Below are 107120 nucleotides of genomic sequence, written 5' to 3'. Positions count from 1 at the left end.
GGTTAATGACAGGATTGAAGTCTCCAGCTATTATAAGATTTGTTGAATTACAAAGTAATGAAAAAAGTAATGGAAAAAGATGGGTCATCATTGTTGGGGCCATAGATGTTGGCAAGTGTAAATCTTGTGTTGTTAATAGATGCATTGAGGACAATGAATCTTCTGTCAGGGTCAACAATGGATGTATTATGGACAAATTGAATGTTGTTACTTATTAAAATTGAAACTCCTCTTTGTTTACTGTTGAAAGTAGATGAGAATATTTTATCAAATTGTGTAATTTTGAGATGTTGCAGTTCTGAGTATGTGTTTCTTGTATGAAGCATATGTCAGCCTTTAATTTCATGGGATGATTGATGATTTTAATTCTTTTATTTCATGTTACCAGATTGAGTGTTGGAATGGTTGAGTGTTGGAATGGGAAACTTAGGTTTAATTTGATTTAGTATATTTCTTATATGTGATGCTAACGTGTACATTGACTCAGAGAATCAAAAAATATTTAAAAGTGATTACATCAAAATTGAGTAAAAAATGGTCATTTTATTAAACATATGACGTTCTCATGAAGGGGAGCAGTAATTGCAGTGTGGTAATTATATATCCATATTGTAAATCACCGAGGTAAAGTACACTATATCTCCTGTATCCTGTATCCCTGCAGGCATGTAGCGAATATTTGGTTGAATGTAGGTTGTGACGTCGGGTGACCAAAATTAAATCTCAGGACAACATCTTATGCCAACATTAATTTGATGTGGAAAATACCAACATATTGGTCATGAGCAAAACCTAACTTTTGCTAAACATCACAATGACAGTTAGCCAACATTGGGTTTTGATGTCAACCTGATTTTCATTTCAAATCCAAGACTTAACATCTCTCTGACATTAGAGCCATTAGAATCAAAAGTCTTCCTGACGTTACACAGATGTCTGATGCCTGCTGATGTACTATTTGTGATTTCCTTATGTCATATAAAACAAGTAAGTTCAACCATGAGCAGATGAAATGAGGAGAATGTGCACCTCTACCAACATAGCATGTTGTCTCTCACTTCATGTAAAATGCCTCTCTGAGACTCTCCTCTGCCTGCTTAGATGTGATATTTTTCCAGGTTGAAGGAATATCAGCAGGATTTGCATCATATGCTTCTGCAAAGTCACTGTTGAACCTTGCCAGTATATATTTCCAGTAGTCTAATGCCTGAAGGATTACATCTGGGAAAATTTCTTTGTACCGCTTGAAAGAATGCCATTCATTGTTTGTAGCATTGCAGCATTGTTACTTATCACAAGGGAAGAGCACATATCAGTGGCATGTTTTTCTGAATACACACTGAGTGCACTCCGACCCTGTGGCCAATGCAGTGAAGCCCAGTGCTCAGTATGAGCTTTTCTTCCCACCTCACATGGAGCTGTACAGAACAGACACTGTTTACCACCTCCAATCAGTCTGGTGAAAAGCTCGTTCTGGGGTTTCGTATGGAGATGTTTCAGTTTCATCTGGATGTTTGTTTTTTTAAACTCTTCTCAAAGAGCTTGTCCCATCTCATTCACACACTCTGTGAGCCAATCAGCAAACTGTTCCTGGTTTGCATGGGTCAGGATAATGAAAGCACCAAGTGCATCCTGGGAAATTCCCAGTTTATTTTCAAGTTCCTAACACACATGATCAACAAATGTCAAGCAAACTGAAAACTGTGGTCAGTCTGTAATAAAAGATGACTTCATGCACATCAGTGATGTTATTCAGAGATCCTGTGTCAGGTCAGTGGTGCACTGAAACACATGATTAACACTCCGCAATAGCAACTATACACAAAGAAAGTGACATAAACTCACTCACATTAATCTTCAGCTTGGTCTTCATTGTGAAGGTGCACCTGTTGTCTTGTTTTTACGTTCTTTGTTCAAGTCAAAACCCAAAACTTTGTAAGAAAAGTGTGAAATAATGACATTTTAAAAACAATATAATAATAACAATGATGAACAATAAAAAATATTTCTGTTTACTTTAGAAGTTAAAGACATTCACATTGTGATTGTTGGTTTTGTTTCTTTATTGAATCTGTTAACAGAGGTGACAATTGTATACATTTTGACAATACCACATATGGAATGAATGATCTTTTAATTAATTAAGTGTAAATATTTGGCATCAGATACACAGAAACAGAAACAGAAACAGGGAAACAAAATTTTTAACAATTAAAAATTTGGTATATTGTATTAAATAAGTTTATGTCCTACTATGGCAATACCACACACAAATTGAGTGATCTTTTAAGAGATAAAACAATATACAATACAATAAAACAATTTAATGACACTTATAGCTTTACTTATCTTTGTGCATCTTTTTAGGGGCATTAAAGTGTTGTCAATCTGTTACACAAAATCATGCTATCAAATTTAGTTTTTGTTTTTTTTATATGTGCTCTGAACATGTACATTGACTGAGAGAATTGTTAGGTATTTAAAAGTAAACTCATCAACATCAACATCAACATACAGTTAAAACACAGCACATTTATCTCAGATGGAGGTGAGCACAAAGTGCAGTGTTTGTCTTACACTTTCCTGTTGTAAGTGACAGTGGTGAAACACGATATCTCTCTAATATGTATACACGATGTTACTGTTTGTATTTTTTGAAAACACTGTAAAAAAAAAAAATCATGACAGGTTAATGCAATAGGAGAATGTGCACCTCTGTAACCACATATCATGTAGTCTCTCACTTGATGTGAAATGCCTCTCTGAGACTCTCCTCTGCCTGTTTAAGTGTGATATTTTTCCAGGTGGAAGGAATATCAGCAGGCTTTGCATCATATGCTTCTGCAAACTTACTGTTGAACCTCGCCAGTACATATTTCCAGTAGTCTGATGCCTGAAGACTTACATCTGGAGGAATGTTCCAGTCTGGGAAAATTTCTTTGTAACGCTTGTAAGGATGCCATTCATTCTTTGTAGCATTACAACGAAAACAGGCATTGCTGATCACAGATGAAGAGCATATGTCAGTGACAAGTTTTTCTGTCTCGTGCCAGCTGTATCTACCCAGACCCTCTGGTCGATGCAGTGAAGTCTGGTGCTCAATATGGGCTTTTCCTCCTGCCTCACATGGAGCTGTACAGAATGGACATTGTTTACCACATCCAATCACTCTGGTGAAAAGCTCATTCTGGGGCTTCACGTAGAGATTTTTCAGTTTCATCTGGATCTTTGCTTTTTTAAACTCTTCTCTAAGAGCTCGTCCCATCTCATTCACACACTCTGTGAGCCAATCAGCAAACTGTTCCTGGTTTGCATTGTTCAGGATCATGAAAGCACCAAGAGCATCCTGGGAAATAACCAGTTTATCACCAAGTTCCTGACACACATGATCAACACATGTCTTCAAGTTTCCACTCTTTTTCATTTTAGCCTTGTTGATAGCATCATTTATGCTGTTCATACTCGACTTAAGATGCCGATCCTCAAACTCAGACATCTCAGAACCATTTGAGAAGTGAGTCACTATCTGGTCAAGTATCCACATCTTTACATATTCCTCATATGAGCAAATGTAGCTCAAGTAGTTTTCAAAATAATCTTTTGAAAGCAAATCCAGTAAAATTGAATACTGGAAGGATATCCTTGTGCTGAACTGCTGTTGTGTCAGCATCTCATCAATGATATCAGGACCCAGGGAACGGTTGACAAAGTCTTTGACTGCAGGCTTCAAGCATCGGTTGGTGAATTCTTCTGCCTTCTTCTGGCACTGGTCTCGTTCATTGAATATGTCTTTAAAATCAGCACAAAACTTCTCTTTATTTTGATTCAGACATCTGTAAGGATCATTCTCATGTAGGAAATCTTTGTGCATTTTCTGAAAGTGACTGGCTGCAAATCCACAGATGTGTTGTTTCAGAGAAACTTCAAACTTGATGTCAATCTTGTCATCCTGATTGTTTTCCAGCCTCTCATCAATCATGTGTAGGATCTCCTGGATGTAAGTGTCGGAGTAGTTGCATTTTCTTTCGGCTTTTTCAGTCACAAGCTGAATGCAAGCACCTATGATGCTGTCAGCCATTTTTTGTGCTCTCATGATGTGATCTTGAAAGTTAAAGCGCTTGCTCATGTTGTGTGAAAACCTGTCCCAGAGCCCTTCAGCTGTATATTTGAAAGGCTTATTGCCACATTCTTTCAAGCTGTTTTGACTCAACAATTCAGATGCATGACTCCCCTTGTGTGACAGATTTGATCTCAGGTAATAGGATATTCTGGAGAATACATCTGTTGCCTTCTGTTCAGAAACAGACAATTTCTTCACTGTTTCAATCCACATCTTATCAAATTCTTCATCCAGCTCTTTTTCTCCCATCTGGACATTCTTCTTTCGACATTGATTGATCAGTGCACACACTGCCTTTTCAATTTCTTTTGTGTGATTTTCCCTGATTCTATCAAGTTCTCTCATTCCCTGTTTGATTTCTGCTGCTGCTGTGAGCTGATGAAACACAGAGTTCTCCACTTCTCATCGAAGGCTCTTTGCACTGTTTGCAAAGTCCTCTTTGTATCCTTCTACTAGATGGACATGACCCTCTGTTTGTTTGAAGTACTTTGTCAGATTTTCGAGAAGCTTTGTCTCCCACTCAGACAGCACTGTGGAGGCTTCACTTTTCAAAGACATGACAACATCTTTCATGTCTGCTGTTTCAGATTTTGTGGCAACTGTGCCAAAATTTGAAATTCTTGTTTCAGCATTTGTAACCCACTTGTACATGTCTTTTTTGAATTCCCATTCCCATTTGTTGAATTCAGTGCATAGCCTCATGTATGCATCAGCCACGAGACTGTTTCTGAAGCTGAAGATGAAGTTTTCATGCTTTACTGCAGTCCACAGGCTTGACATCCACTCTTTAAATCCCAAGACATCATTAGCAGATGATTGACACTTTCCCAATAGTTGGATGATGTTTTTCTTGAGCTCATATACAGCTTCACTGTACCCTGAATTAACTGGTGCCATTGGTGGGTTTCCATTCCAGAGTCCAGGAATGTACCAGTTCCCAGTGTGTGGACTGTACTCCATCACATCCGTGAAGCTCTTGTTCTCCTCTTTCTTCTCCATTTTGGCTGCTGCCTGGGTCATCTCGTTTAACTGTTGCAAAAGCAGTTTCCTGTCTCGTAAGTTCTTCTCATGGGCTGAAACATCTGACACATTCTGATGAACAAACTGACATTTAGGCTTTTTGCCCACCTCTTTCATCCTGAGAAAAGCATGCACAACTATTTGCAGGATGTCCTTCATTTCTGTTGAATTCTCCATTGCAATATTGATAATGGTGATATCACTCAGCCCAACCACAAGTGTTGCAAGCTCGTTGTCATGCTCATGGCTGTCATCCAGTTGTGCAAGCTCTGGTGACTTTAAGCCCTCAGTGTCAATGATCACCATGAAGTCACAGTTGAGTATTTCTTTGACATCTTCATTGATTCTGATGAGCAACATAAAAGCACCACGAGTGCATCGACCACTGCTGACTGCAAACTGTACTCCAAACATGGTGTTGAGAAGAGTGGACTTTCCTGTGCTCTGAACTCCAAGAACTGTGACTACCAGTATCTTGTTGTTTGGAGACACCAAGTCATGGAGCTGAGAGAGAACATCGCTCACCCATCTGAGAGGTATGTTGGATGCATCTCCATCTACAAGCTCAAGAGGAAATCCATCCAGCAACAATTCTGCACAGAGTTTGGGCAGATGCTGTAATTGTTGACGTGATGGGTCTGTTTCTGGAAGGGAAACTGAAGCTTCATACATCTGACCCATTTCACGGAAGAAGTGTTCAGCTCCTAATGAGCTGTTGGAAAGTTCTTTGTCAATATCTTTAATTTCGTCTTTGTTCTCTGAATTCTTGCATTTTTCTTTGTACTGCTCCCTTAGGTCAGACAGTTTCTCTCGAGACAGGTTATCGAGGTTCATTCGTATCCATTTGAGGAAATAACATCTCTCTGTTCCTGGGCTTGATATTGCACTGATGAAGCATGTCATTGCAGCTGACATGTCATAAGAGTTCTGTTTCTTGCGCAGTTCTCTTTTCTGTACCTGAAGATCACTTTTGTACATTTCTATGTCTTCAGACCCAACTTTTCGAAGCCGAAATTCTTCCTTCTCTAAGCTTGTCAGTTCCTTCCATATTTGGCCTTGCAGGGGAAGCTGATCTTCTTTAAATTTAAAGGTGTTTTGTATTTTTTCTGTAATGGCATCTGCATTTTTCTTGGCAGTCTGGCACTCTGGACAGTCCTCATCAACCAAGATTCCCAGTTCATGGGCAATGTCAGACATCTTCTCTATGCTCATCTTCATCTGTGAGTTCTCAACTACACTCCTCACTGTTTTTCTCAGAACTTTGACAAAATCTGCATCATTTGATTGCTTCGTCTTAAAAATGATGTTCTTAGTTAAGCCTAGCTTAGCTGCTACTTTTTTTAGAGAATTTAAATTGAAGCTACTGCTTTGATGGTTACCCACCAAGAAGATCTGTGCCTTGTAATGTTGGTTGGTAAGCAGCTTGCACTCAGAGTCCAAATTGTCAAAGAACACAAAAACAGCTGCAGATGTCTGACACAGAAAAGAAAACTGTGTTTCAAATGTAGCAATGTCTCCACGAAGGTTAGCTACAGCTACTGGCTCACTGAAAATATCAATGTTTTTGTTTCCACAAGGAAGGTACCAAGTTATTTCAGTCAGTCCATCAGATATTCTTCTTGGACTGTCGCCACACTCCATATCGTGGTGAACAAAGGTGTCATGGTACTGTTGAGAACTGCACAGTAGCTTATTGAGAATCTCTGACTTGGACAAGGAGCATTCCCCCAGTCTCACAAAGGATATCATTGGAAGTTCAGAGAGAACAATTCTTTCTTCAATAAAGCCCTTGGATTGTGAAAGGGACTGAGGTCTGTACTTTTTAACAATGTCTCTCAAGGCCCAAAGCATGAGTGTACACTGTTGAGTGTCACAATTAGGAAGCAGAAGAGGCACAGAAAACTGACACATAGACATTTTGAGTGCCATCTCCTGCTGTACAAAACCATCAGAACACAGAAAGAGAGCAGTGATTATGTCGAGGGGGTTTAGGAAGTCACCTGAGCTTGGACAGTTGAGCAGGTTATCAAAATTGAATTCTGTAATCTCTGATGCAGCATCACAAGCTGATTCACATTCTGATGTACATGTCATATTCCTGGCTGTCACATTAACCATCATTAGTTTCTTGAGAAAGTACCATGGAAGATCTGATTGACACTTGGCAGGTTCATCTGTAATGGTACTCTCATCAATCTGAAGTATTTTGCTCAGTGATAGTTTCTCTGTGTAGTGCTGCTCCAACCCCAGATCCTCCAACAAGCTCTCCAGTTGTGTCTCTGTGGACATGAAGGTACTTGAAGGTTCAAAACAATCACATGTTTTATAAAACATAGATCTGAAATTACTTGACACATAGAATCTATTCAAAGCGCAACTTTACATCCTGCTTTTGCCTTTGAAGTAAGCTACATTTGAAAACTTGATCGTTCTGTCATTGGACTTGTACAGCAAGTCATCTTGATTAAATTATAGTTTTTTCATTTAAATTGTGGTGATTGTGAATATTTATACTGTCATTTCGTGTAATGTATGGGGAGACATGTTTTGTTTTTGTCTTTGAACAACCCACCAATATATTCTATTTCCAGTCCACACGAACATAACTATTTTATCTATTTCGATTTTCATTTTGGCCTAGTATATACTGCGTCTCGAGTTTTTGGGGGTTTTGATCATCCCAGATTGATTGATTTAATAATTACACAACCTTTTCAGTTGTCATTGGGTTTGGCAGATGTAACACTTTAGCAGTCAGGATGAATGTATGCTGGTCATCCCCTTGGAAGTATTCAATTCAGTGTTTATGTCCATAGGCAACCAGAATGCCTTTTGAGCTTTTTGTGGTTATGGCCTTACATCATCTTCGATGATTTCATTAACTTTTAGTTTTGGTAATGGTATCATGAAAACAATCTGTCAATGCAAACACATTATAGTCCTAAGAAGATCTCATCTGGAAAAACAACTCACCTCTAATCACTTGTGTTCTTAGGCCGTGAGTTTGAAAGCGCTTTTAAATCATTCACTCAAAGGACCTTGATTATTTTTTTAATGTTTTTGTCTGGTGTCTAGTTTCTAGTTTCCACAATTATTCTTAGAGTCAGTGCATATGCAATCTTGGAAAGATGTTTTGCATCATTTTTAATACCTAAATTTTCCTTTCACTTACTTGTGTTTACAGATGTTACGGCAGGCGTGTTTATATTGTCATTCTTCATTTCCTCCGGGAATGGGAAGGACTTTGGTACTGGCCCCAAATCCATTGTCTCTTGCACAATTTTCCCCTCCCTGCAAAAAGTCACCACGTAGCTCTCCTCTTCACCTGCAGGAGTATCCAGATGTTGAGACACTGGCTCGCTGCTGACATCATAGACAGTTAATGCCACAGGAGGGCAGGAAGCTGTGGAAATGACAATATTGATAATGATTTTATTTAAAAGTACTGTACCTACAGACTTTTAACAAAATGTATTGTCTTTGTGCTACAGATTGCATAAAGCTGACCTTTAGTGCCTGCATCAGTTTGTTGACAGTCACCCTCATTTTCAAACCATGGATTTGATGTAGGGTCTTCTACTTCCTCACAGTAAAGCTCAACAAATGAATCTTCACCACTGATTACCTTGATAAATAAGAAAAATATACATTACATAAGACCCATTATTTTCTGGGTCAGTATTTCCATTGTATCTTTATTTATCTTTCTGAGATGTTCAAACGAGCTGTTTACCTCCATTGTGGGCACACTCTCAGTCATCCCACTCTCAGTCCAGGTTATCTGAACATCTTCTCACTGCAAATAATGACAGACAAATCTATAAGGCTTCATTCCCTAAGTACTATCAGTATCCAAGCCTACAGCATACCTGGCTGCAGTATAGACCCCCACCCCTCCTGCATCATATTACTGATTCTAAATACCCACATCCTGCAAAAGGAAATGAACTGTTCAACCAAACATGAGCGTAAACCAGAGACAACTTAGCACCCCCTGTGGGTAACTTTTTCCCTCAACCATGATCAAGCAGTGTGAGAGCCATCCAGAATCACAGGGTGGTAGGAAATGAATGGTTTTACAAGGCCAGTTTCCTAACTACAATCACAATTGATAGTAATCAGTCTTTAAATCTTGTATGTTGGTTTTGAAAATGTACAAGGTGATACTGGAAATTATTTTGAATTATTTTCTTTTTTTTTTTTTTGTTCATTCTCCTGTGTGTTTGTACATTACTCGTTTAGGAAAATACTCTGCAGATACAAAAGAAAAAAGAGATGATGTGATGTGTTACATTATTCAGTTATTGTTCCCTTCTTTCAAAGGGCAGAGCTCTAACAGTGTACAGCCACTGAGAGAACAACTGTAGCTGCTTTGCCTGGCTGTATTGCCTGAATCTGTGGCTGTGGATACGGTGTGCATGTAGTCTGTGTTAAACTCATTATAAATGAATGCGTTCCAGTCAGAATAATAACTGAAGCAAAGACATAATAATAGCTACAGTCTGTCTCAGTCAGTTTTGACAGCCAACATGATCCTTCAGGGACAAATGTACAACTTTCAAAAAAAGAAAAGAAATAGACAGAAAATACATCTATGTCCTGCCAAAGAAAATGATTTGTTAAATCAAATATGAGCATCAGTCAGAAACAATAAAGTGACACACAGTACTCCTTTCAGAAACTCCCCTCAGCTGGCATTAAGCAGTGTTCTCAACCCAAAAAGAAAGTATATTTGAATGAGGATCCCTTTCATGAATTTCTAATTATAACGAAGGCATGAGAGATTGAAGAAAGGGCTGCCTCTCTTTGCTGAGCTCGGTTCTTGTCCCACTTCACAGTAATACCCAGCAAAAAACATAAAGCACTAACATCATTACAATAATGCAAGTAATGTTTTCTTTTGCATCTCTGACAAAATTAACAAATATATCACAAAATATTTGTTGCACTGCCCAGGTCTCATGATGTGATATAAATGTTATATATCATCCAATCATCTGTCAATAACAATAAAAACATTGAAAATGCAGTGAAACGTTTCCTTGTGGCATGCTCAGTTTTAATAGAAGTTTTTGTCAAAAAAGCAGCTGTATTGTTCACTGAAAAAGCAATAGCAAATAGAAACCCACCTTTTATAGAAGAGATTCATCCATGGTAATACTGCATTCTTTTAGCCAGGAGTTTTTCTCAGTTATGCAGGTTTCATAGATGAAGTATTTGTCCTATTGCTGCAGATGGAGTGCCGGACTTCCCTGCATATGACAGTGCAGTCCTGCAGTTCTGACCCCTCCTTTTATTCTGCAGATGAAGCCACTTTCACTTTCAGTTTCCTGAACATGTGGTTTCCGAGAAGCCAAAATCACTGTTTCCCATAAGCCTAATAACAGAACTTGGATAAAGGATAAAAATCACCTCAGATGACTTAGTGTATTACTTTTCCCTGTTGTGTTGCAGAATTGACAGTGTAAGAAATCAGTGTTGTAGCCATAGGAATCACGTAAACTTCAACATTAAATTCAAATTTCAATTTTCACACTGATATTTCATTCAGACTTATTTATTGTCACCATAAAATTGGACATACACTACTCACAAAAAGTAAGGGATATTTGACTTTTGGGTGAAATTTATGGAAAATGTAAAATGTTCGTGCTACAGTGATATTATATCATGAAAGTACGGCACTTAAGTAGAAGCATGCAATGGTAATTTCTTCATCTCAAACAATTTATTGAAACAAAAATGTCAATGTCTCAATAACTTGTCATGTGTCCTTGAACATCAATTACAGCTTGACAATGACATCTCATGCTGTTCACAGGTCGACTTATTGTCTGCTGAGGCATGGCATTCCACTCTTCTTGAAGGGCTGCCCTCAGGTCATGGAGGTTCTGGGGTGCAGGGTTATGACCCTCTACACGACGACTCAGCTGATCCCATAGGTTTTCAATGGGATCAGGTCTGGAGAAAAGTGCAGGCCACTCCATTTGAGGTACCCCAGCCTCCAGCAGCCGTTCCCTCATGATGTGACCTCAATGAGCCGGGGCATTGTCACCCACGAAGATGAAATCAGGCCTGTGTTGCTCATGCAGAGGCACAATGACTGGATTAATGATGTTATTCAGGTAGTATCGGCTTGTCACAGTACCATTCACACGGTGTAGGGCAGTTCAGTATTGACTAGACACACCTGCCGAGACTGTAACACCACCACCTCCAAAGGCTCATCTGGTGACAACAGTGGCTGATGCAAAGCATTCTCCTTGACGTCTCAAACAGCGTTGGTGGCCATCATTCCTGCCCAGTGTGAATCAACTGTCATCAGAGAACAGCACTGAGGCCCACTGGTTCCTCATCCAGCGCAAATGCTCCCTGGCCCATGCAAGACGATGACGCCTGTGCCTGGTGGTGTGGTCAGGTACCCTTGCAGGTCATCTAGCACGCAGACCATGCTGATGTAAGCGGTTGCGAATGGTCTGACATGACACTCGGGTGCCTCTCACCTCCGTTAAACATGCCTGGAGTTGAGTGGCATTCATCATCCAGCTCCACAGGGCACTGTTCACAATGAAACGGTCATCAGCATGGGATGTGGCCAAAGGACGTCCACTTCTATGCCTTTCTGTGACTCTTCCAGTCTCTCTGTGTCTCTGTTGCAACCTGCTGATGACACTCTGTGACACTCAGTGGCAACTCCCCTCAGAGAACATCCCGTTTGAAGCCTCGCAATGGCCAGGTAGGTTTTGTGAGTAGTGTGGACTCTGGGTGTGAAAAGTGAAGCCAATGCAGAAGTGCCTTAAACCTGCATTCTATCTAATGACCATCAGGGGGAGACTCCACTAGTTTCAAAAAGATGTCCTGTTTTATTGAATAAAAATGTCTCTACTTCTAATTTAATTTACTACCTCAGTAAACGTTTTTCCCTGATCTTGCAAAAGGAAAACAGCTGCAACAACCTGACGCCCCTCGTCTCCTCAACTCACTAAATCATGACATGTTCTTGATGAATACCTCAAAAAATCTAATTGTAACAAAACATGAGATTTCTGAGACATCTGATTACATAAGTAATCGCTTTTCCAAATTATAGCTATGCTGATCGTCTAGTTTTTGAGGCCCTCCCTTGATGCACATAGCTGACATCACAATAGCAGTAACAGTAACCCACCTTTGTAGAGCAGGTTCATGTGTGCCAATGCTGCATTCTTGTAGTCACAGTCTTTCTTCGGCGGTGTGGGATTTGTACCTTTTTGCCCTGAAGCTGTCGATGCTAAACCCCAGGGTTAAATTCAAAGTACAATATTCACACTGACATTTTATTTGCTATGTCAAATACACAAATAGACATTTTATTGAAGTAATAGGATCAGAGAAAGCAGTGTGAGAAAGACAACATGTGCTGTGTAACCGCAATTTCATAAATTACCATTATCATTTGTCAAATTGTTACATTCAAATCCTTCTTTTGGCAATGATAGAGGTTTTTTTTTACAAATGTACCTGAGTCTTAAATGATTGTATTTTCAAAGATGAAGTTTCTATTCGACATTTGACCAGGAATATTACAACTGTAGTGATTCTATGATTCACCGGCTCTTTAATGCTGCTTTAATGTCTCTTTCCACCTGAGGTAAACGAAGACCCGCCCCTACCCTGTCTCTGATAGGCTAATACTCGGATACGTTTAGACATAAAGAGCGATGATTGGTGAGAGCTAGAGTAGAATTTCAGGGTAAGCCAATCAGAGGCAGGATAGGGGCGGCCCTTCGCCCACTTCGGGTGGGAGAAAAAATAACGTGCCTTTGCTGCTGCAGTGAAATGAAGGCGCTGTCATTGTGTCTTTCTGCATTAAAACATTTGATGAGCCATTTTGTCTATACTTCATAAAGAACTTCAACCCTCGAACCAATGTAAAGCTCTGGCACACGTCCGCAGACACCACTCAGTGATATTACTTCCGGGGCACGCTGGAAATAAACAGCTCGTTTGGTTACAGTGAGCGTCGCTGTCACAGACAAGCATGTTACCCAGATATTAGCGATGAAATAAGGCAGCTTTGAAACTTGAATCCACGCTCTGTCGGTAAGTGAGCTCATTATATACATGAACTAGTGAAAGTTTAGACGCTTCATTGTAAAAACACACGGTAACTAGCTTAGCTGAGCCACTGCTGGGCTAGTAGCGCTAGCTAAGGTTTGACTAGCCATACCTGTGCCCAGCACGGTACTCTGAGGTTCAGTAACATAGCATATCTACACTCACCGGTCACTTTATTAGGTACTAGTCCTGGGTTGGACCCCTTTTGCCTTAATTATTCGTGGCAGAGATTCAACAAGGGGCTGGAAACATTTTGGTCCATATTAATGTGATGGCATTACGTAGTTGCTGCAGATTTGTTGGCTGCACATCCGTGATGTGAATCTCCTGTTCCACCACATCCCAAAGGTCCAACAGAGTTGGACTGAGATCTGGAGACTGTGGAGGCCATTTGAGTACAGTGAACTCATTGTCATGTTCAAGAAACCAGTTTGAGGTGATCTGAGCTTTGTGACATGGTGCGTTATCCTGCTGGAAGCAGCATCAGTAGATGGTACACTGTGGTCATAAAGGGATGGACATGGTCAGCAACAATACTCAGGTAGGCTGTGGCGTTTAAACGATGCTCAGTTGGTACTAAGGGGCCCAATGTGTGCTAACAAAATATCCCCCACACCATCACACCACCACCAGCAGCCTGAAGCGTTGATACAAGGCAGGATGGATCCATGCTTTCATGTTGTTGATGCCAAATTCTGACCCAACCATCCAAACGTCGCAGCAGAAATCAAGACTGTTCAGACCAAGCAATATTTTTCCAATCTTTTATTGTCCAATTTTAGTGAGTCAGTGTGAATTGTTGCCTCAGTTTCCTGTTCTTAGCTGACAGCAGTGGCACCCGGTGTGGTCTTCTGCCACGTTCAAAGTCACTTAAATCACCTTTCTTCCCCATTCTGATGCTCGGTTTGAATTTCAGCAGGTCGTCTTGACCATGTCTACATGTCTAAATGCATTGAGTTGCTGCCATGTGATTGGCTGATTAGATATTTGCGTTAATGAGCAATTGAACAGGTGTACCTAATAAAGTGGCCAGTACATGTATATGAGATTGAAGCACTGGTTTTGCTCCAGGCAGACACTTTATCATTCATGTCAGACACAAGACATCTGTGAGGACACCAATATACATTTGAAGATGCCGCCCGGTTTAGCACAGCAACACTGTTTCACAGAGTGAGACAAGTGAGGCTAATTTAAAGTTGTTCTCTACATCTCTGAGACACATGTCATGTCTGTTTCTAAAGCAACAGTAATTGTCACTTTTAGTCTTAAACTGACACCTATTGCTGATACCCATAAGATGATTATGAAGAGTAAAATCTTAAAAATGCAGTCTTGTACGGTAATTTATTTTGTAAATTTGCTCTTATATTTTGTAGTGTGCCTTTAGTAGGCAATAGGGCTGCAACTTATCATTTTGATTATCAATAAATGTGCTGATAGATCCATTAATTGTTGGGTCTATGAAAATAAAAAATAATGAAAAGTTGCGATCAAAATTTTCTGAAACCCAGGATGATGTCTTCAAATGTCTTGTTTTGTACAACCATCTTCCAAAACTCAAAGATAGTCAGTTTTTCATGACGTAAAACAGAAAAGAAGCAAATCATCATATCACTTAAGCTAGAACTGAGGAATAGTTAGCATTTTTACTTTTATCAAAATTGTAAAAAAAAAATTCTGCTTAATTAATCAACATACCATTTCTGTTTTACTGTAGTAGTCAAAGAAAAGGGCTCTTGCAGGGCATGTAGTATGTAGAGCTGGAACTAATAGGTGATAATAAATAAATAAGCAACTATTCTATATGATAATCAATTAACCATTTGTCATTTGTCAAGTTTCTCAGTGTTGCTTTTCTTGTCTTATGTGACCACATACGAAATATTTTGGGGTCTTGGTCTCTTGAAAAAAAAAAAAAAAAAAAGCAGATTTTGAAATTATGAAAATAATTGGTACTTGAGGTGGAAATAGAATAAGTTTGTTTACTCGAAGGTACTACATAATTTTACCACATTTCTTCAGTTTCCGCAGCTTCATCCTTTGTCCCCAGCCTCTGTCTGAACATCCACTGACACACAGAAAAACATGACTGAGCTACGCAACCCAGGGATGTCCTCAATCCCTCAGACAGCCCCAGTACATACCGACTCCACCTCCCAGGCTGTGGAGATGGACCCAGTGGAGTATACCCTTAGGAAGCGCCTCCCCCGGAAACTCCCAAAGAGACGGAATGACGTCTATGTCAACATGAAGACTGATTTCCGGGCTCAGCTGGCACGCTGTCAGAAGCTTCTGGAAGGTGGGGGTCACAGGGAGATCTGTGTCCATGGCCTGGGCCTTGCCATCAACAGGGCTATCAACATTGCACTCCAGTTGCAGGCCAGCAGCCAGGGGGCGCTGCAGCTGGCAGCCAACACCTCCACAGTGGAGCTGGTGGACGACTTGGAGCCTGAAGATCCTGATGAGGCCGGGGAGCCCATGACGCGTACACGTAACAACTCAGCCATTCATATAAAGGTTTTCTACCCTGACCCTCAGTGACCTCAGTAGAGGTGTGCCCAGTGTGTCCTATTTGTTTCCTCACAAAGTAGTAGATCAGAAAATGTTGTCTGTTGGGACTGTTTGTGTGGAGACCCATGACAGCAGCAGAGGACTGCAGAATGGAGCAGACAAGTAGTCGACTGGATATGTTGCGTTACTTCTGTCATGTGTTGTATCCTGCCTTTCAAGTTTGCATGTCTTGAAGCAACAGTGGTGTTTTCCTGGTGAAACCTCAGTGTAATTTAATACTTCAACATGGCTGTGCCAAATGTATATGTGTCTTTAACTTTAAGACCTAAGAGTGTTTGCAAGTGTTCAGTTTCATGTCCATGTTTTCAAAGATACAAAAAAGCATAAGAATTAAGAAATCCCAACTTTATGTTTCAAGCAGGTGTTGGCTGAAGATGTCCACTAGATGTCAGTAGTCAGCTACACATAGGCATGCCAGGATGTTGTCCCTCTGTGGACTAAGCTCTATAACACAATGTCACAATTTATTCCTAACTGGTTTAGAGTATGGGTTCAGCTGAGGGTCAAAACATTGAACGGCTGGTGTTTTCTTTGGTCAAATTGGATGTAGTAGACCGTTTTCAGGAAGACAATGTGTTTGATTTCTGGACAAAAATAAAATTTGCTGGAATGCATATTTCTTGGACAATCACCTCTGGATCAAGGGCAGGGAAATTTGATCAGGATGTATCGAGGCATCTTTCATTTTTGACTTTTCACAGTGGTATGGATACCCTGTTGCAATCTCGTATTCCAATAATTTCAAGGCGAAATATGTTGTATTCAGCAACTGAACTATAGAATTGCTATTGTTAACTCCACTGACCTGACCAAGACAAAGGTAATGAATGAAATGCACAGACTTCCCCTTGTTGTGTTTCCATCTATCCTTTCTTTATCCAAGAATAATATTTTGTATTTAAATAGCAAATTATACAGTGATGGGACAAAACAACACAAAAACAACAGGAAAGAAAACATGTACAAACATCCTTAAAAACATCTTGCACTTACACAACAAGATATAAAAATACGGAAAAAAAACAAGGAAGAACATTTAACTAATCTGAAATAGTTGAGCTTCCATTTTATAGAAAGCCTTAAGTTCCCAGGACTGACTGATTGCCTGTCTGCCGTTTGATGACGAACAATAGGGAGGAGGAGACAGTGTTAGCGTCAGATTCTGGAAAACTATTTGCAATTACAGCCTCGCAGGATGTTAATTGTAAAAGCCAAACAGCATTTTTCCAGACAGTCTCGCTATCAATGTGTACAGACTGGTTGAGTGTTGGTTAGGCAGCAACAAAAACACAGATAATGACAAAACAGCTTCACAGTTCTCATGTAACCCTCCTTCTCACTGAGTTCTTGCTCCCTCGTTCACTGTAACTGAACCTCAGCTTCAACTTTTTAGTCTTTTGTTCTGTTATATGGATGGAACATGCAGTGTGAAACTGTAACAGCTAGTCAGGTATATACAAACTTTATTTTAAAAAAAAAAAAAAAAAAAGGAAGTCAGCAGCGTGCCATTGCAAATGATGTTAACAAACACCTTTGCAAATGTGTTCAGTGAGAACATGGCAAGAAAAGCCCATCTAAAATATTAAAGATCTGACACTAAAAAAAAACAAAGACTTGAGCTTTAAAGTAGAAAATCTGTATAAATAGCAATTACACAACTTTTAAAAATATATAAGAATAAAAAAAAAATCCAATGAGACTAATGTTTCTGAGGCTTAGTTGAAAAATCTTAAAGGCTTGTGGGGTGAGGCCTGTTTCATTTTTGACTTGGCACAGTGGTGTTTGAAATGAATACCCTTTTGCAACCTCACATTCCTCTAACTTCCAGGTAAAATCAATATTTTCTGGGTGTTTCACTCTAAAGAGATGAGTTTTAGGGGTCAAACTCACTGGAAACAAACACGTGCACGCTACATGAAGATTTAAACTTGCAGTCACACAAACACACAAACAAAAGTACATCCACACACAAAGTGCAAGAGAGTGCCAGTAGAACAGCTATTGGAGCAGTGCTTCCCAAGGGCCTCATTTTGGTCAGTGTGTGCTTCACTGTGTCCAAGTGTCATGTCTACACTCCAAGGTGCAATCGTCTGTCCATCCACAGCCTAGCTCGGACTGTCCTTTCCTTTCAGCCTCCTCCGCTTATGTGAGGATGGCTGTGTCTTTCTTTTCACACCGCTTCCACCAGTCAGGGTGTAGGTCAACAGTGTCGAGTCCCTCTTCTTGCCTCTGGAAACACAAATTAGCTTTGCCTGGAGTAGGAAGATCAGCCGATCAGCTGACATCTTGGTGACAAGCCTGTGCGTCCGAAAGGAGGAGGCGCACTTTGCCTCGCAAGAAATTGACATAGACTTGAAGCAAATCTGCTGCTGTGGACACCGTCCATGTTCCCTCAAGTTCAGCTGCACTTGCTGGTGGGGTATATTCCTGAAAGACAATATAAAGGAACATGTTGCTCTTGTATTAACGTGGAGAATTTATGTATTTTTGATGAAAGCTCAAAACCTTTGACATGACATGCTACATTTTCCCCTGTAGGAGTACGCAAAGCCACAAACATTTGCATTAGGTTTAGACGTTTCTTTTGGCTTATGAAAATTAAACCTCAGACCTCCACACAACCCCACAATAGCAATCTTATCTTGAAAAGCACTAAAAATACTCTTTCATGGATCATCTGGGTATTAACAAGACCAATATGTAATCTTTCCGAACACGTTGTGTCTTTCTATTCAAAATTTGTCTTGGTTTTCATGGGTGTCACAACCATGTGAACTGTTGACAGTTTAAAACCATGAACCATCTATTTCAGAGAACCCTAAACCTGGACACAGACTGCTCATTCATATTTAGTTTGTCCGTTCACAAGGCCTCGGCTGTGATGTCATAACTTCAGCGATCTAAGAAGCTTGTACAGCAGCTTCAGTGCCCACAGCCCTGTCACGAAAGGCTTACGGTTACACTTAGAGAATGTCCCATGACACCCCTCAGTTCTCTGTTACCAGAGAAAACACCATTATTTCGTTACAGGAAACACTGTGGCACATGCGAGGCACATCCACTGTGGGTGATCACAAAGAATCAAACGGCAAACCTTTCAAATATATGAACCTTTGTTGGGAACTTAAAGGTTCCTGGTGAACAGCACTGCTTTTATTCTTAAGCAAATACATTTCTGCAGCACTTCCTGTACGGAAATCCAATCTTTTTTATCGCTTAAAAGCTAGTAAATATCACCTAATTTAAGCTGAGGCAGATGAACCACTTAAAGAGGAGGCTGACAGTGCCTGAAAAAGATAAGCAATGGAAGAGCGGGGTGTGTTTTCCTAGGGGAACATCTTCGATAAGTGCGCTAGCCTGACTGAGAGGAGTATCTAAACCAAATAACTGGAAAGGATTTAAAAAGGTTTAAGCTGTCCCTCTTTGGCAGTACGCCATTTTAGATATATATTTTAAAAATACAATTAGGAGCTTTTTATACCATCAAAGTGACAAAAGGCTTCAAGTAAGCACAGCTGCTGACCCGTGGTTTCTGAATGTGTACCTCTGAACCTGCTGTAGCTCACCTGGATGTTGAGGCTACGCAGCACAGCGTTGAGGCTGAGCAGGTTTCTAATGGAGTTATCTATGTGACTGTGCAGTGCTGCGTTGGTGGCCGAGGACCGTAGCAAGCTGAGGGCCTGTTGTAAAAGCCATAAGCCAGACTGCACCTCCTGGGCTTGCTCCAGTGCCTGACCAAAAGAACAAAGAGAGGGCAAGAGTTGAAGATTCTCATTTTGGGGGTGATAAGGAACAAAGGACGCAGGTAATCAGCTCACTCATTACAAATTAACTAAAGTTACACGTCCCCCAAGAAGACTCAGCACAGAAAAGTGGGATTCAATCAAACGTTTGTGGTTAAAAGATGACACATTAAAGACAGGACTTGAATGACACTTTAGAGCTAAACTAGAGCTGTTGTCAACTGCTTTAACAATCAGCTGTTTTCAGTGGTTACTTACATTTTTCTTCTCCCAGACATCAAAGTCGACTCTGGTTTGGGGAACAGTGACAGAGTCTGACAGGCTACATCCGTCTCTACATGACTTCTAAGAAAACAAGAGAGTAATAACATCGATAAATGTTCAGTGCGGGTGATTCCAGGGCTGCAGCATCTCTCCAGCAGCCTTCATCTCCTCTTATTTCACAGTGAATGCCTACATTTTCCTCTCACCATAGCGGCTTCTGCGTCCTGTGCTTCCTTGATGAAATGGTTCAGGACCCTCAGGTCACAGATTGGCCTCAGTGGGGACGGTAGGCCTGGCCGGGTCCACTCCAACACTATCAACAGGAAGGCAAGCAGTCCTGCCGTCACAGATACACAGACACAGTCACTCAAAGGCCACTGAGCAGCTCATTTTCACTAAGACGTAAGCATCAGACAAAATTTGAGACCCCTCTGACCTGTATGTATTTATGTGGACCAAATTGAAGTCATTGTAGAAGACTGACGCTGTCTAATAAAAGGTAACTAGACAGTGTCTTTCATACACAAATGTGAGATTTTGTCATAACTTAACCTGTTGTCTGATTTGTCCATAGAAAGCTGCTTCAGTCAAATGGATTTTATTGGACAGGACCCCAAAGCAGAGCAGAGGAAGGTAAGATCTAAGGAAAGGTTTTACTGTGCAGGCATTTTCCCTTTATCAGAACACTGCTTTCAGATCCATACAGTTACAATGATACACAGACCAGCTACGCTACATTTGAAATATGTGACATTACAGTATTTGCCTTGGTAAAAGTCATCCCAGATCTCACATGTGAGCCAGTCTGACAGGTGACAGATGATTTGAAGATGTATTCCTGCAGAGCTAAACCTGATCATGACCCGCTCACCCTCAGAAATGAATATTATTCAGTGAAATTCCACCACTTTCTAAAAACTATGAATCACATTCAGTATCCAGTAACCTGAAAAAACACTACTATGTATCCATTTTCACGGGATAAAATATTTGAGTGGGAACAACACAAAGCAATTCACTTATCATTTGCTCTCTTTTGTCACATTTTAGATGTATGACAACCTCAAGACCTTCGGAACAACAGTTGCTTTTGTAATGCATCTGACCTGCATGAACCACCCTCAACTCCTGACCTCTGCCATTACATACGAGAGAACACTTCTGGTGACTCCTCATGCGTCTTGTGTGCAGTCTTGCCAAGAGCTTCAGGGGTAATGACATATGATTTCTTTTTTTATTCATTTTTCTGAAAATACTAAATTCCCACAACTGCTGCCCTGTACTATCATCAGAGCCAGAGTTTATCTGATAACATCAAGTAAGGAGGAGATTTTTGATCTTCTTAACAGAGCTACATTCTCTGTTCACCCACTGGGAGGTCAGAGGTCAGAACAATACTTATCTTATCTGGGTAATTTCACTTCTCAAGGATCAGTCATTCTTGGACATAGCAGTGGATTTGACATTAGAAAATTCTGTATGTAGATGTCACCAACTCGCTGATATATCCACACACTGTATTACCAGCTGATGATGATTTTTAGGCCTGTATCATGTGAAATTATCACAATGGCATGATTCAGCATGAGTAAGCAATATCGCATTCATTTTGTTTCACTCTGACACACGACGCCAAAGAAACCATGAGTTATTCCGGATTCTGAATAGAAACCTGCAAATACCATGACAATGCAGAAATATCTGTGTCCATGTTTAACCCTAATTTACAATAGGGTGGTTCTATAAGTGGACCATTAGTCAGCCTCATTCAGAAAACTAGACATGACTTGCAACCTTTTCTCAGGCAGCATGAAAGAAACTTCTAACTTCCAGGCACAGTTAAGTCTGAACTCTAAGGATATACTCGGCAATGAGATGTTTTGCTGTTGCAGGTCATGTGGGCATCAAACCTCGTTCCTCTGTGCCACATGCTGAATGCATCCTTTCACAGCAGCCTGGATGTGTGACGCAAACGGATGACAGAAAATACAGATGATCTTCCGAGGCAGACAGGTCAGATACAGGCTAGATTAAGTTTCCAGACTCCTAGATAACTAGCACAAATTGAGCCGACCCGCAAAAAAGTTTAGGTTCATTTTGCGGTTTTGGAGGGACAAGAAGAAATAATGTCAAGAATTATAATACCATTTTTTTTCTGCAAAACTGTCAGTGACACTCAGGATCCGTCTGTGTAAATAAAACTCCACATCTGACTCATACCTCCCCCATGTTTCGCACAAACTTTCTGTAAATTCTGTATGTACATAGCAGAAATGGTGCACAGTGATCCGCACTTTCTAAAGCAACTGATTGCTCCATGCCCATTACCAACACTATCACAACCTCCTCGCTGCTCTGAGCAAGCACTTGCACAATCACTGCAGATTCATATTGCACTAAATATCCACACACACACACGCACCAATACATGCACATAACTGGTATCATCAGGTTAACGTTCACTAGCACTTATGGACAGGCATTTTCAAAAGTCATTCATAGTCTGATTGAAAATTACCGTTTACTCATAATGAATCAACCAACATAAGACGTAAGCACAGCAGGAAGTGAATACTGAATGGGATGAATTACACAGCATTTCACACAGAGAATCCTTCTGCACTGGGCTTGTTGCTAAGTTAGACCCAGGTAAATTTAGTGGTAAGTTTTTGTACATTTGTCCAATAAAAAGTAAATTACATACTTTAAATCTTTGGACATATGGTCCTTTACAGACCTCCTCTGATACTTTACAGTTTACACAAGCCTTGGAGGTCTACATTGTCGTTCAAGAGCCAAACATCAGATCAACATTGTGGTCCCAAGTACACTTACGAACCATGCACACTTAAATAATCTTTAACATATACCAATGTATATAGAAGTTTCAAAGGCAAAGTGTCTGCACAGACAGACAAATGGCCTCTTTTCCATACACTTTGCACTTTGATATTTGTCATTTTCGAAAACAGTCACTTTGTTAAATAAGTGTGTGTGACTCAGCTTGAGGATTATCGGTGACCTTTTCACCTCCTCCATTGCCTACGTGAGAATGCATCAACCTAAACTGCGCATGCAAGCACACACACACTCATATGTGTGCGCACGCACGCACACACACACACACACACCCTCTCTCTCTGCATTCTCACCACGGTGGTGGAATTTGCACACCAGGACTGTGGCCAAACTAAAAGTTAACAGCTTTATCTGCTAACATCAGCTGCCAAAATCATGTTGCTATTTTGAATTGGAAGCAGTAGTTCACAAGTGGCAGTGCTTTGGGTAATGGCAAGCTTCAATCCAGGTATGTGACAGATGCTTTGGAAAGGTGAGCAGATTCTCACGTGAGAGGATGCCTTTGACATGTGCTATTTTAACTAACTCATGTCAAACATGTGCTCAGAAAGAGCTCAGCAATTTAAACCAACTTGTGTGGCACTGATGTTTAAATGGCACATAGGGCTGATAAGGAGATACTATTTAAAGTCTATCTCAGTGAGGTGACATGCCTCGACCTCCTCTCTATTTTGAACGGGTCTTCCCCATGACAAAGTGCAGAGTTGTAAATAGGTAGCTATCAGGTGACAAAGGTGTGACATGATTTCCTGTTCAGCTCTGCTGGAATTCCGTATAGCTGTCAGCCTTCAATAACCTTTTGCTCTTTTCTGCTGACATAAGTATGTGACGACTGTGCCAAAAACTGCAGATTCAGCTTTTGCATTCAGTACTCTCCACTCTGCTGCGTCATGCAAGGGAAGAATGACTGGAGATATTTTTTCTCAGTGAACAAGGCAAAAAAAAAAAAAAAAGGTGGTCATCAATTCTCAGAAACTCCTCAGGAGACCATTTTATCTTCAGTGGCTTACAGTAACAGGAAATGATACATCTGCAGCGTGTGTGGGAATAAACCCTGCAACCCCAACAGATTTAGTGCCTTGCTCTACTCAGTAAGGTTCAGGACCAACATGATGCCGTGCATCAACTTAATCAGCAGCTTTTAAATATTAATACCAATATTAAGTTTGTTTAATGTCCTTATTTAGGAGTGAATTTTTCATAACTTAAATTATCAATGGCCACGGAGAAGCCTAATGTATAGCAGTCTTCTAGGAGGTGGCATTATACAATCTATTTCCATGAACTCTACAATGTAAATACAATTCCATACCATGCAAAAATAGGTCTTAGTACCAGTAGGATGTAGTGTCAGAAATGAGGACATGTGGGAAAACCGGCACAGGCCTTAATATTCAAAGAAACTCAGACCTCCAGCGACGCTTTCAATAATCCCAAGAGTGAGTATTCACCCATACACATATGTGACTACTGAATAGCTGCAGGCTACATGAATATATCCACAAACGTGTTCTAAAGCACTGAGCATACAGACTGATGCAGCGCACAGGTAATGCGCAGAAAGTAGCGCAGCAGACTGGATCGTATTAAAAGCGCTCTTACCTCTACCCGTTTTCTGCAACATTCGCAAACAGGTGCCGCATCTTTTAAAAACATTGTGAAAGAATTAAAGATTTGCACAAGCTTCACGGCTCAAGTCAAAGGCACCAGTCAAATCCAGTAAGTCCAGCATGCGACCAAGAGCGCGGGACCCAGCGCTAGTCCGAGCAGCATGCAGGTCCGTGTCTAAAAGCTCTGTGCTGCTGGTGAGAGCAGTCACCGACCAGGCTTTGCATCACCGCTGTGCTTTCGCAAAACCTTTTATTTACCTCCCCTAAGGATATAGCGATAACGTGATATCCCGCAAGGACGAGGACGCGCCTTTTACGCACCGCGGCGAGCGATTAAACATCAACCCATGCATGAAGTCGCCCTTTGCGTAAAGCGTAAAAATAGACTAACGACTAAAGGCAGTGTACAGAGAAAAAAATCATGAAGGCATGTCCATAACTCACTGGGAAACTCCATATCGGTGTCCGCATAGCCCTTCACAGGGTCCTCGCGGTTTGGCCCATAGGTCCGTCTATTGCCCATTAATTGGAAACGAAGCTCTTTTGTGGATCTCTTGCACTTATCCGGTAGGTGTTTCTAAAAACTGATCCTGTTTGATTTTTTTATTGATGACTTTGAAAATAAAGTTGCATTGTTTCTATGATGACAATCTCAACTACCTCCTCCCTTAAGGCAAAATTGTTTTCTTTCATTGTTATCCCAACAACAGCCTATCCCTGTTTATAAAACATTTGTCCTAAAAAGTAAATAATGTCTCAAAAAAGCCGTGCAGAGAGACTTCCCATCCATTGTTCGGTTTGATTTTCAGAGACGGTCGTCAGAGTAGGTCGAGTACATTTAAATATACTTAAAAACTGATAGTGTAAATATTGATAACAATGAGTGATTTAGTCCTGATTTTCAAAATGATAACGTTTTCAAAAGAAGACCATCACTGTCATCTGCCATGGCGCATTCAGTGACCTCAGAGGTCTAACGATGTGACACACAATCAAGGTTTGACTTAAATCGACCTTATTCTTAAACTTTTCAACAATCTGAGACATGACAATGAGATTTACAGAACCTGTGCAGATCCATTATGATGTGTTCCTTGTTGTATTGTGTGCACACTGTTACTGCTGAGATGCGGTCCACTCAGTGGACAATACAGCATATGAGGCACAGGTATAACTTGAACACCCCCTCCCACCTTTCCCACTGTGAAACACATCCTCAGATGTTTACAGCTTGTCATCATCCAAAACTTCCATGAGTGTCTGCACCCTGGCACTTGTGCCATGGTTGCTGAAAGTCAGGGAGAGATAGATTACTTTATTACACAGCAGATAGCCTAGTATAGTATGTTGTGATGAAAGAAAATCATGTTAAACTACAAAAATAAGGATAAGGGAATGGGGAATGTGGGGGATGGTGTACAGCTCCATGGGAAAAGGGATAACAACAATAAGCGACTGTTATCATGTCATTTTTTGTGCAGTCTTGGGGGGGGGGGGGCGTCTTGTATGTGGTATGTTCTGATCATTTACTTTGTATTAATTTCAAATGAAATTGTTTCCACAATATCATCCACATCAGTGGAGAACATGACATTAGACTGAACTGTTCTGCAAAGCCTTGTGCACTTCCATTCAGTTTATATAGATTTTTTCTTGCCTTCTGTTCTTTTCATTTTATATTTGTTATCAATTGTGTTGTGAACTGTAAAAGAGGACCAGGCTAAACTTGAATGTACACTCACCGGCCACTTTATTAGGTACATCTGTTCAACTGCTCGTTAACACAAATATCTCATCAGCCAATCACATGGCAGCAACTCAATGCATTTAGACATGTAGACATGGTCAAGATGACCTGCTGAAGCTCAAACCGAGCATCAGAATGGGGAAGAAAGGTGATTTAAGTGACTTTGAACGTGGCATGGTTGTTGGTGCCAGACGGGCTGGTCTGAGTATTTCAGAAACTGCTGATCTACTGGGATTTTCCCATACAACCATCTCTAGGGTTTACAGAGAATGGTCTGAAAAAGAGAAAATATCCAGTGAGCAGCAGTTCTCTGGGACAAAATGCCTTGTTGATGCCAGAGGTCAGAGGAGAATGGCCAGACTGCTTCGAGCTGATAGGAAGGCAACAGTAACTCAAATAACCACTCGTTACAACTAAGGTCTGCAGAAGAGCATCTCTGAATGCACAACACGTCGAGCCTTGAAGCAGATGGGCTACAGCAGCAGAAGACCACACCGGGTGCCACTGCTGTCAGCTAAGAACAGGAAACTGAGGCAACAATTCACACTGACTCACCAAAATTGGACAATAGAAGATTGGAAAAATATTGCTTGGTCTGAACAGTCTCAATTTCTGCTGCGACGTTCGGATGGTTGGGTCAGAATTTGGCATCAACATGAACATGAAAGCATGGATCCATCCTGCCTTGTATCAACGCATCAGGCTGCTGGTGGTGGTGTGATGGTGTGGGGGATATTTTCTTGGCCCCTTAGTACCAACTGAGCATCGTTTAAACGCCACAGCCTACCTGAGTATTGTTGCTGACCATGTCCATCCCTTTATGACCACATTGTACCATCTACTGACGCTGCTTCCAGCAGAATAAACTGGTTTCTTGAACATGACAATGAGTTCACTGTACTCAAATGACCTCCAAGGTCACCAGATCTCAATCCAGTAGAGTACCTTTGGGATGTGGTGGAATGGGAGATCACATCATGGATGTGCAGCCGACAAATCTGCAGCAACTGTGTGATGCTGTCATGTCAATATGGACCAAAATCTCTGAGGAATGTTTCCAGCCCCTTGTTGAATTTCTGCCATGAAGGATTAAGTAGTTGATTAAGCAGTTTTGAAGGCAAAAGGGGTCCAACCCGGTACTAGCAAGGTGTACCTAATAAAGTGGCTGAGTGTAAACACAAGTTATCTGGGTCGTGATATGATTACTTCACATAAAGACGGGGGACAAATTAAAGGAAAAACCTGAGTAAAGGATTGGAAAAACATATATGAATGCATGCTTTGCTTTACACTGTGTGTGAAAAGTTAAGTATTTGTTTGCGGCAGAACAAGTACTTGAAGGATTTAAAGACTACTTTAGACACTTTCAACATTGCTTCACACCAAAGAACACCTGAATACACCTGGACCATTGCTGAAGACCGAGTACAGATTTTCAAATTCTGAGTTTTGCAAAGTCAAACTTCCATCATTCAACCTTTGGGAAGAAGCTTGGTACTTGCAGCGTTGGTTACACTGAAAAAGCAATTTTGCTGTCACTCCACAAAGCCATAACAGTTTCTTTGTAAAACACATGAAAACACTAGCACAAGAGTCGTGTGACTAATGAAGTTGACCTTGAGAGCTGTGACTAGAAAGTAAGAAAATGCCTGCTCTGTTAACTGAGTTATGCTCTCTCTGTAAACTCTCTTGTAACTAAGTCATTCGAGTCAACGAACCAGAACTGCATGACAGAAAAGAAGAGAGTAGAACAGCAAGAAATATGATAGAACAGGAGTTACAGTGGTTAGACTGATGCTGATAAACAACAGAAAACAGTGGGACAGATTCGTATACAAGAACACATTACCTCTTGTGCTCAGGACATCTCAGAATAAGCTGCAGTAGAAACTGAAGAGAAAATTGGGTGAAAACACAAATGGGCTGCTGAATATGCAATAAAGTAGTCAAGGTGATTAAAACAAAATTAAGCCCAGATAAAGTCAGATGTCCTCTGACAACCTCTCCAGTTGACATAGGCTCTGAGAAAGCTTCTACTGTGATGAGGTGACAGAGAAGCTCACCGACGTCTCTCACAGTAAAAAGACAACTTTCCACAAGGTATTAGTGCTCTCAATATACACATTCAACTTCTCAGGTTAAGATGATCTTAAACATCAGACTTAGATCCCAAATAAACTGGATATATAAATACAATTAATTTCAACAAATTCAAAAAGTCCCCACCCTCTCCTGTGGAATACAGTTTCAGTAAACTAGCTATGAGTAAATGACACTGATGCCAACCCAGGTACATGAAGGAACAATGACTTATCTCTGCCATCATCGAAACAAACTATACAGGAGAATACAAGCTATCTCAATGAATCTGTCCATGTACAGCGCAAGTTATTTAATCTTAATACAGCTTTCATGTGATACATCTAAACAAATAGGCTCAGGATAGACTTCAGAGCCGGCGTGGCATTACAGTGAACAGTGTTGCATTTTATTGGACATTTTATTAGCATTTGGTGTGCCACCAAAGATTCTTTATTTTAAACTGTCATTGGTGCTGTTACCAAAGATTCTAGAGAGCTGTATTCTAGGTGTTTAAATCCAATGCCTGAATCGTTGTTGGTGAAGATCAAATGAGTTGGAAAATAAAAATATAACTTACCCAGAGCTCGTCTACAGATAAATGAATTATCAGACATCTTCATAATTACACGTCAGACATGCTAACGTTAGCCTCTAGTTCAGACAGACTGACGGTTACGTGTTGTCAAGAGGAAACAGTTCTGAAATACAAAATAATAGAATTTTAATCATGTGATAAAACATGCGATTAATCACAATTAACTATTGAAATTCAGCAATTAATTGATTAAGAAAAAATTCATCATTTGACAGCCCTAGTAAATTATAAATATCCTAATTATAAATACCCAATTAGGAATACTCATCAGTTCGGTGCATGTGCATTTATAGATATCATTAAGCAATTTTATTCTCTGCACAGGCGTAATCCCACGCACTGTCCCATGTCCTCATTCTGAACTTTGACCCAGAGTAAAATTGAAATTTCCTGGAAGTCCCCGCTGTGTGTCACAGAGGAAGGGGGTGTCTTCCACTGGCTACAAGAGGCTTTTCCACCAGACAGGAAGTGGAAGTATGTTTGCATATGCATTATCAGGGGCCAACATGCAATGTCAAGTGATACACATAGCTCCTCTCACACAAATACTTGGAAATGCTGATAAAAGATACCAAGCTTGCACGTTAGCATTCTTACTATTTCATAAGCCTGTGTAAGGTGCATGTACACATGTTAATGTGTACACAAGTGCAGCACACATAAAAAAGGCTAGAATCTAAAATACAGCAAATTACTGAAAATATCTGAATTGCAAAAACAAATGATGAACAGTTTTATATCTGACTGTCAAGAGCAACAATAAAGGATTGATCTGTGTAACTACTTACCTTAACACATTACCTTGTAACCAAGAGCCAAAAGGAAATAGCATATATATATGTATATACATATACATATATACATATTTTAAAAAAGTCTGTGTGTGTGTGTGTGTGTGTGAGTGTGAGTGTGAGTGTATATATATGTGTATATATATATATATATATATATATGTGTGTGTGTGTGTGTGTGAGTGTGAGTGTATATATATGTGTATATATATAGATATATATATAGATATATATATATCTATATATATACACTTTTTTTTTACCCTTGTTCCCATTCTCAGAAGTGGTGCAAAATGTCAAAAATGTCAATGTTAACAGTCAATGGAGGACTAATAAGGATTTAATATAAATTGATTACACTGCTTTTAGGCATTTCAACATGTCTTAATTATTCTACTCATAAGTAATGGTCATTTTCTAGACAATCTTTTCTACGTTTACTTATTTCTGTCTATACTTCTTCTGGTATGAGTCAGCTTTAATACTACATAGTAACCAGAGTACTAAGCTAAAGACAATGTTTACAGATTGTTGCACTGTTTGCTCAGAGGGCTGTTTGCTTATGTCTGAGCCAACATGAGAGAGAGAGGAGAGAGAGACAAGGTACGTGCTGCGAGCCATGCTCATGACCAGGGCAGGGGATTGGGGCGGGAGGTGAGGGATGTCTGGGGAGTGCGGGGGCAGGGGGGTCCAGTCACAGTGACTCCTTGGTTGGAATGGGACACAGTTATTCAATTTAAGATCATTTCAAAGAGGAGGGGTGATGTAAAGTTGGGGATGAAACCAAGGATGGCCATTGGTGATGCAAAGAACCTAACGAGGGAAAGGCTTTATTGTACTATATAAGAGGCAGTGAAAGTGCACAGCTGTTACGTTGGAGTGAGTGTTTTTATGTTTGTGCTTTTCGCTTTCTCATTCAGGTTTTGGGCTCAAAGCCAGCTAGGTCTACTCCTCTGGCGCGACACAAGACAGGAAGCTGACATAAAAGAATGAGGGGACCGACAGCAATGGACGCAGGAGCCAAGGCAGGAGCCAAGACAGTAGCCAGGCGACGAGGTCGGAAGTTATTGTTTCAGCTTGCAGGCATCCACAGTGACAAGATACTTATCATTCTATTGAACTTATGGTGATCCCATGGTGATGGCCACAAGTGTGGAGTGCATTCTAGGACAGGAACCTCATAACTGGAGATTCTCCCTGAGCAAATGCTTTCATGTGGTCCATGAGTAAAGTATTTAGAAAATGACAAGAGACAACTTGTGGACCACTCAGAGTACTGACAACTGTGGCTAAAATTGGATAAACAAGACTAAGGGTCTGTCCCAGGACCAACACTTGCCAATCTTGAGCAGTGAAATGTGTGTTCACGTGCCGTAGTTGGCAAGTGTTTCAGAACGAGACTGAAAGTCTGCAGCCATGTGATCAGCTCTGTCTACTTTGGCACAGCTTTGCTTTTAGCTACAAGCCATTGCCAGAATGCGAAATACAAACATGCTGATATTTAGAGGGTATAATGGTTGCTATGTTATCAAGCTAACATTTGCTAATTGGCAGTTCACACCAAGTACACCTGAGGCTGATGGGTACTTAATTAATTTTTCAGTCCTAAGCCAAAGAATTCAGCTAATTGAAATCCTTGTTGTGTGCTTGAGGAAAATTTTAGGGGTGACAAGAGTAATTAAAAATCCCCCCTGACAGGGAAGGGTCCCTACCAGCTTTCATGGACATCCATCCAATAGTGCTTGAGACATTTCACTCAAAACCACAAATGTCAGCTTTTGGGTGGCATCGGAGGAAAACTCAAGGGAATCACCAAAGCCATTCGAATACCTTGGTGTAAGGACCCTAAATGTCTGTACCAAACTTTGATCTGTTGGTGGTGCTAGATGAAAAGTAAGGGGATCACCAAATTCATTAGGATTCACCTTCATGACACCATTTATGCCTGTACCAAACTTCGTGGCAATAGTTGTGAAGACATTTCACTGAAACAATATGAATCTGTTGGTGGCACAAGAGAAAATTTAGGGGATTACCAAAATAGGTAGCTTTCATCCTTTCCAAAATTTCATGCCGATCCATTCAATAGTTGAGAGTTCAGTCATTGACCAACATTTCATCCATAGAACCATGTTCAGGAAAATGGTTAAAAACTATGAAATCAGTTCCTTGACTGGTGGTTTCCACCACTTTTTCTCAAGCCCTGGAGTACCTCTGTTTTCTGCTCAGCTGTATATTTTGTTAAAATGAGTCCCTCCTATACAGCTAAAAAACAATCACTTCTTACTTCAAAGAACTCATCCAGTTGCTGGTACTCAACATCTTTGCATTTACAAAGCACTGCTCATGAAAATGACTTATACCTGCCTTAAATACTGTAACATCTAGCCCTCTAACATCAACAACGTCACATCTTTGACCATGGTCCCCCTTTTTCACCTTTACTACACAAGACTGTCCCTTGCGTCCTTTCTCTCTAAGCAATTTTCCACCAGTCTGGTATTCTTCCTGTTGCAAAGCTGCCCTCTGTGGTATTTTTTCTGGCCTAGCTAACCTTAGCCTCACACCTTCTGTTATCCTGTTATCCAATGGGCCTCTCATCACTTGTCATATCCACGTTATGCCCACTCACCCTCCACCACCGCCACTCTTGGCTGTCCTGTCTGCTATTTGCCTGACTTGCAACCCCTGACTGTATGCCCTGTGCTGCTTGAGACTGCAGGTTTTACATTCCAACTCAACCTTTCACCTCCATTTGTATTCAGTACTATGTGGGTATAAATATATATTGAAAGAGTCTCTACTTAGATGTGCACTCTTGGATTCTGACTGTCGTAGTTTGTGTGGTTGGGTTATTTACACTTTCACATTTAAGAAAATACAACTTACTGGCAACATAAGCCTGACAGACAATAGGACAATTGTCTAACATTAAGTGATAATCTGATTACTCCAGAATGTGTGTGCTTTCGAAATTTACAGCCATAGTAAGTGGAGTAAAAACACTAGAGTATTATTCTAGGCTCAGCGTCTCCCATGTGCCTTGCTCCAATTTACCTTTCTTCATTTGCACCAAAAGAAAACAATTAATACTGTATATTCCAATGTAACCTCACTGTTTGAATTCACCCCGTTTCTTGTTTTGTGTCCAACTAAAATGCCACTTGCTTTCTTATCTAATCCACATTGTCTTTTTTCTCTTGCTGTATCAGCTCCACACAACTGCTTGGCTGCACTGCGAAAGAACATACTTGCCATTAGGTATGTTATCAACAAAATTGTTGGGACTTCTGCCCAGACCAGGGACACTGTGGTCCAGTTGCCTTTGACTTTGCACTTCTAGATGTACCATAACCTGGATGACCGAGAATCCTCATGCAGTTCAGTGCTCAAGGTGCCAACGATTGAGACAAGTCAAGTGTTGTGTGCAATGAATGGCACCCTTATGGCACCCTATTCAACCAATTGGTTTTTGTCAACCATGTCATTGAAAGGAAGAAGGAAGTGCTACATGTATGTACAGCACAGAAGTAGGGGGTGGATGGTAGGGAAACAAACCCAGGACTTTTACACCAGAGACAGGGGCTCACATCCTGAGTGCAGAATGTTATTTGATTTAGGTAACAAAAGTACTTTCATTAAGGCTAGGCAAGCTCTTGTTTTAGTTCATTGTTAATAAACCCAGGTCTCATTCTTCAGGTCACATTTGACTGTTTCAAAATTTAACCAAGAATGTGATTGTTCCCAAATCTGGAGGAAGTGCTCCAGATTTAATGTAAACATAAATCTGGAGCACTTCAGACGTAACCATAAAAATATTCATCATGTTTTATTTGCTATGAGCGAATATTGTAGTGCAAGAGAGGACAAATGAAGGGACAAATGAAATGCGTTTTCAGTGTTATGCAAATTAATTAACAAGACTGTGCTTGCTGCCGGATATGTTAATTGACATTATCCCGTCATTATGCTGATCAAAAAAAACATAATCCAGGTCACATCCTGTTGGCGGTGGAAGCGCTGAGATATCTCGCAGTCATATTCACAAGTAGGGATCATCCAACTAACTGTCAACTGGAATCACTTTTTGTGACAAATAAAATAAAAAAACTGACCTCAAGAAGACCATGGTTTCCCTTCCTATGTTGAGAGGCGCCAACAAAGGTAGACATCAAACAACAAACAAAACATTATCTGATAAGCCATGCCAAGACCAACACTTGCATCACACACTCCAGTGTAATACATCAGTCAGGACATTTGATACGAATACACAGGAAAGTATTAACCACGCTGATACAAATGATACAATGGAGATTAGAGAAGAGGTAAATGCCCCCAGTGTCTTAAATATGATTAATAAACTCTTAATAATAACCATTTCAACTGGCTACTCATAGAAGGCACGGTTGTCAAAACACTATACTACTGAATCTGGATGCCTAAAACTATAATTGATATACCTGGTTTTATTCGCAGGAAAAGCTCTGACATCCTTGTCACACTTAATACACTTAATATGCAGATATATTGACGTGTTGAGCATAATCAGAACAAGATTTACCTCTTACATCTAAGAGAAACACAGTTCACTGGGTTTACAGCAATGTTAAATCAAAGCCACAGTGTCCTAAAATCTTACAAAATGCAGGTCTTCATTTTTCAGTTTAAAAAATCAGAATCAGAATCAGAATCAGAATCAGGTTTATTGCCAAGTATGTTTTCACGTACAAGGAATTTGTTACAGTTTTGGTACAGTGTGGGATTCGGGAAAAAAACCTCAGCAACATAGGCATATATAAACAAACACATCTTACAACACAGTGACTCAAGACAATTTGCTCCAGGGGAGGGGGTAAAGGGGGGAAAAAAAACTAGAAATAACATAACTGTTCAAACCACAAATTTACAATTTTATGCACCAAAGCCTAACACCACAGAAGTTAATATTACTGCTCAGTTTCGACTATTCCGCCCACAAAATTCCTGATTTACAAGAGAAAAACATTGTTCTTTTAAGAAAATCAATTTGGATGTGAGAAAGGTCAGCTTATTCTAGGTCCAGAAAGATCCTCGTCAAAATACAATTGTTAATTACGTTAATACAATGGCTTGTTTTGAGGGATAAAGATCAAGAATAACAGTGGTCCTGATGTCATGGAATAAGACACTGCGCCATGAAATCTACCAGGTTTCCCATTTGGTCTGTCACATTTCCTCTCACGGGACTAGACAAGTGTTTCTACTGCAGACAGGGGACGCAAAGCACATAGAGTGCATGGCTGCGAAGCTGTCCCATTCTTACCCCAATGTCTGTTTATTCTAGTATGCTTGTTGCCTCCGAGATATTTTAAGTTCTATTGTAGTTCTTTGACCTCTTTGTGGAAATTCCTCACGGGTTTATTTTCATGGCTATCAATTTTAATGGCTGAATGAACGACCCATTCTTCAGTCAGGATGAAACCGCTACTTGTCTGTCTCAGATGAGACACACATTTATAAACAGGATTTCTATCAAGTCATCTCAGGCATTTAAAAGCGTTGGACTAACTAAAGAAAAACAGGTAAAACCCCCTACTGTACGTGGACAATAGTAACTTCAACAAATCATTTAAAGTTAAGTTAATGTTTATAGTATAATATCAACTGTTGATTTGAAACTTGGTCTGTGTTATGTTCAATTCTCCTGTGGTCAGGTACAACTTTTTCAAAAAAATGCATAATTTGGTTTAGGATCCTCAGTCAAAAAAGGAGCGGCAGTGGTGCACTGCGCTGGCATACACATGAAGTGTTATACTACATGTAGACATGGTTACATGCAGTTTACATAAACAAAATTAGGCATCATTTAACTTACACTGAGATGATAAGCACATCTTTCGCCAGAGAGAAAAATAGCTCTCCTCCTTAAACAAGTTTTCTCAGGTCCTTTTCTGAGTTTACATTATGGCAGTTTCATCTCCTCTGCCAACATTTTCTGTCAGCAGTGGTGTACGGAGGAGCTTTTGTGATGGTTATAGTAAAACACTGCTGTAAACGGCCTCCTGGGTTTAAAGTCATCAAAAAATAAATCCCCACATGAAGGGGCTTTAAATGCATTTTGTAGGTGGCTTTCAACTCAGCTTATTTCCCTGAAGGATTACAATCCAAACTTCAACTTTCAAAACGAATCACAAGGAAAACTACAAACAATATGTGGTGATTGCTTTATTGTTAAACTCCCCTTGTTTTGGTCTCAACCTGTACCACTTTAGTTGTACAGTTGGAAAAAGGCTCTTTAGTGATTGACTGACAGACGGCCTGTCCAATGAGAGCGTGGCAGGGTGCGAAGTGGTCCAACTGTTGTGTCAGCCTCATGCTTCTTTTCTGTCAAACATATATATACACAATTAGTTTAGTGACCATATGTAATTGCACAGGCTATGTATGCATAAAATAAGCTGCTATGGTGTTAATATCATATGCATTCAGCACAACTGGGAAAATAATAACCTCAGATATTTGCAAAGGCTGAGGAACCTGTATCTGGTTGAGTTATGTGGCCACTATTCTCCCCTCCAGTCTGTCTTAAGCAGTCAGCAGAATCACAGCATTCACACAGTGCATTGTCTCCCTCTGTGGCACGCCAGCTGAATGACAGAGACTGATATTACACCTCAGCTGTGATGCCCAAGCTCATAACATACAATTTACATCAGTGGATTTTAAGCTAAACTACATCTGAAAATTCAATAAGACCAAATCATGATGAACTGATTTAAAACTAAAGGTCAGCGGCAGTGTAGCAGCCTCACCTGAACGTGGGCCGATGGAAGAAGCAGGCTTTATAAAGGTGGCTCTGTGAGTTTTGTTTCAGAGTGGCCCTAAGGTGGCAGCTGATGAACATCTAGAGGAATAAAGCCAAATCATTAAAGTACATTTGATTCAGTATTCATTTCAGCAATATCATAAATATATTGTGCTGTTACCTGTTCCCCAGACTCCTGCTTGAAGTGGAAGGCCTGGAAACTGAAGCACAGTCTGTTACCTTGCATCCTATGGAGGAATTTAGATGAAGACCCCGGTAATACGCTGTCCACAAGACATCTGTAATATAGAGGGAACACATGCTCCACGAACTGCATCAAATTTAGACATGGTAAGTCTGACCTAGCCTCATTTCCAACCCAGTCAGAAACACTTCAACATGACTCAACTTGGCTGTGGATCGAATAGATTTAATTTTACATTTGAATTCTTGGATTGAGCACGGTGCCATATAATAATCCTTAGCTGTGCCGTGAGTGTTACGTGTTGAACTATCCACATGTTAGTATTATATTATTGAGCTACTTATTTTTAAGTCAGAAGGAAAAACTGACCCATGGTTGGTGATGAACTTGTAGCTTGGCAAGGAGAGAGGGTCAGGCTTCAGCGTAGCAACACAGTAGTCCACATATACAGTGAGAGCAGGGTGCAGCGGGGCCTCCACACTGGCCTCCAAAAACACTGCTTCCCCCTGCTGGTACACTGAAGAACTACGCAGGGACATACAGTCATCTGTGTAAGGACGGGACAATTTTTTTTCAGTTTCAATTTCATATTAATTAGAGAAAAAACAGTGCGAGAGAAATCTTCTACCGATGAAGTCTAGATTCAATAAGATGGTTGTTTTACCTGCCATGGTACGAAGGGAGAAGTGCAGAAGGCCAAAGACACTGATAGTGGATGTCATGGGCAGCCAGGTTGGGGTTAATGGCTCTGCATTCACTGTCTGCTTTCTGTGCTTACACAAAAACAAGGAACCGGTCATTTGCTCCAATAAAATAGGACACAGCATAAATTTGGATCAAGGAAAGTTTACACTAGGCACATAGATCAGAGTTCATGCAGTAATATGGCACCAGTCTTACCTCCTATAATGGCACTCAACAGGTATGACAGTAGTTTCTCCTCTAACTATTACACTGCCTGAGGAGGTAGGAACCACAGCAGGAAACAGTAACAGCTGGTTGGAATACACCAGCCACTCTCCATGAACCTGGATGATAGCAATCATACACAAATGAAAAGAATTTCCTTAGATTTACTGCATCATACTTTGGTTTTACCATCAGTTTTTTGTTGCTGTTGTTGGTTTGTTTGTTTGTTTCATGAAATGAAACAATGTCTCCCCACACACTCGACTAGATGTGCTCTATACTTTATGAGGTGGTTGTGTGATTGCATTAAGGAGGAGTTCATGAACAGAGCACTGGGTCGTAATAACAGTTAAGTCTCCAGTAATAGGCCTTTTTCATGGCGGGCGCTTTAACCTGGCAGAGCTGAGGACAGGTGTGCATATCACGGCTGTAAATGTGGCGGCTTACTGGACGCTGGCCAGTTTGTGCTTCAGTGCTACCTAAACTTTCCGTGTCTGACAGATTGTTGGGGTGTGTTATTATCTGAGGTTTTCCTTACACTGGACTCCGTGCCACAGTCTCGCAGCCCTGCAGAGATGACCATTGCACGGCCAGATGTGCGTCCCTCTGGTCGGCACCTCTCCTGCGTTGAGTTCGCTCCAAGTCGTAGATGCTCGGGTTTGAACGGAACAAGTCTCTCCTCGAAAAACTGTCGCTTTACGGTTATTTTCACTTCGACTTCTCCGCACTGTATTTCAAGGCCGAAGTTTTCCGGAGTTGTGTCAGTAGAAGAACCGTCGCGCAAAGATAGCACCGCCATGAAAAGACCGGCGAGTCCTGCGTATCCGGCCATGTTTCAAAGAAACAAGTTGACAGGTTCATTAACTGGTGGTGTTACAGCCAGGTGTGTTGTCCAGCGCTCTCATGCCCTGGACAGAGCTCAAGCTACCTTCAAACACCGCCAAAAACATTGTAAATCGGAAATACTCAGAAATACTGTGAAACTCGTGTAAGCATAACCTGCGAGATTCACGGGAGATGTGATGTACAAAGCAAAATACAGACATTTTTTTTATTAAGGAAAAGTTGGTGTCGCTCATTCCCTGCTCAATGCTGCAAATGTGTGGACCACTTTATCTCTGCAATTAAACAACTAACATTTAATTGAGATTTTTTTTCCAGCTGATGACAAAATAATCTTCCAAAGGGCTGCAATCGACGACATGTTTGCAAGAAAGAAATGGACTGAGCCAAAGGCTCTTGAAGGTATCACCGTCAGTGCGGTATCAAGGCGGAACTCTAATATTACTGCAAGTGCACTATACGGACAGTTGTTGCAGTTACACCAGGCGACTGTCGAATGAATAGCCCGTGTAACGTAGAGGCAGGAAGTTTTTGAATTTAAATGCATCTGGGTTAATGCGTGATGTGTGCCCGGGAGCGACTCTTCAGTATGGATCAAGAGGTTGTTACAGCGGGGTGTGAGGAGATTGCCTGGGGCGGTAGTGGAGCGGAAGAGGGCAGGTTTAAGAAGAACAAACCCTTATCAAAGAATGTCCACGCTGATCTTCCTAGTCCACTTACAGATCCCGTGAAATGTACTCTGATAAAAGGGGACTACCTCTACTTCCATTACGGCTGTGATGGACAAGATGACAGGGGCTGGGGATGTGGCTACCGCACCATTGAGACTATGGCTTCCTGGATTTGCTATAACTGCTCTCCATCTAAGCACCAAAACAGACCCCCGCCGAGCCTTCCGGAAATTCAGCAAGCCCTGGTTGTGATGGGGGACAAGCCGGGCTCCTTTTCAGGCTCCAGGGAGTGGGTAGGAACCTTTGAAGCCTCCCTGGTCCTTGACTATTTCTATGATGTTCCCTGTAAATTGGTGCATATTAGAGGTGGAGCAGCAGAGCTGGAGCATGTTGCAGTGGAAGAGCTCCATCAGCACTTTGAGAAGCATGGCTCACCAGTTATGATGGGAGGGGACAGGGACAACTCCTCTAAGGGCATATTAGGGGTGTGCACTGGGCACAAGGGGAGCTACTTGCTGGTCGCTGACCCTCACTACTATGGTTGTGAGCTGGAGAAGACAGAGCTGCAGAGGCGAGGCTGGGTGGCATGGAAAAGAGTATCATCTTTGGATCAGACTTCCTTTTATAATCTGTGTATGCCTCAGACTGCCAAAAAAGGGATGTGAACTGAGTGGCAGACACATTTCTGTGCCAGACTTACAAATTAATCATTTGTGTGGATGAACTTAAGCAAACTGTGGGATTTTCTCATATAGATGCTATTTGAGGTGTCCAATCAGGGCACACGACCTTTTTTTTTGTGTTGTCATCATATATTTTTTTAATAGGAGCTATAGTGCCATCCTGTGGATGACATTAATAATTACAAAGTATTTGAAGAACAAACATAAAACAACCTGATGATCAGTCTCTTCATTATTGTTCAATTAAAATGCTGTTGAATCTCAAATCTTCATTGATATTCCCTCATTGGTTCCCTCAAAACTAAATGCTTTAGTTTATATTCATTTATATTACATCATATTCTTTGTGTGAAGATGCAAATGAAGCAGAATGATTAAAAGTTGTGGATTAAAATTTAAATAGGACATGACTGTTAGAGGGACTGGTTAGAGCACTATATGCTGTAAACATTTTGAATATTAATTCAGAGAAATTTAATTCACTTGAGTCATTTAAAATGTAGAAACAACTAACTTTTGCCAAGGATTTTCCTACATTTTCACAGTGGAGGTTTATTGGACTTGAGACTAAGCATTTTGTTTTCATTTTCAACTGTGAGCCTAACAAAGCAAGCAATTTGTATACATCACCTTTGGTTTCTTGTGATGGACCAAACTATCAAGAAAATAATCTGCATACTGATTTAATAATGATAATAATCATTATATTGACATTTGGACTGAATGAGGCAGATTCTGCAATTCATCATTTATTGCTCACAATATATAATTATAACACATCTCAGTTCTGTATATATTTTTAAACTGTGATAACCCCAAACCTGTCTACAGTGAAGTGCTTTATTTCTAATATACTCTAATCTTTCATTCTAAGCAAGATCACACCCATTTTATTTTAATTATCTGGCACACAGTCATTATAGAAAATCTGGAAGTTCTTGTCCACATCCATCCTCCCCTTGAGGAACTTCTCCAGGTTCTTGAGAGGAACTTCCACCATGTGGTTGTTGATGCGATCATTCAGCCCATACGCTCCAAACACGGGGAACTTGTAGCGTACAAAGTAAGGTGCGTTTTGGTCAAACTCGGTGCAGCAGTAGGCCGACCACATGTATTCCGGTACAGCCACCCGGTCCAGGTTGTTGCGTCGGATGGTGTGCCCGGAGGTGGTCACCCCAGTGACCACAAAGGCTTTTCCACGGCAGTAGTTGTTGAGGCGTTTTCGGATGAGGTCCTGGTGTTCTGCCCAGGGGCCCATGTTGAACTCTCTGATCTGAGGTACCACATTCGTCAAGCTGTAGGTGGAGGCTTTGTCTAGAGGGTCAGCCTGATGCTCATCAGGATTTAGTTGGCCACGTTCGTATTGAACCACATCAGCATAGTCCTCGAGGACTGCTTGGGTGTCCTCGAAGTTCATATGCATGCTTGAAGATTGTGGGAAGGGTTCCATGTTACTGCTGCCTTTATCTGAGGCCAACTGTTGAGAGAGAGGGGGGGGGCTCAATATTGCTATTTAGTTGAGCAGAACATAATTATTTACTCATTGTTCAGATTATTTTTCACATTCAGACAATTTGCCGTATTGACTGAAAACATTTGCAATTGCATAACTACATACTAGAGCATATATAGTGAAAACACTATCTCATTCAAATACCAGTCATAGCCAATAAAGCAGCTTATCTCAAGCTTACTTTGTTGCCTGTAGCAATAGTAGTATTGTTGCCCCAGCTTTCTAAACTACTTGTTAGGTGTGAATATATGAAATATTTAGTATACTGCAGATCTACATGCACAGGAAAAGCACATTCTACGACAGATTTTTGATTGAACTGCAGACCGAAAACCAACATAATAAATCTAAACGAGCATTTCAACTTAAATTCATTTTGAAAGAACACTCACCTGGGGCTCAAACATCCAAGGGAAGTCCACCCTCTTCTCCCCATCTGACTTCTTGAATGTATAAGCCGAATAGATGGGGATGTGTCTGTGGGGGTCGTACAGGGTGACATAGTGAGGTTGATCCCCATACCTCTGGCAGATCTTCTTAAAGGAGGTGCCAAGGTAGCCTCGAGGTGGAGTACCCATGTACAGAGAGTCCTTACAGCGTTCCTCATGGTTAAAGTCCCCCACAACTCCTGCCTGGGCCCCCTGTAGCAACACACAGGTCAGCAAAGAAATGGCAGCTGCCTGGAGTAAGACATAGTTCACAGATGTAGGTATCATCGTGGAAGCTCTTTTTTCCTCAACCTATCAACTTCTATGTCCTTTTAGATGTCTCTACTCCTCTGCTCTCACTTGCAACACACCACTGTGAATCCACTGTTGTCTAACAAGTGCAGCCTCTGTCCCAGCTCTATCACACTCAGCATTTCCCTTCCTGCCTCATCTGTACCTCGAGAAAACTGGTCTCCCATTGTAAAGTATTTTCCATATATTCAAAGTGCTACGAGTGCCGTAGAAGTAATTCAGAAGCAGTGAATGTTATCAATCATTAAGAGCTTTTATTACTGCGAACTGCAGAGGAAAAATTACTCCGCCTTGACACTCTCCTATTGAAAATGAGACCATTCTGTCAAGTTTTGCACGTATAGCTTCAGTAATGATGTTTCTTGTTTGTTTGTTTTTTTATTTAGTGTTCAGACTACGGTTGTTTAAAAAAATCCAGGTCAGGAAGAAATTGAATGTACTCCAATGTCAATCCATGTGCCAGAGAAGAGAAAGAGATCAGGTCCTCTAGATTTACACTACAATTTATTTCTTTTTTTTTTTTTACATAAATGCAGAGTAGCCATCTGTTTTAGATGTGGAGTGGAGGAAACAAAGAATGGAAGGGAGAATTTTTACAGACCATCATCAGTCCACTGTCTTAACCCAATATTGCTCTAGAGTTTATATGTTATAAAGACTACGATAGCAGCAACTTCACAGACTTTGCCCCATGAAAAGTTTTGTGAACGTTAGTGAGAGCAATTATACCTTTAGTGTTGTAATACGATGTGATTGTTTCATGTAGACCAGTACGCAAAAGATCAAAATATAAGGTGAGAAGAATGAAATCAGTTGCAAGAGTGGCTTTATATCGCTCATTTTAAAAAGCAGCTTTCATCAGTTTTCATTCACTTTTGTGACTCGTAGGCCATGTGCAAAATATCACAGAAATGTTCTCGTCTCAAAATAAAACCTCAAAGACAATCTAATTACACTTTGCAAAGGTTTATTACTGCAAGTTTGACAAAGCATGTAATTGTTTGTTACATTTTCATTGAGACTAATGTCCAGTTATTTTTATATCAGGTGTTCAAAATACATTAAGAAAACTGTTGAACAATACAGTCTCTTAGTATGTATTATTACTAATGATACAGACTGAGAGACTGAATTGGTGGTAGTCATACAAATTCCATGTTTTCTGTGATTTAGGCTATAGACCTTTGTCACAGGAGGAGAAGCACAGGTTTGAATAATAAAATGAATCATGTCTGGATTCCATGTGGCTGCTTCAGTTTCAGGGTCCTGGTGTTGTGCGTGCTGGTTCATTGTCACACTGCCATGGCTTACTGGTACACTTGAACATAGCCATAGTGAATGTTTTTAGTAAAACCCGTGTTTTTCATACAATGACAAGTCAAAATCTCTGCTGTGATAAAGGGCTATTGAACAAGAAGAAACAAGATGTGATCAAGATAATTAAGGTACAATCGTGGCTGCCTTATAGCTAAATATTTGCTTATTTGCTATTACTTGATGCTGGTGGGACACAGTCACTGACAAAAATCTGAAAGTTCTGGTCCACAAAGGTGGTTTTCTTGAGGAACTCCTTCAGCTTCTGGACAGAGATTTCTACCACCTCGTTGTTGTCCTCCTCATTGAGGCCATAGTGAGCATAAGATGGGAACTTGTAGCGCTCATCAAAAGGTGCGTTGTGGTCGAAGTCAACACAGCAATAAGCTGACCACAAGTACGTGGGCACTGCAATGCGATTGATGTTTTGCCGGCGGATCATCTTCCCCGAGGTGGTGATACCTGTGATGATGTAAGCGGTTCCACGACAGTAGTTGTTAAGCCGTTTGCGGATGACGTGCTCCTGTTTGTTCCAGACTCTGTTGTTGAAATCGGGCACCATGGGCACGACATTAGTGAGGGTGTAGGTGGCAGCCTTGTCATCAGGCTCGACCTGATGCTCATCTGGGTTGAGGGTACCACGTTCATAGAAGATGGCATTCGTATAATCATCCAGAACAGCTTGAGTATCTTCAAAGTTCATGTGCATGTAACCATGTGGGAAGGGTTGCATCTCATCTGTTTCAAAGATAGTGGATAGCTGTGTAGACAGACAGATAGACAGAACCAGTGCACAGAAGAGGATGAGGACAAAACAGCAGAACATGATTACACACCATCTGCATTTGCTCATGTTTTTGCATAAGAATATTGACATGATCTCAGCACAGAAAAATACCATGTTTTTCATGTTATAAGACTGTCTTACCACCTCATGTACAACTGTCTAGTTTCCTTTACCTGAGGTTCATACATCCAAGGCATATCCACACAGTTCTCCCCATCTGAGCGTTTGAAGGTGTAAGCAGAGTATACAGGTATACGGTCCACAGTGTTGTACAGCGTCACATAGCGTGCCCTCTTGTTGTAACGCTGACAAATGAACTGGAGGGAGTGGTGCTGCAGGCCTTTCGGTGGCGTTCCCATATAGAGGAATTCTCTGCACTCTGGAGACAGCTCTCTTTCCACTCTCCCTCTTACCGCTGATGTTATTATGTTGACAAGCAGGAAAGCTGACTGTGCCCAAAACGCCATGGTTAAGAGGTCTCTGATGTCACTCTGATGAGATGATATGTCGGGTTTTCTTCTGTGAGCTGCAGCAAATGATTGTATAAGTCTCTGTATCTGCCCACGGAGCTCAATTAAATGGCTAACACAGGTTTCACACTCTGCTCTCTGTAATCAGGACTCAGTATGCAAAACAATGCATTGACACCTCAGCAGATCCACCCACAGCTTTAGGAACAGCTACAATATACAGCAATGAGGTCAAGCAGTCCTCGAATATGCAGCATTTTATGTATAATTCTAGACAAGTTTTTAGAGTTTTCAGAGATTACGTGTATATTATGCTGAACTATACAAGTTGTGTAGATTTTTTTTAAATACCAGCATCTTGGATTTAGATATGTCTCTCTATAAAAGTGATATAGGTTCAAGCAGATACAGAATATAGTGATGTCATTGAGCAATGTGGAAAAATGTTATGTCTATATTTCAATTAACTTCAGAGGAATTTAAAGATGAATGTTGGAGTGTGGCAAGGGCAGTGTGCATAAAAAGCAAACAGCTCATTCCCTGTAACTACAAACAGGCCTTTATTGGATTGGAGACAGAGGAGACTGACAGTGAACATAGGAAAAAGATGGATGACATTCATCTATCGTCCCTGTCCAAATTAAAAATGGAGATTGCAGTTTTATGGCATGTGTCCTAGAAGTCTACATGCCACCAGTCTGCCGCATAAAGACCTAAATGGGGAGCAAATATATAAGGAAATCATAAATGGGTTGGCAGTTGGCTGACTAAATGTTTTTAGGTGCAGTCAATCACCTGACATTGACAATATATAGCATGACTCATTGTCATGAATACGGTGACTTTATGTGCTGCCTTGGCAGTAGTTATTGAGCTTTAACCACATGTTCTGCAAATATGGCAGCTTAGGATGTATTGAAAAGTAGTGTCGATGTAGGATGTAGTGTCGATGGAGGCCTTATCCCTTAAGCTGCACCCGGTCTGGTCATGGTTTGGTCCCACATAACATTTGACTAAACTACAACAGTGTTTTCTTATTCAAACAGTGAAGCCATTATATGGTTGTTAATTTATCCACAGAGGGACATAGAATTCTTCTTACCAGTGTCTGAAAATGTCTATGAACTGTTGTTGTAAAAAGGTTCAGATAATACACTACAAAGTACAACTTGTAATATAACTACAAGAAACTAAATGAATTACTGTGACATGATTTTGCAGATTACTAATGAAAACAAGGACAGGTTTATAAATACAGTAGAGAGCATAAGATGAAATTTACATGAGACTCCATAGACAGTACACTCTGAACCACAAATTCTTGTTGTGCATTAACAAAACAGTTTCTTTTTTCTTATTTTACCCAATTCATGTTTGTTTACAGACGTATTGTTAATCTAAAACATTGTCATAAATCAATGATCTGTATTTATAGTTTTAGTAAAGATAGAAAGAAACATATCCACAGTAAAAGTAATAGCCTTAATTAATTAATAATTAATTCAGAAAGAAGTACGCACTTTCAAGATATTTTAACACTTCCCAGTACCAAGTGTGAAGGGGCAGAATATACTGACAAAGAAAAAATAGTTCTAACCTGTGTTTGCAGCATGGTTTTGTAAATTTTAGCACTTTATTTTTATTTAGTATTTTATTTTTGACATTCAGTTTGCTAAATAACTACACATTGGACCTTAATTTGTGTAGCATTGCATTACACAATAGACAATGATGGGCATATTTCTTTGACACAGTGAGCCACAAAGAGCCAAAATGAGGTAGAGTATTTCAGGAACATGGTTTCAATTTGGTTTGAACACCTGGACCATGAAACCAGATAACCAGGGCCGATCTGATTTACATGCAAGCAAGAGTTTCTGCTCTTTGAAATTAATGTAGCTTAACAATACGAGGTGGAACAAATCAAATGATGTGAAAAATTAACATTCAGGCTAATTCTGCCTCGAACTGAGATGCTGGGGTAAAGGGGCACAGTTTTGACTGGAGACCACCCCCACTCGGGGTGAGCACTTTAAGACGTGGCATTTACCACACAGGGAGGCTTTGATGAAAGATGTGTTTTGGGAACTAAGCTTATTGATAGCAAAGTCAGCATTTTTCAGGTTCTGCTGCTTCAGTTTCTTTTTTTAATTTGTCCATTGTCAGTCCCACAACTTTGTGGAGGTGTGATACGAGATCACCAGAGTGACTTTTTAACTTTTTGTGGTCCTTTTGTTGTGTTGGTCATCTCCCACTCATCCTTACTGCCACTGATGGACACCGTGACCCTGAAGCTAAACCTGCCCCTTAAGGCTGAAATAAGAGCTATTTCCACCATCATTCCTTATTCAACACTGTCTCCATTAAAGTTTATTTAAGTTAGGCCTGTTATTTAGCATGCAGTTAATCTTGTCCACGCAGTGTATGCAGTTGTTCATTCATACTGAAACACTGCTCAGGTCTCTCCTCTTCTTCTTGAAGGGGTTTTCTGAGATGCAACCTTTATAGAAAATAGTCATGTCACTATCTATGTCTGTCTGGCTCCTCAGGAAGCTCTCCAGAGTCTTCAGAGGGACCTCCACCACACTGTGGCCGGACTGTTCATTCAGTGCATAGCCCCCATAACTAGGGAACATAAACCTCACTTCATACGGTGAGTTACGGTCAAACCATGGGCAGCAGTACGCCAACCATAAGTGTTTAGGAACTGCAAGGCGGTCCCTGTTATCTCGCTGGATGTTCGCCCCTGAGAGAGTCACCCCTGTCACCATGAAAGATTTACCATGGCAGAAATTATTGAGGCGCCGGCGAATGGTGTCCAAGTATGGGTTCCAGGAAGTATCTAGGAAGTCTGTGATAAATGGGACTACATTGGTCAGGGTATAGGTGGAGGATTTGTCATCTGGCTCTGCTTGGTGCAAGTCGGGATTCAGTGGGCCACGTTTATACTGTACAGCATCTGTGTAGTCACCCAACACAGCCTGGCTATCCTCGATCAGAGGGGGCGTGTCCTCAGTGAGGGGAAGTGCCCTCATGTTTCCACTCTCATCATCAGAAAGCAACTGTAGGGAAAAGCAGAGGAAAAAAGGAAGTATTATTCATTTTGAAAATGATGTGCCTCAAAGGTCATGACTGAACACTGAGATGCAGTACCGCTGATGAAACATTCAACTGCAAAAGCTTCAATTTAAAAAGGACCCAGTTCAAAACATAATGTCAGTAATGTTTTTCCAGAAGAAGTTATGATCTATATCTAATTTTACTTCCTAGGGTATGCTAGTGGAGCTTATGGTAGTGTTTTTGGAAATAACTTTCCAATTGTTGTCTTTATAAGTAAAGAGAGGGGTGTTTGGAGGAATATATGGGTGATTGACAGGGGACTCCATACAGGCTTTGTTTTCCGTCCAAAATTCCATCTCTAAAAACTGGATAAATGGTAGTTAGCACTAAAACCTAAGCTTCAAAACATCCCCTAACAACCTACTAGCAGAGGTGGGAGTAAGTTACACATGTGCAAGTCACAAGCAAGTCTAAAGTCTTAACTCTCAAGTCTCTAGCAGGTTCCAAGTTACTGTGGTGAGAATTAAGCATGTTAAGTGGAGGCTCTGCTGTAAGTCAAGCAAGACATGTCAAATCATTGCATAGATGTAATAACTACAACTTACACGAAGGTCTCCCACTGCACTGTAGCTTTACTATTGTCCTTCACTTGTAAGTTGCTTTAAATAAAAGCATCTGCCAAATGAGTAAATGTATATGTTAAAGGACAGTGGTCATGAAAATTTTAACTTTACTTTCTTTAACAAAAACTGTTGCTGTAGCTGCTTACACCTTATAAATCTGACTGATAAATATGACATTTTGTGGCAATGTAGAGTCCACATCTGTGATTGCAGCCACCCACTGCTACAGTTATTATTACTTAGTCTTACTATTATCATTACCTCCACCAAGGTCCACCGTTGTTTTCACCCGTGTCAAGAAAAAGTACAGAAAAGATTTGCACCAAACTTGATGGAGGGATGGGTCATGTTTCAAAAACAAAATGTAGCTTATCTAAAAAAACAAACATATATGTGTATATATATATATATATATATATATATATATATAATTAAATATATAATATATATATATATATATATATATATATATATATATACATAATATATATGTATGTATCGAAAAACGCACATATTTAATAGTAATTTTAAAAAAGTCAAGTCCTTTAGCGTCATCTGTCACAATCATGAATACCAAATCAAAGTCAACTCAAGCCTTTCCTCAAATTTGTGACTTGAATCAAGTCGTGTAACTCAGGTCCCCCACCTGTGCCTACTGGGTTGTGTCATCAATGCTATTTCATTTTTTTTTTCTTTCTTTGATGTATATATCTTCAGACAGTCAGACACTTAATTAGAAAAAAACATGGGAAACAGTCACAAACAGCTGAACCAAACAAAGCAGTGTTAGTCTCTGTACCTGAGGCTCATACATCCAGGGAGTGTCCATCCTTCTCTTCCCATCAGATTTCTTAAAGATATAGGCTGAGTAGAGGGGGAGGCGGCGACTGCTGTCATACAACGTGGCGTAGCGGAGTTTGTCTGCATACTTCTGGCAAATCCTCCTCAGGCTGCTTCCTCTGATCCCTGCAGGTGGTGTCTGCATGTAGAAAAAATGGCTGCAGTCTCTGAAGCTGTTTGACACAGTGGCGCTCACCAGGGGGGACGACATCAGCAGGGAGAAGGATAGGACGCAGGTGCAAAACAGATGCATCCTCGCTCAGCTGGAGTAGATGGTAGAACAGGATATTTTCTCCTCATATGGGTTTGACATGTCCTGCCTGCACCATTATGAATGAATAAATTCCACGTGGTGATGAGAAATTTTCTGTTTCATATGTCAACCTGTATTGGTGTTGCCTTCATAATCTAGTACAGTGTAAGGACTGTTGGAAAGGGACTCAGTATGCAAAGCGGCAGCAGCTCAGAGTGAATCCATTGGCTGGTTAGTTGACTTATCTGGTTCTAAACTGCCTGTGCAGCCATGCATCTCTGCCCAGGCTTCTGTCAGGCTGTGCTCATGTTCTAACTTATGTCACAAATTCAGTCTGTTCACTGTATTTTCCTCATTTTATGGAAATGTAGCCACTCCTCTCTGCATCCTTATGTATTTCACACACTACTTTCTGTTGTAGAGCTTACTTTGCCTTTGCACTGTAAGATCCTGTTGTGTTTGGACCATCTGTGTCAGTTGTGTGTTAATAAAAGGTATGAAATTTTCCACATGAGCAATTGTGCTGAATTCAAAATCCCCACAACTTCAATGTGCCAAAATCTTCTGCAAAGTTAATTTAAGAATGTGATTTCCATGAGCCACTTTCAAGTGTTGTCACATTTGAGCTGGTCGCACCTTTTGCAGCCACACACATGTAGTGTGAACTGTGTGTCTGAACAACCATCTCTGTATCTGGGCTGATAGAGCAACACAGATACAGAGATGGTTGCTCGTGCAGTGATGTGGTTGGAGGTCAAACTGAAAATACTAAAACAAACCAACCCTCTGTATTCTGGCACCTTCTGGCCACAGCATCTCAGACATGCTGTTTGCAGTATGGCTGCTGCTGGCTGTGAGCCAGCTCTCCTGCACCGCAGGCCAAGCAGAACTGTGCAAAGCTGCAGAGATGGCACCAAGGACCATTCTAGCAAGACAGGGCTTAAACCTGTTCACAATGAAGCATGAGCAATGAATCAATGTTTACAACTGGCAACAGCAGAACAACTCCAGCACTCCCTTTTGAAAAACAACCTAATGGAGGAAGTGTGGTGCTGCAGTGTTCTACAAATTACATCCATCATTTAAATAGGTTTTTATTGTATGTGAGGACATTATGAGAGTGCATACTTACTTCAAACCTAACAATTATTATTATTACAGTTAGGTAAATGTTATTTAAGCAGCAGTGAACATTTCATTGTCAGCTTTTGGTGATTTCCAATTAAAAAGAAATTAGGGGACAATACAGTAATTAAGTTAAATAAATAACATTAAAGGCCCTGAAAATGCATTTTCTCAATCAGCTTCATAGCGTAAGTGATTCATAAAAACACAATAGTCATAATACACAGCAGTTAGTCATGAATTTTTAATGTTATAGAAAAGCTTTGAAGCCAAGCTTTTACAGGCTTTTTACTGTAATTCTAGTCTAGATTAGATTTAATTCCACATGAGACTGTCCAATAATGAAATCATGCAGAAATGATTCTAATATCATCATATTTATTTGTTTTGGCTGTAATGTGTGTAATACTTTCTCTCAGAGACTGTTTTCTTTCTGCTTCAGTTACAGTGTAAAAAAAACAGCCCACGCCTCGACCCCAAGTTTGTTCAGTCCATTATGAACCTACTGCCGCAGAACAACAACCAGGCCAAGCCAGACTACATTAAATTCCTAAATGCCACGTTTGGTGCACATTACATGCACAAAGTAGAAGAGACTAAAAAGGCTACTGAAGACTATTTTCTGCTAAATGCTCTGACAGTGCTCCAACAAATACACTCAGGGTTGCACTTCCAGCTCCCATGATCCATGTGCATGTGCATGTTGACCAACCAGAGATCTCTAGAGGCCTGGCCCACCTCACCATTGTTGTCAAAATTGCAAGTATTCTTCCAAACTGATGGCTTTGTGATCTTTGTAGATCAAGGTCATCTACAAAAGCAATCAACCCTCAGTGGAACGAAAACTTTTACATGGGGCCGTCGAGCTGACCCTGAAGACAGACCTGAAGCTTAAGGTGTGGGATGAAGATAATCACCGGTATGACCAAACTAGCTTCGTCAGAGCTGTGTGTCCCATGAGTGCGCCCCAGGGCTGAGAGGTACCACTTTTTCAGGATGAGGGCTGATGTCCTCGACCTTTTTATCCTGCAACAACCTGAATGTCAACCAGGACCTGCTGGATCACTTGAGCATGGGCCCCACTGAGGATGACACCCTGACCTTTGTCATTACACACAGGATAGAAAACAAGGAGATTCAACCTGCGTCCTGTCAGTGGGTTGTGAATGGAAACCAGAAGTCAAGGGTCATCAGTATTTGCTTAGACAACTAGAAACTGCTTTAACCATAATTAGAGTCACATTAGTTCTGCAATATTTCTTTTGAGCTACCATAAGAAGAGAGTGATCTATAGTAAGATTAAGTATAGTCATTCATGGTTTAACAGACCTGGGGTGACCTGTGGCTAAAATGACTTTTGGGGATATAAGTGATCCTAAAATGAAAATAAAATTAAGAATCATGAGGATTTAAAAACTTCTCATATGTGACAGCTGATATCTGCAAAACATCTAACTTAAGGTTTTTGTTCAGCTTTTCTCTGTAAACACTGCTGCAAGCTTTCTTTCTTCTTTTTCACACAGTTTTTTAAAAAGTGCAGATTTACACATTTGTATGTATGATTCATACATTTGTATGCAAGTTCAACCCTTTCGTGCATGGGATATAAATGCTTTGATGATGCTTTATGTTGTTATTAATCACTCTAAGACACAGCTGTTGATGAAATACACAAATAAAGGGATTAAGAATACTGTAAGTAACTTCAACTCCAGATCCATGTATACTGAAGAATATACAGAAATTATCATTACTACTATTATAGTAGATATCATCACTGATATTATTGGTCTGTTTATTAGTTCTACTGTCTCTAATATCTGTATTTATAATATGCACTTAGCCTACTTTTGGAACAATAATGGTGTCATGATATACACTACAAAATAGCTGCCCTGCAACAAATGCTATGTTAGTGAATGTTTTGTCCACCACAGTAACACACATCCATGGCTGGATTAAACTGCATTTTGACACAGGAGTCTTCTGCAACACAGGACCTCAGGTTGACATTGCACAGGAAAATATGCAGCACATCCCTCAAGGCTGTTATGGTTTCTGTTGGTATTTAGGTGTTGCAATTAATACAATTACTGCAAACCAACGGACACACTGGAAAACTTGGGCTTTTGGGGCCCCTAGCTGGTAATAACGCCTTACTTACAAAATTGGTTATCATTTATGCTCCAATGCTCATATACAGTATGCACTGTCATCATCAACTGTTCTCTAATTAGATTTGTTTAGCCATGTCTTCCCATTACTAATTTTCCTATCTACTAATTTTAATTAGAGATGTAATTGAAATGTATTTTAAATCCCATGCTACAGTTGCGATTCCTTCGCTTTACTCATGTTTAAATCTATAAAGCATGTGACAGTAGTCTTCCTCTGTTTGGACATGTATCTGTACCTCTTCAAAACACAATGAAAAACTATAATTATTAATGATGTTACATTTTCAGCATTAATTTCCACATATTCAAATATCTGCACATAAACACCTGCGACAATTAAGTGGGTTTTTTTAAGATATATATCTGCACATTTTCTCATTGACTGTCAAGAGATTTTTCCCAATCCTAATTCAGTCTTCATACATGTTTGCAATCTAGGAATCATACATGTTTTTGGCGGTAATATCCAAAATCAATGACTCCTGTTTGCTCATACTGTGCCACTGCTGCTCGGCAGCGCCCCCTGCTGACCACACCTCGCTACTGTCTTCCACAAACGCATTGCACATGCCCTGCTAGTCATTCAGTTCAGCTTCAAGGGTATTGATGGCCAAAACCTCCAAACATCTCGAGCATCTCAAGCGCGAAGCTACTGACTGCAAAATCAATGAAAACAGCTTCGTGGGAAGTAAGTTTCGTTACAATGTGACCACGCGTTGCTGCTCCGCGAGTTGGCATCGAGCCAGCTGTCTCCCGTGTATGCCTTTAATACCGTTTCACACAGGAGTCAGCTCGGCTCTGCAGCGCACTGCTTCATGAAACCCACCCAGTTAGGACGACGTGTGTTTGAAAATACCGTTGCAAAGTGCAAAGTGGGCACCATCGCTGCCCAGGCTGGTAAATAGGGGTGTGTTTGCCCTGCTACAACATTGGTTAGCCGCTTGTCAATGTCTAGTCACGTGGTGTCACACGGACGGCCATGTTTCCGAAACACAAACAACAAGAAGAGCAGCGACTGGGAGCCAGCAGACACATACTGATACGCAGCAGCGACCGTTGGAGGAGAGGGAAAAATAATAAATAAAACACAGAGCACGACTTTCTGAAAGTACGATTCTGTCGAATGAATACGTTTACAGTGTTTAAAGAGACCAATGCAAACGATATATTGGCTGTAGACACACCGTGCAGACAACCAGTCTGGTAGCTATAAACAGTGAAGGTAAGCCATGGTTCCTCTTTGCAGCTTGTCTTTTAGCTAGCTAGCTAATGTGAGCTAACAGGCTAACCTCAGCTCTTGCAGCCCGAATGGTTTGGATTTATCTGTCGCGAGAAACGCATTTTCACTTCGTTGTTTCACAGCTAAAACGCTGTTATTTCTGTCATTGTGTTAGTTTTGTTTACATCGCTATAGCCCTAGCTTAACACCGAGCGGAGTGGAGTGGAGGTGGTCGTCCGCACATTGGCGGAGCAGGCCGGGGAGTCTGATCCCAACACTCCGCCCCCTCCGCCATCATATCTGGTGTCATTTGAACCTACAAGCCAAGGCCTTTACGATCAACGCATACCTTGTGCTAGGTTAGGTAGCAAGCTAGCTAACCCATCTCTGTTATGCAACAGAAATATGATATTGCGGGCTAAATGCTCTTGTAACTATTGATTTATCTTCCTTTTACAACAAATCGATTTTTGCTAATTAGCTTGAAATACGGACAACGTATGCGTTTATGTAGTTCGCAACCACAGACGGTAGCTAACGTCAACTCGAGTTATTTTGTCTATATGCTAGCTGTCTTTACGACCAAACAATTAGCATTGCTTAGTTTGCTTAAGTTTCTAATAGGTGTGCGTGAAAAGTCAGATTTAGCGTAGCTTTAGTCTGCTATCCCACAGCCTGAAACCCCGCTATCCCGCCACGTTTTTGAAGTGCATAACATTTGCAAATTTGCAGATGCATAATACATATCAGTGTTTGCAAGCAGCGTTATTCCTTCGTGACCTTGCTAGATCTCACTGTTATTTGTATGATCTGCAATCATGCGTGCTGTAAATGAATCCTAATGTTAAATCTTTTCTTATTTTGCTCACTGTGAACCGATAAATAATTGCTAAAAGCACATGTTTAAAGTCACAATGCTTGCTAAATTAGCATTACTTTCAGTATGATTACCGAACATCCTCATCAATAGCCTAAAGCAGTTTATCAAACAATTATGGCAGCCAGAGGTCTGATGAAGGCCTGAAATTCCTATTTTACCACCACAACGGCTGTATTATGTCATTTGACTCACTGTAGAGGTTTATGTACTTTCAGGTAACACACAATATTATTTCTAGCAGATGAGATATGTGCAGTTTGTACCTGTCAGCATCCAATTTTCCAGTTGTCTAAAATATGTGTATGTTGCAGTATTGTTAGTTGTGTTTTTGAATGTCCTTTGAGCTACTTGGAGAGTAGACAGTTTAAGTACTGTATTGCCATCATGTCATACTTGATTATAATTAATAATAATTATAATTACTTAGTTTGCCATTAGTGCTGGGACATAATGAGCTGCAGAAGTTTTAACACTAGCAGAAAACGGCACAAAATCCATGTGTTACAAGTAAAAGGTATTAAAAGCTAAGACTGCCAAATTCATTCATAAGTATTTTACTGTTTATTCATATAGTCATATTCATATTCCAAACTGTGAACCTACAAACCTTCAAACATAACTGAGGGCCCTTCGCTTAAGTACACAGAATTGTGTGAGCAATGCCAAAAAATGTATTAGAAACAATGTAAATGGAGTAAAACAAACAATATAAAACAATAAATGTTGGTTCGCACCATAAGACACCACTAAGTCTAGGTGGAACTGTGTTGTAAGATAGGGCAATATGGACAAAATATGTCTCAATATTTTTGGCATCTTGATATTGTTGACATTAGATGCTATTTTTAACAGCGCACAGCTGAGTGATGTGAGTCATTGGGAATAATGCATTTGTTGTTGGTTCGATCAGTGTTCATTTGAGTCATCGCAAGTTGGATACAAGAGTTGAATGCCATTTCTTTTTTTTTTAGTAATCACCTTTACTAAGGCCAATAAAGTTGTAGCTTGTTGCTGTCCCAGACTTCAATCATCAGATGCATAAACTCGACATAAGTCTGCGGCCCGGTAGTCGAGTGGTTAGGGCGTATACCATTTGAGCGCAAGACGCTCTTAGCAGGCGGTCACCGGTCTGACTCCCGATCGGTCCGACTCTTTCCTGCATGTCATTCCCCTCTCTACCCCCTTTCCTGTCAGTCTCCACTGATCTCTAATAAAGGCATAAAAAGCCCCAAAAAAAAATAACTTAAAAAAAAAAACTCGACATAAGTCTGCATAATTAAAAAGTTGAATTAAATTCTAACTGACATGGAAGCACTGGGGCCTTCTACTATGTAGCTACAGTGGGATGCCCTGATTTGTTAGAAGGAAAGTCATGTAATCTTTGAAAATAGAAACATCTGGCTAAAATTTAATAGATATTAAATTCAGTTTCTTTAAATTTAAATAGTCTGTATTAAGAGCATTAATAGCAATTCATATTATGCAGTTTAACTCGGTGCCACAAGAGGGTGGCAAAGCATTAGTTAGAGTAACCTAGTGTCCCGCCCCTCTCGCTAAACTAGCGTCTGTTCTGTAAGGATTTCGCAGAGTTTCTTTCATTAGTTTAAAATAAGTAATTTGTTAGCATGTAAAAACTACAACTTTTAAAAAGCTTTGACTGTGTGCTTATGTCAAAGACTCATTGTAGAGGTAGGCGATATGAATAAAACCTATTATAACTACATTATTCAAGGTATGTTATCCTACTGATGCAAAAATCCTATAAGTCAAATATATCTATAAGGAGTTCTGCTAATTTACAAGGATGCACACAGTGAGTTAATACAGCTCGAGAGAGGTTTGACAGAATCACTGACATCACCTTGTATTGTATATCAGTGTATCTAAGTAATGGGATATTTGATCAACTTACATAGTGATTGTAATTGGGTACAGGTCATAAAATCTGCTGGTAATGTGTTATTTAAGTCACCAGAATCTATGGTCCCTTGATACCATCTAAACATTGATGCTAAGGACAAAAACAATTAAGTTCATATAGGTGGGAACATATGTTAGATTTGCTAGTTTTATGGTTCAGTTATAATTAGAAGTGTTAGATTGTTTTTCAGAAGGTTAATAAATTCTAAATAACTTACAGATGAGCAAAACCAATAAAGCCCATCTAACATCTTTTTATTGATGAAAGGTAGTTTAAATGAAAATTGTGCACCTTTTTTCCTGCTATTTTGTCCTTTTGATTAGAATACCATGCACAGAAATGTAGAGCAGATTGCAAAATAAATGTTAAAAACTGAAACCTAGAAGCCCACCAGAAGTCTGAAAAACAGCATAAGCTAATGCTAGATGCTGCCTGAGAAACATACTATCAGTGTCCTTGCATATGATGCCATTTCCACTGTGCCAACAGCATTAAATCACATGTTGCATTTAGCTAGTCAAGAAGCTGTTGGCCGGGTGGTTGTGTATTAGAAAGCAGCACTCACTTCAAGTGGAAAGTAAACACTAACACATGATGGTAAATATTTGAAAATGAGGCCTAGGTTTAACATGACCACAGTTACCCATCAAAAACATTGGTGTAACACTATTAACTGTATTGGACATGATGTGTTGATGGGTGTCATGACATTAACAACAAAGAGTTATTCAAACAGGAGGATGTGATATTCATATCATAGAGGTACTGTATGCATGTATTAGCATTAACTGTTGAAATTTAGTTTCCTGGTTATTGGTTTAGTTTCCATGACATTTTCAGGAACTATCCCCAACCAGCTGCATGCATTTAGAAGCAGCTGGTTCCCAACATCACTGAAATAGACTCCCTACATTTCTGGATGGAAAATCTCCTGTGAGCAGCAGAAACATTGGCCCATGTTGGAGCACTGAACTAGAAATAGTTTGCTGTTTCATTTGTTCACTGAAGGAATACCACAGTGATTTTCTCCCAGCTCAGTGTGCTGTAACAGATTGATCAAATTGGGCCGGTACCTTTCAGTGAGTCCAAGGCATGCTGCCTTGAAAATAGTATGTCAAGGCTACACATCACAAAATCAAATTCCATTTCCTCTCCTATAACAGCAGAGGTAGACTGCCAAGCTGTGAAAATGCGTTGTACCAGCAGCTAATTTATTAGGTTCACACTTCTAAGATTATTCTTTCCATCTTCCTTTGGATTGTCCTACTTCTCTCATCCCATCTCTCAAACTCTTTGTTTGTGTTTCTGTTTTTTTCTTTCCAGTGGTGCAAAGGGAGGAGGACAGGAAATAAAGGAGTTACCTGGAGGGTGTCCGTCAATCCACATTTCAGTTGGAGCGAGAGGAAAAAGGCACAGAGGGAGAGAGAGAAAGGAGAAGAGGAGTGAGAGTCGCGTCTGCTCTTGGCAGCTGTTCCAGCAGCCTGATTCATTGTTTTGGCTGTTATTTCGTTCCTGCGTTACCTTTTTGATGAATCAGTTCATATTTTTAACTTTAATGTGAGATATAACTGCTGTAAAAACAAAAAAGAAAAAAAAGACAAAAAAAAGAAAGAAAACATTATTACTAGCAAGAGTGTTTTTATTTTGTTCCATCGTTAATTTCCAAGGTTCTTTTTGTTTCTTTTTTTATGTTTAACAACCTTTTTCGGCTGTGAGTAGCAGGAGCTTCCATTCTCCAAACTATCGTCAAATCCCCTTCCTTACCTAGTTTGGACCTGATAACCTGGTATTCCTCAAGCACCTGAAACTGGCAGCTATTCTCTTTGTGTCTGTGTGTTTGGGGAGCTCTGTGACCACAGCTTAAACACCACTCAGCCTTCTAGTCACCTAAGCCTAACTAAACCCAGCCAGCTCTAGCCTGGTCCAGCCCAGTCCAGCCTGCTCCGATCATCTGGACAGGGTAAGGCATTTGTGGGCACTTTTATTCCTCTGCAAATACATTTTTACAAGGGAAGGGTTTTTTTTCTTGAAAAAATAATTATTATTTTGTTTTTCTCCTCAGATACTCAGTTCTGTGTGGACGTGAGGAATATGACTGCTGAGACTCTTAACTTCGGCCCAGAATGGTAACTTTTCTGTTTTCTTTACATTATTTCAACATGGTTTCAAAATACTACTGAATACATAGAGAAGTAATTCCTGAAGCCAATACATGGGACTGCTCTCATCACACCATGTGGGGTCTACATGCATGTTTGTTTTAGGGCTTTTGAGCTTATTATATCAAATTTTCATAATTCTGAGCATTCCTAGGACTCATCTTTCCTATTGATTGAAAGAGATTTTGGCTTAAACTTAGACATTTTGGCCTGATGGTGCCACTAAAGGAAAGGCCAGGGCATCAATTAAAAGCTCATTTCATCCTCTAGGAGCTACAGTATCCACTGTGAATTTTATGGAAGTTTGAAATGAATTTTTGAGTTACCTTTTCATACCATGGAAAAATGTGCCCATATTTGTGGAGATCAGAGCTGAAAAGTTTGGTCAGTTAGTCACTTGACACAGAATTACTTGGCAACTATTCATGGTCAATAAAAAAAAAAAAAAAAGTGAAATCTTTTCCTTTCAAATGTGAGGGCTTAGTGCATTTCTTTGTGTTAGGATACTGAACTGAATAGCTTTGGGTTTTAACTGTTGGTTGGACAAAATAAGTTATTTGAAGCCTGGACTCTGGTAAACTGTTTTTTTTCTGGGTTTTTTCTCTGACATCTTGTAACACAACAATCAACTGACATAAATAATGAACAGATTAATCAGTTATGGAAGTAATCTTTGCGTATTTTGTTCTGGACTAAGAGACCAACCAGCATGACTGCCCTCAGATCCACCAACAAAAGGAAATAAATGTGTACCAGCAAATTACTGTAACTATCCACATTAAAGTTACTAATTAATAGTCTTGAATCCAGTTGTGTAGTAGTAATTTAGGTTTTTCAGTTGTAGTTTTTAGACTTTTGTAATCACCAACTATGGCAAAACTGTTGTTACCTGAAGTCAGAATGTAGATTTTGTCATAGTGGCTTCCTGTACATCTCTGTCTCTCTGCTGTTTCTCCTCCTCCTCAGTGAATGTTTGTGTAGCGATTAATGGAGGGGGTGGGGGGTGGCTCTCCATCTCTAACGGCCTGTGACTGCTGTGTGCATTCTTGGTGCAGTGCCAGCCTCGCAGAATATTTCTCTCTTTACACATCTGCAGCTGCTTTCCTCTCAGTGGCCCTTCCAGGCCACTTTTATCCTTGTGCCCTTTTTAATATCGCTATAGAGCGGCCAGCTCATGTGCTCACCACATACAGCTGTCTGGCCAGCATGTTTACAAGCCCTTCAAAGCCTGTTAGCGTTAAAAAATTATTTAGACCATTTGAGGTTTGGTTGGCAGTAAAGTATGTTAGTCATCGTGGTAGAATTCAGTGAAAACAATCTGTCACTCTTTTAGATTTATGAAGCATTTATTAGACCAACCTTTGCTCTTTAAGACTCTGACTCAGGGTCATAAATGTATAGATTTAAGTGTGTGGACAAGCCTTTAGATTTCATGCTCTGTCCTATGAGGGAAGGAAGCTAAATTTGGCTACAAGTAAAGTGGATACAAATATGCAAAAATATTTCTTCGTACCCCACCCATTGGCATGTTTCTTCAGCGCTCCTCTTATTATGCATATTAGTTGCTGCTCCACTTATTTTTACCCTCTTTGATATGCCACATGCTAGCAACTGAGCTTTCATGATGCTGTTCCTTTACCTTTTACACCCCACACCCCACCTCCACTTCTCTGAGTTACATATGGTTTTGATGTGGGGCTGAGAATCAATGACACACTTTGTAGAGGCATGTGAATGGAGCCATTGTTAAACAACAGGCCTTGGAAGCTGGCCTGCTAGTAATAGCTTTTTAAAATGAAATCTTGAGATTGGAAAGCTAATATATCATCTGTGTTGAGCCAAGTGTATTCAGGGAGACCTGCGTAGGAGGATGGGTGATTTGTTACAGAACATTTAGTAAATTCTTTTTTCCTTCCTGCAAGATGGATGCTATTAGATATTTTTTTTCTCCAATTCAGATTAAAAGGAATTCTATCATGGTTACACAATCGCGCGCTCTCTTTTTTTTTTTTTTTTTTTTTTTGTGCTATGTGCCAGCAGGGGAATTTCTACAAGTTATTTATAAGTGTTATTTGTACAATGTATGTCAGCTTAAGTCAGTATTCATGAAAAAGTGCTGCAAACATGTGGCCAAGGTTCAGTTTGCTATCGCAGAATTTCTCGTGTTGATACTGTTAAATATTTATAGGAATTAGTCTTTTCTAAACATTTCACCCAAGTCTTACGGTCTGTCTGAGATTCATGCAAGAAATATTAATGTGAATAATACATCAACCTAATTCTTAAGGACTCCTGCATTCTTCCTCACACAGGCTCCGTGCACTGTCCAGTGGGGGGAGTGTGACGTCCCCTCCTCCCTCCCCCGCCATGCCAAAGTACAAGCTGGCCGAGTACCGCTACGGCCGAGAGGAGATGTTAGCACTTTATATCAAAGACAACAAGGTCAGTGGGAGAACTGCTAAATTTCTCTCAGGATTATATGAATCAGAATAAGAAAGATAATCTCTCATTGTTTTGCAGTGTTTAGGACGTCACAAGCACTATCTGAAAACTAGCATGATGATATTTTAAACCTCCATTTACTTTCCTGTCCTCAAAACTGAGAACTTGTTTGTAGGTCAGTCATTTAAAGATGATTTTGTTCTTCTAAGTGCCTGTTGTTGCTGTTCTCAGGTCCCAGAGGACATGCAGGATAAGGAGTTTGCTGCTATTCTGCAAGATGAGCCCATGCAGCCACTGGCACTGGTGCCTCTCACTGAGGAGGAGCAGGTCTGCCACAAGCACCCACTCACAAAGACACTGATACCTGTTAACGTAGAACTGTTTCAGCCTGTCATGTGGTATTTCACCGTGATACAACCTCAACTCGAGAGAGAGAGCGGTTCTGTTGGTTGACAAATGTGGCTGTGAGCTCACATGCCTCACATTCCTCCCTTTTGCTCTTTCCATTCTCTCTCCGCAGAGGAACTTCTCCATGTCTGTGAACAGTGTGGCGGTGCTGAGGCTCATGGGAAAAGGAGCGGGTGGGGCTGCCCCGGCTGGAGTGGTCCGAGGACGAGGGGCCACACGAGGCGGTCGAGGTACCCAAAAAAAAAAAAAAAAAACTCTCATACAAACATTAAGAGAGGGAAAACAACAACATATAAAGAAGAGCACTGATTCAGCCTAAGTGCACTTATGATAAATCCACAACCTCTTGTACTGAAATGAACATGAAACCAACAGCAACAAAAATGCTGCCGAAACCCTTGGCTGAAACTACAATGGCTGTTATCCAGGGAAAGTAAAACAGTTTATTCAAGCCAACCACTCAAGTGTTTATTTCCCCCTTTTCTTCCACCATCTTGATGCAACACACTTCCTCTTGGCCTGTCTAAATAGTCCTCCTTTTGTCCAGCCACACCTGTTGAAAACCACTGAGCTTATGAACTCACCTTGTGCACACACACACATACACATTGCTTCGCGCATATGAATAGCCAATGTAAACATGAGCCGTCCGGTTCAGGACAGCCAAGGAAACAACTGAGAAGAATGATGCTGTGTGGGTTTCATAATTTGTGCACGTGTTGGTGTGTGTGTGGCTGTCTGCAGCTTGAAGGGGATATAAGGTCATTCAAGTGTTTGTTAAATTATTTTAAAAATCCCAAATGACACATGTTCTCTCATTCATATGACGATTGTTTGAAATTTAAACACCCTCTTCTCTGTGTGTATATGACCAGGACGAGGGCGTGGTGAAGGTGGATTCTACCAAAGAAGTATTGAAGATGTGGAGGTGGGCTTTGGCCGCAGCGTTCGAGAGATACACCGCAGCCAGAGCTGGGATGACCGGTAAGAAAAGCTCTTATAATCAAACTTCAAGAAATGTCCTTAGATGGGTGGGCAAGGTCAAATAAATCATGGCTCCAGGTGCTCCACGGCATAATAAAAAGGGTAAAACTTCATTGCTGAGAGGAGCTGTCGTCCAGTGCAATAAACTATATAATCTGCTCTGGTATTTTTGTAGGTTTTTGCTCTCATGCAGTAATTTATCTCACTTTTGCAGGCATCTTCCCTTATCTGAACTAAAATATCTGTTCTGTTTCTTAAGTTGTTTTATTTTTTTTTTCATGGCCCTGGATAAAATGCCTAAATTAGTGTCTGTCGTGGCAAGATGCAAGTTTTAGCTGGACATATTTCTCGAGTATAAAAAGTTGTTAACGTTTTGGGCTTGTTTTCCTCTGTTTACCACTTAACTGATGTAATTTCTCTCCATTTCCCTCCTTTCCTCAGGGGTGAGCGTCGATTTGAGAAGCCGCTGCGGCGGGAGGTGGGGCGTCCTGGCTTTGAAGAGGCTGGAGGTCCCGGGGGTCCAGGGAGGAAGGAGTACACAAGGGCTGACAGTGATAACTGGCGCACCCTCCGGGAGGAGCAGGAGGAGGACGAGGGGGAGCCGGGCAGCAACTGGAGACTTGCTGGACCCCGCAGGGATGGTATGATAGCACTGCCTCAGACTGCTGTTTGTGTTGAAAATGAAAGCTATATAAAAGAAAAAGCCAAGGCCATATGCTTTATGTTGCCTTTAAAATGATTGATGAGGATTCAGTTTATTCACCAGTGTGAAGGGACTGTAGCTGTTTCGTTTAGCTACAGTTTAGACTGGAGGCCTCAAGTCTTAAACATTCAATCTGCAGCTAATTTCAGTGTGTTTGTGCTGTCACAAGAAGGTAGATTTTTAGCTGAACTTCTGCTTAACTGGAAACTCCTGTAACATGTTACTCAACACAGATGATTCAATCAATACTGAATGCAACATGCTAATGGTCCATGCTTTGTTATTCTGTCTCACCTAGTAACTGGGTAAAATGTCAAATGCTTTTTGAAATTAAGATTTTTCAATTTTGACTGATTACTAAGTCAGAAAATTACAGATGTTTTAACTTTTATAGGCCTTTTACTTAACGACTTAAATATATTTACATTAAATGATATTATATATATATATATATATATATATATATATATATATATATATAACTTATTCTTAAACAGTTTGCCCCTACTTTACTACAGCACAAGCTAATACACAAGCCCTGTCAACTGGCCTGTTTGGTTTTATATGTAATCAGCTATACTCTGTGGTTTTTAAGTATAAAGGCAGGAGTGACAACTGGACTGAGTGTAATTACATTTGGTTCTCACCTAAGTTAGAGTAAAAATAACTTTATTTATATAACCCCTTTAAAAATAGCATTTACAAAGTGTTTTGAAAGTGTTTTGAAAATGCAGTGATGCTCAAAAGGCAATATAAAAACAGGAAGCTGGTTGTAAGGCCAAGCAAAAGCAGGGCAAACAGTATACTTCAATATAAATATGTATAATTGGAGAGAGTAGATGCCGTATAAAAACACAATCACACACGCACACACACAGTAAAAGCAATAAAAGGACAATACAGAGACAATAAAAAGACATCACATAAAAGCAGATCCATAAAAATAGGATTTAAGAAGTGATTTAAAAGAAAGCACTGATTCTGCTAGCTCACGAAAGTAGACCTTTTAACGCCATACATGGCGAAAGCTGATAATGGTTTTAGATATTAAGAGTAGCAGTACTTTGTATTACTTCTCATTCCACTGTTTACACTCTGTTCCATTTAACCTCTGTTAAACAATGTGTGCAGCAGGTCTGATTTTAACAGTGAATTTACTGACATCTAGTGGCAGTGAAGTGGTTTCTCAGTAACAGGGTTTTGGCCGAAACAAAGCTTCACCTAAAAGCTTCCACAGTTTCTGAGGAAGGAATTACGTGACCTTCTCCAAACATCATGTTTAAACAAACAATGTTTAAACTCCAAACTGTAGCTGGGTTAATGACAGCAACAGTCCCAGGAGGTGAGATGCAACAGATCCCAGGACTGTACCACATGACCGTCTGGGCAACAGACGTAACCTGGCAATGTTTTTCTCTTAGGAAACCTTGTTTTTCTACCTTTGTGGTAGGACCCTACTTAGTTTGAGTCATATTTTCGATGCCTCCTCTGAGTCTGACGGTAGTCTGATGGCCTCTCTCTGTCAGACGGTGGTCCTCGCTCAGCAGGCTGGCGGGATCACGGCGTTCCAGGCGAGAGTCGTCGGAGGAAGTTTGATTTTGACTTCCGGGACTCGGAGGGTCACGGCGGTGGCCGCCGGCGTGCAGGCAGTGAGGGACTAGAGGACGACAGGGACGGCCTGCCTGAGTGGTGTACTGATGAGGAAGACGGGGAGATGGGCACATTTGATTCCTCTGGAGCTTTCATGCCTATGAAGGTGTGTGTGTCATTTATTTATTTATTCATTCATAGGAAAAGTGGAAGTTATATATTCAACCCCATGATATGAACTAAAATGCTCTTGTTAACTGAAGTGTTAAAAAACAGGGGATCATCTTGTATTTTGGCCGATATGATATTCCTTTATTGCCAGCCCCCATGACGATCCATTAATATTTGTTACACTCTCATTTCGTTTACCTGTCCTGGTCTTCCTCTTTCAGAAGGGTGGTAAGGAGACAATCCTGGAGGAGGAGTTGGAGTTTAAGGGGATAGAGGAGGAGGAAGAGGAGGAGAGCTTTGCTGATACCGAGAGGAACAGTGCTGATGGAGACAGAGACAAAGACAAAGGTGAGGAAATATTTTTCTTTATTTGAGAATTAACAATGTGTTAGTACCTTGTTCCATACAGTTATACGCAGTTGGTCAGTGGCCCAGGAGTGGCTAACTGCTTTTGCCATTTATTTTATTTTTCTTTCCCATCCTCCAATGTCACCTCACAGAGAGTAAAGAAGCCGGTTTTGCTGTGGTTGATGGTGAGGCAAAGCCAGCATCACCTTCCTCTTCTCCTCCGACACACTGCACCCCTCCATCCCTGGAGCCCCAACCCAGCAACGCAGGCCCAGTGGTGGATAACACTCAACTGAGCAACAGCCTCCCTGTGAAGGCCAACAGCACGCCTGGTGAAGGTATGTCTAGTCCCAAATTTCCCTCTACTTTCCTGTGCTGAATGTATTGCAATGTAGTCTGTAGAGCTACTGGCAACACAAAGATCAGGTCAGCAGCAGTTACATGTATCGCTTGTGTATCTGTTTTTAAATTTAGGCAAATTCAGTTTTGAATAAAAAAAAATTATTGTATTTTATTGAACATCAACTCATCAGTCTCACTTTGTTGGGAAATGAAAATGTAATTACAGGGCTGCATGAAGAACGGAAAATATGTAAAATGATTAACAATTCTGACAATTCAATTAAAATCAACTGTGAGAAAGAATTATTATTGTATAAGTAATTATGGCAATTTGCATTAGAAAACATTAATATTCTGCATATGCAGTGTGCATTTAATAATACATTGCTTGAATCTGCTGTTTAAAAAAATGTGGAGAAATGTGATTTGGAGCAGCTTCTTATTGAGCAGTGAGTTAGAAGTAAGGAGCTAACTCAACTCCTTAGAGTAAACGTTTTGCAGTACTGCCTCTATAGTTTATGCCTTACGTGTGAGTTTTAAATTCAAAACAGCTACTCTGACAAACTCAAAATGTTGAGTTACTCAATGAAAACTAATCCTTTTCTTGAAAGTGCTTTCTGCATGAAATGTTCATTCTAATTTCTCTTCTTCACCATGAAAACTGGAATATAAGTACAAATCCTTATTTGAAGCTTTAGGAGCCTTGTCCTGATTTTGTTACTTTAGAGTTTGTGACCTCTTATAATTCAGCCATTTTCATCTAAGGAGTGTGTGTCTGTGTGTATGAGAGAGAGAGAGAGAGAGAGAGAGGAAATTCAGCCATGTGGATATTTTGGTTTGATATACAATATGTTTATCCCCAGTCATTTAATATCTTGTTTACTGAACCCGCTGTTCCTGCTGTATCAGATACGGAGCCAGTAGGTGGCTCTACCCCCCACATCAACATCACCAAACCATTAATAGAAATACTAAAAATAGAGCCCATTGTTTTACTAATGTTTGTTTCTGCTGTTGTTGTTTTCGTGTCAGATATGGCTCCGGCAGGGGGCTCCAAGGCCCAGCTGAGCCCCAGCGTCGCCACCTCTTCCAGTCTGCCTCCCCCACCCCCTTCCTCTACTGCTTCTCTCCTCCCTCCATCTGGAGGAGACATCGAGGATGATGAGGGCATGAAGCACCTGCAGCAGGTAGGAACAACAGGAGGCACATTTCAAACAGCTGTCTCAGAAATATTATATAATCATCACGGAACTGCATTTAACACATCTGAACAGACTCTTTTTCTACTGATTATTTTTATACAGAATAATCTCAGGTCATTATGTTGAATATACAATGAATCGGTGCCTGTGTGTGTTTGTGTAGGAGGCAGAGAAGATGGTGGCATCACTGCAGGACACCTCTTTGGAGGAGGAGTGTTTCACCCAGGCTCTGCAGCAGCAGCAGGAGAGCAGGAACACAGCAGCTGCTCTGCCGCTGTCTCATGAGGCCGCAATGAAGTGGTTCTACAAGGACCCACAGGGAGAGATCCAGGGTACATTAACTTATTTAAAGTCTCTTGAACACTCATATATGCAACCATAGCATATTAATTCAGAAATATTGCTTTGCAGGATCACGGCAGTATGTTGTCTGAAAACATTTAAATGAGGTGCACACAGTCAGGTACATAACGACAGGATTTGCATTGTAAACTCACCTCTCTGTCTGTCCCACCCACTACCAGGTCCTTTCACCACAGTGGAGATGTGCGAGTGGTTCCAGGCTGGCTACTTCACCATGACCCTGCTGGTGAAGCGGGGCTGTGACGAGGGCTTTCAGCCCCTGGGCGACGTCATCAAGATGTGGGGCCGCGTGCCCTTCGCCCCAGGGCCCTCCCCGCCGCCCCTGCTGGTGAGACAGCCACCACCAACGCAGCGCCCGCAGCCCAACCGGGGGCCCGCCGGGACTGTGAGTCAGAGCTCAGCCAACGTAGAGGATGGGGAGGGGAGGATGCAGAGGAGAGGGAAGATTGATAGACAGGTTATGGTAATAGAAAATTCATTAATAAAACTTAATACAAATGAAATTTAAGTTTCAGAGTTTCTGAAATAACCTCCACAACACAAAACTTGTTCCTGTCATTTTAACTGTGTTACACTTCCTTCTATAGTCTGTGCAGTGAGGAAGATTCAATAATCAAACCTCAGTCATAAAAATGACATTTTGCAGTGACCTCCAGTAATAGTCACTGGCTGCATGTAAGCTTCAAACTATTGAAGAAGAACAGGGCAGGCTGCATACCATTTAAGTATGGTCAGTTACCCCTTGTTCCCTTTTAAATTGAACAGTTGATGTTTATTACAGCCTTCTAATTTGAGAAAACACACTGTTCATTTATGGTCAATTTTTAACATGTCTGTGTGTTAAGAGGAACCCAGACTAGTTTGTTTGTTTACAAAGAATGCACAGAGTCTACAGCGGGGTCCAAAAATCTGAGACCACTTTCAACCCGACTGTAGAAATGCCAGTGGAAAAATCTACCACAAGCAGTTCTTTCTTTGACTTTAGCCCACTACTTAATTTGTTTGAAGATGCATTGTACTAACTGGTGATCTCTCTCTCTCTGTCTCTCTGTCTCTGCCCCCCCCCCCGCCCGCCCCCCTTTTCAGGGAAACCTGGACCAGGAGCGCCTGAAAAAGCAACAGGAGCTGGCAGCAGCAGCTCTTTATCAGCAGCTCCAACAGCAGCAGCTACTCCAGCTCATTAACAGGTGGGCCTATGGGGGTTGTGACGGATTGTTCTGACATGTCTGGACTAGTTCACATTAATTTGTTTGTGTCCTAGTTTCTTTCATTTCAGAGGAATTTGTAACTTTTGACTTAAATTTTCTTGCCGTGTGTGTGTTTTCCAGGTGCAGTGAGCAGAGTATGATGCCTTCGATGAACAGGTCGATGTCAGTGCCAGATACAGGGTCCATGTGGGACATGCATACCTCAGCTTCACAGCCGTCAGGTACTTTCTAGGCTGCAGCTGGTTATGCATGCATACACCTACTTGCACATGCATTAAAACACATGAACAGATGCTATATCATGTGGCTAAAATAACAATTCCATTTCCCTGTAGGCGGTGAAGCCAGTCTTTGGGACATAACAATGAATCCTTCTACTCAGGGTCCAACTCTCGAACAGCTTCAAAAGGTGGGTAAAGTCGAGAGCATTTCAACCATAGAGCACAAACTCTGCATCTACATTTGCAAAGGTCCCACATGTACTGCCTATATGCATGTGCTATGTGCATTTGTAGCATTTTACACTTTTGTCAATTTTGGTGGTTTTCACTGTCAAAACATTTCAAATGAACCAAGGGAAGGCAGTTGTTTTTTTCTGGATAGACAAAACTTGAGATTGTTAGTGCTGCTTGCAGGCACAATAACCATACTGAAATTGTACCCGTTATTATTTATTTCTAAGAAATGCCAAAGCCAGGATTGAGTAAAACCTTTCACTCATTGTAGTCTCAGTTTGTGCCATGTTGTTTGACTCTTGCTGGTTGTCCTTTAGCTCCAGCAGGAGAGGCGAGACGCTGAACTCAGGGCGAAGCGTGAGGAGGAGGAGCAGCGTAAGAGGAGGGAGGAGAAGAGGAGGCAACAGGAGGAGCAGAAGAGGAGGGAGGAGGAGGAGCTCTTCAGACGCAAGCAGGTGAGATGAAGGAAGGAGATTTTTTCCATCTTTCCTTCTACTTTTCTTTGGATTTTTCAATAAAACCCTCAAAAAATTCCTCTCAGCCCTCTGTCTTTGGAAACTTTAACTAAAGAGAGAGTATCTTGAAAGTGGGTTTAAATGCAGTAATAAAAGGGCTATAACTGTTCACTGTTGACAACTGTCATATCTTCCTGTAGTGTCGTCAGCAGCAGGAACTGATCATGAAGTTGCTGCAGCAGGCCCCCCAGCAACAGGGTCCTGGGGCAGGCAGCTCAAGCTGGAGTGGGGGTCCCTCCTCTGGGCTCACCAAAGCAGGAAAGTCGCCGGCTATGGCTCTGATGGAAATGCAGCAGGAGGCAGAGAGACTCCTGAAGCAGCAGCAGCAACAGAGAGCCCAGCAGCAGAGAGACCGCGTGAGTTTCTGTTATACACTCCTGAGGAATGCCAGTCGAAAATTAGATATTTGTGGTCATAATAATCAGCCTGATTTATCTCTGTGTTTTCAGCACCCCGGCATGTCGATGGGGAGCTCCTCCATGGGAGGCCAGTGGGTGGAGGGCGTTGGCATGTGGGGTGGGCCTGGAGGTATGGAGGGTAAAAGCAGCAGTGGAGGCTCTTCAGGCAGCATGGGCATGTGGGACGAGGCTGTGAAGAACCAGACTGGCCTGCGTGGCAACAGCAACAACATGGGCTTGAAGAACAGCCGCAGCAGCCCGTCACTCAGGTACATGACATCAGATTAAATAAATCGGTGAAAATAAAATAAATCATTTTTTACACCGCTGCAGATAACATTGCAGAATTAATCTATATGTTGTGTAGTTGGTCACTGTAATTAACATGCTGTCATTCCTGCATGTCCTCTGCAGTGATCAGTACATGATGCGTCGTAAGCGGACGGAGGAGGAGGAGAAGCTGCTGAAGCTGCTGCAGGGCATGAAGCCTCAGGATGGCTTCACCACCTGGTGTGAACAGATGCTGCACGCTCTCAACACCTCTGCCAACAACTCCTCCTCCTCTCTGGATGGTAGGCTGCTCAGCCTTTTTGTATTTAGCAGTGTCAAGGGTGAGGGTAGTTCAATCTAGATAGTTAATTGCGATGTGTTAAATGAAACACCTGTTAGTATTTATCTGTGTGTGTGTGTGTGTGTGTGTGTGTGTGTGTGTGTGTGTGTGTGTGTGTGTGTGTGTGTGTAAGCGAATGAACCTCAACTTCTGACTCCACAGTTGCAGCATCCCTAAAGATTTTAAACTATGTTTGTCTTAATTTAGTTGCCACAATTGTGGCATACCTGAAGGAGGTGGAGTCTCCCTATGCAGTGCTGGACTTCATCCGGTCCTACCTGGGGGACACAGTGGAAGCCAAAGAGTTCGCCAAACAGTTTCTGGAGCGACGTGCCAAACAGAAAGCCAACCAACAGAGACAGCAGCAGCAGGTAGGCCTGAGCTCTTAAGGTTTGTCAGTCAAGAACACCATGTCAGAAACACACCCTGTGGAGACACTCAGCAGGGTATGCTCAGGATCCAGAACAAAAAAAGAAAAACTTTGACACGTTTTTGTTCTAAAATGAAAACAATCTCCATCCGGACGAGTGTTTCAGCTTCCTATCAGAAATTATCTCTGTCCATACTAACAGGCCCAAAAATGCATACATACATGACCGTTCACGTTCACTGGGCATGCATTTGCCGGTGTAAACAAGAAGCAGAATGTCTGCTCTGCAGTTGGTTAGTTGCAGAAAATGCTTGAAAATGCTGAAATGAATGAGGACCAGCAAAGAGAGTTGTAGTGTTATAAAATGCAGAATTTAACTGTGCAACAGCTGCTGGCAAAGACAACAAGGTTAGCAACACTTGTAGTTTGTCACCATGTTACATTCACTACCGGTTGTCGAGGCTGATAAGACCCAGTCAGGCAGAAACGGGTGTGTGTGCCATCGTTTCTCCTCATCCATAGGAAACTGAAACATTTACTGAGTACACTGTGTCAAATGTTACTTTTTTCTTCTTTTTGAAGTTTTTAATTTCACTTCTTTAATGTTGAAAATGTATTTGGGTTGAATGAAGGTTTGTTGTGCCTGTTATTAAGCTGGTGCAACAGTTAATTTGCCCCTGTCAGTCAGAAAATCAGAATGCAGCAAGCAAGGTAACAGTTCACGTTCCAGCCTGTACCTGTATCTGCAGTTTTTCTAATTTCTCATTCACTGCCCAAACACACAAAGTAATAACAATAATTCATTTTAAAAGTTGTAATTTATTAAATTGTATTGTGCATATCTTGCATATGTATCTAGTATGTTTTGATTTACACATTTAGAGAATGGGTCCTGTTATATTTTGTGTTGTATGTAAGGATAGTATACATATTTGTGAATGTTTATCTGACATTAAAGACAGTCATGTTGCATTCTACTGTAATTAAATATCATTGTAAATACTACTAATGAGCATACAGTTACTACAATAGAAACCTTTGAGTGTGTTGTTACAGTGTGACCTGTATAAATTTGTCCCTTCTTCTTCTTTATTACCACAGTTATCAAAGGAAGTGGCTGGATTGAACATGAACTTCCCTCTGCAGGTAAACCCAAATATATCTGTATACTGTACACATACACACTGATGGAGTGAGAGAGTGATTGTCAATGTATTTGTGATCTCCTGGTGTTATACAACAGCCCTGACATGTTTTATTCTATTAACAGTAAAGATTACCACAATAAATGTTGTATATTATTTGACATAAAGGCTGCTACAGACTAGGAAACATGCTGCCCACGTGCTGCTCCTTTCTCAGACAAACAAGGCAGTGTGAATACCGTATTTTCCGGACTATAAGGCGCACTTAAAAGCCTTTAATTTTCTCAAAAAACGACAGTGCGCCTTATAATCCGGAGCGCCTTATATATGGATTAATTCTGGTTGTGCTTACTGACCTCAAAGCGATTTTGTGTGGTACATGGCGCTCACGGCGCTCTGTCAAAATGTTTTAGTATGACTTTGGTAAACTACAAAGCCGCACCGCTTGCAGCATTACGGCTATCGTAGTCAGGAGCGTCGCGGAGTAATACATACTGTGCTTCACCATAATATTACAATATGCGTGTATAAGGACCTATAAGGAGTTATTGTGAATACGCTAACGTTTGATTTAGCGGTATCAAACTGTGTTTTTTTTTTACGTGTTACAACTGAACAAGGTTGAGAGTTATTGTGAATGCGTTTAATAAAGTTTGACTTATCTGACTGTCTTGTTTCGCTTAATACGCCTTATAGTCCGGTGCGCCTTATATATGAAAAAAGTTCGAAAATAGACCATTCATTGACAGTGCGCCTTATAATCCAGTGCGCCCTATAGTGCGGAAAATACGGTAGTTGCATTGCCACAGACTGTAATTTACCAAGTCTAATCTCGATAGCATGGAATGTTGAGGCGAAAAACTAAGTTAGTTTTCTTTTCAGCAAATATCTTTGGCATCTTAGTATTAGTTAATCTGTTTCATGCACTCTGGCTAAATCCCCTCCTCGCCTCCTCTCTTAGGACTCAATGCGTGGTATGAATCCAAGCACCCTGCAGTCCATGTTTCAAGCCAACCACATGGGCAAGGCTGGTCTCTATGACAACCAGGGGGGGAAGATGAAAAAGAAACAGCCCATGATGCTGCACTCTGACCCCAGCATCTTAGGTATGTGACCTCACTACAATTTAATGATTTTTCTTGATTTGATTCATCTGTAAATGCCCAGAATCTATAAATAACTTGTTTTAAAGAGCTCGACCACAGATGATACAAAACACAACCTGCCAACAAAGACACTGGCTACACATACTCACATCAAAGTTACACTTTTATACAAAAAACAAGCCAAAAATGGAAAATGTAATCATCGGCAAGAATCAAATGGAGTCTAACAAACGCGACAAAGAAAGAAGCACAGGCTTCTGAAGCAGCAGCAGCAAGTATTACACCAGCCCGATGACTTATTTACACCCACTCAGGGCTTAACACTCACTTTTTTCCCAAGGAGCACATGTGCTCCTAAGATGAAAAATGTAGGTACACGCTTCAGGGTTGCAGTTAAATTACATCCCAGTAAAGGGATACAAGGAGACATTTACAAACAGAATGATTTTAATTTATTCTATTATAAAAAGTAGAGTAGGATTTTAAGTTATGTAATTATTTATACTTCAAACTGTATAAACAGTGAAAATGATATGAACACTTGTATAACAAAGTAGTTCTTAGTTCTAAACAACAAAAAATTTCTACTCAGTCTATTTAAACAGAACATCGGTCCAGAGAATTGACAGCATCATTATCATCATCATCATTGTGTAATCAACTTTTTTGTTGACAAAAAAAGAAGAGGCTGCTTGGGCAGAATTTTTTTTTTTTTTTTTTGTAGCACACATACTCCAAATACTTTTTACAGTTTGTTCACATATATCTTGAGTCCCAAATGCGAGTGAAATGTCACACCGTCAAGCCCTGCCACTCCAGGTGGCTCATGGGGTTGGCTTATGGCTGTTTATTTGTGTTCCCATGAGCTGCTTGGAGCATAGACACGGGGAAAAATTAGATACTGAAATCACTGGTATAGATAACTGGTACATTAGCTTCATTACTGATTTTAAAAATGAGGGGAAAGGGATTAGTCTGCAGACTGAGTTCTACAAACTCTCAAGTTATTTACACTTACTTACTCTGATAATCGGTATATACAAGGAGCTTGTAAAATTAGGTGCACACATTACCTCTCATTCTTCACTGTTAAAGACTGATTTTGTCCAGTACATTTTATCGACTTGGCTCAAATGTTTGGACTGTTTTCTACTGTTTTGTGATGAGTTGTTGTCTCAGATAGCAGCTTCTAACATTTACAAAGACTGTTTGACTTTTCCCGAACTAAAGGGCTCCTCCTAAATTGAGACTATCAGATAGTTTCTGGATTGCAGATTTATCTCCTGCCTGCACTGTGTACACCAGCCCTTTAAACTCCCCCGTGTCCCATCCTCCTCTGATGTCACTCTGCTCTCTCCGTCTGCTCTCTCTGCCCTCCTCGCCCTCCCCTCCTCCCTACAGGGTACTCATTCCACAACACGGGCGAGTGTCTGAGCCTGAATGAGATGGAGATGGTGGAGGATTACTGATGTGACGCAGCGCAGCAGCAATAGCTACCTGAGGCCTTCTGTCTTTTAATCAGACAAACCTGATGACGAATGTGCACTGCTGGGGGAACCGGGGGTGGGGGTAGGAAGGGAGCGTGCATGAGGGGGGGTGCAGGGTGGAGGCGCCTGGATCTGTGCCTCCCACTCTATCCTTCCCTCTGGAAAGAGAAAAAAAGGGCTCCCTGCTGCACCAGTTGATCACTTGAGCAGGGGAGAAGGGGGTGAGGTTAAAAGGAAGATGGGTATCCTCTGGCACTCAAAAGATTAAGCACCTTATACTGAACTAATGCACTTTATTGAGAGGGGATTTGAATAGTTTTTTTTTTTTTTCGTGTATGTATGTGTGAGTGTTTGGAATCAGTGCGCACACAGTGTGTGTACATACACATCATCTGTGTGCATTTGCATCGGAACTGGAAGGGGGCGGTGAAACAGTTGGTGGGGTGAATGGTCGGGCTGTTAGGTTTTCAAAGTCAGGGGGACCTCCAGTTTGAAACCTTATCAGAGAGCAAATCCTTTCTCGAAAGACAAACACTGTTGATATTTCTCTTGTTTAGCATTTTTTTACCTTTATATAAAAAGTAAAGCTATTGAAAAATGGATTATAAAAAAACTTGAAGATTTGCACTTGCCTAAAAAAAGAAATAACAAAAACAACAAAAAAATCAAACAAATGGGGTTAGTTATAGAAGTGAATATTTTTTTGTGAATGTGTACGAATGACTGTGAGAGCGACTGATGAGAGATGGTTGGTTTGTGTCAGTAATATACCAGTCTGCACAATGTTTTTTTTTTTTCTTTTGTTGCTTACCAAGATGTATGAAACATAAGAGGCCATTTTTGTCTTTTTTGTTCAAATGGTAAATTTGTATTCTCATGTTTAGAGAGCTTATGTGTGTGTGTGTGTGTGTGTGTGTGTGTGTGTGTGTGTGTGTGTGTGTGTGTGTGTGTGTGTGTGCGCGTGTGTGTGTGTGTGCGTGTGTGTGCGTGGGTGCGTGTCCCTTCTCCAAACAGGGACTTGATCTCCATGTTTTGAGAGAATGAATGAATGAATGAATGAGAGAGAGAGAGAGAGAGAGAGAGAGAGGGCAATTGCACAACACATCCTTTCTCTCACCAGCTCTTCATCCCCAGATAGACAGAATAGAAATGCATACATTTGTAAATGTCAGCTTTTGCGCTCATCACATGATGACCACCACTAGTTTATTTCCCTTAGCTTCTCCCCACGGGGAGCTGTCTCTAGACCAGTGAGGACTAGCAGACAGGGCAAATCATGAGGGACATTACTGTGTGTGCATCTTAATGAGACTGTGTGTGTGTGTGTGTGTGTGTGTGTGTGTGTGTGTGTGTGTGTGTGTGTGTGTGTGTGTGTGTGTGTGTGTGTGTGTGTGTGTGTGTGTTGTCAGAGTGCATGTTCATTTACTGTTCATAGAAATGAGTTAAGACTACAGGTACTCATTTTGAATACATGTGCTTTTTTTGTATGTGTATGAATGCACATTTGTGCCTAAGAACTTGGATAGGGTGCGTGGCCATTGAGACATTAACTCTTTTTTGAGAGCAAGTGTGACGTGTGTCAGTGCTCAGCACAGTGTATGTAAAGTATGTAAGTTTATATCGTAAATATTTCTAGTTCAGTCTAGGGGTGATCCATCGGAAGGTTAGTCCAGTCTGTTTTCCTGGGGTGTGATCACGTTGCCTTTTGTCAGCTCTCGAACTTGTGAATGAAAGGTGTCGAGTTTCTGACTCTGAAAAAAAAAAAAATACAGCATCTTAATGTGCAAGTGCACAGAACGGTGCATGAAATGTTAGCATATTGTGTTACTTATTCGTTGTTGCAATTTGATAATGACGAGTTTTCTTTTTTTAATGAAAAATATATATGAATATATACATTATATACAAAGTTTAAAAAGTATTTGGACTAAGATAATGAGCACTTGGGGCTGCTATTTTTGTTGTGTTTTTAAATTTTTTTTTTTTTTCCTTAATTTGTTTTTCATTTTTGTTTCATTATCGCCATGTGAAGTGTGTGTATTATTTCTTAAGAAAATATTGAATGTATTCCAAAAAAATGACAAGAAACCCGTGCTGATACCAGATATTATTTTTTTTCCTCAGAAGATTTCAAAAATGGAAACAAAATACAAAAAAGCTTCAGAGTTTAGCGAGGTCTTTTTATTTTTTTTTTATTTTCACAGTGGAGAAGAAAAAAAAACTCGGGATGGATACAGTTGAACACACTGCCTCTACAATCCTGGTCGTACAAATAGTGACTAAGAATTCAAAGAAAGGACTCTTTCTATTCCATACTGGAGCTTTGGTTGTTTACAAACCACATGGATATCTGTGGGTGCAGTTTTGTTTTTTCTTTTGTTTGTTTGAATAATTTCTTTTTTTTTTTTTTTGTTGTTCTAAGATAAGACGGGTGGGGTTTGTAAGTGCGCTTCTGCCATATGGACATTGAGTGGTGTTGGGTTTTTTTTTTTTTTGTTTGTTTTTTTTTTTTTTTTGAGGAAGAGTGGCAGGCATCACAATAACATGGACAAGATCCGCAAACCGGACCTTTGTGTGCGGTTGTGGATCCTGAGACTCGATGATCAACCATGGAGCGGAGGCGGGAAAATCAAGGATTGGCTCTGTTTTGTGGAGAACGGAGTGCAGGGCTGCATAACCCTGGAGGGAACTGAGAGGGCGATATGAGTACACCTGGTCCGTGCACTTGTCTTCACCTCAACCCTCATAAGCACTCACACCCTGCCCTCACCAACTCACCTATGCACTTTTGTTCATTCAAGCTGTGAGGTACCATTTTGGGGATGGGAGCACAATTACAACAGGAGGATTGCTACGACTTTGACAAAGTCACTGAAAAGATATTCCCAAACTGAAATAAGAGACTCGAGAAGCACGTCTTCTCCCACCTCCTGTATATAACCATATTTTTGTATTACCTTTCAGAGTAGTAAGAAAAATTGCAAATGGATGAAGGAAAATTCATGAGACATTGATTATATGGAGTGAATGTTCTTCAAGAAAACCAATCTTTTTGAAAATAGTTTGAGATAGAACTGCTGTGAGTTTCCCGTTAGTTTGCCAGTAACCCTGAAATAATCGGGGATGGAAGGGAAAACCACATGGAAAATGGACTGAGGTGCTGGACATGCTACAGTGTCTACAAAGACTGACTGATAGTTACTTATCAAAGTGGATGTTGCAGTGGCTACAGAGCCCCACCCAAGAGTGTTTGATCAACATACAGAGTAAAGAGGCAGACGGGTTAGAAGAAGCTGTCGGCAAGGATGCTTCCACTTCGTGTCCCGGCCAGGCGACTGCCTCGAGAGCTGTAGCGTGACTGCAGGAGGAAAAAAAATCCTTGGAATTGGTAAGAGATTTTTTTTTTTTTTTTTTTTTTGGCTGATCTCTTCATGTTGTATATTCATGACTTCATTTGATCCATTTGATTTGCTCCCGGATAACCGTATGGTACTTTGTTGTTAACAGGATTGTGTGGACTGGCTGGTGATGACGGTCTTGTGCTGTCTTTTTTTGTCTTCTCTCAGGTGTCTGGCTGTGCTTTATTTGCTGCCCTCTACAATGAGGATCTAACCTACAGCCAACCCATGAACCAGTTAACCCTAAACCTGTCCTTTTTGAACTTGAACCCTAAAAACTTTTCTGTCTTGACCTCAGACTGGGCAGGCCGTTGGCATTATCAGTTGGACAGTTACAAGATGAAGTTACAGGTTTTTCGACAATGGATCCCATCTGTGTCAAGTATCAAGCTGGGCATTTGATCAGGCACTCTCCAGCAAGGAAGAGGATAAAGAGACACGAATTGCCCAGATGTCATCATCCACCTCGGCCTGAAACTCTTGGGTGGTGCATGGAGGTCTTCTAACCAGCGGAACAGAAGACCTGCCCTCCCGCCCGGACGTCAGAGACAGAGAGCTGGGCTGGGATTCGGTGGATGTGGCTGGATTACATCTAAGCCACTAGAAATCCCTGCACCTGTGGAACTGGATGAACTGAAAGAATTGTATAAAAAAATAGACTTTGAAACATGACAAAACACAAACACGTAGCGACATGTCACATAGATTCTAGAGTCCAAAGGAGTGGCAGACACTACATGCACACTTACAACAAACGCAACATGCTCTCAGTTACATTGGCTCTCCTCTGGAACCGCGTCTGCACACATAACAGGGCTACATCAATATCAAATCACACAAGACATGTACAGACACTCACAAGCATCAAGGCTCATCACTATAAATGCTGAGCTCTGTAAATAATTGTAAAAGTTTGTGTTTTGAATTTTTTTTTTTTCCTCATAGTGGGTTTTTGCTTTGTTTCTCTGTTCAACATGCCTTAAATTGTATAGTTCAGTTCTGAATGGCTAACTGAAAATGTTCTCTGAATGATGAATTTACATTGGAAACCACCTTGTTACCCGCCCTCTAAAGTTAAAGAAAGGAAGGAGCTTTCAACAAGACTGTTTTCTGTTGGCTAAAAGAACTGCGTGTTCTGTATTAACTTCATAAATGTTCATCTGATCACCATGAAAGTTAACTAATTAGCCACAGAATAGAGCAGCAAAGTGGTCTTTGATTAATCAGATTTTTGCTGGTGGTTGGCTTATGTTGCCCTTTTGGTTTCCTTAAAATGAAGAGTGGAATTGTTGAGATTTTCTTTGTAGATTACTGCTAAAAGTGCAGGCTGAAGTCTGTACTGTGGAGCTCAGCTGACAGGGTGAGATGAACAGAACTGGCGCAGACTTGTTGCTGTGTGATGATTGTTGGATACACTGCCTTTAGGCAAAACTGAACCAGAGTGACAGGTCATCCACAAATCGAGATACGAACTCTGACTTTTTTGTTCTTTTTTTTTTTTAACACTCCGAGGACTTAAGTGTTTTGGAAGCTACTAGGTACTTTTTACAGTTTTGAGATGACGACTCGGGCTGATGTTAGAAACATGACTGTTAGAGCAAGCTTGCATGATTTGTAATATTTGTGAGTTTTGACACTAAACCTTGAGGTGGGTCACATTTTGGCCCAGGTGGCTTCTACTCTGACTTTAGCTCTCTCTGGTAGTGTTGCTGACCATCTTGGGCGGCACTGAATAGAGTGACTCGAACAGTCAGTTGTGCGTTATCTGAAATGAAATTCCTCGAGATGTCTCAAAAAATTTGGATAGTGTCTTGTTCCGTGTACGTGTACCTAACTGGATTTGAGAGATTCATGCTTTTAGTCAACCAGTAGTTGTTTTTGTTTCTTTGTATCCTTGATAACTAAACAATATGCAGTTTTTAATTGAAATGGCAACTGATATTCATTAAACACCATCGGCTTGGACTTGTAATACACTTGTACATTTTGATTAGCTAAGGTTTTGCTGGACACTTACCTGCCATAGCTAACTGTAAGCTGTTTTATCCACAGCAGGCTCCAGTATGTCATAACTGTTGAATTGATACTGAATTAATACTAAATGGTTTCTGCATTAAAATTGTTGTAATCAGTTGCCTAAACAGAGAAACAGACTTTAAACAGAAGAGCATGCTATCAAGTCTCTGGATGACCTTGAAAATACCAGTGTTCGACATTTTTTAAATCTGGTCTTGTGTGGCATTAGTTGTTGGTTAGTCAGTCTTTCTTAAAAGAGTAAATAGTTGTTTTCAGTTTATTTTACTGAACTACTCAAGCTTTTATGATTAGTTAAACTGGATGTTTGGTTGTGGCCTTTGAAAAGATCCTGTCACGGCCTGTCCAAAGACGGTATGAAGTTGATCATCCGGTTCACTGTAGCTCTGGTAACTAGTTCCAACAATAATGGCCTAAAAGAGATATTGGAAGTTATACCCCTGTCAGCTCAGCTCCTTTGCTTAAAAAGTCTTTGAATGTTGTTAAAATAACAGCATACATGAAATGAAACTGTTTTGGAAAAGAACAACTGAAAGATGTGTAAATAGTTTGGCTTTTGTTTGTTTGAAGAACAAAATAAATACTAAATAAATAGCATGTAGCAGTGACTGACTCAGTATTTATTCCCTGCCTACATTCAAAATCCATCACATAAACCTATTAACTGGGCTGAGTGAGCGTGTCTCAACGTCATTAGCGCTATTCTCGCGATAGTTCGACACATGGCCGCCCACAGTGTTTACAACTCGTAATGAGCTGGTGAATGGAAACAAAGTCCTGAAGTGGAGGGACGTCGGGTAGTCTTCTGCGTTACTTGTACTCTCCGGTGCTGGGTGAAACTTGGATTCCGTCGAGGAGAAGCGTGTTTACAGCCGAACTGCGAGCACAACCAAAGGACAAGCAAGTCACAACACAGGTATGTAGCAGTGGACAGCTAGCCTAGGCTAATGCTAAGACGAGCTAACGCGAGGTGGTTGCTGTCTCTGTTGTGGACGGACGACTAAAGGAAATTGAAGCATTTTGCCTTCGTTTTTAGAGTCGTTCTTCAAGTCGTATAACGTGTATTGAGTAAAACGTGTACGTTTTGGTCATGTGCTTTGCATCTTGTAAACGTTAACTTAGCGAAATCAACATTAAAGCTAGTTTGAAGCGGTTGCCACGTTATGACTAGCCACAGGTGTTTGGTGGGTGTCATTTATTCTTCGATACAGAAAACATCACGTTTACTTCTTTTAAATGATAGGTGTGTTTAAACATTTGTAAAAGTGCTCTTGTACTTTTATATCGTGTTGACGTGTGTTTTCCATCCCTTTGTACCGTTGGTCTCACCTGTCCTGATCCCCTTTCACCCTTGCTGGCCTCACTGTTTTTCTAGGCTAGTGGGTGCTGTGATGTCCTCGACTCCCAGCAGACTCAAACACCCACACTGCAGGAAGAAGCACTATCCTAGTAGCACTTACCTCACCCACGTCTGACAGCCTGACACAAGGCATTTGGACCCCAGGCAGAGGACTTGACAGAAGAGACTGATACACACAGAGAGATGTCTGACTCGGCTGGAGGTGGTGAAAGCGGAGGTGTGACAGGCACAGGGCAGGACACAGACGCCGATAATGAGCCCCCCCAACAGGCCCCACCTTTACTTGAAGGTGACTGCTTAGAAGTAGTGGAGACCCCAGAGGAAGGGGCCCCTCCAGTTGCCAAGCGGCTCAGGATGAGCGGGGAGGAACACGGGCTGGGAGAGGTTGCAGAGCCCGTCATGATGCACGGAGAAACACCAGCACAGGCTGGCTTGCTGCCAGAAGATCCAGCCCCACCAGCAAAAAGTAAAGCATCTGTTTACAAAAATCTGTGTTGTAAATGTTCATTTAAGTTATGATTTTGGATGTCTGTCAGAGATATTGATTCAGAATTAACTTGAAGATCAATGACTTAATGTGCACAAATTTACTTTTGATTTCAGACCCAGGAGAACCACCACAATGTGAGGAGAAAGGTGGAGGAGATGAAGAGGTGCCTGTTAGTCACGGAGGTGAAGATGAATGTCATCAGAATGGAGATGGAGGACATGATGCTCCCTTAGACGAAGGAGAGACTAAAGCAGAAGAGGAGCTCAACGCTAACGGATCTGCGGACAGCCCCAGTGAAGGACAGCAGTAAGTCAAGAAAGAAGTCAGGTTTATTTTTAACCTCTGGGTCCACATAACTTGGAGTAAAGATACTGCATGCAGACCATCAAGTGAGCTATTTGTAGCAGGATTTTATGGGGGGGCGGTGTTATGCAATGACTATGGAGATGAGTTAAACACAAATGTTTGTGTAATGGAGAAAAAGAAGCTTTTGTGAATGTACCACAGAGCAAGATGTTTTGGTAAATTCAAGATGACAGTGCAGTGTGAAGAAATAATAACACTTGATAAAGTGCTGACCAAAATGTGGTGCGCATGCCAGTGTTCCTTGATCATATGCCTTGATGGCCTGAGTGTCCCGTCACTACACCAAACACTCATGGGTTATTTTTTCCTCCAGTTTGTGACTTTACATTAAACCTGTGCCTCTGGTGAATCATCTTGAAAGATAATTCCTGTTATTTTAAGACATTATTCTTCTTATTTGTACAACTTACTGTGTGTCCTAGCTTCTATTTAATAGCACTGTTGAAAACAGTGGCACCCATGAAACTTCATAATTACAGTATTACAGATGTTATTTTAATATTAATAAGATAAACAGTTCATGCTCCATAATCTAATTTGCATGAAAATGTTTAAAATTTCACTATGTGTGTCAACAAAGCAGTTAACTTAGCAGGCTATCCACTGACAAGTCAAGTTATTTAAAACACAAAATGACTCATCTTAGTCACACTGTTTTTAATCAATCACACTTTAAAAAATGAGACAAATGGTGCTATTGTCAGTCTTCAAACAAGTAAAATATGTAAAGAAAATCTCAGTCTAAAGCGACTAGACCTATTTTCAGTTTCTTCAGCTAAGCTCCAGCAGGAAATTGCGTGGAAGTCTGCGAGTATCTTGTTGTGATCCAAATATTATGATAATTGGGCAGTTGCAGCTTTTTGAACATGTGTAGTTACCTTGTGAGTGTTAGTTGTGTTAGACATTGCTCTGATTTATCTGCACATTTTATAATAGCACTTGTGTTGATGTGGGCTTGCAAAATGTGCTACAGCACTGACTGATTAAATATTTAACACCATCAATCATTATAATGGCAAAATTTGGAGACACTGACATGGGGGAAAAAAGACAGAATTAACCTGTAGAGCTGTGAAATGTAATTAACAATCCACTCCACTCTGAAGTGACACTGTGTTTAAACAGAGCAGCTTAGAACATGCCAGTGCAAAGATCAAATTCACAATGTATTTTAGGTTTTGTGTTGACACTATGGTTTATATGCAGCAACAGCTTTGTCCCAGGCTGTGAAGATATTTGCCTTAATTAAAGCAAGACAAGGTTTTTGTTCTATTTATCTCGAAGCTTTTATATCCTCAAGACTAATAAGACAGGAAATTAAAATTTTCAGTGGAATGGATGAGTTTGTTGTATGATTTATTTGTTTTCTGTTTACACTTCTTTGACCAAGAACCTGTCCCTCTCTCTATCCCACCTCCAGGCTTGGCTTAGATTTTACCCAGAACCCCCACATGCTGACTGGTTCCTGGACTGAGTACTCGAGCCTCCCAGAGAATTACCTCAAAGGCTGCAAATGGTAATCTCTTCTAATCTTAAAATAACACGAAATACACCAAGGATGAGGTTTTGAATTTGTTAAATATAAAACTTTATTGTGAGGCATTTTCCTGATTACCATTAATAAGACTACTACAAGGACATCTACACTGAGTTTTGTATTTCTGTGCCCTGTGGCAGATATCAAGGACAGTCACTGATCTGGTGGATTACAGGGAGAAAATTACTTCCTGTCGAAATGAAGTTAAAGGATCAATTCCACTATGTTTATCTTTCTTAGTAAGAGTATGGGAACACTAACACGACTAACTAACTAGCACTAACAGATATAAGAGAGGCCATCAGTTCTATGTCTTGGTCGAGATAAATCAAAATCTGAATTGTGTACACAATGGTGTTTAATGGTGCTTAAAATGCTATAATACCAGCTTTAATACAAGCTGTACCTACTATACTATATCTGAATATACTTCACCAACACCATCAGTGGTGTCATTATAGGTGTGAAATGTGTTTATTCCTGTTTTTTGTTTTATATATAAACCACTGAGCTTAAGTGTGTTCTGTGCTTCTTGCTAGTTCAACATGAAACGAAACTCTGTACATACTGTTCTCAGTTCAAAGTGGTTAATGCACCATCATCTTTTTTTCTCCTAACCTAGGGCCCCTGATGGTTCCTGCATCCTGACTAACAGTGCAGACAATGTGCTCCGTGTGTACAACCTCCCCCCAGAGATTTACAGCTACAACTGGGACGTGCTTCCAGAGATGGTGAGCACAGAGCCTGCAATCAGTGCCTCTGCTAATGATGGAGCAGAGGAAAGCAAAAGTAGCTGGCTAAGGGATTGTTGGCAAAATACAGAAAACTAAAACATTCATAGAGGCCAGTCTTGACCCTAATTGCTCGGTAGATTCAGAAGTGTACTTCTGCTCCTCTAGTGCCCCCATCAGGCCTAAGTTGAGGTCACCTATGCTCTGCTGTGTTGAAGCCCTTGCATAGTTCTGTAGGAAAGGAGTGCAACAAATGCATTCTATTCAGTTTCAGTAAATGAAAAAAACTAGAAGGGCAGCGAGAGAGCACGGACCTCTGCCAAGGCCAATGTCAGACAGCATACACCAGACTTCAGAGAGAAAACCTAGATTTATCGTAAATGATCTGGATCTGCCCCAGAATTCAGTTTGTTTTCCCCTGGCCCGTGTCCCATCCCTTCACCAAGTTCAGTGCAAGTTGGTTCTTTTGTTTTTGCATAATTCATCTGACAGATAAACAGACCCAGATGAAAACAGCTTCCTCAGTGCTGGTAAAAATAATCTTTTGCCTCTACAAAGTCCAAGAAATTTGAACTAAACATCTTTGAAATGTCTTCATTATTTCTTTTCAAGAAGAGGCTCGTTCTCCAAACCTGATGAAGTGAAATTTATTTAATGATATTGAGTCAGTCAGACCTACAGGTTTGAGGATTCAGACTCATATGTCTGTTTCCACATCAATCCATTCTTCGAAGTTTAGTTGCAGCTTTTGTATTAAAAACAAATGCATCAAGATTTCTTTTAATACAGCTCCAATAATTTTTAATGACTGTATTACAGCACTCAAAATTCACACCTCATATGGGTGTGATGTGTGGGACTATATTTAGAGCTAATTAGTAGCATCTTAGAGTTAGAAGTAATCTAGTTTGTGACTGAAAATAAGACATGTCTGTTTGCTTGTGTTCTGCACAGTAGATGTTTTTAAGGCCTTAATCATGTTTGATTAAGTCTTGTGTTTGTGAAACTGAAATCATTCCAGTTAAGAGGAGGTCATCAAACTGTTGTGTGTTTTCTGACCATTTATACAAAAAAGACATTATTTCAACATTTATGCTGTGTTCCAACATCAATGAAGAATACAACAAAACAAGGGAAAAAAAACATTTCAGTCAATTGAAGGCAAATGCTTGAGAGAGAATGTTATTGGAGATTTAATAGTTAGAATAGAATAATCATTCTGTATTTTAGCTTTTGGGAAATAAGAGGCGAGCCAATCTCTTAATTGTATTACAGGCTGGTAGATTGGGATCACTGAACAAAAACAATTGAAATTTAATCCATTTTCTTCCATTACAGAGAGCTCTCAGTCTTTGCAAAAAAGAATAGAAAATTGAGCTTTGATTGCTCTCATTCTCACATTGTGCCACTCGCTTTTGATATCATATTTTACCACAAGCAAAAGTGTGATAGTGTCTTCTAGGCAGCAGTAACAGCACCAACATTAATAGATCCCACGGGTCTGTTGACCTACTGTCTTTATTCCCACCTGTCCCTCTGTGGCAGAGTCCAGTGCTGAGGATGGCAGAGGGAGATACCATCTACGACTACTGCTGGTACCCCAAGATGAACTCTCTGGATGCAGACACATGCTTGTGAGTTGAATTAGATCTTTGCCAGTCTGTTCCCTAAGCCTCTGCTCTTAACAAGCGTATAGATGAGACATTCAAAGTTCACTTTGAAGGTCAACTTGGCAGATGGTGAAGAATGTATACAAAGGAAAGATGCTATGTTGTCTATAGAGGCTAATGTCAGTCAGTGATTGATTTTTAATCTAGATCTTAGATGGTTAGCCTGGAACACTGTATGTTTATGGGTGTGAGTAAGATTTTCTGTATGCTCAAGCCAGTCTAATAGACTATCTGAATATCGAAGATATTGTTGTATGTGTGTGACTCATTCTTTGATCCCTGTGGTATTTGCACTCGTTGTGGGAGCTGGCTGCCAGCGTGGAGAGAAGCCATAAAAGCTTTCTGATGTCTCTCATTATGAGTGAAGAGGTGGCCTTCGTCTTGTCTGCCTCTGCCGCCGTCACAATCCGCTCTGTTTGAGACCCTCGGTGCTTTTCAGCATGATTCAGCCCACTAACAGCACTCGGGAGCCCAGGCAACACCTAAAGGGCCTGATAATTCCCTGACTTGGGGCTTCTCTTTTCATCTTGTTCTCCTTCTTTGCCCTGTGTGAGTGCAGGCGTGCTTGTGACATCACTGTGTGCTTGCGTGCGCGCTGTAAAGCAGAGCCAACATCAGTAACACGCAGCCATCACCGTGGAGAATGCAGGTCGTCTGTGGCGAGAGAGGTAGGGCCGTGCTAACGAGCTGAGGTCAAGTTGCCAACAGTTTTCGCTGTGTATACCACTACTCCCCCAGCTCCCATCATCCTCCAGTTGTAGCCTCCACCCTCCGACATATCCCTCTGATCAAGGCCCAGCATTGGCACTGCTCCACCCCAACACAGCCAGCCTTCACTGAGTAAGAGGAGGGGGGTAGGGGTCAGGATCTGGACATCCAGAGATGAGAGTAATGTAAACAGCAAAACAATCAACAAACGACTCATGTGGACAATGAACCACTTCAGGGGTCTGTTTGTATCCGCCAAAGACCTGCCTGTCATGAGGATGAAGATACCGGCAGAAGCTGACAGCAGATACTCTTCATCTTTTTTAGATCGCTGTCACATATCAGAGAGGAGCTCCTGCAGAGCACAGCCAGGTGGTCGGACAAGCTTGGAGTAGATTGTTAAAGGCCGAGGCAGCCAGATAAAAGGTTATGGTGGTGGTTGTTAAACGCATCTCCAGTAAACCTCTTTCGCCGGTACCTTTTCTATCTCCCTCTTTTCACTTCCCCCATTTTGTTTCTAGTTTCTCCCCCAGCACTCCTTGAACTCTCTGTCTGCCAAAAGCCATTTGTTGTTGATGCCCCTCCTGTAGAGAGGGAACAAGGGCCCCTGTTATGGCTCGGTTAAGTTGCGCTGAGTTCTAGGCAGTGCTCCAAGCTAGCAGCAGTCTAGCATTATAATTGGGCATTTCCCTGCTCTGGAATAAAGCTGCGGCTCAGAGGGGCCATAACAGAACACGGCAGCAGCGGTAGGGGCTAATTTCCTTTGTCTAATTGAGCCGCAGTGATGTTTCGGCATTTGTTCACTGTCCAATAATTAGAGTTAAAAAGGCATGTCTCAGTCTTTGGCCCTGATTTGAATCAATAAGAATGTGCTGTGGTCTTGTCTCTATAATGAGGCATAGCACAAAGCTGTGTATTTGTTTTGATGTATTGATACATCTGAGTGGATGTGGTGCAGTAGGTTAGAGACAAGAGTTTTTCATACATAATGTATGTATCAAAAGAATCTCAGCTGCATATTTCACTTGAATCTCTTTTTTATCCTCCAAGATGCAGGTATGACTCTGTTTTATTCCACTAGTTACTTTGCATACAAATACAGACTGTAACATTATGTTCAGTCACTGCACACTAAATATGTTCTTTTGCTTCTAACCTCTAAACTGAGTCATCTGTCCATCGCTAGCTGTAAAGAAAAAAATGCCCTCAGGGACAATAAAGATTGACTCAATTAAGGAGTCTCAGTATTTCCCCCTTGTTTTATAATTTGCATCATTCATTCTGTGTTCCCTGTAGTCTCTCAGTCCCTCTCCCACAGCTCATTTTCTTTGTCTGGCCTCTCACTCCTCTCCCGCAGTCTGGCCAGCAGTAGCCGTGACAACCCAGTCCACGTATGGGATGCGTTTTATGGGGAGGTCCGAGCCAGTTTCCGACCCTACAATCATCTGGATGAGCTGACAGCGGCTCACTCTCTCTGCTTCTCACCCGATGGCACGCAGCTCTACTGCGGCTTCGACAAAACTGTCAGAGTCTTCTACACCGAGCGTCCTGGCAGAGACTGTGAGGAGCGGCCCACAGTAGGTCAGTCACCAACCGCTCTTGCACAGTTTCAGCATAAAGCATAATAACAGGGATTTTATATGTTTTAGTACAAGGAGGTAATCTTAAAGACGTGGTAACTGTGGTTCCTTACATTAAAAGTTGAACATATTGTATCTACTCTTTGCTCTTAGATTATTAGACTTAATGTTAAATGAATCTTGAAAGTGGCAGAAAATTCATTTGCAAAAAGATTGAGTTTATCTTAATTCTAATTATTTGTTATAAATAATTAACTATGACAAATAGTGAATTAGGAATTGCGTAAAATCCACATTACTATTCAAGAGCAGGGATTGTTTTATAGGCTCTTCCTGTTGTTCAAGGATGCGCTGAACTCAAAAGTCATTTACAAAAAGAATTGCATTCACAAGCTATGTTCTTGGATAATCCAGCCCTCAAGAGAAACGATCAGTAAACAGGGACATTGTGAAAAGGATAATGTGAAGTCTGTTGTTGCTTGTGTTCAGTAAGTTGCTGTTTGACAGCTGGCTGTCACATCTCACAGGCTGAAGTCTCCTTGAACAAACCAGCAAGGAGATATTTTTATTATGTGCTTCAGACAAAGAAATAAAGACAACTAAAAGTTTACTGCAATGAATTCCTTATCTCTGTCACACACTTCAAACAGGTTTCAGTGTGATGGAAGGTTCTTGTAATGTGCTGAAATGAACTGAACCAGTTTTTACAGCTTTCTTGTAGTTAATGGGCTGTAGCATCCTGGAGCACCAAAATAATCTTTGCGTATATCAACAAATAGGTTTTATTTTTCCAAGTTAAAGGACTTTTCATATCCTTCATGATTTCTTTCAATTATTTACTGCATTGACTGGCAAGGTATTCACTTTTCAAGAGACAACAAAGATGTACCACCACGTGCAGCAGGGCTGAGTAACCCTCAGCCCTGCTGTGCTGGCAACTCAACATCATGCTCTGCTAGATCACGGCTGTATATGGTTTGTTGTGTAATTGGCTCCATCAGCTCTGATAACTGCAAAGAAACTGCAAATTATTCAGAAATGTATGGTCAGTCTCAAAGACAGGTTATGTGATCCATGTGAGGCCTGTGCCAAACCCTTGCTTTTGCTTTTATGCGCCAAAAACGTGCTAAAGGTCTTTTCTAAAAAGTGAGAAAGAGGATGATTTGGAAAGGAGTAAACTATAAAAAGAAACAGATGATGCTAATGTGACTGTATGTGTGTATTGTTGAGAAATATTTTCCTCTTTGAGATGTAATCAGGGATGTAGAGGCTGCCAAAAAGTTAACTTTGAGTAGAAGTGATTGGGATTTGTGTCTTGTGAACCGTTTTAAGTTCTGAAAGCTCTGCCAAATGTTGCTCTTGTCCTCACTGCAGTGAAGAAGCAAGGCCAAAGTGGCATCATCTCCTGCTTTGGCTTCAGCCCGTGCCAGTCTGTTTATGCCTGTGGCTCTTACTCCCGCTGCGCTGGCCTCTACTCCTGCCAAGACGGCACCCTGCTGGCTCTGCTGCCGACCCGCCACCACGGAGGCCTCACCCATCTGCTCTTCTCCCCCGACGGCAACTACCTGTACACCGGCGGACGCAAGGTGAACACAAACACACACACAGAAATGGCAGCATGCAGAGAAGACATAATAATGCTGCTTCGTTTGAATTATTTTCACACTAAATCATGGTAAAAATGCCACATGGTTGGTATTACTGTTTCAGTTTTAATTATCACTATAACCTTGGTCAATTACCGTGGGTAATTGAACTCCTGTTAGGCACTGTACAGCACCAACCAGCAATAGTCTGCTAGACTCATGCTTGACAAGCAATGTGGGTTTGTTTTATATTGGCCAAAAAATTGCTGAAGGCAGTGACGGAGCTCCTTTAGAGATTTTCTGCCTTCTAATACCAAAATTAGCAGGTATAAGCAGGTTTTTTTAATGCGGGTAAACTGGGACACAAACACAACTGCAGGGGGCAATGTCATCACATGTAGTTACAGAGCACACACAGACACTAGCCGCTGTGCAAACTGGATAAAATGAATTCTTCGTGTCTCGGATTGGTGCTGGCGTCAGTGTGAAGCTTCCATGTGAAATGCTTCGATCAGTGATTGTGTTTGTGAAATTTATTTTGGGGCTGCAGCTCACTCTCACTCCCACTCATTCCTGGCTTAACAGCATCAAGCTGAGTAGGTGACAGGTGTCTTTGCACTGTCTGTGCAAAATAATAATAATAATAATAATAATAATAATACATTTTGCTATTCCCCTCCCTTGCTATTTACACAGTGGGCACTCAGCAGGCAACCCCAGTATGATCTTATCTGTGACACAGATGCAATGTTATTATTTGAATGTTTAAATGCAAACAAAAGGTGCTGCTAATGATCTATTTGTTTTTTCCTTTATAAAGCGGCATTGTGTTGAGGGATATGTCTGCAAAATTCAGTTAGTTTGCATGAGTCAGCATGTAATGAGTCCAATTAGGCATTAAGGCTTCCCACCAAAGGTCACCATTTGAAGCATTCTCTGTTTTACCAAAGGTTCTGCAGAGGTTTTCTTGAACCTGCACTTGTCAGATTTTCAGGTTTTTAGGTTTTTATGCTTCCGAGCCAGAAACAGCCATAGCTGGAGGCATTATCCTTTTGGGTTGTTCATCCATCCAACCATCCATCCTGTTCTCATGAACACGATATCTCAGGTACGGCTTGAGGGGATTTCTTCAAATTTGGTCCAAACTTGGACTCATGGATGAAGAATAGAATTTGGTTGTCAAAGGTGAAGATTACTGTGACTTCACAAAACACGTTTTTGGCCATAACTCAAGAATTCATACACTAATTATGACAATATACACTTATAATATACACTTATAATTGTTCATTGTATTCCTTCTAAGTCTTCATGTATTGTGAGTCTGGACAGACATGGATGTAAACTGCAACTTTACTGGTTGGTGGAGGCATGCAACCACAAGATGGTAATTCTATACATATTATATGATATTAGTTTTAATTTTTTCCAGTTGTAGATATTGATCTAGATTGTATTTTTGCAAATTAGATTCATTAGTCAGTAATTAACAGTAAGGTGCACTTTACGAAAGCACCACCATAAATTCAGTATGAATAACAGTGAAATAAGCTGCAGGTGTCTGGACAGTTCCCTAGTTATTCATCACATAAATTGTCCAGAACGTTCTACTGGCAACTTGCGATGTAGAGGCTGTCCATCCATTCCTGTTACCTCATATCACCCCTGGTCAAACTGAGTATAAACTGCATTGCAGTGTCTGTGAAGTTTATCTTGCACTGTAGCAGGAAGCAATATCAAGACAACATAAGCAAAACAGATTGAGACTACATCAGTATATCATTAATTTGTATTGTTTCTTTTTTCCTCAGATTTGAATCTTTTTTATTAATTGTATAGTTTAAGTTTAAGTATGATGATGTGTATTTCATATGATGCAAAGGTAAATTCGCCATTCAACATTGTTTTATTCTGCACATAAGCTATAGACCCATATTTTCTTTTTGAATCGTTAATGTGTATTTTATTAATTATTTTTTCTGGCAAAGATGTTATTTAAAGTCTAGGAATTTGTAATTTCGATGCACAAATGATCAAACAGGAATCTCTGATATCTGCTGGCTTCTGTAGCTCTGCTGAATTTTGTGTGTATGTGTCTGTGTGTGTCTGTGTGTGTGTGTAGGATCCAGAAATCTTGTGCTGGGATTTAAGAGAGCCAGGAAAGGTTGTGTTTTCACTTAAGAGGAACGTTGCCACGAACCAACGCATCTATTTTGACCTGGATGTGTAAGTTTACTTCACTAGTACTTAATACACTATACACAGTATGAGTATGCTGTCATTCATCCAGGTTTTCGGCCTCCTGTCTGTTGACTGCTATTGGCCATTTTAATATAGGTTTATAAATACTGATTATTTATCTGTGAGCTCTGTTTGCACTTAATTATATTTACTGCTCTCTCTCTCTCTCTCTCTCTCTCTCCCTCTCCCTCCCTCTCCCTCTCCCTCTCTCTCCCTCTCCCTCTCCCTCTCCCTCTCCCTCCCCGTGTGTGTTACAGTTCAGGCAGGTACCTGCTGAGTGGCGACACAGAGGGAGTGGTCTCAGTATGGGACACCCAGACAGCTCCTCCTGATGGTAATGAGGAGCTACTGCAACCTCAGCTGAGGTTCCAGGCCCACTGGGACTGCACCAATGGCATCAGGTATGATCACTAAAAGAATCTAACCTATTCCATTGGCTGGTGACATGACATTAGTGAGTAATAGAGCACATTACTATCTCCTGTTAGTGTTAATTGAACAAAATGAAGCCTCTTAATTATTCAGGTCACTTCTTTTTTCAAATACAGCAACACAGAAAGTCCATTAGCCCTCAACTCACCACTATTACAAAATGGTAGAGTCACATTACATTAAGCATCATAATGGATTAAGATCATACAGAGCAGCTGAGAGTAGGAGAGTGAAAGAAAGCAATCAAAAAAATGCAGATACTTCAATCAATTCAGTGACTGTTGCTGTTTTCCTGCCTGTCCTGTTGTTTTGTGTTTATCTCCTTCGTTTCACACAAGCACAGGAGATGCAAACAAATCATCCAAAATATTTCATATGAGAGGAGAAGCAGCTTCCAGTTTCAGAGCAGTAATATTGCGCAGCATAGAGTATTAATGCTTTGTGTAAACAGATAACTACTGCTTTGGAATGTATTCATGAAAAATCCAGTAAAAAGCTCTGTTGCTAAGTAGCAATTCACATAATTTAATGCTCGTGCTTTCTCTATAGAAAGTAGCTGATGAACTAAAAATGTAACTGTTACTGAGATAAATGTTGAAACTGTGGCTGTGAATGAGCTACAATTTTGCATTGAATCAGTTCATTCAGTTGTTTACGGATTGGAATGAATCACTTACTTCCTCTCTGTTCCTCCATCCTTATACAGTGTTCATCCCTTCATGCCATTGATAGCAACATCCAGCGGCCAGAGGCAGTTCCCGTGGCCCGGCGACAGCGAGGGTGACTCGGCCTCTGACAGCGAGGGAGGTGAAACTGTGATGTCACCGCAGGAGATCAAACAAGACAACGCCCTTAGCCTTTGGTGGGCCGGACCACTCAGCCTCGCCACAGAGGAGAGTCAGGAGCCAAACACATTAGAAGTGGAGGCCTGAAGCTCTCTTAGTTCAGCCAGAAGACACAAATTGAGTTACACCTGCCATGTGATGTTTATTTTGAGAATATTTAACGTGGGTAAAACTAATTATGGGTCAGTCAGATTCTTTTTTTCATCAGCAACATAAAGTCCTGAGGTGGAAAAGCATTACTGGATCATTTTTAACAGTTTACTTCAACATTACACATTTACACACCAAATAAATTTCTGAAAATTGAATCTTAACATATCAGCTGCAAGTTTACAACAGTTCAGAAGTCAGCAAAGTTAAAATGAAAGGATTATGAAACACTGAACATCAGGTCAGTTCAGAGCAGATTTTCAGGGCTCTGTGTTTGAAGACTGCATTGATTTAATGGCAGTTTGATGAAAAGGAATTGGAACTAAAGGCTAAGACTGGATAATGCTAAAAGCAAGGTTTGGTTTAAAACCTTACTCAGGTTGAGACAAGAAGTGTGGGTTGCATAAGAAGAGGATTGGGCCTTGATATTTCCTGATTTTTGTTATTGAATTTGTGAGAGAACTTTTTTTTTTGAAAATTGAAATGGAATGAATCTTTTATGAAACTCTTGTTTACCTGTTTTGTTTTGGGTTTTTTGTAAAATGTGGAATCCTTCCTGAATTGGACGGATTTGGTTGAAAGTCTTGACTGTGGTGTGAAGTAGCCCGGTGTCTGTCTACTGATCACACCTTCGATCTGAGTTGTATTTGTGGGAGTGTTTGTTAGTTTTGGTGTGTGTGTGGCTGTTATGCTGCCCCGGAGATTCTTAACTGCTATTGTTACAGTAAGTGCCATTTGTTCTTGAGCTTTGCTTTTGTAAACTGATGGAATCTCCTGTTTTTACCTTCTTTTTTAAACTATTGGACGCACCAGGTCGTCGTGTCGCTCTGTGCATGCCCACAAAATGTATATTTTTGTAAAGCCATGATGTTGATTTCTAATTTTCGAATGTACACTCTGTAAGCAGCTAGCTTGATTACTGTAACCTCATAACAATCTGTGAAAGTCTTGAATTAGTCGGTGCACCTGGAGAACAAGCAATGTCTTATTTTTTTTTCTACTGGGTGCCCTCTGATTACATTTGTACCTGTGTGAGTGGTTCATGTGGCAGCACAAAACACATTGTATTTGAATAATTGCATTAATAATGTACTGCAGTGGTTTGCTCAGTGCTTATGTCACCATCATTGCTGTGTGCTTTGCTGTAGGGTTTCTTTGCAGGTTGGTCAGAGGCTCAGCACACTCCAACCAAAGCCTTTATCTTTAGACACTGATAAATCTCTTAATTTGCCTCTGCTAATTCAGGTTTCACTTCTTGGAACTCAAATGTGTTGCCAAGCAATAGTAGCTACGATGTAGTAGCTATTATCACACTGTACTATACAAAATGCTCTACTAGGAAGCATTAGGAACCCTGTAGGCCTTGATGATGTCACACAGGTCTCTAGATAGGTAGCTGTCTCTGCAACAGGTGGTTTCTGGTTGTTTTATTGAAGCAGAAGTGAATTAAAAGCATATCTCTTCACAGATTCACACTCGTATTCATTTTTGTCCTTTCTGTTAAAGGCAGTTCAGAGTTGGATGCCCTGTAATAAATCCCCAGTGAATGCAAGATGATGTTACACTCGTGTCAAGAGGCAGCTCTTAAAAGCTGAGGGACTATTGGCTTTCACTCATGAGATGGAAACTATTCATAGCTTTCACCTTTCCCACACACATTCTGTATGAATGCGCACACACTCATGTATTTGATTGTCTGAAACCACAGGGGTACACTGAGCAGAGAGCCAAGTTGGAGAGCTGCACTGTTGTGTTGTGCGGGTTGCCTAGCGACCGCCTCCGCCTTGGGAGAGGAAAGTAGGTAGAGAGACGACAAGAAGGAAAATTGGGGGCAGAGAAAGGAAAAAAGAAATGTCAAACAAGTGTAATAAATAATCCAGTGGTGTAGTGATTGCTACTTGTTTGTCTGACGGTCTGGACCTAATCTCAGCCCTACCAGAGACTGGAGTATCTGTGTGGTGATGAGGGATATGTAGGTTTTTGTCATCTCTGTGTCTGCTGTTGGCCATTAGGGTCAGAAAATGGTAATGACACAAGTTGAGCTATGGAAAGATCCTTCAGCTTGATGTTTATGTTCTGTCAGGTCATGTCATCTGTGATAACCTTTGCAGACAGTTGTGACATTTTCTTCATAATGTCTAGCCAGTAGAATTTGTCAGAAGGGAACTTGTCCAGTCACTTGATTCATAAATGATCAAAAGAAATGGGATGCACCTAAAATAAATCATTAGAGGGAAGGGTATATCCATATTTGCATTTTAAAGCTGCTCCAATAAAAATGGTGACTGGTTGTGATAAACTTTTCAATGATGACCCAGCTCTGCATTTCCCCTCAGCTCCACTTTGGCATCTTTTGTTTTGAGCCTATATCCCACAGCTTTACTGTTGAGGTTCCCAAACTCATTTCCAGCAGGATAATGGACAAACAAGCTTGGATAAACATGTTGTACACCAACTGCCCAGCACAGAATGACAGGGGGACAACGATAGCATGTAGCTGGTAAATACAGTGGCGCACTTAGCAGTGAAAAAGCCAGATAGTGTTATATTTAACTCGGGGATTAGTGGAGTGCAGACGAGCTATGAGGGGAGTCAGCACTGGGTTTGCACGTCTAAAGAAATGCCCCGGGGGCCTCCAACCTCTAGGGGGCGTCCAAACCCGCAAGCACTGTAACCTAACCCTGACGTTGCTTCTTTTTTTTAATCAGCTGAAGTAAATTAGTTCAGTGCATGTGTGTTTTTACAAAAATGCTGAATGCAAAGTTGCTTTTTTTATTTTATTTTATTTTTGCAAATTAGAAAAATATTGTGATTGTTTTGCTGGCTGTGTCTGGATGATGATGACGAGTCTGGTCAGGTGGTGACCGCTTCAGAGCCTCTGTCAAGGGCCCCGGGCCGCTCGACCGGGCCGCGCCATCACCACCGTCATGGAAAACCAACGCTGGGTCAGTGGAGCAGCAAAATGAAAAGGCGGAGAAAGAAAAGGAGATGAACTGAACTTCAGAAAAACATACGATCTGTCTGAACTGTTTCCAGCAGTCTGACTGCTAGCATGAGCAAAGAGCCGAGGAGGAGGAGGAGGAGGAGGAAGGCAGCGACTACCCCACCTTCATCTCCACCTGTGCCTATTTAATCAATGACCTAATTATTTCAACCATTAACTATTTTAACCTTCAACTATTTCATCCATTAGTTACTTTTAGCTAACTATTTGAACAATAAGCTACTTGTAGCTAACTGTCTTGACCATGAGGGAACTGTCTGAAGCATTGAGGCCAGGGAGAAGGGGCAGGGGGCTGTGCAGACCCCCGTCCACACGGACAACATGGCGGTGCTTCCTGTTTCAAAATAAAAGGCTTTTGTTGTTAACCAGGCCGCTCGCACAATCATCACGGTGAACATAATGACTGCTGTATTTTATCTGTATTTTATCTGTATTTTATCTGCATCTTATCTGCATCTTATCTGCATCTCATCTGTATTTTATCTGTATTTTATCTGTATGTACTGTTCATTGCTGCCCGCCTGTCTGCACGCACCAAAAGATGGTTGTTTTCAGTGTTGCTGGCTGTGTTGCTGTGTTGCTGGCTGTGTTGCTGTGTCGTTGCTCTGTGTTCCTGTGTCGTTGCTCTGTGTCGTTGCTCTGTGTTGCTGTGTTGCAGGCTGTGTTGCTGTGTCGTTGCTCTGTGTTGCTGTGTTGCTGGCTGTGTTGCTGTGTCGTTGCTCTGTGTTGCTGTGTCGTTGCTCTGTGTTGCTGTGTCGTTGCTCTGTGTTGCTGTGTTGCTGGCTGTGTTGCTGGCTGTGTTGCTGGCTGTGTTGCTGTGTCGTTGCTCTGTGTTGCTGTGTTGCTGGCTGTGTTGCTGTGTCGTTGCTCTGTGTTGCTGTGTCGTTGCTCTGTGTTGCTGTGTTGCTGGCTGTGTTGCTGTGTCGTTGCTCTGTGTTGCTGTGTTGCTGGCTGTGTTGCTGTGTCGTTGCTCTGTGTTGCTGGCTGTGTTGCTGGCTGTGTTGCTGTGTCGTTGCTCTGTGTTGCTGGCTGTGTTGCTGGCTGTGTTGCTGTGTCGTTGCTCTGTGTTGCTGTGTCTTGCTCTGTGTTGCTGTGTTGCTGGCTGTGTTGCTGTGTCGTTGCTCTGTGTTGCTGTGTCTTGCTCTGTGTTGCTGTGTTGCTGGCTGTGTTGCTGTGTCGTTGCTCTGTGTTGCTGTGTCGTTGCTCTGTGTTGCTGTGTTGCTGGCTGTGTTGCTGTGTCGTTGCTCTGTGTTGCTGGCTGTGTTGCTGTGTTGCTGGCTGTGTTGCTGTGTCGTTGCTCTGTGTTGCTGTGTCGTTGCTCTGTGTTGCTGTGTTGCTGGCTGCGTCGCTGTGTCGTTGCTCTGTGTTGCTGGCGATCCACGCCAGCAACACAGACCACAGAGCACAGAGTACGTGCTGAAATGGTTTGTTGTTGCTGTGTCATTGTGCTGATGTTTGGCTTTTTCGTGTTGCTCTGCACGGCTTCTGTTCTGTCTTGAGACCAACGCATGTGAGAAAATAAAAATGATGAACATGTGATACAACCAAACTGTCTCGACTTTAAAACGTCCTCTGCACAGGAATGAGAATGTCCTCTTGGCATTCATTGAGCCAGTGCTGGCCAGCTGTAATATGATGTTGCAAGTTTTTTTGTTTTTTTTTTTCCTATCGGATTCTTTGCCTCAAGGCTAACCACTATTTTACAGCCCACTAAATTTTGTTCTTTCCTTTTGCTTTATTTTATTTATTTTTTGGCCACATAGTGGGTCAAATCTCTTGACAAATGCAACAAACCAAACTATGTTTGAGCCACATGAGGCAAAACCTTCTGAATCCATTACTGTATACCTCTGAAATGAACAGCCACTGTTTTCCTAAATGTTACATTAAGTTTGTAGTCCCATTGTCAAAACATTTCCTTTTCTGGGCTCAAACCACAAATTGCATATGATAGATATTGATTTCAATATGAAAAGTTTTCTCAATATTAAAAGTCTAATGATTCTTCAGGAGCTAATCCATCCTGCCAATAATGAGATTGTAGAGGACACACTGAATAATTGATCTTTAATTAACTTCAGAATATGTTTTATGTATAGAAGAGGGTGTCTGTGCCGCGTCAGCCGAACCTTGGTGCTGTCACACAGACGACAGCGAAGCCATTATCTTCATCCCAAGGTGGCTGCAGTGTAGTCTTCCCACTTGTGCAGTTAATGAGCCAATCCACATCAAGTGTTCGGTGTTTCTGTGTTTCTGTGCTTCCATTTATGTGGCATCCTGAGTGAGTCTCCATGGCCTTGCATAAGTGCCTTCCATTAGACCGGTACACACACACACACAAACTTAACAGTCCCAGCACTCATCACCGGAAAGTGTGCAGAATAGTAAGTAATGGGATCTTGATATTAAGAAAGACATTTGAAAACAATTATTCAAATGGCTGTCTGCCTGTTGAATCTTTCTAATCCCACAGTGGAGCACTCAAGCAAACACTCAGCGGTGTGACCCCGGCTGAATTAGCATGGAGGAAAAAGGGGAGCGCACGCGCCTCTGAAGCCGGAGATGCTAAAACGTCTAGACTGCTCTCTGGTTTGTCACTCTCATGCTGCCTTTGAAACGAAAAGCCTTTTTAGAACATGAAGCAGAGGGAGCAGATTTCCTGTAGCTTTTAGAGGTTGTCATACATGGCATTTCTCAAAATGTCAAAGGGACGGCTCCTTCATCTCGGAGAGACTTTGAATGCATTTGGCAGGCGCTTAGCGCAGGGCTTCACTCTGACCTGGCTCCGACACCTTTGAGAAGGAGAGGTGTTACATCCAGTTTTCTCCGGAGTTAATACGTTTTCTGATGCATATCCACAACTGCCACTTTACTTGGTACACCTCTTAGTTTACAGCTGGGGCTTTTAGGAAATGTGTCACTTAAATTAAGCGCCAGGCGTGCAGGCGTATCTCACCCGGATCAAATCTGGGCAGTGGGAGAAGATTTGCAGCCAGCTTGTACCACCAAAAAGAAAAAAAAAAAAAAAAGAGGTGAATCCATGCGACATTTATATTGATGACAAATGCCTGCCGCTAGATAAGTGTAGCTACAAGTAATGAACTGGCTAGTGACTGTATACGTTTAAATCATTATTTAAGTCATTATCCTGCTCATCAGCCTGTTTCACTCACCCAACGGAGGAAGGAAAATCTCCCTGTGGCAGCTTGTGAAATCCGGGGCAGGTTTGACAGCAGTCAGAGCATCGGGATGAGCATGGGGTTGGGGACACACAGCGTAGCTTTAAAGAGCACTCCTGCAACTGAGTATTACCCTCTCACAAAGCTGAGGGACTTGGTAGAAAGGTCAAACCTTTAAGTGGTGGAAAGTAAGAAAATACATCTAGTCGCGCAGTTTTAAGGTGTTTGTACTTTGAGTATTTCCATTCCGGAGGGGAATAGTGTACTTTTTACTGCATTACATTTACTTGACTGCTGTATTTACACTTTGAAGATTTTTATATGAAGGTTTTATATGTACTTGACAGACTTGATCAGACTACCCAACAGTACAGACAAGTTCCAATCAGCTTCAGCAGTTAGAAAATGAAAATGCTCTTTATAAAGTGGTAATAATCATAAAATGTTAATGACTCTGACTGGGGCTCTGATTAATTTGGATCCTTTATGTATGTTTCTGTTCTTCTAGTCAAGTGACATTATGAACGCAGAGCTTTTACTTGTAGCATAATATGTCAGTCATGCTAGCAGCTGTGGGGGTGGTCGTGTCGGCCTGTGGACATTTGTGGTTTTGAGTGAAATGTCTTGACAAGTATTGAAGTGATTGATATGAACTACAGTACACACGTGCACATTTCCCTCTGTGAATTGTTGTAACTTGGTGACCCCTTAACTTTTCATCAAGCGCCATCATCAGGTCAGAATTGAAGTGTCTGCAAGATTAATGACATATATGGCATATAGCATGCCAACATGCTAAACTATGATGGTGCGCATGGTAAATAATACCTGCTTAACAAAACTATGTTAGCATTCTGATGTTAGCATTTAGCTCAAAGCACCACTGTGCCTCAGTGTGGCCTCACAGAGGTGCTAGCATGGCTTGTTTTAGCAGCATCTTGTGCTACGTGCACTTCCTGTCTGCAGATGAATCAGTGGCTTCTTCTGTTAGCACTAGTTAGGACGGGAACTAAATCCCCAAAATAATGAGCATGAGTATCAAAACCTGTGTTCGCAGTCTGTAGTGGGATGTAATTTTCACGTCGCCACATTTTCTACTCATTATAGATGGGCCAGTCTGAAGTTCAGATGACTTGAGGTTTCCCTTACAAAGCCCGAATCTGCAGGGATATTTTTATAAGTCCCAACCAGCCCATTTCATCAGCTGCCAAAATAGCCGCGCTCCTATGAATACATCCCATTTCCATTCCAAAAGGCTGCAGCGGTGATTGACGCGTCCTTGTTCTCTGGTTTACATTAGATGTGAAAATAATTGGCACCTGTATTCCTGCACATGCTCTTGACGCCAGGGAAAAGCACAGCACCAGAGGTTTAATTTCACTCTGGAGTCTGATCCCTTCCTATTCACTCCAGATGTTGCGGCACACACATGGATATCCATCTAAAATAGCAGGGAAGATTAACGCAGAGTAAAGATCTGTCATATCATCATACTCGGCTGCTGCTGACGCGTAGTTCTGCATTGATATTTCTCTCATTGATGTATAAGCCCTCCCACAGAACATCAGCTTAAGATATGTGCTCACATGTGTGCCTCTGCCGTCCCTCTACCCTTCACGTCATCCTCTTCTCATCATCTCTTCCGCTCCCAATCTCCTCTTCCTGCTCTCCACACATTCCCTCTGGCGATCTCCATAGCTAGTTATCATGAGGGTGAGCCTATTGAAGTACTTTAAGCATCCAGTATCCCAGCCGGCCCCGGCAGATTGGATGTGATTTTGGAGGTTTAGCAGGATGTGCGATGCCCAGGGAGAGTAATTGCTTGTGTAATTGCACTCTGGGGAAAGGTAGAGCAGTAGGGCCTAAATTCATCCTTCTACCTGCCCTCAGGCTGCATGGACAGCTCTTGTCCCAGCATCTGTCCATTCTTTACACCTCTCCATAACCTCCCTCCCTCCCTGCTTCCCCTCTCCACGGTGGCTGGAGGGGAGGTTTATGGAGGATTCAGCGGTTGAGAAGCCTGGAAGCGGAGTGGTGTCAGGGGGGAGCAGGCAGAGCAGCGGGTCAGGTCAGAGGAGCTCTGCAAGGGGCTGAGGAGACAGATGGAGGAGGAGATTAGGAGGAGCAAGGAGGCGCCCTGTTGTTAAAATGAAAAGCGAGGCAGAGGAGGGGAGAAGAAGGCACGCAGAGGATCTAAAAGCCAAAGTCCAAGTACTGGAAGATGTGCGTTTGTGTGTAAGAGTGCTTCTCGTAATGAAAGAAGGATTAGGAAAATCCTCTCAAGTGGTAACATTGTGAGCGGACTTATAATGAAACGATAAGGCTATGTAGTTTCGTTTAAAAAAAAAAAAAAAAAAAAAAGTCTAAATCATTTCCTAAAACAGCATGGCAACTGTTTTTAGCAAATATTACTCAAAGAGAAGGAATGGTGCATTTGTTGGGAACTATTTTCAGTGGCAAATTAATTAATAGTAAGCATTTGGTGCAGAAGTGAGTATTTAAGGCAGCAGAGCAGGAACGTGGTATTGATTTAGAATTAAAGTAGAGTGCCCATGTTCAGGGTAATGAAGGAATGTGTCACCCGGTGCAATAATGTGGCTGGCTTACGTGTTTTTAATAGATTTTGGACAACAAAAACTATTAATCTGACTATGGGACAAAGGAATACGATATATCATACTTTGGATACGCAGGCAATACTTGTGTGCTTTTAAAGTTATCATGAGGTTTAGTTCAAGCTTGTGATTTTAGTCCTGCTTCACAGCTTAATTCAAAGACTCATTTACTACAATATAATCTACAATTTAATACAGTCGAGCGCAACTAGCACTGGTGTCTGGTAGAACTGTCAATGGATGTCCCAATTTCGTTCTTATGGTTCACTGCAGTGGTTATCAACTGGGGGCTGGGAGCCCTGCAAGGGGATGAATCTGAGGGGTGGGTATTCTGTGGGTATTTTGTTTGTACCAGGGAAAAAATAGAGATCAAAACAGGGTCTATTTGGTTCTTCCAAAGCTTTCAGACCTATTCTTCAGCCTTCCTGATTGGATGAAGTTGCTCTGGTGTTAAAGAGATGGGTTTGTTTAAAATCACGTGGCCCAGGCATGGAATTTATGTCCTGTGATGGCACGTGACCAACATGTCTCTGTTGAAGGAAGATCACTGGTGTCTGATTTGAATGGGCAATTTTCTTTTTCTGGAGCCGCCCAGTGACTCCTGGTTCATGGCTTTGATCACTCCTCTGTCAAAAAAAAAAAAAAAAAAATAGAAGATATCTAAAAGTGCAACACTTGTACTGATGGATGTCAATCAGACTGAGGTTTTAAAATACAATTTTCAACAAATCTTCACAAAGACGAAGCCTGAGCACTGAAAATGAAAACCTATGAGTTAGGGTAAGAGTTAAAGCTAAGCTACACTTTACTATGATGTCATGACACTAAGCCACATGCCTCTAACTAGTATGTATTTTTCTTAGTAGCTGGTACAAAGCTGAACATTAGATTTCCAGCCAATCACAATATATGCTTGAGTAGTGCAGCTTTAAGGTTAAGGGTATGTTTTAGGTTAAGATTTGAATTGAGGGTTAAAATTAGATCTAGATTTGGGTAAATTAGGAGAGGAACTGGCATCAGAGGTTGGATAATGTTTGATCCTCATAAATATAGCTAAAGTAGCACAAACACAGTCTGCTCAAATATGCAAATGTAAGGAGGTGTGTGAGAGAGCTCAGCTGTCAGGTACAAATTGTTTACTGATGCAGAATCAGCGAATCAGTGTGAACGATCCATACGTGTGATCTCCACATCACATGTTGCACAACCCCTCACCTCTCCTCGTTTAATCCCCTCACCCCCCGTCTGTCTCTGTCGTAGGAAGATAGGAGCGTGTGTGTGTGTGTGTGTGTGTGTGTGTGTGAGGGAGAGGAGGAGGAAGAGGCTCACAGGGACAGACAGATGCTGAAGGATAAAGATGTGCAGCTGAGATCTATCAACTGCAAGGCAGGCGAGGGTGCATGCTCTGACACCAACCCACATCCGCACACACACACACACACACTTCTGTACCACCCTCAGTGTGAATTTCATTCCCATCAGGGAGCATGTTTTCCTGTCTGAGGTCTTTGTACTGCCTCCACTGTGGGTGTCTGTGCTGGTTTGTGGGTTTGTGAGTTTGTGCGCGTCTCCGTGTCTATTGTTAACCTTAACCCTTACGCTGCACGTGTACTGTTAACCCCGCGTTCACTGTAAACTGCCTCTGTTTGCATCTATACATGCAAGTACAGCATGCATGCTTGATTTTGTGTAGATGTGTGTATGCACGTGTGTGTATTTATAGTACTTTGTGTGTGTGTGTGGTGCAGTCTGGCAGCTGGAGCAGACTGTAGTCAGAGTCACCAGGGAGAGGATGCAGTTAAGAAGAAGAGTTGAAGGTCGGTGCAGTAAATGAGGTCAGCGTGAATAAATGAGCACTAATAAACAGGCACACCAGACACGAGTGTATATTCTGCAGACAAATTCATCTTCAAACTCCTTCCTTCCACTCGTATATCACTCCAGGAAGTTTATTCATTTATTCAGGGCTATGGCAGATCTGATGTAGGTGGTATCTTAAAGCTGTGCCGTTTTTAAAGCCTGAGTCATCGTCAGCGCGCACACAAACACGGCGAGAACCACAAACCAGCCAGTTTTCCCACACAGATAGGTTCCCAGACAGAGCAGAAGGTTTGTTTTTCATGCCAGCTCCACCTCTGAACCGCTGTTGTCTCTAAACCAGTCTGCCTTCCTCCACTACATTTAGCTCTGTCATCTGCCCTGCCAAGGTTTCCAGAGGTCAGTGCAACAGAACCAGCTCCATCTCTGCTCTCCTTTTTCTTTTTTTCTTCCTCTTCTCTCTGCCCAGCTCTATAAAATCTCCCTGCTGTATTTGTTTCTTGTTTGGAACCTATAACCTGCAATTACAATTCATGATGAAAGCACGCTGTAATTTTGCAACGCAGAGGAAATGTCTGAACTTTTTCTTACTTGCAGATTCTCCTTCAGGCTGCAGACCCTGGTTTTAACCCCTGTAAAATCACTGCTCTGCCGAGGTGCCCTTCTTGAGCGAGATGCTGAATCCTTGCCAGCTTCAGGTCTGCCCTTCTTGTAGACACGACTCTCCTATAATTTTTTATCCTCCCTCCCTGGGCTCCTCTCTATCTCTTTCTCACTTTCATTTATTTCATTTCTCTCCCTGGCTGTGCAGGAACAGCAGGAGGTATCCCTGGTGCATCAGGTTTTTCCTCCCTCTATTGTTTTTAAGTAAAATATTTTCAATGAAAAAGTATTAAAGCTCTGTTCCTCTTTGTTTGCCTCTGTGTGTGTGTGTGTATCTGTGGCTGTGTACAGTTTAGGGAACTGATTGATTGCTTCACTAAAGTTTTGCAGGCAGTTCTGGAAGTCATGTAAAAACCAAGGCCTGTGCACAGAATGGATTTCTTTGATGGAAATGTCATGTAAGCACTGTTTGGACAATGAAATGGAGTTATTTGAAAGGAAATGAGCAGCAAAATGCAACTCGTAATTTTTAAGGAGGTACTTCAGGGATTTAGTGTCCAGATTTGTAAAAGAATGATCAAAACTGGAGCAGCAGTGGGGCCAGTATACCTCCAATATGAGCCAAGCACAAAAATTGCCAGATCACACATTTCCCATGGTGCAGTCAACTAGCCTGCAAAATGCCAACTTTCAAATCCCAAGCTTATACCCGCTGTATGACCTGTGCGATTTTGGGCTGTCCCAGGTGAAAGATGACCAGCGTGAAAGAGATGTGGAGACGTGTGTGGTCGTGACCCCAAAACGGAGAGAGGTTCGAAGATGGCTTCTTTCCAATTCATAGATGAAATTCTGTGTCAAAAATTCAGGATTCATAACCGTCTCACAATGTGACTGCTGCTACGACCTACATCGACTAACCAACCAATAGGAATGCAGCATGGAATGACGCACTGATCCACGACCACTACTGTAAAGGTTTCATTTCTTCTTAGCGTCATTGTTCACCACTAGAGATGGATGATGCATGCTAATGATGTATCATTCTTGCACACTGACTTCTGTGAGTCAGTTGTTTGTTATCATCCCACACTTTACATACATCAAATATGATGTCGTACCCAAGTTTATTCCACTGTGGCTTACAATAAAATACAGAATAAGATCGCTGAAATCTTAGGCTTTAGGCGCCATTAAGAAAGTCTCAGTCCAAGATAACCCTGGTGACATCACTCTGACATTATTTTTTTTATTTTGAAAGCTTGCTCCAGAGCTACAGACATTATACAACTGTTTTTACAGGGACAGTAGCACTAAACTAGTGACCTGACTTCCTTAGTGGTGAGCTCCTAGAAGGATGTCTAAGGTAGAGCACTGGTCTTCTTGAAGGTTGGATTGTTTCAGAATAATAAAACAGTAAAACACAATCGTTTCTCAGATGCAGCTTTGGAAAACTCTAAGATCACAGGAAGTGTAGGGTGTTTAGAAAGTGTGTAAAACTCTGACACTGAGGGATTTCGTAGTTCAACTGCTCCAGTGGTGGAGGTCTGCACCATCATGAAGGTCTACCACATGGGGGCAGTACAGCCACAGTTTAGGTAGTCTTCCATTCTCCATCTCATACATGTTTCTGTGTGTATGGGTGAATTAGTGTCAGTGTTCCTGGCGACCGGGGGCCACAGCGTAAACACTGTGTGTGTGTCTGTGTGTGTGTGTGTGTGTGGGGCCCTCAGCGGGGCCTTTCTGTCACCGGGCTCGTCCTGCACCTCATCAAGCTGAACGGCCACTTTGAAGTGTTGCTGCTGGATGCTGGGATTCTTTACCTGCTCTGTCGACGTGAGGGGGCCGGGGCCACATCCTCCCACGCAGAGAGAGGGGATTCTTTTTGTTTAGACTGGACTGCAGATGTATGAGGTGACTCCAGTCCAGTGATCACAAGTGATGCCATGCTTCTTTTCTTTTCCGGGAAGTTTTTTTTTTTGTCTCCTTATTACTATGGTTTTCAATATTTTTCCCTGAAATGCACAAGTTGCTCATTATGTGAATATGTAATTCTACTTTATCCTTTAAAATATAGCCCTAATATCCCTTAAATATCGAATAAGGGGTTATGATATGAGCTCATGCTGTACCTTGTTGCACATTTCATCTTCAATAAACCTTAAACACTCCCACAGGGACTTAGCTTTGCTGTGACATTTGTATAATAGCCTTCTAAAATTCCAGCTGGACTTTTTTTCAATACAAT

General features: G+C 41.2%; 8 protein-coding genes and 1 pseudogene across 19 annotated transcripts; 4 read left to right on the top strand and 5 right to left on the bottom strand.

Annotated features, from left to right (window-relative positions):
- Positions 1–2045: 2045 nt before the first annotated feature.
- LOC139621405 (interferon-induced very large GTPase 1-like) lies at positions 2046–10468 on the bottom strand (annotated as a pseudogene).
- Positions 10469–13079: 2611 nt separating this feature from the next.
- pop7 (POP7 homolog, ribonuclease P/MRP subunit) lies at positions 13080–16425 on the top strand. The gene is made up of 2 exons (XM_071477902.1): positions 13080–13222; positions 15263–16425. The coding sequence occupies exon 2, from the start codon at positions 15326–15328 to the stop codon at positions 15779–15781; it is 456 nt and encodes a 151-aa protein (XP_071334003.1). The 5' UTR covers positions 13080–13222; positions 15263–15325; the 3' UTR covers positions 15782–16425.
- Positions 16426–16662: 237 nt separating this feature from the next.
- Positions 16663–24859, bottom strand: epoa (erythropoietin a). 2 transcript variants are annotated; one of them, XM_071477900.1, is made up of 5 exons: positions 24732–24859; positions 20025–20155; positions 19813–19899; positions 19378–19542; positions 16663–18238 (listed from the first exon to the last, which is right to left on the bottom strand). In XM_071477900.1, exons 1-5 carry the CDS (start codon positions 24808–24810, stop codon positions 18086–18088), a joined length of 615 nt encoding a protein of 204 aa, XP_071334001.1. In that variant the 5' UTR covers positions 24811–24859; the 3' UTR covers positions 16663–18085. The 2 variants fall into 2 exon arrangements, with proteins under 2 accessions (XP_071334001.1, XP_071334002.1); XM_071477901.1 differs by lacking the exon at positions 24732–24859 and adding an exon at positions 24280–24422.
- ufsp1 (UFM1-specific peptidase 1) lies at positions 19479–40212 on the top strand. Of its 8 annotated transcripts, none has more exons than XM_071477893.1 (8): positions 19480–19616; positions 19829–19915; positions 20030–20220; positions 20393–20451; positions 20869–21029; positions 30423–32763; positions 36482–36640; positions 38565–40212. In XM_071477893.1, the coding sequence occupies exon 8, from the start codon at positions 38809–38811 to the stop codon at positions 39580–39582; it is 774 nt and encodes a 257-aa protein (XP_071333994.1). In that variant the 5' UTR covers positions 19480–19616; positions 19829–19915; positions 20030–20220; positions 20393–20451; positions 20869–21029; positions 30423–32763; positions 36482–36640; positions 38565–38808; the 3' UTR covers positions 39583–40212. The 8 variants fall into 8 exon arrangements, with proteins under 8 accessions (XP_071333997.1, XP_071333995.1, XP_071333994.1 ...); XM_071477897.1 differs by having other exon boundaries at positions 19829–20220; positions 30423–30558; positions 32715–32763; XM_071477892.1 differs by adding an exon at positions 21711–21831 and having other exon boundaries at positions 19829–20220.
- LOC139621397 (zona pellucida sperm-binding protein 3-like) lies at positions 35692–38310 on the bottom strand. Of its 2 annotated transcripts, XM_071477887.1 has the most exons (8): positions 37942–38310; positions 37395–37522; positions 37159–37262; positions 36864–37041; positions 36471–36588; positions 36297–36388; positions 36022–36131; positions 35692–35868 (listed from the first exon to the last, which is right to left on the bottom strand). In XM_071477887.1, the coding sequence occupies exons 1-8, from the start codon at positions 38233–38235 to the stop codon at positions 35780–35782; spliced, it is 1113 nt and encodes a 370-aa protein (XP_071333988.1). In that variant the 5' UTR covers positions 38236–38310; the 3' UTR covers positions 35692–35779. The 2 variants fall into 2 exon arrangements, with proteins under 2 accessions (XP_071333988.1, XP_071333989.1); XM_071477888.1 differs by lacking the exon at positions 36022–36131 and having other exon boundaries at positions 37942–38307.
- A 124-nt stretch (positions 40213–40336) lies between the features above and the next one.
- Positions 40337–41970, bottom strand: LOC139621399 (endonuclease domain-containing 1 protein). Its single transcript, XM_071477889.1, has 2 exons — positions 41506–41970; positions 40337–41077 (listed from the first exon to the last, which is right to left on the bottom strand). Exons 1-2 carry the CDS (start codon positions 41827–41829, stop codon positions 40496–40498), a joined length of 906 nt encoding a protein of 301 aa, XP_071333990.1. The 5' UTR covers positions 41830–41970; the 3' UTR covers positions 40337–40495.
- An 833-nt stretch (positions 41971–42803) lies between these two features.
- Positions 42804–45824, bottom strand: LOC139621400 (endonuclease domain-containing 1 protein-like). The gene is made up of 2 exons (XM_071477890.1): positions 44128–45824; positions 42804–43927 (listed from the first exon to the last, which is right to left on the bottom strand). The coding sequence occupies exons 1-2, from the start codon at positions 44419–44421 to the stop codon at positions 43334–43336; spliced, it is 888 nt and encodes a 295-aa protein (XP_071333991.1). The 5' UTR covers positions 44422–45824; the 3' UTR covers positions 42804–43333.
- Positions 45825–53220: 7396 nt separating this feature from the next.
- Positions 53221–80568, top strand: gigyf1a (GRB10 interacting GYF protein 1a). Of its 3 annotated transcripts, none has more exons than XM_071477883.1 (26): positions 53221–53724; positions 57846–58482; positions 58585–58648; positions 60994–61123; positions 61355–61450; positions 61644–61761; positions 62407–62515; positions 62957–63156; positions 64745–64974; positions 65201–65327; positions 65480–65665; positions 66702–66856; positions 67035–67203; positions 67396–67697; positions 68321–68421; positions 68563–68663; positions 68778–68851; positions 69215–69352; positions 69553–69768; positions 69862–70079; positions 70225–70382; positions 70628–70791; positions 71892–71936; positions 72897–73041; positions 74443–77916; positions 78095–80568. In XM_071477883.1, exons 3-25 carry the CDS (start codon positions 58614–58616, stop codon positions 74508–74510), a joined length of 3285 nt encoding a protein of 1094 aa, XP_071333984.1. In that variant the 5' UTR covers positions 53221–53724; positions 57846–58482; positions 58585–58613; the 3' UTR covers positions 74511–77916; positions 78095–80568. The 3 variants fall into 3 exon arrangements, with proteins under 3 accessions (XP_071333984.1, XP_071333986.1, XP_071333985.1); XM_071477885.1 differs by having other exon boundaries at positions 53223–53724; positions 67396–67562; XM_071477884.1 differs by having other exon boundaries at positions 53224–53724; positions 67396–67619.
- Positions 80569–80682: 114 nt separating this feature from the next.
- wrap53 (WD repeat containing, antisense to TP53) lies at positions 80683–95125 on the top strand. The gene is made up of 11 exons (XM_071477886.1): positions 80683–80876; positions 81336–81786; positions 81924–82116; positions 83597–83692; positions 84336–84444; positions 85990–86078; positions 88180–88403; positions 89777–89988; positions 92111–92214; positions 92487–92630; positions 93368–95125. The coding sequence occupies exons 2-11, from the start codon at positions 81504–81506 to the stop codon at positions 93591–93593; spliced, it is 1680 nt and encodes a 559-aa protein (XP_071333987.1). The 5' UTR covers positions 80683–80876; positions 81336–81503; the 3' UTR covers positions 93594–95125.
- The last annotated feature ends 11995 nt before the right edge of the window (positions 95126–107120 follow it).

The sequence above is a fragment of the Trachinotus anak genome, unplaced genomic scaffold, assembly GCF_046630095.1.
Source record: "Trachinotus anak isolate AG129_WGS33_773 ecotype Australia unplaced genomic scaffold, CSIRO_AGI_Tana_v1 ptg000005l, whole genome shotgun sequence".
NCBI classification, from domain to species: Eukaryota; Metazoa; Chordata; class Actinopteri; order Carangiformes; family Carangidae; genus Trachinotus; species Trachinotus anak.
This window is presented reverse-complemented; position numbering and strand designations above follow the sequence as displayed.

What these genes read in the sequence shown, in the direction of transcription:
- pop7 (XM_071477902.1), top strand. Translation starts at nt 15,326, where the DNA reads ATGACTGAGCTACGCAACCCAGGGATGTCCTCAATCCCTCAGACAGCC.
- epoa (XM_071477900.1), bottom strand. Translation starts at nt 24,810, where the DNA reads ATGGGCAATAGACGGACCTATGGGCCAAACCGCGAGGACCCTGTGAAG. An exon ending in AGGACGCAGAAGCCGCTATG is followed by an intron (nt 19,900 to 20,024) that starts GTGAGAGGAAAA and finishes TTGTTTTCTTAG; the next exon opens with AAGTCATGTAGAGACGGATG. An exon ending in ATGTCTGGGAGAAGAAAAAT is followed by an intron (nt 19,543 to 19,812) that starts GTAAGTAACCAC and finishes TCTTTTGGTCAG; the next exon opens with GCACTGGAGCAAGCCCAGGA.
- LOC139621397 (XM_071477887.1), bottom strand. Translation starts at nt 38,235, where the DNA reads ATGGCCGGATACGCAGGACTCGCCGGTCTTTTCATGGCGGTGCTATCT. An exon ending in ACTGTGGCACGGAGTCCAGT is followed by an intron (nt 37,523 to 37,941) that starts GTAAGGAAAACC and finishes GCTATCATCCAG; the next exon opens with GTTCATGGAGAGTGGCTGGT. An exon ending in GTTGAGTGCCATTATAGGAG is followed by an intron (nt 37,263 to 37,394) that starts GTAAGACTGGTG and finishes GTGTAAGCACAG; the next exon opens with AAAGCAGACAGTGAATGCAG.
- ufsp1 (XM_071477896.1), top strand. Translation starts at nt 38,809, where the DNA reads ATGTGTGCCCGGGAGCGACTCTTCAGTATGGATCAAGAGGTTGTTACA.
- LOC139621399 (XM_071477889.1), bottom strand. Translation starts at nt 41,829, where the DNA reads ATGATACCTACATCTGTGAACTATGTCTTACTCCAGGCAGCTGCCATT. An exon ending in CTTGGATGTTTGAGCCCCAG is followed by an intron (nt 41,078 to 41,505) that starts GTGAGTGTTCTT and finishes CTCTCTCAACAG; the next exon opens with TTGGCCTCAGATAAAGGCAG.
- LOC139621400 (XM_071477890.1), bottom strand. Translation starts at nt 44,421, where the DNA reads ATGGCGTTTTGGGCACAGTCAGCTTTCCTGCTTGTCAACATAATAACA. An exon ending in CTTGGATGTATGAACCTCAG is followed by an intron (nt 43,928 to 44,127) that starts GTAAAGGAAACT and finishes CTGTCTACACAG; the next exon opens with CTATCCACTATCTTTGAAAC.
- gigyf1a (XM_071477883.1), top strand. Translation starts at nt 58,614, where the DNA reads ATGACTGCTGAGACTCTTAACTTCGGCCCAGAATG. An exon ending in GGCCACACGAGGCGGTCGAG is followed by an intron (nt 61,762 to 62,406) that starts GTACCCAAAAAA and finishes GTATATGACCAG; the next exon opens with GACGAGGGCGTGGTGAAGGT. An exon ending in CTACTCCAGCTCATTAACAG is followed by an intron (nt 68,422 to 68,562) that starts GTGGGCCTATGG and finishes TGTGTTTTCCAG; the next exon opens with GTGCAGTGAGCAGAGTATGA.
- wrap53 (XM_071477886.1), top strand. Translation starts at nt 81,504, where the DNA reads ATGTCTGACTCGGCTGGAGGTGGTGAAAGCGGAGGTGTGACAGGCACA. An exon ending in AGCCCCAGTGAAGGACAGCA is followed by an intron (nt 82,117 to 83,596) that starts GTAAGTCAAGAA and finishes TCCCACCTCCAG; the next exon opens with GCTTGGCTTAGATTTTACCC. An exon ending in ATCTATTTTGACCTGGATGT is followed by an intron (nt 92,215 to 92,486) that starts GTAAGTTTACTT and finishes TGTGTGTTACAG; the next exon opens with TTCAGGCAGGTACCTGCTGA.